This window comes from Mus musculus, chromosome 11 (genome assembly GCF_000001635.26).
Source record: "Mus musculus strain C57BL/6J chromosome 11, GRCm38.p6 C57BL/6J".
NCBI classification, from domain to species: Eukaryota; Metazoa; Chordata; class Mammalia; order Rodentia; family Muridae; genus Mus; species Mus musculus.
In genome coordinates this window covers 6,536,348-6,677,188 of record NC_000077.6, presented here as the reverse complement: position 1 = coordinate 6,677,188, position 140,841 = coordinate 6,536,348, and the positions used below count along the sequence as shown (strand labels likewise).

General features: G+C 48.9%; 5 protein-coding genes, 2 non-coding genes and 2 pseudogenes across 24 annotated transcripts in view; 7 read left to right on the top strand and 2 right to left on the bottom strand.

Moving 5' to 3' along the window:
* Ramp3 (receptor (calcitonin) activity modifying protein 3) overlaps positions 1 to 18,683 on the bottom strand; it is an 18,973-nt gene extending 290 nt beyond the window's left edge. The window contains exons 1-4 of one of the 2 annotated variants that reach the window (XM_006514761.4): positions 18,562 to 18,683; positions 12,842 to 12,988; positions 2,294 to 2,426; positions 1 to 706 (exon numbers count right to left, since the gene is read on the bottom strand). The exon at positions 1 to 706 is cut by the window's left edge and continues 290 nt beyond it. In XM_006514761.4, coding sequence (XP_006514824.1) covers positions 451 to 706; positions 2,294 to 2,388 — 351 coding nt within the window. In that variant the 5' untranslated portion in view covers positions 2,389 to 2,426; positions 12,842 to 12,988; positions 18,562 to 18,683 and the 3' untranslated portion in view covers positions 1 to 450. The remainder of the gene's footprint in view (positions 707 to 2,293; positions 2,427 to 12,841; positions 12,989 to 18,561) is intronic. The other variant, NM_019511.3, reaches the window with a different exon arrangement.
* Positions 16,953 to 27,041, top strand: Gm11978 (predicted gene 11978; annotated as a pseudogene). Its single transcript, NR_028586.2, has 6 exons — positions 16,953 to 17,105; positions 17,544 to 17,628; positions 18,569 to 18,662; positions 25,739 to 25,824; positions 25,967 to 26,099; positions 26,287 to 27,041. The product of NR_028586.2 is annotated as a predicted gene 11978 (transcript).
* Positions 27,042 to 38,534: 11,493 nt separating this feature from the next.
* Wap (whey acidic protein) lies at positions 38,535 to 41,706 on the top strand. Of its 2 annotated transcripts, NM_011709.5 has the most exons (4): positions 38,540 to 38,654; positions 39,865 to 39,999; positions 40,315 to 40,479; positions 41,560 to 41,706. In NM_011709.5, exons 1-4 carry the CDS (start codon positions 38,567 to 38,569, stop codon positions 41,574 to 41,576), a joined length of 405 nt encoding a protein of 134 aa, NP_035839.3. In that variant the 5' UTR covers positions 38,540 to 38,566; the 3' UTR covers positions 41,577 to 41,706. The 2 variants fall into 2 exon arrangements, with proteins under 2 accessions (XP_017169991.1, NP_035839.3); XM_017314502.2 differs by lacking the exon at positions 41,560 to 41,706 and having other exon boundaries at positions 38,535 to 38,654; positions 40,315 to 40,592.
* A 9,398-nt stretch (positions 41,707 to 51,104) lies between these two features.
* Positions 51,105 to 61,591, top strand: Tbrg4 (transforming growth factor beta regulated gene 4). Of its 9 annotated transcripts, none has more exons than XR_001779944.1 (13): positions 51,107 to 51,224; positions 51,976 to 52,040; positions 52,906 to 53,373; positions 56,124 to 56,447; positions 56,968 to 57,217; positions 57,476 to 57,633; positions 58,079 to 58,192; positions 58,585 to 58,729; positions 58,981 to 59,226; positions 59,560 to 59,671; positions 59,767 to 59,881; positions 60,475 to 60,631; positions 61,423 to 61,591. XR_001779944.1 is itself a non-coding variant. In NM_001130457.2 (13 exons), exons 3-12 carry the CDS (start codon positions 52,969 to 52,971, stop codon positions 60,574 to 60,576), a joined length of 1,893 nt encoding a protein of 630 aa, NP_001123929.1. In that variant the 5' UTR covers positions 51,122 to 51,224; positions 51,976 to 52,040; positions 52,906 to 52,968; the 3' UTR covers positions 60,577 to 60,631; positions 61,423 to 61,591. The 9 variants fall into 9 exon arrangements, 8 of the variants coding, with proteins under 8 accessions (XP_006514670.1, XP_011241974.1, NP_001123929.1 ...); NM_001130457.2 differs by having other exon boundaries at positions 51,122 to 51,224; positions 57,046 to 57,217; NM_001362714.1 differs by lacking the exon at positions 51,107 to 51,224 and adding an exon at positions 51,577 to 51,805 and having other exon boundaries at positions 57,046 to 57,217.
* On the top strand, positions 56,770 to 56,870 carry Snora5c (small nucleolar RNA, H/ACA box 5C). Its single transcript, NR_034042.2, has one exon. It is a non-coding gene; the product is annotated as a small nucleolar RNA, H/ACA box 5C (small nucleolar RNA).
* Gm24313 lies at positions 57,249 to 57,381 on the top strand. Its single transcript, XR_003949907.1, has one exon. It is a non-coding gene; the product is annotated as a small nucleolar RNA SNORA5 (small nucleolar RNA).
* A 9,538-nt stretch (positions 61,592 to 71,129) lies between the features above and the next one.
* Positions 71,130 to 79,375, top strand: Nacad (NAC alpha domain containing). 4 transcript variants are annotated; one of them, XR_003949359.1, is made up of 9 exons: positions 71,140 to 71,711; positions 74,271 to 77,283; positions 77,379 to 77,813; positions 77,954 to 78,153; positions 78,237 to 78,308; positions 78,543 to 78,689; positions 78,777 to 78,920; positions 79,062 to 79,184; positions 79,280 to 79,375. XR_003949359.1 is itself a non-coding variant. In NM_001081652.1 (8 exons), exons 1-8 carry the CDS (start codon positions 71,441 to 71,443, stop codon positions 79,292 to 79,294), a joined length of 4,515 nt encoding a protein of 1,504 aa, NP_001075121.1. In that variant the 5' UTR covers positions 71,135 to 71,440; the 3' UTR covers positions 79,295 to 79,366. The 4 variants fall into 4 exon arrangements, 1 of the variants encoding a protein (NP_001075121.1); XR_380961.2 differs by having other exon boundaries at positions 71,130 to 71,711; positions 74,271 to 77,813; positions 77,954 to 78,109; NM_001081652.1 differs by having other exon boundaries at positions 71,135 to 71,711; positions 74,271 to 77,813; positions 79,280 to 79,366.
* A 1,052-nt stretch (positions 79,376 to 80,427) lies between these two features.
* On the bottom strand, positions 80,428 to 130,302 carry Ccm2 (cerebral cavernous malformation 2). Of its 4 annotated transcripts, none has more exons than NM_146014.3 (10): positions 130,160 to 130,302; positions 107,052 to 107,225; positions 92,586 to 92,669; positions 91,972 to 92,155; positions 87,621 to 87,757; positions 86,301 to 86,436; positions 84,065 to 84,122; positions 83,449 to 83,587; positions 82,903 to 83,041; positions 80,428 to 81,108 (listed from the first exon to the last, which is right to left on the bottom strand). In NM_146014.3, the coding sequence occupies exons 1-10, from the start codon at positions 130,187 to 130,189 to the stop codon at positions 80,828 to 80,830; spliced, it is 1,362 nt and encodes a 453-aa protein (NP_666126.1). In that variant the 5' UTR covers positions 130,190 to 130,302; the 3' UTR covers positions 80,428 to 80,827. The 4 variants fall into 4 exon arrangements, with proteins under 4 accessions (NP_666126.1, XP_006514685.1, NP_001177272.1 ...); XM_006514622.2 differs by lacking the exon at positions 130,160 to 130,302 and adding an exon at positions 115,948 to 116,076; NM_001190344.1 differs by lacking the exons at positions 107,052 to 107,225; positions 130,160 to 130,302 and adding exons at positions 115,948 to 116,055; positions 116,886 to 117,006 and having other exon boundaries at positions 80,455 to 81,108.
* Positions 130,303 to 130,953: 651 nt separating this feature from the next.
* Gm24000 lies at positions 130,954 to 131,042 on the top strand (annotated as a pseudogene).
* Positions 131,043 to 140,841: the final 9,799 nt, after the last annotated feature.

Genomic DNA, 140,841 nt, shown 5'->3' with positions numbered 1-140,841 from the left:
ACAGAGGCGGGGGGGCGTCCACATCTTCCAGATGACCTTGCCTGCCCTCTCTGGCCAAGTGTAGCAGGGGTCAGGGTCAGGACTAGAAATGGGTCAGGACCTGGGGCGGGGTTCAGGCTGAGCAAGACTCTGCCAAGAAACGGCTAGAAACTAGGGAACCGAGCCTGGGGAGCGGGGCTCAGCAACAGTTGATTTCCATGCCTGGTCCACAAACTTGGGATTTGTCACTTTCTTCCACTAGCCCAAGAAAGAGCAAAGTATGGACAATCTGAACCCCAGCAGGCGGCAGGCTAGACAGCAAGGGCCACACCAGCCTGGTCAGGAGGACTTTGGCATGGCCAGGTAGGGTGTGGCCAAAGCAAACCAGACAGAAGCCGAGTCTGCCAGCTCTCAGAGCTCTGAGCAACATTCTCCCAGCCTGCCAGGCATGGCCCTCCATCCAGCAGATCCTCACAGCAGCCGATCAGTGTGCTTGCTGCGCCACACCACCAGGCCAGCCATAGCCACAGTCAGCACGACAGGAACCGCGATCAGTGGGATGAGTACTTCATCCGGGGGGTCTTCCCAGTGGGTCCTGTCCACCGTGCAGTTGGAAAAGAACTGCCTGTGGATTCCAGTGATGAAGCTCTGGGCCAGCGGGTTGGGCCAGTAGCAGCCCATGATGTTGGTCTCCATCTCGGTGCAGTTAGTGAAGCTTTCATAATACCTGCAGAGGCAGAAACATAGCTCTCCCAACACCCTCACACCTGCCCCGGCCAGGGCCCAACAGACGGGTCAGGAATGATCTAGGCTCAGTCCCACTTGGCCACCTACCAAAACTGTGGCCTTTTCTTACATCTGCGGCCATCACCCGCTCCCTTGAAGCTATAAGCTCCCTGGGCCCATGATGTCTGTTCTTCAACAGACCTCCCCAACACCATATAGGTTTCCCCAAAAGACATGGAGCCCGGAACACACAGCCACATGGACCTGTAAAGCCCTCATCCTCATGGCATGCGGAAGGTCTGAGAAGAGTCTGCCTGAGGCCAGGGCTAGCTTCCTCCCAACCTAATCAGTCTGCTCTCACAAGCCAGGCGGGCCTAGGGGCTCCAGTGCCCCTCTGCCCCATCAGATAGAACGCAAGACAACTGCTCGTCTGAGCAAATGTGGGAAAAGCTCCCGGGGAACCTCTTATGATCCGCCTCATCTACTCTATCAGACTTTCAGAGGTTCAGTAGGCTGGCAAGGACCACAGACACCAGGATCCAGAGTTCAGTCTGATGTGTATAAGGACTTCCGAGTAGCCCCCTGGTCCAGGATGCAGCGAGCACCCTCTGGAGGTTGTGGCCTCCCTGCTGTTGGGGTCTTTCAGGCTGAGGTCACCTAAGAGGCTCAGGAGGAAGCTGAGAGGACGAATGTCTGCCCATAGCCAGCATCTCTGCCCAGGATGGTACTTCCCCAGGCCCGTTCAGATGAAGGACAAACTCAGGAGAAAGAGGATCCTGACCCAGAGTCCCATGGGGTCAGGACGTGGACCCACCTCCTCCTTCCTGTGCTAGCCCAGGAAGGAGTGGGGACCCGCCCATTCACAGGAAAGAGCTGCTCCCAACAAGGCAGGAGTGGGGACCTGCCCATTCACAGGAAAGAGCTACTCCCATCAAGTAGCTTTAAAAGTGTCACTCGATCTGAATTGCCAGAAGCATCAGACTCAGGATGGAAAGTGGGAGGGACATAATACCGGAGTCCCAAGTCCTCTGTGTCCACTCTGCCCGGGCAGTCACTCCACCAGATTCACTCTAAGCTGGTTCTCAAAGCCTAAACCACAGACCTGTGACCTCACGGGTGACCTTTACAAGGAAGAACCAGAAGCAAGGGCCCAGAATCGTTGTCCAGACTCAGAGCCCGCTCTGAGCTTCAATTCTGATGCCGCCCTGGAGATGACCCGGTTCTCAGGGCATCTGGGACAGGGAGTCATAAAGACCCCAGAAAAACCTTTTGCCTCAAAGGCCCCTCCTCTCCATGTGTGTTAAGATGCATGTACTGTGACACCCCTCCTCCCGTGTTTCCAAGACCTTTCCACTGAACTGCCCAGAAACACTGCCCACAACTGTTCTCACAGCTCTATGTGGCTAAGCCAAACAGACCCCAGATACCCCTGCAGCTCAGAGCAGTGTGTGGGCAGAGATGGGTGGGGATTATGGGAGGCCTGAGGGTGAGTGTGCCCAGGATCGTGAGCAGAAGTATGGGAGGGGGCAAGGTACAGGGCTAGGCATGCGGCACAATGGCTGGGTCCCGTGACCAGCTGGGCACTCACACGATGAACTCCGACAGGTTGCACCACTTCCAGACAGCCACCTTCTGCATCATGTCAGCGAAGGCTTTCCCACAGCGAGGCAGCCTCTCCAGCATCCCTGTCTCGTTGCAGCCGCATACCTGGGCACACTCACCTAGGAGGGACAACAGTGAGAAGAGGGATGTCCAGGAAACTCTGACTAGCACAGCCCCACCCCTTGCTGATGTAAGCATAGCCCCTCCCACTGATAGGCCATCACCAGCCAGAGTTCACCCTCAACCCTGGCCACTGGACCACAGCAATGACACAAGGAGAGAAAGCCACAGGGAGGCCCTGGGCCAGAGTCATCAGGAGCTGGCAGAGGTCCTGGGAATATCCAGGAGTCCCCAACTCAATCCAGTAGCTCAGGGTACCTGCAGAAGTCCTGAGAAAGGATGTGAGCTGGAACAGACCTCCCAGCCCTGTCATAACCTGCCTGGATTCTTGGAGGTCTGAGGCTGGGGCCCACTGGGATTCATGTTTGCAGCAATGAGAAAGTTCATAGAATCCTGAGACCTGACGCTGCTTGTCACCTGGGATTTCAACATACTATCCCCTCTCCCTCACGCCGTCATTCTACACACGTTTTCTAGTAGAGACCAGGAATGCCTTACTTCCCACCACTCAAGGCCATCTTGTTCTCCAGAGCTCAGTCCATGCATGGCCATCCTGTTTCAGATGGCACAACTACTTCCTTCCCCTGGGCTCTATGTTGCGCCCATCAAGTAACCAATGGAAACACAGCTCGTGTGGCATGGTGGGTGGATATACAGATCACCACCCACTGTGTCCTGCTGTGTACAGTCCTGCTGTGTCTTGAAGAGAGTGTGGGAGGGGTGGGAGGTTCACAGCCCTACTATCTATGTCTGGGTGTGTGTATCCGTGTGTGTGTCCCTGTGTGTTTGTCTCTACGTGTCCGTGTGTGCATGTGCATGTGAGACGGTTGTGTTGGGGAGGTGTAGAGCCCTGCTGTCTACATCCTGGAATGGGGGGTATGGCCCAGTTCTCTGCATGCTAGGAGCCAGTGACGGGCTGGAGGAGACAGGGAGAAGTCCCTCCTTGGAATGGGACAGACTTAGCCACACCAGTTATGAGCTCAGCCTCAGTGTTCGAATCTCTAAGCAAGGTTAACGTCCACAGGGCTCTTGAGCTGTTCCCACAGCAGCCATGTTTAAGGTTTTTTGCAGGTGGTGGCAAACGCTTGCTCGCTGCCCTCCTTTAACCACACCTTGTGGGATGAATCGATGCATGTATACTCCTTGGGCAGTCAGGCTCACACTGGGCACTGAGAGCTGCTAATTAAACCACATAAAGGAACAGTGAGTTCAGATCTAAGCATGTTCTGGTGCAGTGGGCCACCAGATTTCAGGTGAGAGGCCACAGCCCTCTGACTCCTCAGAGAGAAGCCCCATGAGGCCAGATGTTCACAGACAAAAGCCTGAGGTCCAGCCCACCCCAACTATGACAGGAAACCTGGGGACCCAGCTCATGTCAGGCTCTGTGGCTCACTTTGTGGATAGCCTCAGACCACACAGCCTCCTTCTAAGGACAGATGACTGATAAGGACAGATGAGGGACAAGAACAGGTGACTGACAAGGACAGATGAGGGACAAGGGACTGAGGAGGAGCAAGGGACAGATGAGAGACAAGGGACAGATGAGAGACAAGGGACAGATGAGGGACAAGAGACAGATGACTGACAAGGGACAGATGACTGACAATGGACAGATGACTGACAAGGGACAGATGACTGACAAGGGACAGATGAGGGATAAAGGACAGTGAGTAACAAGGGACAGATGAGGGACAAAGACAGATGACTGACAAGGGACAGGTGAGGGACAAGAACAGATGAGGGACAAGGGACAGATGAGGGACAAGGGACAGATGACTGACAAGGGACAGATGAGGGACAAGGGACAGATGACTGACAAGGGATAGATGAGGGACAAGGGACAGATGACTGACAAGGGACAGATGACTGACAAGGGACAGATGAGGGTCAAAGACAGATAAGGGACAAGGACAGATGAGGGAAAAGGGACAGATGAGGGACAAGGGGCTAAGGAGGAGCAAGGGACAGATGAGGGACAAGGGACAGATGAGTGTCAAGGGACAAACAATGGCTGGCAATGAACAGATGAAGGACAAGAGTGAATTTTCAGAGTGAGCAGGGGCGAGGCCCTCAGGTGTCCACCTTGACATTCCCCTGATAAAAGGACACGCCACATGCTTGCAGCAAGCAAAGCTGCCTTCCTCTGCACACAGGGAACTGGAGAGAGCCATGCCGCCTGCAGGCCAGAGAACAGGACACAAAGGGGCCTCCCAGCTGCCCAGCACTGGATGCTCACACCTAGACTGTCTTCTTCCTCCTGTGCCTATCCAAACCTAGACATCAGAACCCAGGCTGAGCACATCGGATGTCACCGGGACTCAGTGGAGAGGTAGTACAGACAGGACTCAACGTGTGATCCCTCACTTCTCCCCTGTGAGCACTCCGAAGCCCCCAGGGACCTGTGACAGCAGGAGGACAGGGCTCTACATTGGACCCTCCACACACGTTAGAGAAAGTAGGATAGAGGGTGACCACATTCCTCCAGGACAGTCCCTGGAAACAGGTATCAGTGACCTATCTCTCCCAAAGTAGCAATCCACAGCCTCCTGACCCCTCCCCCTGGTTTCCTACACCTTCGCACTGGCCTGTCCACACGTACACTCTGGGTCTGGCTCATCTGAGAACTCAAAATATCACACCCAGGGCCTGGCCCCTGTCTGTGTCCCTGTGTTCTCTTTTACACAAAACGGCCACATACTTAGTGTGCTGCTGTCCACCTGTAGAACAGGACCCTGTCTGGTCCCCAGTCTGCACATAAAGTTGAGGGCCACTTCTCACTGCAAAGCATTTCATCCACAAGTGTAAACAATGGAAAGGCTGTCTTTTCGTCTTGTGAGTTTGGGCATTTTGCCTGCCTTCGTTGCTGCTGTACCGTGTGTGTGCAGTGCCCATAGAGGCCGGGTGAGTATCAGAGCTGCTGGGAGGTGCAGAGTGCAAGCCACCATGTGGATACCACGGACTGGGCACAGAACCTCCATGAGAGCAGGCAGTGCTCTGAACTGCTGAGCCATCTCTCCAGACCCCTCACTTGGAGGTTTAGCAAAGACCCTGAGCATTTGTGTGAAGAACTGTGCTGGGTACTTAGAAGTAAAGAAAAAGGGAATTAGCCCCTAATTTCAGGCGACCTGCTATCCAGGAAGCAAGAAGGAAAACACAAGGATCCAAGCTCTGAAATGGAAGAAACTGAAGCCAGGGTGTTAAATAGGGGAAGCCTGACAACCAGGAAATCTGACCTGTAGAGGCAGGCAACCACTGTCCCAAGACCCATGCTCGGGACAATGGCAGTAGAAGAAGGGACAGCCAGAGCTGCTCCTAGGCCACAGTAAGGCCTGGTGCAAAAGCTGAGGTTTCAAGAAGAGGTGAGCTCTGACAGGGTTATTCACGTCGATGTGCGTTGTCCAGGAGGCAGACAGCTTAGAGCAACAAGAAGATAAACCCAGGCATCCAAAGCTCTAAGGCATCAGTAAACACTAATCGTGGATGGAAGACAAGAAAATAACGCCAGCCAGTGGAGGGAATGGTTATCGCTGGCCTCGCAGAAGTTCCAGGGGCCTCTGACACCTGCCACACAAATCCTACCAAAATCCTACAGCTTGGAGCAAGGAATTAGAAAGCCAAAGGCTACATGGAGCGGAACATTGAGCCTTGGACTGATTTTGCCCTCAAAGTATTGCCCCAGCCTAGAAATGCCACAGGCAGATGAAGCCCAGGACAAAGTGCAGTGCAAAATCCTCAGGAGACAGACACTCTGTAGGAAATGAACCAGAAAGAGCTGCACCCTTGGCAGGCTTGGAGTGAACTCGGTCCATCCATAGAAACCCCAAGTTATGTCCTGTGGAAGGTGACCTCAGGCAGGCATCCCGGAGCAGAGGCAAAGCTAGGTCCTCTCTGGGAAGATGCACCATGATGGCAGCCCTCATTAGACTTCCATCGTCCCTCCTCCAAGGAAGTTGGGTGCCTCACAGTCAGCCTCAGTACAAAGAGCCACCAAGGAGAGCAGCACACACACAAAAGAGAACATAGGCTGAGAAGAGAGCTTGGTGAGCAAGGCACTTGCATGAAGACCTGAGTTGGCATCCCCAGAACCCACGTAAAAAGCTAAGCAGGCACAGCAGCCTCCTGTAACCCCAAAAGTCTAGAGGCAAGGACAGCAGATTCCCAGCTCCAGTAGCTGGGACTGAGGTGTTCTGGCTTCAGTGACAGACTCGTCTCAGTAAATAAAGTGGAGAAGTGGAGAGTGATCAAGGACCTTGGGTCTCTGTATATACATGCACATGTGCATATGTGTGCACACATGCCCACACACTTACTTACATACACCCAAGGACACATACAAACACATGCATGCATGTGCACACATGTGTGCAAACAGAGAGAGAGAGAGAGAGCAAGAGAGAGAGAGAGAGAGAGAGAGAGAGAATATCTTGGAGCAGTGAGTCTGTAACACTGAGTCACAAACTGATCCCCGCTGCCCCAGCTCCAGTTACAGAAACTCTACCCCATTCAACCTCAAGGGGGAAGTATCCACCCTTCAACACCAGCTCCCAGTCTGTGCCTACAGCTTTCCTCTGTGAGGAACAGATACATCTCATTCTCTGAGCCACATACGGTAGGAGCTCTGTCCATTTGGACAATGAATCCAGAAGGACAGAGGCTCCTTCCCCACCCAGCCCCACTTCTGCAAATGCTATGTGAAAGCATGATCAGCCAATAAGATTGGTTCTCCACTGAGCTGGCAGGTCGGGAGGAGGCTGTACACTGAGAGAAGAAAGCTAAGAATGCCAGGAGCCAATGTCTGCCCCTAGGCCAAAGAGGCTTCTGTGACAGAATCAAGTCACTGTGACACCTCACTATCCAGGAGAGTAACACTGAGGTCCCACCTAGAGAGAGAGGCAGGCTGTTGGGGGACAGAAGTCTCCAGAGTTCTGGCAGTGGAGATAGATGAGTTACAATGTGGAACAGAGCAGAGATCTACTCCAAAGGTGTCAAAAACAAAAGGGTTACTCTGATGGGCCATTGAGGCTGAGAAGGTTAGGGAAAAGTGAGCCGTTGAGATGGCTCAGTGGGTGCAGGCACTAGCCGCCAAGTCCAACAATCTAAGCTCAGTTTCTGAGGTCCACATGGGAGAGAAAGAAAGAGAGCTGACTTCTGCAAGTTTTCCTCTGACCTCCATACATGTATCTATCCCCTGAAGGGAGGCAAAGTATGTTAAAGTCTTGGCTCCAAACAAAAAATCGAATCTTTGCAGAAGTATTCATTCAACTTATAATGAGTCCATTTGGGTGGGCCCTGATTCATGTGAGCATTATTCTCACAAAAAGAGACGCTGGGGTACAGGGACAAACACACAGTGGGGAAGTGAGGTGAGATCACATAGAATCACACTGAGAGAAGTCAGTCATATGAAGGCAGAGTCAGAGGTCAGAATAGCGCCATCACGGTGCAAGGAATGCTCGGGGCACCAGAAGCCAGGCAGACACAATGAAAGAGCATGTCCCCATCGGGGTTACAGAGCTGTTAAGAGAAACGCCCACTGTGTCCGGTCACTTGGTTTCTGATTCTCAGTGACAGCTGCAGCACACTATTAAAGATATAAACGACTGAAAGTCACTCAAGAAGGAACAGGAACCCTGAAAAGAATCACAGTGTGAAGTGAGACTAACTAAAACCGTCTATAAAAATAACCCCAGGCCCAGAAGGCTGAACTGGCAAACTCTACCAAGTATCTAAAGAATTAACAGACATCATCCACATCTCTTCAGAACAGGAAATCCAGAGTTCTCCGCTTTCTTACTCATCCTGTGAGGCTGCTTTTATCTTGCTAGCAAAGGCCAAAGTCACTCTTAGGAAGAAAGTGATAACTCTTGGGCATATGGATGCAAAAGCCCCCATAAACACCTGCCATGCGAGTACAGCAACACACAAAAGTGAGTGCACACCATGGCCAAGAGGACAGAACCCAGTGCAGTGCACCACACAGAAGGGAGAACAAGGGGACTGTGCAGCTCAGAAAAAGCATTGGAAAAAAATAAAATGTATTTTTGGTATACATACAGGCGCACGTGCACACACACACAAAACTTGAAAGAGAATGCAACATCCTTAATACATTCAAGGCTATGTAGGAAAATCTCAGAGTTAATACCACACTCAGGGTTAAAAGGCTGAAATATTTTCTCCTGAGACCAGGAAAAGACAAGGATGTCTGTTTTTAGCACTCCTATTCAACACGGAGCTGGAGGTTCAAACCAGAGCAGTTGGCAGGAAAGAAACAAAAGATCCAAATTGGGAAGGAAGACCGGAAAGTATCTGACTTTGAAAGCAATGGTCTTCCATGCACACAGCTCCAAAGGAGCCACACAAGCTCTAAAGAGAAACAGGGACAAACCAAGACACTATCGAAGTTATGCTGGGCCGGAGAGACGGCTCAGCGGCAGAGAGCACTGGCTGCTTCTGCAGAGGACCTGGGTTTGGTTCCTAGCACCATATGGTACTCAGAACCATCTGTAAGCCCAGGACCTGGAGACCCACACCCGTCCTGGTCTCTCTAGGGACCAGACATGCATGATGTGGTGCACAGACATACACAAATGCAGGCAAAACACTCATACATATAAAAGCAATAATAAGTCTTTTTAAAGTATTAATAAACATCCAAAAATAAAGGAAATAATTTTGATGATAATAATATAGTCAAAAGTAATTAAATCCTTGGTATTCAATTTACTAACTCTAATCATTTGCATATGCTCAGCCCAGGGAATGGCACTATTAGAAGGTGTGGCCATGTTGGAGTAGGTATGGCCTTGTTGGAATAGATGTGTCACTGTGGGTATGGGACCCTAATGCTAGCTGCCTGGAAGCTAATATTCTGCCAGCAGCCTTCAGATGAAGATATAGAACTCTCAGGTCCTCCTGCACCATGACTGCCTGGATGCTGCCATGTTCCTGCCTTGATGATAATGGACTGAACCTCTGAACATGTAAGCCAGTCCCAATTAATTGTTGTCCTTATAATGTTGCTTTGGTCATGGTATCTGTTCACAGCAGTAAAACCCTACCTAAGACAAGGCTAAAACCTGTACTCTGAAAACTATAAAAACCTGGGATCTATGTACATGGAAAGTTAGCCCATGTTCATCAATAGAAGAATTTAATAATAGGATGTCAATACTACTGTCCTGATTACCATTGTCTTCAACCTGACAAGATCTAGAATCATCTATGAGAAAGCCTCTGACACACTTGAGATGGATTTTCTTGATTCTGTTCACTGAATGGAGAACAGCCATCTTAGATGCGGGCGGCACGTTGCGGTAGAGGACCAGATATAAAAAAGTCCTAGGGAGGGGCCACTTTGCTTTTTGCCTGCTTGCTTTTGCTTCCCACTCGCTGAGTTTTCTGCTGTATCGCTGTTGTCACTGTGGCCGCCACCCTTTGCTGCCAGCAGAACTCAGATTCTTCAGTCTTTAACATGAACTGAAAACTAATGGCTCTCCAGCAATCACCCACTGCCCGATTGCGAGTACTGGGGTGTCTATCCTCACGGCGGAGCAGCTGCCAGGCTCTCAGCATCTTCAGTACGATGTCATCGGCTGTTGCAATGCCCAGTCCTTATCCTATTGCCAGTCTAACAAATCCTCTTTTTAGTATCTATTCATCCAATCAGCTTTGTTCCTCTTGAGAATCCTAAGTCAGTTACCAAATGATCTCCAGATCCAATGCAATTACTATAAAGATCACACAAGTCCCTTGGAGTAACTGATAAACTGACCTTAAAGTTCAACCAAGTGACAGTTGGGAGTAGTGGGACCCGGCTAGAATCTCAGCACTTGGAAGGTAGAGGCAGGAAGACTGTGGCTCAAGGCCATTTTCAACTACACAGTGAGTGTACGGCCAGCCAAGAACAGGCTGGAAAGATGACTCAGCAAGAACAGGCTGGAAAGTTGACTCAGCTATGGAGTCAGCATGAAGACCAGTTCCAGTCCTCAGACCCTCAGCACCAATGGGTTTTTTTTTGGCCTTTTTTTTTCTTTTTTTTCTTTTTTTAAGCAAGTGACTAAAGAGATGGCTCAGCATCTCAACAGTTGGACTCACATGCTGCTCTTACAAAGGACCTGAGTTCAGTTCTCAGCACCTACATGTGGCAGCCCAGGACTGCTTGTAACTCCAGCGAAGGCACTCCAGCGGCCTCTTCACACACATACCCACATATACGCAACTTTAGACATAAGATAAATCTTTTTTAAAAAGCATCACAGTGACCTGTGCCTATGCTCCCAGAGTTGGGATGTGGACACAGGAAGATCCCTCAGTGTTGCCAGCCATTCAGTCGGTCTCAGGGAAAGAAGCAACCAGGAGAGACACTCCACATTAACCTCTGACCTCCATATACACTTCCTGTGTGCACACAGGAAGTGAAGTAGGGCAGGAGGACAGGGAAGCTGGCTCAGCTGGCAAAGCATCTGCCATGCAGACATGAGAAGCTGAGTTTGGATCCTCAGCAGCCACAGAGAAGCCTGGCATGGGAAGCCAGGTAGAATGGCATGTCTTTGATCCCAGCACTTGGGAGACAAGGGTAGGCAGATCTCTGTGAGTTCAAGGCCAGCCTGGGCCATACAGGATAGCCAGAGTTATATAGAGAGAGCCTATCTCAAAGAACAAACGAAGGAAAAAAGAAAGAAACAGAGTGGGGGGAGTGGTCTTGTGCACCTGTAACCCTGGCACTACAGCTGGGAAAGGTGAGTTTCTGGATATTGCTGGCCAGTCAGTCTAACCAAATAGTGAGCTCTGGTTTCAGTGAGAAGCCATGCCTCAAAAAGACAGGGTAGAGAGCTGAAGAGATGGCTTAGTAGTGAAAAGCACTGGTTCTTCTTCCAGAGGACCTGGGTTCAATTCCCAACACCCACGTTGTAGGTCACAATCCACCATAATTCTAGTTCCAGAAGTTCTATCAGATAAGGGATACTTTGCAACAAAATTTATCTCCAGAGATCAAGAAGACCTTTAACAACCATCGTGGTTGGTTTTTGTCAACTTGACCCAAGCCAAGGTCACTTGGAAAGAGGAAACCTCAGGTGAGAAAATGTCTCCATTAGATTGATGTGCAGGCAAGCTGGGGAGCATTTTCTTGATTGATGTGGTAGGGCTCAGCCCACAGTGGGTGATGCCAACCCTGGGCAGGAGAAGGTTCTGCCTATAAGAAAGCAAGCTGAGCAAAAGGTCAGGAGGCAGCAACCCTCCATGGTCTCTGCCTTAGTTCCTGCCTCCAGACTCCTGCCTCCAGACTCCTGCCTCCAGACTCCTGCCTTAGTTCCTGCCTCCAGACTCCTGCCTTGAGGTCCTGCCTCCAGACTCCTGCCTCCAGACTCCTGCCTCCAGACTCCTGCCTTAGTTCCTGCCTCCAGACTCCTGCCTTGAGGTCCTGCCTCCAGACTCCTGCCTTGAGGTCCTGCCTCCAGACTCCTGCCTCCAGACTCCTGCCTCCAGACTCCTGCCTTAGTTCCTGCCTCCAGACTCCTGCCTTGAGGTCCTGCCTCCAGACTCCTGCCTTAGTTCCTGCCTCCAGACTCCTGCCTTGACTCTCACCCCGAGTGCCTTATGGCCATAGTGTTTTATCACAGCTATAGAAGCCCAGCTAAGACACAATAAGGGCTCAATTCAATAAGAGGACTCAACAGTCCGAAGCATCATCTTTCTACCAATAGCATCAAAATATACGAAAACCGAAACGGGGCAGGAATCTGATGCTTTTCTCTTAATAATTTAAAGAAGAAATAGATTTATATAAAGATTGTGTTTTATATTTTACAGGCATGTGTTGTGTCTGTATGAGCATATGCTACCTGTGTCTAGGTGCCCTCAGAGGCCAGGTCTTAGATCCTCCGAAGTCAATCTCCAGGGATTTTGAGCTGCTCTCATGTGAGCGCAAAGAGTGGAATTCAGGTCCTCTAGAGGAGCAGGAAGCTCTCTTAACTTTTAACTTCTGAGTCATCTCTCTGTCCCCAGAAACAGAATTTGAAAAAATACATCAAGATTTAGATAACTCTGATGTTTTCATAGGCGTCTACTTACAAAACCTCCTTTGAGAGCTGAGCCAGGGAGGCGGTGGTACACACCTTTAATACCAGCACTCCGGAGGCAGAAGAAAGCTGGTCTCTGTGAATTTGAGGCCAGCCTGGTCTACAGAGAAAGTTCTAGGACTACACAGAGAAATCCTATCTCGATAAAAGACAAAAGAAAAAAGAAAGACTTTATACCACGGGAGCCCAGCTTCCTATTCTCTGCTCCCACAGCGTCTCTGCTCCCAACCTTCAGTCACCCCTACAGGGCCCGAGGCTGCAGGCTGTTCCCCCACACTGCTGTCTTCTCTGTGCATCTCAGGGTGCTGACACCAAGTTCTCCTTTAACCTACCTCTAGGCTCTGAAGTACTTCAAAGGGAATAATTACACAGGTGTCCTAGTTTGCTGGTCTGTTGCTGTGGTAATCACCGTCCAAAACCAACTTTAGAGGAGGAAATGGTTCAGTTGAGCTCACGGGGAAGGGACGGCAGCAAGGAACCTGGAGGCAGAAACCATGGAGAAAGCTGCTCATGGCTTGCTTCCTCTGCTGGCTAGCGACCTCATTCATACACCCCAGGCCCACCTATCCAAGGGTGGTACAGCTCACGGTGGGCTAGGTGCTCCTACAACAATTGGCGATCAAGATAGGTCAGTCTGATGGAAGCCATTCCTCAGTTGTGGCTCCTTCTTCCCAGGTGTGTCAAGTTGACAACCAAGATCAGAAAGAAAGCCAGCCTTTGGAAGGTGAGGCAAGGATATTCCTCCCTGATTTAAAGGGGGGGGGGCCTATAATGGGCCCACTCAGAAACACAAAAGCTAAGAGCTCTAAACCCAATTCTTCCAGATAATTCTATCTCTGAGGATAAGCACATGATATAGAATAGAACAGCTGACAGGGTGTCACACTAAAGCCACTCAGGCCACATCCCGGGCCTGCTGAATGGGTGAGGTGAGGACTGGAGGGTCCCTGTTTGTTAAAATCCCCAATGTGTCTACTGTAATGTACACAGCAAGCTAAGAATGAGCAAGAGAGAGTGCATGTGCGTTCAGGTGTGCAAGCCTCATGCAGAGCTCACTCTCTGCCAACATACTCGGATCAGACGTTATCCTCTGATAAACCCCAGAGACGCCCCATCTGCAGGTCTGAGGGCCATGATGTAGGTGTAAGGCATAAAAGAGCAGAGAGCAACCACCCTGCCCAGTCACTTAGGCCTCGACACACTTGACCACTGAGCCTCAATGTCTCTGGACCAAGGGCCTGTTCCTCACCTTCCTCTCTCAGTCAATCTCAAGAAAGCATTATTCTTCTTGCCCCCTTGAGTTAGATGATAGGAAGGCCAAGCCCCAGAAGTAAAGCTGCTCACCCATGACCAAACACAGAGTGAGTGTCTGAGCTAGGGGCATCTGAGGTGCCAGCTGTCCCTTGCTCAGCAGCACTTGCCACGCCTGATAGGGCAGAGATGGAAAGGTGGCCCTGGTTCATGCCAGGATAGTCCCTTAGGGACTGTATGCAGGCAGATGATGGTGGAAACACACTATGTTCCTTTCTCCCACAGGCCTCCTTGTTCCATGCTGCATCTCCCTACCCTGGGCTCTAAAGGTCACTCCATGCTTACCATCTCTTCATTCCCAGATCAGGCTTTGTCAGTCCCTGCTGGGATCCTCTCAGTACCCTAGCACAGGTACCAACCTCCACCCAACAACTGAACAGATAGATGCCAGCCAGGCAAGCCCACCAGTCACACGCTCTAGTGACCCACATTCCCACTCTTGTCCTCCTAGACCTGGGCCTAAACAGCCCTGTCAGCCTGCCCAGCCGACCACCTGCCAGACCACCAAGGCTCCCTCCCCTCTCCCCCTTCCCCTCCCCCACTTCCTTTTCCATTATGCCCCTTGATCATCTTCCCTCTCCCTCTTCCTTTTCTTCTCTTCACCCTGGAAGTCAGAGAGAATCAGAATCCTAGGAGGCAGATGAAAGATGACAGATTTCCTCCCCTCCATCACACACACACACACACACACACACACACACACACACCTCCATCACACACACACACACCTCCATCTCACACACACACACACCTCCATCACACACACACACACACCTCCATCACACACACCTCCATCACACACACACCTCCATCACACACACCTCCATCACACACACACACACACACCTCCATCACACACACACATACCTCCATCACACACACACACACACACCTCTATCACACACACACACACACACACACCTCCATCACACACACACACACTTCCATCACATACACCCCTCCATCTAACACACACACATACACACCTCCATCTCACACACACACACATACACACACACACCTCCATCACACACACTCCTCCATCACACACACACACACACACACACACTCCTCCATCACACACACCAGGTTGGTCAGAATCCAAGGTCTTGCTCAGCCCTTCCTCCATGACTTTACCACCCTCAGCCACGTGAACCCAGCTACCTAAGGAGGGGTGGGGAGTCTCTCACCATACTCCTGCCGCCCAGCTCTGCCTCTGGACACCCCCATGTGTCCCAGTTTTCACATTTTCCAGCATTTTTATGTGCCCCAGAAGCCCTACATACCCCAGAACTTCCATGTGCCCCAGAAACCCCACACCACCAAAATCTCTGTGTGCCCTGGACCCCTCCATGCTCCCATAATGTTCAGATGCTCCAGAATCTACATACACCCCAAAATCTCCATGTGCCCCAGATCTCTGACAATCCCAGGATCTCCAAGGATCCCCAGATTACTGTGATGGCTAGAATCTTTGCCTGTTCCCAGAAGCCTGGTTTACCCCTGAGCCCCTCAGGGCATGACACAGCAAGAGTCTGTCCCATGCAGGTGTGAGGTGCCATGAAGACTGTGTGCCACCCTCAAGCAGACCTGCTGACTTCCCTGCCCTGATCAGGAGTGTTTCGAAATGCTCTGGGCCCACACTAGACAAGCACAGGGTCACAGGCAGTGCCCTCCCAGGGGACCCCAGTTAGTCATCACTTCAGATGCATACAAAGCTAAAAGGGCTTCCAGCGCCACCCCACAACCCACCCAAAATAACAGCAGTCTTGAGTAAAGACCCTGACCCCTGGGACTCCATGAAAGTGGGTCACCGCCACTCAAGCTACTGGCTGATCTGTAAAGTTCTCAGGAACTAAATCAAAGTAGAAATCCATTCTGGATGGCTCTGTTCCGAAACAAAGAACACTCAGCCCCGTGCATCTTTTGTCTCAGTGACTTCCAGATGCCGAGAGATGATAAACAGCCGGACAGATGCATTTCCTAGAGAACGGCCCTTTGTCTTCAGTCATCTGGAAATGAACCCAGGCGCCTTCATCCTCTGTGGAAATAAGCATCAACAGACTGGGGCACAAAGGCCGTGGACGCTGGCACTGGGGGCTGCGGTCTCTAGGGCGCAAAGGCCGTGGACGCTGGCACTGGGGGCTGCAGTCTCCAGGGCGCAAAGGCCGTGGACGCTGGCACTGGGGGCTGCGGTCTCTAGGGCGCAAAGGCCGTGGACGCTGGCACTGGGGGCTGCGGTCTCTAGGGCGCAAAGGCCGTGGACGCTGGCACTGGGGGCTGCAGTCTCTAGGGCGCAAAGGCCATGAACGCTGGCCCTGGGGGCTGCGGTCTCCAGGGCACAAAGGCGTGGATGGATGGCACTGGGGGCTGCAGTCTCTAGGGCACAAAGGCCGTGGCTGGCTGGCACTGGGGGCTGCAGTCTCTAGGGCAGTTCTCTCCCTTCACCTGAACCCCCATCCGGGAAATGGGCCAAATGACCTCCAAGGCAGCTCCAGTACTAAAGATTCTGTTTAACAAACCACCTTCTTCAAGACCTTAGGTCTCCAGCACTGCTTGCCACCTGCTTGGCTCAAGGTGAGTGTGACAGGTGACAGGGAGGCAGAGCGCATTACTATATAACTCATGATAAAAATTGGGGCACTGTGTTCACATTCCCAGACACACATGTGGGCACACACGCGCGCACACATGCGTGCACACACAGATCCCGGGTGCTCTCACTCATGGTGACAGGAACACATATACCAGGAGCGGCCTCTGCTTTTCCATGAGCATTTCGGCTCCACCACAGAGTGACTGGGCCAAACTTAACTGACTCAAGCCAGTCCGTACAGCAGCACTCCACAGCTACACTCAGGCCAACAACAGGGAAACTGAGGCTAAGAGCCAATAGGTGGATACCTACCTGCTGGACTCCTCATCCCAGGACCCTGAGAAGCATCAAAGTGTCCCTGTAGAGTACGTTAGAATTTCAAGGAAGCCCCACAGGCCGAGACCTTTATTGTTTGGAAACAAAGGCTCTCCTGATGCTGTTCTCTACAGTGACTAGGCTCAGAATCTAGAGTTCCAGACATCACAGTGTCAACAAAGCATAGGTGGCAGTCAGCGTTCCTGGGAGCTAGGAAGCTCAGCTCATCCCTTGCAGAGCTCAGACCCCACCTTGGCCAGACTGCGTGTGACAGTACATGTTTCATCTCTGACTCCCGGGCTGGCCAGACTCACTGTAGCCAGGTCTGTGAGAAGGCTGAACCTGACCGGCCACTAAGAAGCCTGGTCCCATGGGTGAGGACAGTGGGGACTTCCACAGTAGGATAGGGAGGTGGCTGTTGGGGACTGTGGGGACTTCCACAGTAGGATGGAAAGGTGGCCATTGGGGACCAGGATTGCTACAATTTCATGAGGTTTCTGTCTGTGTTGCTTCCCAGTTCCATACTAGAAACAGTCAGGAGAGACATGGTTTCCTTCCAGATAAACTCTGGACCTCCTTCCTCTAGAAACCAAACTCCTCACCAGGGGAGCCTTGCACTGGAGGCTTGCTGAAATCCCAAAACAGCTCACTGCCTTCTGGAGGTGGTCACAGTCCCAGCCTTCAACATAAAACTACCCCAGCCTGAGCGCCCACTGTAGAACACGAAAAATGGTCTCACTCTGTAAGCAGAGACCTCTTCAAAGGGAGAGAACTAATTGTTGAGTCTGGCCCACCTCTGTCCCAACTCCCAGACCGCATCCCAAGTCATCAACACTGAGGAAGACACTACAAACAGGTCCAACTTCATCTTACAGCCAAGGAGGCTGAACCAGGAGAGTAAGGAAAACTCGGGACCATGGCCCTGGAGGACAGAGCCCCTCCACCTGGAGGGAGGATAGAGCCCCTCCTCCTGGAGGACAGAGCCCCTCCTCCTGGAGGACAGAGCCCCCTCCTGCCAACAGCTTCCCTCACAGTTCTAGCCAAGCACTGGCCTTGCCCAGCAAGCCCTCTCCTATCAAACCCTTCCACAGGCACTCATGCACACACATGCCCACACAGGCACACAGATACAATCAGGCACACCCAGAGCCACAGGTACATGCATACATGTGTGTACACAAGCATATACACATACACATACACATACATGTATCCTCTTATTTATCCTTGGGTAACTTCTTCAGTAAGATACTTCACTTTTTATTCTTTGAAATTTTACATATGTATACAAAGTATTTTGAGCATATCCACTCCTACTCTCCCCGCCCCATTAAACTCCCTCAGGCTCCTTTAATATGTCTCCCTACTAACTTTATTCCCTCCACACCCCTTTCAAAACAAGCTTAATATTTATCCCATTTCTATCTTGTGAAAGCAATGTTTCTCCCTGAGTCCGATTTTCTCACTGGAAAAGGATTCTAGCTACCTGCACCTGTGTGCCATGTGCCCGGGGCAGGATGGGAAAGAAACTCACTACCTCACCAAAGACCCTTCCCTGGACCCCAGAATATCTCTACCCCACAGGGAACTGTGCAGCCCTTGCAGCTCAAAGCCTTTTCCCTCAGCTCTTCTAAGGTTGGAGGAGTTATGAAGACCCTCCACAAAACCTGCAGGATGTGCTGGAGTCAGCGTGCCTGTGTCTTTTCCAAACTCTGGGGGGGGGGGGGGGGGGGGAAGAGCGCAGCCTAGGCTGGACGCGGGAAGGAGAGAGTCCGCGTGGGTCCCAAGGACCCGAGGAGATGGAGTACCCCGACCCAAATGTCTCCTTACCACAAAGCAGCAACAACAGTGGAAGAAGGTGCAGCCGCTGTGCTGGGGTCTTCATGGCCAACTAAGATGCAGCCGGCTTGCAGCAACAGCGACATTCGGAGGTAAGAGGCTTGGGGCGGGACCAGGGCGGGACCTCGGAGAGCCCCAACCCAGGCCACGCCCCCACCCCGCCCCTGACTCCCTCCGTTGCCTAGAATTCTCAGCTTCTCTCTGGAGGGGCAGGTGGTGGGGACAGGAGGTGGGGGTCGCGTTGGGATATAGACTGGAACAGAGGAAGGGGAAGTGCAGTCGGGTGGGAGAGCCAGTCCAGCGTGGCGGGAATGGAGAAGGGGTTCTAACCGGAAGACTGCAGGTTTGGTCTGGGGATGAGCCGGATTAACCTCAGTGTCAAACTGGGAAGCAAGCTGGAGAAATGAAGGGAGTTATGCAGTACAGGTTGATAGAGGGGAGCCAGGCAGAAGACAGACAAGAGGTTGAACTCGGAGAAACCCGGGGTTCATCCTTGCAGGTCCTGTGGGACCCCCCTAAGCCAGGCACATAAATTTAAGCAGAGACAAGTCTGAGAGCCCTGCCTGTCTCCAAGGGACAGAGAAGGGCATGAAGTGGGTTGCTGAGCAGATGGGGGGGGGGGGGGCATTCTTCCAGACTGAGGCACTGGGGAGGGGAGCTTGGGTGTGCACACATGCAAACACAAATGGCTAAGTCTGAAGCTAACTGAGGGCAGGCGGGTCAGTGACGGGGCCTCCAAGGACCTGGCTTCTGGAATCAGCAGGTAGAAAGAAAAGAAAAGGCCTCAGTTTCTCCCACCATAGACTACATCTGTCCCTCAAGCCCAGGACAGCTTCCTGTTCCCAATGTTGGGACCACTCCTCAGAAAGAGAAAAGCAGACCTCTTTGTCCTCCAAAGCTTATTGTCCCCCAGGAAAGCACTTGCTGGTCTGAGAGCTAAGGCCCAGACCTGGGAGGATGGCTTTCCCCACCTAAACAAGCACTTCTGTCTCCCACGCCCCATCACTGAGCTCAGCTCACCTTTCCTGACCTAGAAAGGCTCACTACAACTTTCTGTGAATTTTCACTGAGAAAATTCTGGTCGAAGCCAGAAACAAAAACAAACAAGCAAATAAACAAACAAAACCCTGTAACTACTTTAGGGCTGAAGAGATGTCACAGTGGTTAAGGGCACTTACAGGGGACCTGGGTTTGGTTCCCACAGGTACTGGAGGTAGCGCATGATCATCTGTATCGCCAGCTCCATGGGATCCAGTTCGTTCTGGCCTCTGAGGGTGCCGCACGCAATTGTGCACACCCATACATATAAACCAAAGAAATCTTAAAGATTAAAAAAAATAGCATTTTTAAAAACCAGTTAGCAAAGAGAACCTAGGAAGCCTGGGCTTGCTACAGCAATAACAAAGGAGTCTAATTAAAAGTAAAACTGATTTAACTTGGTCAGTCATCCTCCTTCAAGAGGGGCCAACATCTAGGCCATTATCCCTGCCCCTGTGCTAAGGGGAGGGGGCGCTAATCAGGACAAAAAGGATAAGCCAGCAGGTTGCTCTTATAGAGGGCTGATTGTCCCACAACCTGAAGTCAGAAACGGGAAGGCAGACTCTGTACCACCTTGACTATCGTCAGCAATGACGAACGCACACCTCGGGTGGGCACTACTCGGGCAGCTGAATGCAGGACCTGCTCACTGGCTCTGCTGTGGAGAAAGCTCACTCAGTCCACAGAGGTGAGTCCCAACACCTCAGCTACACAGGGCTGCCCATGCCCCTGGTATGCCCCAAGGGCCTCTAATCCTGCTGAGCCGCAGCCTATGTCACACCTTCAAAGCAGATGAGGAAGGACGGTACCAAAGGGAGGTCAGTGCCATAGCCACCATTCAGCCTTCCTGACGTAGGGACCGCCCGCTCTTCCCATCCCCCTCCCTCCCGGGCCCCCGGGCCCTGGCTAGGCTGCACATGTGGCATGGTACAGAACTGTCTCCTTCACTCGGAGTCACGGCTCCTCTCTCCAGACCTGTCCAGATCCTGCTCTCTATTCTACATAATGACTGACTGACCCCTGGGACCCCAGCGGTGTCAAGCAGGACAGTGTGAGCCAGGGCTGGTCAGAGCCAAGCTGCCTTTGACAGTCTGTCCACCACAGAGATCCTGTGACCATAGGGATACAGGGCTGAGAGACAGAATTCCCTCTCGGAGATAGCAGTCACTGTGGAGAAGCCTCTGAGGACATGACAAGGGACTCATGGCTGTCACAGACTCCCATTGCTCTTCCACAAGATCCTGACTCCTGGCCTGAAGCAGGCATCCGTCTCTGATGGCTGTGACCCTCAGGCTCAGCGGCAGTAAGTGATTAATAACATGGAGCACTCATTTCCTTGCTCAGCACTCGGTAGGGCTGGCTTGGGGGAAAACCCAAGCTGTGTACGGCATCCCTAGGGTAGAGAGCTTACCTGATGGTCCAGACCCGACAGGAACATGGTTGAGGATAGGGCTTGAGCAATGCCAACCAAACCTGCCCCACACACTAGAGCAGGACGAATTCCCCTGCCCTAGGGTTTTCGGCAGGTGAGGTGATGAACACACTAGAGATGAAGATGGGTTGTCCTGGCAGAACAGGACCTGAGGAAGTGAAGCATGGGGCTGGAGCGAGACCACTCGGCTGGTGCCTAAAGTCAGAATGTCCGTGAGCTGGAGCTCTGTAAATGTCAGAAATGCTGGCCATCTGCTGGGGCCATCACTCTGAGGACAAGAGCATATTAATTGATGAGCCTTGGAACTCCTGGAGCCACCGTGGGTCAGGAGGCCCCACAATAGCTACTGCATCCCTCGTACACCTCTCAGCCCACCAGTGAGGTTGCCAAGGTTGCTGTTGATCTTTGCTGTTTTTCCATCTACAACGGGAATGGCCACTCCTCCCACACATGTGTGCACGCATCTATATTCTCAGACTCGTCAGGCTGAGCCGTCTTGAGCCTGCATCTTGTGCTCTAGGGTTCTCTTACCCCGACATCGTTCACCAGCCTTTAGACCAACTTCCCAATTCAAGGCACTGTGGCCAGCCAATTACTCTTCCTCTTAAATGTTTAAGGAGTTCTCCTCCACGATCGGCTTCTAAGAGGACATTGTGATCAGATAGCACCCCATTTCCACCTGACAGAAATGCACAGTATCTTGCCTGGCCCTCTCCCTGAACTGGACACTTCTGCCACATAGCTGCACACAGAGGCACATGTGCATGCAATGTGTGCACGAGCACGTGTGCACACATACATATGCACGTTGCACATACAGCACGCACATATGTACACACATATACAATACACATACACATTTACACATGATACACACAACCACACACATATGAGACACATACACAAATCACACACAGATATACTAACCAGACCTATCACACATACACACACACACACACACACACACACACACACTCAAGAAGCATCAGAGATTAGTTTCTTCTCCCATCCAACGAGACTGCCTCAGAGGCATTCCTGATGATTTGGCGCCCCCTGCTGGAATAACATTTAAGTAACTCAGTCTGTGGTAGATGAGGTAGACTTAACATACTTGCAGAAGGGAGAATTACATAAAGGAATGTTTCTGACCCAGCCTACAACTCACTATCCAATTCTGTCTTCTTTTTAAAATGTATTTTAATTAACACATAGTAATAATACATATTTATAAGGTCCAATGAGGCTCTTCAATACAATGCATAATGACCAAGTCAGGGAAACTGGCCTATTGTCTCAGACAGACAGCCTTTCTTTCTGTTGAGAACCTTTACAACCCACTCTACTGACTACATTAAAATATTCATTTTAAATCACTGTCAATCACAGTAATTCTATGCTGTAAAACATTTTGAAGAGACTGGAGAGATGGCTCAGTGGTTAAGAGTTCTGGCTGCTCTTGCAGAGGAGGTGGGTTTGTTCCCAGCACCCACCAGATGCAGTTCCAGGGGATCCGACACCCTCTTTTGACCTCTGCAAGCACCAGGCATGTACATGCAGGCAAAATACTCATGCCTATAAAATAAGCATCCCTTAAAATTGTAGTAGAGCATTAGAAAGCTTATCCTTCCTGTCCCTCATAGTTTCATAAATGTCAGAACCTGGACACGCCAGGGAAGAGGGACTCTTGGCTGAGGGACTGAGCTGCCTCCATCAGACTGGTCTGTGGACTTGTCCGTGGAGCATTGTCTTGCTGATTGGTGTGGAAGAGCCCAGCACACTGTGACTGACGCCACCCCTGGACAGGTGTGCCTCGGTTACATAAGAATCAAGGCACTGAGCAGTGTTCCTCCGTGGTTTCTGCCTCATGCCCCTGCCTGAGCTTCTGCCTTGGCTTCTCTTGATGGTGGACTGTAATCTTGTAAAATGAAATAAGCCCTCCCTCTCCTTCCCCTCCCCGCTCCCGGCCGTGTGGCTGTTAGTCATGGTGTTTATCACAGCCACAGAGAAGCAAACTAGATCTCTGCCATCCATGTGCACACACACCCATTACCCAGCCACTCTAGGAAACATTAGTCTGGTCTCTGGTTCTTTGAGAGCAACATTATTCTGCTTAGTGTCACACCCCCTCCCCCTCCCAGGCCATCTAAGGCTACCTCATGAGACTCTTCAACAGATAGATAGATAGATAGATAGATAGATAGATAGATAGATAGATAGATAGATAGATGGATGCATAGATGGATACACGGATGGATGGATGGATGGATGGATGGATGGATGGATGGATGGATGCATACATGCATGCATGCATGGATACACAGATGGATGGATGCATGAATGGATGCATGGATGCATAGATGGATACACAGATGGATGGATGGATGCATTCATGCATGCATGCATGGAAGGAATGCATCACCCCACTCCCTTCCTGTAAGGTTTCTGCTGAGCAGTCTGCTCTTTGTGAGGATTCTGTCACATATGAGTCTTCAGCTTGCTGCTTGATGAGTCTCTTCTCATCATGCTTTCAGCAATGACAGGCCTCAAAGAGGATCTTTCTTATTGAATCTGTTGCAGGTCCCCTAAAGCTTCTTGGTATCTTTTCATTCCCCAAAAATAGTTTTCAGCAGTTGGGTCACTGAATAGGTTTTCTATGCCATGTCCCTCCTCCTTCTAGACCACTCTTTATGTTAGTTGTAGGTTTCTTCATTTCTTTTTTTTTCTTTAAGATTTATTTATTTATTATATGTAAGTACACTGTAGCTGTCTTCAGACACACCAGAAGAGGACATCAGATCTCATTACAGGTGGTTGTGAGCCACCATGTGGTTGCTGGGATTTGAACTTCAGACCTTCGGAAGAGCAGTCGGGTACTCTTACCCACTGAGCCATCTCACCAGCCCAGTTTCTTCATTTCTAACTTATGTATCTGGTTGATTTGTCTACATGTATGACAGTGTACCACATGCATGCAGTACCTGTGCCCACCAGAAGAGGATGTCAGATCCCCTTGCAACTATGAGTTCCAGAAAGTTGTGAGCCACCAAGAGGGTCCTGAAAAACAAACCTGGGCCGGGCAGTGGTGGCACACACCTTTAATCCCAGCACTTGGGAGGCAGAGGCAGGTGGGTTTCTGGGTTTGAGGCCAGCCTGGTCTACAGAGTGAGTTCCAGGAAGAAAAAGGAGGAGAGGAGGAGGAGGAAGAAGAGGAGGAGGAGGAAGAGGAGGAGGAGGAGGAGGAGGAGGAGGAGGGTATCCTAGCTCAAAGGCTCTTTATCCTTTTTTCCTGTGTCCTGGGCATGTGTGTGTGCCTGTGTGTTATATCAAAAGATCTGCCTTCAAGCTCAGAAATTATTTACTGGATTCTTGGGGCTCTCCACTGTGTTATTTTTATTTTTTATTTTCATATTGTTTTTATTTATGGAGGTCTTTAGCTACAGGGTTTCTGGCTGGCATGTCTTTATGCTACAGAAGACCAGTGTACTCACCCACATAGCCCTCAAAACTGATAGGTGTTCACGTGGCTCTCAGACATTGCCAAGTCTCACTGAACTATGAGGAACCCTGTGTGTGTTATACTGGGCCTCCAACCTGAACCAAAGTTCGCACTGCATATCCTACCAACAGCTGGGACACATCTCCAATACCTTTTACTTTTACTATATAAAACACACTACTAAACTGGTAAAGATGGTCCAGAAGTGGTGGTGTACGAGTCTTTAATCCCATCACTCGGGAGGCAGAGTTAAAAGATTTAAGGACAACTGACCTAGCTGAAACACAGACACCAGTACAGGGATACAAGGAGCGGGAGAAGGCAAGGGAGTGCCATGATGCCTCCAAGGGGAAACTGCCTGTTAAAGGATTCAAAAGAATGATAAATTCAGCAGAACTAGAGATCATAAAAACTGTGGGCAGAGTCTAGAAGAAATGTTAACAATAAGTGTGCAGACAGCCTCACTGGCCTTAGGACTAAATTAGCAATCACTTTCTTTCACCTCCCATGGCCTCTTTCCCTTCTCTACACAATATGACCTTTAGCTTACTGACCTGTTCCTGCCAGGTGCCTGTGCAGAGTCAGAGCTGGCATCTGGAGCCTACCTGTGGTCCTCAACAGATTCTTCACTTATCTGATGTCAGCAACCTGAAAGTACCAACAGTAGCAAAATTATAGTTGTGAAGTAGTAACAAAACTAACTTTATGGTCAGGGGTCAGCACAACATGAGGAACTGTACCAAAGGGTGGCAGCATTAAGAAGATTGAAAACCATTGTTTTAAGGGGAGATGACACACATTCTACCCTGCAAGGGAGCTCACTACGCTCAGACGTTGAACAACTCAGTAGCTCCGGGAAGCCTTTGAAGCTGACTAGACCCCTCCCTCTCCAAGCAGATATAAGCAGTAAAGATCTGAAACACACTCTCAAATAAACTGAGCTGCTGGGCAGAGGCCCAAACCAACTGGGCTACCTGGAAAGGACACGCTCCAAGCTTTTGAGCTGCCTGCAGGTTGTGCGGGTGCTCCGGGTTTCCAACTTCTTGTAAATTGTCCCCTATGCTGGTGCTGATGCAGCTGCCTTTGGGTCATTTCTGCTCACGTAAGTACGATAGAACTCACTGCTTCATCAAGATGGACTTTGGTAATACCCTTCCTTCCGTCTTTCTGGAATCAGTAGACAATTGTTCTTATCTCCCCAGGAATAGTGTCACGCAGCAGGCCTGAACAGCACAATGCAGGCACGGAGCTGTTCCTTCAGGCCCAGATTTTCCATCTCCTGAAAAAGGTTGGTGCCCCGGGTGACTCCCTCAGCATCCCTCAGGGAAGACTATGATGTGGACTTCTGGGTTAGCACACATGTACATAAATCTGGCAACCAATGGGAGAAAGCAAAATAACACAGGTAAAATTTTAAATTTGTTCTGCAGCAAATGCAAGGTCCAGGAAGTACCAAGCAAGCTCTCTACCGTTGAGTTACAACCCTGAATCTGAAATTTCAAGTTTTAACCAAACATCACCTAATTCATTACACCTGAAAGACTACCTTTCTTTCTCTTTTTGGTGAGTATTCCTTCAATGTGTAATCAGTATGCAAAATTCATAATGAGATACTCTACATTGCTCTTTCACACTGTCTTTAAATTTTGCTTTGTCTTTGACATTTAAAATTCACTTCAATTCAAATAGTACTCCTGAATTAGTCTCAGTTTTCTTTGTTTGTTTGTTTGTTTGTTTGTTTAATTTATAGTTGAAAAAGTAGGGCAGTTTGTCTTCCCTGAACGCTGAGACTTCAAGCATCTAAGACTCCAAGATGTCGTGTGGAAGCAGAAGTCACACTTCCTGGGTGACTACTCCAGCCAGCTCAGCCGGGCCCCTCAGATGAGGGACGCTCCCAGAAGGGCACCTGCAGCTCAGCCTCCAGCAGCAGCTGCAGCTGCGCCATCTCCAGTTGGCTCACCTGCCACTGTGCCCCAGCAGCCAGGCCTGATGGCCCAGATGGCCTCCACTGCAGCCGGTGTGGCTGTGGGCTCTGCACACCCTGGGTCATGCCATCACTGGGGGCTTCAGGGGAGGCTGTAATGCTAAACCTGCAAAGCCCGACATCACTTATCAGGAGCCTCAGGGAGCCCAGCGGCAGGACTAGAAGTCTTTTGGACCTTACTCTCTAGAGATCAAGCAGTTTCTGGAGTGTTCTCAGAACCAGAGCGATGTCAGGCTCTGGGAGGGCTTCATCGAGGTGCTTGCGACAGGGCAGAGTTGCAAATGGTTTACTCTAACCAAGAATTTCAAGCTGAAGAGATGTAAAATTGGTTCTGTGTAATTGATAGTACAAATGTGGACCCTTATTTCTAACAGCTCCCGTGCTTTGGAATGGCCATGAAAGAGATCTAACTATAGATGTTTACTGAGGCTTGTGGTGTTTGGCCTCCTTGAAGTAACTGTATTATGACTGTGAGTTAAAAATAATAATAATAATAAAATAAAAAAATCAACAACAACAACAAAAAAAAACCAGACTCATGCCATACCAGCCTATATGCCAGCACTTGGGAAGCAGAAGTGGAAGGATCCTGCATGTGAGACCAGCGCAGGCTACAAAGCAACACCCTGGCAGGGAGATGGTTCCGGGAGTAAAGACACCATGCCTGGTAACCTGAGTTAGAGTCCTAGGAATCACATAGTAAGAGAGAAGCAGCTCTAGAAGGTTCTCTCCCCTTCACACTCACACACACATACACACTCATACATACACACAGGTATACACACTCACACACAAATACAATCACACATACACACACACAAATACAATCACACACACATACACATTCATACACATATACACACATACACACACTCACACACACATACACATTCATACACACTCACACTCACATATACACACTCACACACACATACACATTCATACACACATACACACACATATACACACTCACACACACATACACACTCATACATATACACACATACACACACTCACACACACATACACACACTCATACACACATACACATTCATACACATATACACACATACACACACTCACACACACATACACACACACACATACATATTCATACACATATACACACATACACACACTCACACACACATACACACTCATACATACACACAGGTATACACACACACAAATACAATCACACACACACATACACATTCATACACATATACACACATACACACACTCACACACACATACATATTCATACACACATTCATACACACATACACACACTCACACACACATACATATTCATACACACATTCATACACACATACGCACACTCACACACACATACATATTCATACACACATTCATACACACACTCACACACACATACATTCACACACACATACACATTCATATACATATACACACATACACACTCATACATACACACAGGTATACACACTCACACACAAATACAATCACACACACACATACACACTCATACACACACTCACACACATAAACACTCTCACACACACATACACATTCATACACACATACACACACTCACACACACATACACATTCATACACACATACACATACACACACATAACACACTCACAAACACATACACATTCATACACATACACACACTCACACACATACACACATATACACACTCACACACAAATACAATCACATATACACACACAAATATAATCACATACACATACACACACACACATACACACTCACACACACATACACACACTCACACACACATACACATTCATATACACACGTATACACACTCACACACAAATACAATCACATATACACATATACACACATACACATTCATACACACATACACACACTCACACACATATACACACTCACACACAAATACAATCACACATACACTTTCATACACACACATATACATACTCACATACCTACACACTCACACATACACATGCACACACTCACACAAATACACATACACACTCATATACGCTTGCACACACACAACACTCACACACATATAAATATATTTCTAAAGCAGAAGTAGATCAAAAGGCAGTCCCCCCAGCTGCACCTCTCAAGCTAGGGGGCCCCATGAGCTGGTGACAAACTGTACTGTCAGCTCCAGAGGAACCTAGAAAGAGAAGCAGCTTTGGTTCCAACGGGGCCAGAGCCCAGAAACACCAAATTCTCACCAGGTGTGAAGTGGAGTCATGCAAATACTCAGAAGAAGGGAACAAAGCTAATGAGAACAGTCCAGAGTGTGGAGGGGTGAGCTGAGAGCCACCAGCATTGGTTAAAATGCACACAGCTTTCGGTAGAACAAGGATATTCACACAATCTCATCTATATTCTCAACAAAAAAAAAAAAAAAAAAAAAAAAAAAAAAACTGCCACAAAGATGTAGTCACTTGACCTCAGCGAGAGGTTCCTGCAGGAGAGGGCCATCAGGAAACCGGTGTGGCTGAACAAGCTGGGTCAACAGGGATGACATGTATCGTGGAGAAAGCAAGGAAAAGAACTGGGAGCTCAGGACTTGGCTTTGACCTAGAAAGGTTGGAAGAAAGCCTGGCTCTGCTGTGGACCCAGAAGCTGTTTTTTGATAAAGCAGCTGCAGTAACTCATATGGGCCAGTGGAGGGAGCTGTGAGCCGTTTTGTTATTTCTCTCGGTTTGGGTGTTTGTTGGGTTGGGTTGGGTTGGGTTGGGTTGGGTTGGGTTGGGTTGGGTTGGGTCTCCTGAGTTCATATGGGAAACTCAGAGGCTTTTTCTGAGATCCATGTGCAAAGGAGCAAAGCGGCTTTGAGGTGTCAGGGCCGCTCATCATTCTCAGCAGAAGAAACACCTGGCAAGAGCTATCCAGCAAGAAGATGGCCATGGTATGAGCGGACCTGACTTCTTCTGCCCTGCTTTACTGGGCCTGCCCAACAAGGAGGCAGGAAACAGCAGCTCTTCTCCAGGGTTGCAAGCTAAAGATGCCCTCCGCGTTCCTGTCTTTCTCATCTCGCCAGCAGCTTGGCTTCTAGATGGTTCCCAAAGAAGCCAAACTGGCTGATCCAAACTGGCTGTCTTCTGACTTACTAGAACCCAGGGAGAGCCTGTCTATTATGCAAGCCATGTTCAGAACATGCCTGAGAAGGGGATTCCACCCAGGCCAGTCACAGGCTCCGAAGGCACACTTGCATGAGGCCACACCGTCAATATAACAGGGAGCATGAAGCCAAACAACTCCTCCACCCCAAGTAATCAGAGCTTGACCGGTAACTAACAGCTTCCTGTTTTCTAGGCCAATCAGAGAAGACTGCTTCCAGCCTCCCCAAGCAGCTGGGGGTGGGGGCTATGGGGGGGGGGTGCGGTTCTGGTTCCCTTAGGACCTGTCAGCTGTCATCTCTCCCGGCTGTCTGGGACTCTGTCACTGGATGGAGGTGTATTCATTTGAATGGTCTTTGTTTATTCTCATACCAGGAAGCAAAGGAAAGTTGATGGTGGGCGGGTCCATTCTTTCTAGGGAACTGCGCAGATGTGTTCACTGTTGGCCAGAGGCTCAAGCTTCAGTCCCTGAGGATGGACCTGGGGAGGGAAGGGTTGCTGGGTCTCTTTGTCCTTCCCATTGTGGCTACCTTTGTTAAAGTTGGCCCTATAGGTTGGTTTACTGAGGAGAGGCGCTGACTGAGGGCAGACTCTGATGCCCAAGTGTACTAACAGCAGTGTCTAAATAGTGGGCTGGAGAATGGTCTCTGGGATTCACACACACACACACACAACCCTATCCAGGGAACTTTCTGGCTTCTAGCTTCTAGCTTCTAGCTTCTAGCTTCTAGCTTCTAGCTTCTAGCTTCTAGCTTCTAGCTTCTAGCTTCACTGACTCCAGACTACACAGGGGTTCTACGGTCCTCGTCTTCTCCTGAGTCTTTTTCTCTTTCTTTTTTTTTTCTTTTTCTTTTCTTTCTTTTTTTTTTTTTTTAACATGTATGGGTGTTTTGCCTGGTGCCCTCAGAGGCCAGAAAGGGGCAGTGGATCCTCTGGAACCCATGGATACCTCCATGTAAGTGTTGGGAATCAAACCCGTTCCTCTGGACAAGAAGCCACCTCTCCAGCCCCTTTCACCTTCTAACATCCACTGGAAATCAGAATGTGCTGGGTCTAGCCTGTACTGGTGTTCTAGGATCATGATACAGGCTTTCTGCAAGAGACTAGAAGAACCAACTGGTGGTTCCCCAGGAACTGGAGTTACAGATAGTTGTAAGCCACCATGTGGGTGCTGGGGACCAAGCCAAGGTCCTGTGCAAAAGCAGCCAGAGCTTCTAACCACTGAGCCAGCCACCTGCAGATATGCTGCTTCCCAGTGGCATAATTTCCACCATCTTCAACTTTTGATGCCAATCTTTTCCTCGTGTTGCTGTGGCTTCATTCACTTTTTCTCAATCTTCACTTCACCAAGGCAGTCTTGATCTCTCCATCTAAGGACCAGCCATGAGCCATTGAGCAGCCACAGAAAACATTTACTATTTATTTATCTATTTATTATATTTAAATAAACATAAAATATAAACATATCAATGTTGTTAATGTTTTATTCATGTGTATTTGTTAATATTTATAACTTACTAATATTTATTAAGACTTGTCTCTGTGTGTGTGTGTGTGCATGTGTGTGTGCATGTGTGAGGTATACCATGTGTATACAGGTGCATAAAGAGAGCCGAAGAAGGCCTTTGTTCTAGAGTTGGAACTACAGGTAGTTGTGAGGCAACAGATTTGAATCCTGGAGACAAACTTGGTCCTCTACAAGATCACCAAGTAATCTTTACAACTGAGCCATCTTTCCAGGCCCTGAAGATAATTTTTAATGGAATAGGGGGCACTAATAATTTTTCAAAGATTTTATTTATTTGCATTTTATGGTTCTGAATATTTTACCTGCATGTAAGTGCCCACAAAGACTAGAAGGAGGAGGCAGGTGCCCTAGAACTGGACCTAGGGCCATCCTCGGCTACTATGTGGGCTCTGGGAATCAAGCCTGCATCTTCAGCAAGAGCAACAAGTGCTCTTAACTGTTGACCCATGTGTGTTTATGTATCAAGCACAGTGAGCTGCTTCTGTAGAGGGTGGCCAAGGCCCTGAACATTCTCAGCAGACTGGAACACCTAACCCAATCTCTACTTGAGGGAAAACTCAGGGACTCCTCCCAGGCATCTCCTCTCAGACCCAAGGTTGAGCCCAGGAGCTCCTTGCCCTGTGCCTAAGGAGTGGTAGAAAGAGGAAGTGTGGGCCCCTTTTCCAAGGTGGGGATCAACTTGATGCTCTGACCCCTACTGTCCTTCAAGATCCACAAACCTGCGAGCTTGTCCCAAGTCTACCTCTAAATCACAGCATGACTGAAAAAAATCCCCCTAGACTGTAAAGGGTTTCCTGGGCCTGTTTAGAAACCACTTCTCTATCACCTGCTAATTCTCCACAGTCCCTGTTCCAATGGAGACCCTCCTGGCAGGTTTCTGAAGGAGGGAGTAGCAGGTCAAACTTCTCCTCTCATCAGAGGAGAGGCCAGGCCCTCCTCCTTCTCACCAAAGGGGCTCAACACCTCACCCCTTCTCAGCACTTCTGCCTTCTCACTTAAACATGGTGACCCCAGACTCTGTGCCAACAATCACTCCCTCCTGGGGGCACCTCTGGAGGCTGCACCCCGTCCGCTGGACCCAACACAGATGGGCTAGCTAACGAGCCACAAGGGAACATGCCAGAGCCACATAGTGCAGTAGAGCAGCCATGCAGCTGCTACCTCCTTGCTGTTGCTTAGAGCAGCCGGTGCCAGCTGGGGTGTCTAACACAATTACCCTTGGTGCTGCTGAGCAGGGGACAGGCCAAGGAGCTTTGGGGAAGGAGAGACCACACTGTATACGGATATGATGAGGGATATGAGGGGGTGTAGGGAGAGCCTCAGAATGAGCAGGCAAGGCCTATGACTAAGGTCTGCACATAGCACAGTGACAAGGATGACATGTAGTCGTGACTTCACTGAAGAGGGAGAGACTCTCACTCAGAATTCCTAAGCACCATGGCCAAGAATGGGGCAAGCTGTTCATCCAGGAGCCATAAAAGCACTACAAGAAAGAAGCAAGCTCGTGGGGCAGGCAGCCTGTCCTCCTCCATCACCCTGTCCTCCTCTTCCACCCTGTCCACTGCTCAGGTTTTTAGGGAAAATTCCAGCACAGCTGACCCCATAGGACAAAAAGTGCAGTGTGTGTACTACCAAAACCCTGGTGTCCTTTTCCCACCCTAGCCGAGCAGAGTTGATGGGGCAGGAAAGAGCCTACGCATACTGGAAGCACACAGGCTCAAGACTGGCAGGCCAAAGAACCAGAACACCCCAGGGCATAAGAACCCCATGCCCCTTGCCGCTGGGCCTGGTGAATTCAGAGTAATGTCTTCATTCCTAGAACCTTCTGGCTTCCCGACCTGGCCTGCAGGCTCTGAGGAGATGTGTGCACCTCATGAACTCCTTGTTCAGCCAGGGCCTCTCTGTCCTCCCTACACTTCCCCACCACACAGGAACACATGTCCTCAACTGACCAGTGTCACCCTGGGCCTCAAGGCTAGGTTCCCTTGAGTACTGGGACACAAGAACAGACTTCTGCTCTCCCCTCTGTCCACACAGAGTGCAGAGAGGAAGGGTTCTGGTTCATGTCCCACAGTTGCCCCCTAAAACCGATGTGATATAGCCCTCACTGGCCTAGAGCTCACTACATAAACCAGGCTGGCCTGGAACCCACAGATCTGTCTGCCTTTGACTCCTACTGCTGGGATCAAAGGTGTGAGCCACCATGCAACGCTCTGAAACTGATTCTTTAGAAGCTAAGAAAATGCTTCAAAATGGCAGTAGCCTTGGGCTGGAGATGGGTTAGTGGTTAAGAGAACTGACTGCTCTTCCAGAGAGAGAGAGAGAGAGAGAGAGAGAGAGAGAGAGAGAATGAATGAATGAATCCAGAGTGCTTTCTTCATACATGCTAGGCAAAAGCTCTACTACTGACCTGCAGCCCTAGCCAGATACATATATGCATATACACATAGATACACACACACATGTGTATTATTCTCTCCATGTAGTCCTTGGCTGTTCTGGAACTTACTCTGCAGATCAGGCTGGCCTCAAACTCTGCCTTCCAAGGGATGGCTTGTGCCACCATGCCTGACCAGAGATTATCTTTCCAAGCTATTTACCTTCCCTGCTTGAAAGCGCTCTCACTCTTTCTCATTATGTTTTTAATCCCCAGTCTGGTCCAGTGTGAAAGATGCTGTTGCTCCCTCGATTTGCAGGGAGCTTGGGGCATGGGAGCAAATGACTTACCTGAAGTAGAGTGGAGACAAGGGCGAATCCCCAGGGCAGCTCAGCCTAGGGGCCTTGGGACTGAAAGGACAGGAAAAGAGGAGGGACTGGGGAGCTGTGGTGCAGGGTAGCCTGAGGGAGGGATTGTAGAGGCCAGAGGAAAAGACTAGTCTAACCCAGTGCCTAGCCCATGAGCAGGAGCAGCACTGGGCCGTTGTTAACACACAGGAGGATTTTATCCGTAGGGATGACCCTTGGTCTCCCAGCCCCATACAAAAGTATTTAGGGACAGAACCTCAAGGGTTAATTGTGGCAGCACAGGCTCTGGCTCAGGACCGAGGTTTTCAACTGTGAATCCAGGCACTGGCACTGAAAGGTGGGTGGTTGTTTGTTTGTTTGTTTGTTTTGGGTTTTTTTGTTGGTTTGTTTGTTTACTATTTCTCCTTTATATGTTAAAACCACGACTTTAAAAAGCAATGGGGGCAGGGAGGGAATGGTTCGGTATTAAAGAGCACTGGCTGCTCTTTCAGCTCCCTGCTCCCACATGGCAGCTCACAACCATCTGTAACTCCAGTTCCAGAAGATCTGATGCCCTCTTTTGGCATCACATATACACAGACATATACACAGGCAAAACACACATACACATAAAGTAAAAATAGTACATTAGTATTAGTGGGCTGGTTAGAAGCTGAGCAGATAAAAGTATTTGTCATACAAGCCTCACTTGTCTTACTTTGATCAATGGAGCCCACAGGAGAAGGAGAGAACCAGCCCCTGAAAGTTGTCCTCTGACCTCCACACACACTCACACACACATACACACGTACTCACATACACACATACACACGTACTCACACACACGCACATACACACGTACTCACACACACACAAACACACGTACTCACACACACACACACATACACACGTACTCACACACACACTCAAACGCACACACCATAGCACACATGCTGTACATTCACTCACCTCTCTGTACACACACACTATAGACATACTAATAATAAATAAACAATGAAGTAGTGGTGGCGCCTGCATCTTCAACTATCAGTCTATCCGAGTGGACACGATGAGTGTGCTTAATGGCTGGTGTTGAGGAGATGGACTCCTGGCCATCTGTGCCAGCGGGAGTCCAAAATTGGGACAGTCTCCTGGGAGAATCCTAGACAGGACTGGCCACATGGGCAAAACATGAAACCTGTTTCTCAACAATGTTGCTTCTGTATTTGAACCCTGCAGAGCCCTTTTGGCCCCAGTATACATTTGTAACAGTAACAAATCAGGGCCTGGGGGTGGGGAGGAGGGGAGAGGGGTCAGAGCAAAGAGCTTGCTATACTTGCAGAGGACCCAGCATCGATTCCCAACCTCTGCATGGTGGATCACAAACACCCAGAACTCCAGTCCTAGAGAGTCTGATGCCCTCTTCTGGCCTCCATGGGCACCAGGCATACATGACATGGTACACAAAAATACAGACAGACAAAACACTCAAGCACTACATGTAAAATATAATAAAATAAAATAAGGAATCAGGAACAATCTAAATTTCCTGGATGGGCCAGGAAATACATGGTAGCATCCATAATGCTATGCAAATCAACCAGCCATCCAACAGTGTATCTGTGTATCAATAGAGGGATGAGTTTCCACGATACCTCTAAGTAGAGGGGAAGAAAAGGAGAAGTTATCTTCCCAAAAGCTGAACTATGTATCCATGTTTGAACTTGTCTTGATTATCTCCAAAAATGGAAAACAAAAACAAAAACAAAAACCTCGAGGAACGAGGTTGCTGGAGCTGAAGCCTGAGGCAAGCCACTTCCCTTCCAGGAGGTTCAACTCTCTCTTCCTGTGGCTCTGAAAGAGTATAAGAGGACCTGGAGAGACCTGAGCTTACATATATACACATATACACACCTGGAGAGACCTGAGCTTACATATATACACATATACACACCTGGAGAGACCTGAGCTTACATATATACACATGTGCACACACACACACTTGTACTTACACTCATATGCATACATACATACACACAGTCACATACACAAACACTTGTATACACTCATATATACCTATACACACTCACATACATGCACATACATATACACACGCTCACACACACAAACATAAGCTGAAGCAAGATGGCGGAGTTGAGCCTGGCCTTCTGCCGGCCACAGGGTGAGCTCAACCTGTCTGCTGGTTCCTGTCCTCTCTGAAGCTAGAATTCTTTCACTGCTAAAACAGGGCGGGAGGAGTCCAGAGCCCTGCCACTGGGTGCAGAACATGAAGACCCCTTGAGTGGAAAGGGGTTATACAGCTGGACAGTGGTGGCGCACACCTTTAATCCCAGCACTCGGGAGGCAGAGGCAGACGGATCTCTGAGTTCGAGGCCAGCCTGGTCTACAGAATGAGTTCCGGGACAGCCAGGGCTACACAGAGAAACTCTTGTCTCGAAAAACCAAAAAAAAACAAAAAAGGAAAGGGGTTACACAACAGAGACTCAGGTCACAGCTACCCATCACACACAGGATACACATCCAAAGGTGTTCACAGGCAGATGAGGAACGAGGAGAAGGGGCTCAAGCAAGGGCCTAAAGTTTCTTTTTTTTTTTTTTTTCTTTTTTTTTTTCCCTGTGGCCTAGAGTTTCAAGAGGCTGAGGACCTAGGCATGAACCAAGAGGGGCCAAACCACTTCAAGAAGCAGGGGGTAGCAGCAGAATCTCACTATCAGCCTTGAGCACAGCTGGGAAGGAGATCCATGGAAACAACCAAGAAAGAGCTGAAAGGGGCTGGAGAGATGGCTCAGCAGTTAAGAGCACTGAGTGCTCTTCCGAAGGTCCTGAGTTCAAATCCCAGCAACCATATGGTGGGTCACAACCATCTGTAATGAGATCTGATGCCCTCTTCTGGTGTGTCTGAAGACAGCTACAGTGTACTTATGTATAATAAATAAATAAATCTTTAGAAAGGGAGGGAGGGAGGGAGGGGGGGAGAGAGAGAGAGAGAGAGAGAGAGAGAGAGAGAGAGAGAGAGAGAGAGAGAGAGAGAGAGAGAGAGAGCTGGAAGAGGGAGATCTGGGAAGTCTGCTGGCTTTATATGCTGACCATATATAGTCACCTGTGTTTACAACTGTGCTCATCACTTTGAAATCTCAGTGGTTTCTCCTTTGAGCCTGTGTCTGTAAGTACACCAGGACAGTGGTACATAGGCAAGAATAACAGCCAGTGGGCATAGGACACAGAGTGCATGGGCCCCAGCAAGATGCAGAGAGAACAGAGCTCTGGCTCCTAAGACACAGGGCCTTCTGGGAAACTCAAGCAGCCAAGCAACCCTAGCCAGCCCTTTCCTGGTGGCCCTCCTTCTGTTCCAGCAAAGGCGGAAATGGGAACAGGGGTGGAAGCAGAGCATTGGCAGAGCATAGGTATGACTTAGTCTTGACTAACACAAGCATGGCAGTAGCCTGACAGTGGCCTAAATGTGGGGATGACTGCCTTAGATGAGGATGACTGCCTTAGATGGGGATGACTGCCTTAGATGGGGATGACTGCCTTAGATGGGGATGACTGCCTTAGATGGAACAACAAACATCTATGGGCATGCTGTGGAACACTGGCCCACACACGGAACTGAAGCACTGGCAATTTCCACAGGGCAGTTAAACCTAAAAGCATGCTCACACTCAACAGGCTGCCGGAACTCATGAGACACCTGGAATAGACGAATGTAGAAACAGAGCAGAGAGGTGGTTGCCAAGGTCTGGGGGCTCAGAGGACAAGCAAGAGGCGCGGCTTTCCTTTGGGGCTGGCATGAAAGGAAATATCGAGGTTACAGCCTGAGAGGGCTTCCCCTGACACTTCGTATTCAAAGAGGCCATGGGCCACCAGTGAAGACAAAGGAGTATGGCCTGCACCACAGGCTGGCGCTGACAGTCAGTAAGCACACAGTCACTCTGGGTCATCCCATCCCCTTCCTTGCAAGAGAAATCAAGGAAATGTCCCGAGAACAATGGGGCACAGTGCCCAGCAGGACATCTCTTCCTGCCCATGACACCCTTGGCACAGTATGGGCCCTTCTGGGAAGTGGCCTTCCAATGTGCTCTGCACAGGCAGCTCCTTTTCAATGTATGCCCGACACTCTCTACATGGAGCAAGCGCCTCCACACTCTTAGAAGAATTTTTAGAAAACTCCAGAAAAGCACCAGGAGAAGTCACCCTCAGATGTAGCCCGGACTCGAGCCTTGCTCAAAACCTCCTGTCTTGTTTTCTATGTGACTGTACAAATTTGGAGCTCAGAATTGCCTTTGTCTGTGATGGGTTCCAACCCAACCACTCAAAGTGACACTTGTCACATTTGTCACTGATCCTATTTCTTCTTTTTCTGCTCCTTCATTTTCTCCGCTTTCATAATAAACAAGTATTACTTTTTAAGTGGGGGAAAAAATGACCACCCTTACAAAGGACTTTTTAAAAATGGCCTCCATTGTGGCCCTTGTTCCTGGCAGCCTGGGCCTGCTCTCTCTGTGTGGCCAAGAAGGAAGTGTTGTAGCCCATCTAGAGCTGTGCCAGCCTCTTCCCCCACCCCACCCCCAAAGTCTTCCTCCTGTGGGTCCTTTAAATGCATCCCAGACACTCAGACAGCCATCAGTCACTTGCCTGACACCGGTACCATGCGTTGCCTCATCAGCCTTGTTCTTGGCCTGCTGGCCCTGGAGGTGGCCCTCGCTCAGAACCTAGAGGAACAAGTCTTCAACTCAGGTAAGCCCCAGTTTCTCACCTTACTACCGGGTGTGGCTTGGAGAACCACACTCACACATACTGATCCCAGCTGTCTATGCTGAGGAGGCAAGGAACAAAAGAACACCCCTAGAGAAGAATCCAAGGGTGGCAGGAAGTAGGGGCCTGTCCCACACAAGCTGTACAGCCAGGAACCTGGGTGGAAATGTTCAGGCTAAGAGACAGGTTGATGAGAGTTACCCTCAGGCCCTGGTCACTTCTGGTCAGATTCTTAATGTTCTACCTATAATGATGAGCCTCTGACCTAATGCTCTGCCCAGGTCCATGAGCCCATGACCTAATGCTCTGCCCAGGACCATGAGCCCATGGCCTAATGCTCTGCCCAGGTCCATGAGCCCATGGCCTAATGCTCTGCCAGGTCCATGAGCCCATGGCCTAATGCTCTGCCAGGTCCATGAGCCTCTGACCTAATGCTCTGCCCAGGTCCATGAGCCTCTGACCTAATGCTCTGCCCAGGACCATGAGCCCATGGCCTAATGCCCTGCCCAGGACCATGAGCCTGTGGCCTAATGCTCTGCCCAGGTCCATGAGCCCATGGCCTAATGCTCTGCCCAGGTCCATGAGCCTGTGACCTAATGCTCTGCCCAGGACCATGAGCCCATGGCCTAATGCTCTGCCCAGGTCCATGAGTCCATGGCCTAATGCTCTGCCCAGGTCCATGAGCCTGTGACCTAATGCTCTTCCCAGTTCCATGAGCCCATGGCCTAATGCCCTGCCCAGGACCATGAGCCTGTGGCCTAATGCTCTGTCCAGGTCCATGAGCCCATGGCCTAATGTTCTGCCCAGGTCCATGAGCCTCTGACCTAATGCTCTGCCCAGGTCCATGAGCCTCTGACCTAATGCTCTGCCCAGGTCCATGAGCCTCTGACCTAATGCTCTGCCAGGTCCATGAGCCTGTGGCCTAATGCTCTGCCCAGGTCCATGAGCCCATGATATGCTTCCTAACTCTCACAGCTACTTTCTCATTCTGGCAGGTTTTCTGGTTTTCTTAGTTTGGCTTGGTTTGGTTTGCTTTGCTTTGGTTTGGTTTGGTTTGGTTTGTTCACCTTTAAGGCTCCTCAAAGGCTTGACTTTTTGTAGCTTCTATCCATGTCTCCATGCCTTCTTCTGAGAAGCCTTAGAAGTGAGGTTGATGTCTGGGCCCCCATTTACCTCCACGTCTTTTGTGCAGTTCAGTCCATGTTCCCAAAAGCCAGCCCCATTGAGGGCACAGAGTGTATCATCTGCCAAACCAACGAGGAGTGTGCCCAGAATGCCATGTGCTGTCCCGGTTCCTGTGGTAGGACCCGCAAAACTCCTGTCAACAGTAAGTCCCCGCCCAATCCCGGTGGTGGGGAGGAGCCAGCAGGGTCAAGAGTCTGCCTGGAGAGGACACATAGTCCTTTACCCACACACCAACTCTGTGAACCCCACTTGCCTGTCAGACCCTCCCTGCAGCCTGCTGTCCATCCTAGCCCCTGGGGTCTTGAGCTTCCAAGGGCGCTGCCTGACCATAAGACAGACTTCAACAAATGCCCCATTCATGAAATAGGGCTTTTCAGTCATGGGGTCAGTAAAGTGCACTCAGCAAATATGGGGCATGAAAGGGCTTTGGGTGGTAAGAGTGACCATCTCTCCCCAGTTGGTGTTCCGAAAGCTGGCTTCTGCCCTTGGAATCTACTCCAAATGATCAGTAGTACCGGGCCGTGCCCAATGAAGATAGAATGCTCCAGCGACCGTGAGTGTTCTGGCAACATGAAATGCTGCAACGTCGACTGTGTCATGACATGTACACCCCCAGTGCCAGGTATGCAGTCTCAAAACCCTGGACCCCCACTTCTCCCTAGATCTCCTCTGGCCCCCACCTTACCCTGCATCAGATCCAAGTGCAGATACAATGTGAGACCAGCCCAGGACTAGGTCCCAGGGTAGGAGGAGAATGTCCTAGCCAATCCTGCAAGCCTGTGGGGACTTTCTGTGGCCACTCACTGTAGAAGTGAATGTCAATGAACAATGGACCTGAGAGAACAGACCATTCTAGCACTCAAAACTAGTCCTGGTGAGTCTATGGGCCACATGGTGCCTTAGGCACTGAACCTGAGCAAACAGTAAAGTGCTCAAAGTTAAGAACATGAGCTCACATCCGGCTGCCCATGTCCACCTGGGCGCCCCCTGCAGGCGGGCGTGTCTCACCGACCTGTCTATGGGTGATGGGGGCACTGTAAAGAATTGGGCTGGAGAGATGGCTTAGCAGGTAAGAGCACGGACTGCTCTTCCAAAGGTCCTGAGTTCAAATTCCAGCAACCACATGGTGGCTCACAACCATATGTAATGAGATCTGACGACCTCTTCTGGTGCGTCTGAAGACAGCTACAGTGTACTTAGGTATAAAAATAAATCGCCGGGCAGTGGTGGCGCACACCTTGATCCCAGTACTTGGGAGGCAGAGGCAGGCAGATTTCTGAGTTCGAGGCCAACCTAGTCTACAGAGTGAGTTCCAGGACAGCCAGGGATACACAGAGAAACCCTGTCTTGAAAAACCAAGAAAAAATTAAAATAAAAAATAAATAAATAAATCTTTGGGCTGGAGCGAGCAGGGACTGAGCGAGCGGGGCTAACCAGAGCAAGCAGGGTTGACTGGAGCGAGTAGAGGTCCTAAATACAATTCCCAACAACCACATGAAGGCTCAACAACTGTACAACTACAGTGTACTCATACACATAAAAATAAATAAATAAATCTTAAAAAAAGAAAGAAAGAATTGTACACACTCACCTGCAAAGCCAGTAAAGGTCTCCAGCCTTCAGGTCCCTGGAATGCTGGGCCTGACTAGGCTAGAAGCAGAGGTGACCTCCCTCCTCTCATCCCCATCCATCTCCCCTACAGTGATAACCCTTCAGTGAGCAGCCGGCCCTGGCATCCCTGCCTGTCGGGAGTGACCAGCCCAAGTCTATACAGCAAGACCCTTCACTCCTGGATCCAGAGAGAACATAATGCTTTCAATCTGCTGCTAATAAAAATCCATTTGGCTTTATGTCTCTGTCTGTCTGTCTGTCTGTCCTGAGCTCCTGAAGGAACGACAAAGCAGGCACAGGCCTGCATTACCCTAGGATCTCCAGGGTGGCAAGACAGCCACAGGTGATTTCCCAGTAGTGAGGAGCAAGCATGGGAGGGTGGGATGCTGACTCAGGCTTGCTGAGCTACAGCCAAACTCCATCCAGATTGTGGGACCAAGGTAGACCTCAGGACCAGGAAAGAAATGGGCATCGTCTGCATCTGAATCCTTCCAAGGTACGACCAGCCCCAGCCCCAGACAGAAGAGAAGCTGAGTTTGCAAGGGGCTTGTCTTAATTGGGGTTTCCACTGCTGCAATGAAACACCATGACCAAAAAAGCAAGTTGGGGAGGAAAAGATTTATTTGGTTAATACATTCATGTCATTCATCACTGAAGGAAGTCAGGACAGGAACTCACACAGGGCAGGAACCTGGAGGCCGGAGCTGATGCAGAGGCCATGGAAGATGCTACTGGCTTGCTCAGCCTGCTTTCTAATAGAACCCAAGACTGTGGTCTCTGCAGCCCAGGGATGACACCATCCACAGTGGGCTCCTCCCACCCCAATCAATAACTAGTTAAAAAAAAAAAGTCTTACAGATGGATCTTTTTTCTTTTTTAAACTTATTTATTTACTATATGTAAGTACACTGTAGCTGTCTCCAGACACACCAGAAGAGGGCATCAGATCCCATTACAGATGGTTGTGAGCCACCATGTGCTTGCTGAGATTTGAACTCAGAAGAGCAGTCAAAGCTCTTAACCACTGAGCCATCTCTCCAGCCCCTTACAGCTGGATCTTAAGGAGGCATTTCTTCAATTAAGGTTCCATCCACTCAGATAACTAGTTTTATGTAAAGTTGATGGAAGACTAGCCAGCATTGGGAGTCAAGGCCTTGAAGCCTTAGCTAACGTGGAAGCGTGGAGGAAGCAAGGCGTAGTAATCGAGTGCACAGGGTAAGGTCAGCCATGCACCGACACAGCTCCCAGCCAGCATCGTATAGGCTCTCCAGCAAGGCATGTGTGCCCCACTCAGACAAGCAGCATAACGCACAGCTCCTGCCAATGCTGACAATCAGCCCAGATTCACATCAGACTCCAGCTTCAGATACCAGCTCCAAGTCTAGCGCCGCCCCACTTCCACCGTCCCTTTGTAACTAGAAGTAGAGATGTTCTAAAGAGAGACTCATGACCCCTCCCTTTGGCTATCAGGCTACTGAGACATTCTCACTCTGGGAGAATCAAAGGGCGGAAGCTCTGTCCAGTCAGGAGAAATCTGTCTCTGGTGCTGGTTATTTGTTTTTATTTTTGTTTTGTTTTTCTGTCAACTTGACCCAAGCCAAGGTCACCCAGGGAGAGGGAACCTCGTTTGAGATTCCCTCAGATTGGCTTGTAGACATGTAGGACATTGTCTTGATTAGTCATTGGTGTGGGAGAACCCAGGTCACTGTGGGTGGTGCCATCCCTGGGCAGGTAGCCCTGTAGGTATATTAGAAAATAAGTAAATAAAACTAGGCGAAACAAGTCAGGGTGAGCAAGCCAGTAAAGTTCCCGCATGGTCTCTGCTTCAGTTCCTGCTCTGAATTCCTGCCCTTCAAAATGGACTACAACTGTAACTGTAATAAGCCCTTTCCTCACCACAAGTAGCTTTTGATCATGGTCATTATCACAGCAATGCAAACTTCCCAAGAGGAGAGTTCACATATGCTGACAGCTTACCAGACCACCTTACCTTTGGATAGATTGGAGAAGAGACAATGTCAGGTCAGTGATGGGCGGGACCACATCTTGCCCAGGGCTGCTCAGCTGTGTATGCCTCTTGTCCCCTATGTAAGTCTAAACCTCACCCAGGACCTCAAAGATGGAGCTAGGGAATCAATGGGCCTCTTTATTTGTTCCTCAGCTTGTAACTACTAAATGATCGTTAATTGGTGTGCTGAGGGCAGGTGGCTCAGCCTGGCTTGTTAGGACTGCCAGAGCCCAGGCCTTGACACTAATTACTCCAGAAATACCTTCAAGTTAAATAAGCCGTTAGAATAACTCATAAAAGCACTTCAAGCACTGAGCTTATAAAGGGTCATGAAGGACAGAGATCAAGAGTAGCCAGATTGTCTTACTCGATGACCTATGGCCATAAAGAGACACCATGGCCATGACAACTCTTATAAGATTTTAATTTAATTTAATTGGGGCTTACATTTAATTGGCTTATATTTTCAGAGGTTTGGTCCATCATCATCAAGATGGAAGCCTGATGACACATAGGCAGATGTGGTGCTGGAAAAGGAGCTGCAAGTTCTACATCAGAGCCCACAGGCAGCATGAAGAGAGGGTGCCACTGGGCCTGGCTTGGGCTTTTGAAATCCCAAAGGCCACCCCTAGTAACACATTTCTTCCAACAATGAGGCTATACCTCCCAATCCCTAATGGCCACACATTTAAATCTTTGAGCCTAAGGGGACCACTCTTATTCAAAACCCCACACAGATGAAGAGAAGTAAGGAGGGGCCAAGGGGTGGAAGATGCAGGAATGTCCCTATGGGACAGACACCCACCAGGCACACCAGAAATCTTCCTCATCATTCAAGTCCAGAGCTTTTAGGAAGTTTCATTACATAATCATGATCGATTAAACTACTGACTGTCGGTGACTGAATTCAGCCACCATCCCCTCTCTCGTACCTGGAGGTCATGAGTTGATCTGGGAGGTCCAGCCCACACTAATCCTGTGCCTGGTCTTTGTGGTGACCAGCCCATCTGAACCTGCAGAAGTTCCCATATGATCAGTCCCCATTTGAAGCTATGGAAACCACCCTTTCAAGTCTCTATGCTGGGAAGATAAACATCTTGTCACACAAAGAAGCACATGAAAAAAGCAAAAGGAAGTCAGCACGGGCAAGGCAATTTCTTTTCTGCAAAAAGAAGCATGCATCAGAAGCCAAACCAGGCTAGAAAGCAGCACTCTTAGCCAAAATGGCCTCCAGCTCTCATCTCTGATGTAAATGGTGACTGTGTTTCTTCCCGTTGGTGGGAGCTCAACTTCATAACTGATGGGATTGACATTTGACGCAATTAGCTAATGGGTATAAAGAGGGAGGAGGGGACTTGGGAAATATGGGTCCTTGTTAGGCTAGCTACCTGGGTAGAAAAACACAAAACAATATTTCTTACACCCATCTGAAGCTATGATTTGGCTGCATCTCAAATGAACTGGATCAGACTAGGGTAGTGTTTTATAGCAATTTCCCCTGAGACAAAAATCCTCCATCTTGGAGAGAATCCTAGAAAGTCATGGGATTTTCTAAAAAGGGGTGCCAGCTAAAACTCAAAAGCTCCATCCTGCAGAGAAGCTAGTTAAAACTCAGGAAGTAAACAACACAAAACTTTCAGGAAGTTTCTGAAACTGATCACATGTGCTAGGCTCCTCCTTCCTCAAATGTATATAAGCAGTAAAAACTGCTGAAAGACACTCTTGGGCCAGTAAGCCATATGGAAAAAAACTCAGACCAGCAAGCTACTTGTAAAGGACCCTCCCCAGCCCATGGAGCTGCCTACCTGCTGCACAGTATGCTCCAGGTTCCCAGTTTTCATGAGCCGTTGCTCACACTAGGGTGGGCTTCGGTAGTTAAGTCGTCTCGAGTCACTTCTGCTCCTGTAAGTAACCCTCTGTGGTGGTGTGAATGAGAACGGCCCCATAGGTTCCTGTGCTTGGATGCATGGTCATCAGCCGGTGGAACTCTTTGGGAAGGACTAGGGGCTGTGACCTTTTGGAGATGTGTCACCAAGGTTTCAAAAGTCCATGCTATTCCCAGTGTAGGTTCTTTCTCTCTCTGCCTCCTACTGTGGATCAAGATGCAAACCTTCAGCTACTGCTTCAGTGCCAAGCCTGCTTACTTCCATGCTCCTTGTCATGATGGTCATGGACTTTAACCCTCTGAAACAGTAAACTCTCAATAAACTCTTTCTGTATGTTGTCTTGATCATAGTGGCTTATCACCGCAATAGGAAAGTAACTAAGACACCTTCACTCATACTGCTATGAGTAACCCAAAGAACACTCATTGTTTCATCAAGCTGGACTTTGGCAGTCTCTTACTGTGATCCATCATTGGTTCCCTATCTGGGCTGAGTAGATATTTGTTCATGTCTCTCCTTTCTTGCCTCCTACCAGTCATAATAAAGGGAAGGTCACATGGCTTTGCCATCTTAAGGGCCAAATACTGGGAAGATTAATTTTAATTGTTAATTTGACTGAATTTAGAATCAGCATGGAGGAGCTGGAGAGATGGCTCAGTGGTTAAGAGCACTGGTTGTTCTTCCAGGAGTCTGAGTTCAATTCCCAGCAACCACATGGTGGCTCACAACCATCTATAATGGAATCTGATGCCCTCTTCTGATGTGTCTGAAGACCGTGACAGTATACTCACATATATAAAATAAATAAATCATTAGAAAAAAAAAGATACCAGGCAGTGGTGGCCTTTAATCCCAGCACTTGGGAGGCAAAGGTGTGCTGATTAAGATGTTTCTAGACTGCTTGCTGACAGGAGCGTGATAGAGCTGTCTCATGAGAGGCTCTGCCAGTGCCTGACAAATACACAAGTGGATGCTCACAGCCTTCCATTGGACTGAGCACAGGGTCCCCAATGAAGGAGCTAGAGAAAGGATCCAAGGAGCTGAAGGGGTTTGCAGCCCCATAGGAGGAACAATATGAACCAACCAGTACCCCCAGAGCTCCCTGGGACTAAACCACCAACCAAAGAGTACACATGGTGGGACTCATGGCTCCAGCTGCATATGTGTCAGAGGATGGCCTAGTCAGTCATCAATGGGAGGAGAGGCCCTTAGTCCTGTGAGGACTCTATGCCCCAGTATAGGGAAATGCCAGGGCCAGGAAGTGGGTATGGGTAGGTTTGTGAGCAGGGGGAAGGGGAATGGGATAGGGGGTTTGGGGAGGGAAAATCAGGAAAGGGGATATTAACATTTGAAATGTAAATAAAGGAAACATCCAATAAAAAATAATTGTTCTGGGCTGGTGAGATGGCTCAGCAGTTAAGAGAACTGACTGCTCTTCCAGAGGTCCTGAGTTCAATTCCCAGCAACCACATGGTGGCTTACAACCATCTGTAATGAGATCTGATGCCCTCTTCTGTTTGAAGACAGCTACAGTGTACTCACATACATAAAATAAGTAAATAATTTTTAAAAGGAAGGAAGGAAAGAAAGAAGGAAGAGAAATAATTTCACTTCCATTTGGGACTCAGAAAAAGTATAGATATCTGTCAAATAGAAAAACACAAATTTGGTAAAAGAACAAAAAAAAAATTGTTCTTCTCATACACTGAAAAAAAAAAAGATGTTTCTAGATGACTTTAACAAGGAGAAAAGACCCATGTGAATGGGAGGGAAGGGGTGGAGAACACCATTCTGGGGACTGGAATACCAAAATAAATAAAGAGAAGAAAGTCAAAGCCAGGCATGGTGGCACACATATTATTATTATTATTATTATTATTATTAATTTAAAGTATGACTGCTCTGATGCATATACACCCTCAGGCCAGAAGAGGGCACCAGTTCCCTTATAGATGGTTGTGAGCCACCATGTAGTTGCAGGAATTGAACTTAGGACCTGTGGAAGAGCAGCCAGTTCTCTTAACCTCTGAGCCATCTCACACACATCTTTAATTACATCATGCAAAAGGCAGAGGCAGGAGGATCTCTGAGTCTGAGGCCAGCCAGTGAGCTCCAGGGCAGCCAGGACTGCTCTAAAGACTGTCTCTAACCCTCTCCCCCCACCCTGCAAAAAAAAAATAAAAAATATAGCTGACCATCAACATTCATTTCTCTCTGCTTCCTGACTATGCCTTTTGGGTCTGAGGTGAGGAGGTGCAGTAGCTCTGCTGGCTACTGTGTGCTCAGGTGGCTCAGCAGGTCACCTGTGCATGGAGCTCAAGGCCAGTTCAGTTTCAGCATCCACACCATTCACGTTAGGACCAGTGGTCCTTCTTCCATTCCCTCAAGTCACTGCAGGACTAGGCACCTCCTCCCCACTGAGGCCAGATGAGGCAACCCAGTTAGGGGAACAATATCCACAGGCAGGCAACAGAGTCAGGGTAAGCCTTAAGAAGCATTCTTGGGGCTGGGGAGATGGCTCAGTGGTTAAGAGCACCGACTGCTCTTCCAGAGGTCCTGAGTTCAATTCCCAGCAACCACATGGTGGCTCTCAACCATCTGTAATGGAGTTTGATGCCCTCTTCTGGTGTGTCTGAAGACAACTACAGTGTACTCATATACATTAAATAAATAAATCTTAAAAAAAAAAAGCATTCTTTACAGCACGTTGGTCAATACAATGCCCATGTCCAGATTACAACCTGATCCTGGTCACAGAACTCAGCAGCATCTAAGCATATCTTGCACAAGACCAACCCTAGCAATGGCCTCTGCTCCAGTTTCTGCCTTGAGCTCCTGTCCTTTCTTTGATGATGATGTGTGATGTGAGTCAAGTAAACCACAAGTTGCTTTGGCTATGGTTTTTATCACAGTGATAGCAACCTAACAAAGACATTGGCCAAAGTCCATCTTAAATCCCCTAACACTTTGGGGTTCCTTGCTCCTTTCCTAAAGCTCTACTCCCCAGCACAAGGTTGCCTGACAAACATGGTGGCTGACCCTATCTGAGCTGCATGGCTCTAGCTCCCGGCCACATGGATGCCTGCCACCCGGTGGCTAACCTGTGAACTGCCCAGCTCAAGCTGCAGGGCTATTCTCCAGTCCCCAGGCAGCTTTGAGGTTTATGGCTGACCGGCCCCGGGGTTTTCTTTTTGAACTCTAACTGTCCTAGGCTTCCATTTGTGTGTATGTCCTAAATTATTTTATTAATAACCCTAAGGAAGAACCCTGATTCCCTAGGCGCCATAGAATGGCTCTCCTGGGGTTCCCCAAGATCCCCAATAACACATCTTTCCTACTTAATTATTTAATTGGCAGAGAAAATGAACCCATTCCCATACTTCTAGCTGCCATAGTCCTGGGGCTACAAGGCCTCTGGCACCTGGTCTAGCCTGGGGTTGGTTCCAGGAACTGTGGCGAGGTATAGGCATGAGATGAGGGTGGCTCACAGCTTTAAGGAGCCTTGAGTGGAGGTGCTGTCTTCAGAGGCTCCAGCCTTTCACTGTTACAGAATATCTGATCACACTGTGAACCCTAAGACTGTGTTACTTACTGGAAAACCTGTTTGTAGTTGTGGCAGCTCTTAGCACACAGCTCTAATCCCAAACAATGACAGTAAAGTAAGTTTGTAGAAGGAAGCACCCATGTTTGAAAGTGATGTCTACCTAATTGAGTGGCAGGTGAAGTGAAGAATCAGAGAAGGATCTGACAGAATATGATCTGCCCAACTCTCACAAGAGGAAAGGGAAGCTACTTGAGGGGCAGCGCAGAGAAAAGGAAGGAAGCGGTTTTACTGCGACAGTTGTACAGAGGCAGATTGCCGAGTGAATAAATTAGACACAAGTGAAGACAGGAGCCAGAGAATGAGGACCCAGAAGATTACAACAGATTGCCAAAGTTAGTAGGAGTTCAAGCAAAACAGTCAAGAGGCCAAGAAAGAAGCCAGCTTGAATCAGTCAGTGTGGAGAGTGTGGAGAGTGTGGAGAGGAGTTTTGAGCCAGAACAGCTGAGTTGACCAGCTCAAAAGAAGCTAGAAAGGGTGAGCTTATTCAGCAACAAGTCTCAGAGGCTGAAAACATTCTAGGCCTAGATAAGATTCTACAGAGGCTAGAAGCTTCCAGGACTAGGCCTATTTAGCAAACAGAGGCAGTAGGCCTCCAAGACAACAGTCCCAGCACTAAGAATTTTATACATTCTCAGCTGGCTGTGGTGGTATGTCCACCACTGCAACCCTTCATTTCCTTTCTGGTCCATTTTATCTTTGTTTTGTTTGTTTGTTTTTCCTTTTTGTCATTTTTGCTTTTGGTTTCCTACTAAGAAACTACTGTTTAATCCAAGATAGTAAAAATGTGTTTCCCCTTAGGAGTTTTATATCTATATTATCTCTGACCTTTTTGAGCTAAATTTTGAATTCAGCATGAGACTCTTAAACAAGAACCACCAAGGTAAAGCTAGTGTGGCAATATAATGCTAGCTACTGTAAGGCTAAAGCAAGAGAAGCTTCCCTGGATAATTCAGCAATCTTTTATTAACAAGAACCAGCGTTTACGCTTGATTTTAGCCACAAAGGAGAGAAGTAATACACTCTTACAAACATAAAGATTTTTCAAGGAAAATTTTAAGTTAAATTTTCCTTTCTACAAAATTAGGGCCAGCAGGATAACTTAGTGGGGACCTGGGGGTGGGGGTGGGGCATGTCTTTTGTCCTGCACTCCAGAGGCAGAAGGAGGGGGATCTCTGTGAGTTCAAGACCAGCCTGGTCTACACAGCGAGTTCCAAAACAGCCAAGGCTACAAGGAGAAACGCTGTCTAGGAAAACAGACAGTTAGTTTAGGGGCCACTTGACTGTGAGTTCAATTCCCAGATCCCACATGATTGGAAGAAACAAATTTCCCCAAGTTTTCCTGTGATCTCTTCATGCACACATACACCTTTGTCCCAGAGATGCCGTCTGTGGTTTCCTAGCACTGGGATTACTGGGAAAACTCACCTCCCAACCATCCTACCCAGCATTTTGTACTATCTCCTCAGTCCTGCCGTGCGCTAAGGCAGGGCCTTCTCCAGGTCGTCCCGGCTGTCCTAAACTTGGTATGTAGACCAAGCTAGCCACGACCTCAAAGATCCTTTTTCCTGTCTCCTGGCTGGGGTTTTAAGGTGTGTGCCACCACGCCCGGCTATTCTGCTTCTTGATGCAGGGCCTCCACAGTAGTACAGGCTAGCCCTCGGCCTCCTGCCTCCATTACTGAGATTACAGCAATTTATCGGTGTGCCGTTGTATACGGTATGTCCTTTACTTGTTTAATCTAGACAAACTGCTTGCATTTCCGAAAAGACCTTCAGCTGGAGCTACAACTCGCTTCTCTGTAATTACCCGACACCTGGCAATGCCTTCCCGCCCCGAACCCCAAAGTCAACACGGCGGTCCCAACTCACGCCTCTCCTACAGGACCTGTGAAAGGCCCAAGGGAGTGGGGCAGAACGGGCTGACATCAGAGTCGCTACCCAAACTCCGCACAAGTAGGAGACTCTGGCCCGACGTGCCCTGCCGTGTAGAATTCACCCTCTCCTTCCCGTCTACGTTTCCCACGACCAGGATCTCACTACACTTCCCAGTACCGGAAGCCTGAGCGCAACAAAGATGGCGACTGCGGAAGGGGCGGAGGGCGTGGCCTCCGTCCGGGAGCACTGGGCCACCTAGCTTCCGGCGGCGCGCCAGTGACGTCAGTGAGCGCGCCAGGCCGCGTGGAGGCCGTAGGCTGATGGAGGTCAGTGAGGGTGATCGCCGCCGCAGTCTGGCGTCCTGGAGAGACCGGGTTTCTGAACGTGGGTATCCGAGACGGGAAGCGTGGCTGGGAAGGGCAGCAGTTAGTAAGGACCGGCGGGGCTGTTGTGGGGGGAGCCAGGAAAGGGACTCTCGACACCGTGCCCCAAGGGCGCTGTTCGGTTGCAAATTCGGTTCCGGGCTGCGATTGCGCACGCGCTCCTCGGCCCGCGGTAGACACGAGGCCTATCCCGGGAAGCTCCGCTGCCCGCAGTGACCCTTGGCGTCCCCTGCCAGTCACTTTTCGTGTTTCTGCATTTTAGGTTTCAGGGTCGATATTTACTTAGTCGCAGGTCTTGAAAATCGGTAGTTTGCCAGTGCTTTTTTTTTTTTTTTTTTTTTTTTTTTTTGGTTTTTTGAGACAGGGTTTCTCTGTGTAGCCCTGGCTGTCCTGGAACTCACTCTGTAGACCAGGCTGGCCTCGAACTCAGAAATCCACCTGCCTCTGCCTCCAAAGTGCTGGGATTAAAGGCGTGCACCACCACGCCCGGCTCTCCAGCGCTTCTTTACTGTCTGGGTTCAGTAAGTGATGGATATTGGGTTTGGGCAGATGTCCCCCTTCTGAACCATATTTTATTTCCGTGTAAGTATAATTAAGCTAATCTTTTTACAGCTGCAGTAATGTGTTCACATAACAGTAAAATTAAGCTAGCTATATACCCGAATCCCGGAAGCAGAAAAAATTGAGGTGTTTTCTCCTTTAGTTGAAGCAAAGTCCAGTAACTTGTCTCATTTGGTTCTATCTCACCTTAGGGAACAAGACTGGCAGACTTGCCGAAAGAAACGTCATGTGGTTATGTAGCGTGTTCTCGAAAAAGGTAACATTTTGCAGGACTTAGAAAAAGGCAATGCCGTGCCCTGTGATTGGCAGAGAACGCAGTAGCCAGTTTTGCATTGTGAGATAAAAGTGTGAAGTGTAGTTGGAACAGAGCCTGTATTGTAGGGGTTGGATTAAGATTGGCAAGGTGGTGACTCTGGGTGGTGTTAGGGCTTGTTTGCGGTGATCGATTCAATTTGTGAGTTTTGCTTTAAGGGTTCTGGGGTGTGACTCAGTTGGAACTGCTTGTCTAGCTCACATAAAGGCCTAGATTTGATCTTCGGCACTGAATAAACCAGGAGTGATTGGCTATCTTTAATGTTAGCACTTGGGAGGTGGCCGCAAGAGGAATAGAGAAGTTCAAGGTCATCCTTAGCTATGTAAAGTAATTGTAGTCTTGTTTCTTTCTATGTATATAAGTGAACACGGGGACACATGCAGGCACACAGCCCGGGAGAGAGTCAGGTCCCTGGAGCTGGAGTTACAGGCAGTTGTGAGTCCCTCAATGAGGATGCTAGGGACTGAATTTTGGTTATCTGGAAGAATCGTTCGACTTAGAATATTTAAGCCAATAATTTTTTGATCCTGGATTCCTTTAAAATTAGAAACGTGCCCAGATTTGCATGAAGGAAGCATTGAGGAGGACCTGGAGAGTTTGAAAGTACAACCAGGCCTGGTGCGTCCGGGGCTGAATGCCGAGCTGTGCTATCTGACCACTCTCTCCTGAAGCAGAAGCTCCCGAGACTTATGCTTCAGAAAGTGCTGTCTCATATGTAATGGCTGTAATGATTGAGGGCAGTTGTTTAGAATCGCTGGGTCTTCCTGCCGTTGTCATGGTGTCCTGTAATACTCCGTTTTCTTTTCAGGACTTCGGAGTCACCTACTAGGAGTCTTCCCTCCCTCCCTCCCTCTTCCCTGCGCCCAGCATCATGGCCGTTCGCCTGATGAAGCGGTGTACCTGCCTGCTTCGAGAGGCTACCCGCCTAGTTCCTACTGTTGCCCCAGTTGGCCGACTGAGACTTGCTGGAGTGTCCTGCAAGACTTTGACGTCCTCTGTCAGTTCCCCCTCCTCGGGCTCCTTGGCGGAGCTGTTGGGGAAAGAGCAGGTGTTTACTCCGTACCCAGAGCACCAAGAGCTGGACTTCCTCATTGAGAAAGCCTCCAGACCAGAGCAGCTGCTGGAGCTGCTGGGTTCTGACCATAGCCTGCACCACAATCACGCGGCCCTCATCCTCATCCGCCTGTCCTACCTGCTGTCTGAGAAGCCAAAGGAAAAGGCCTTGCTTGCAGAGGATGCTCGCTTTCAGCGACTTGTCAAGCTAGTTGATAGTCAGGTGAGCAGTTACTGTGTGCATGGGGGATGGGCAGGGCGGGGTAGCCACTGGTAATGACTGTAGACAGGGCTTTGGGCATTTGGGTTGGGGCTAGGGGGTTAGTTTTTCAAGATAGGGTTTCTCTGTGAAACCCTGGCTGTCCTCCATAGATATCTATCTCCCACCACCCGCCTGCCTCCCACGTGTGTGTGTGTGTGTGTGTGTGTGTGTGTGTGTGTGTGATCCACCTGCCTCTGCCTCCTGCATGTTGAGATTATAAGTATGTATGTACCCCCCCCCCCCCAAGGCATTCCCTTGGCATTTCTTACTCTAGTTTTCAAAGAACCCTGCTGTGCTTTCTGTTTATCCTCTCAGGAGCCTGTTAGGTACTTCAGAGACAAGCAGCCCAACACTGGCCTGCTATCAGGAGTAGAGGAGATGAGCCTGCTTCTTCCCAGTTCCCTTGGTACTTCCTGCTCAACAGCAGAGCCTTGACTTAGATCCCTACCAATCTCTCAATATCTGGTTGCCCATTGTACTTCCTTGAAGTCAGAAGAGATGCAGTATGGTTAATGGAGGGTCCCTAGACCTAGGACTACATTCTTGCCACATTCAGACCTTCAAAGAATAAAAGTGAGGATGAGATAAGGCCTATTTGTGTGATTCTGCAGCCCTACTCAACCACAGCCACTTTGTGTCCAGTGTGAGGAAAGACTCCTTCACACAGCTCTTCCCTGGGTTCCATCAGCTAAGTGGGGTACAAACCTGCACTGGCCAGACTGACCCTCACTTCCTAGTCCATGTGATAAAGGTTGGGCTAAATGTTGTAGGTTTTAAATCACTGTAAGATGTGGCTATTTTTAACAGGATAGATAGTATAGAAAGAACTCTTTCTTGTTAAGCATGTTACATAGATTATACAGCATTAGGTCAGACTCACTTGTCTCTTCTGAGTAGATAGCTCATAAAATAAAGTTTTGTTTTGTTTTGTGTTTTTCCGAGACAGGGTTTCTCTGTATAGCCCTGGCTGTCCTGGAACTCACTTTGTAGACCAGGCTGGCCTCAAACTCAGAAATCTGCCTGCCTCTGCCTCCCAAGTGCTAGGATTAAAGGCATGCACCACCACTGACCAGCCCATAAAATAAACTTAATAAACTCCTAGTCTATGAGGTTTGAGTTCTGAGTTGTTGGTTTTTAATAATTATTTATGTATGTAAGTATACTGTAGCTGTACAGATAATTGTGAGCCATCATATGGTTGCTGGGATTTGAACTCAGGACCTCTGCTTGCTCCAGCCCCACTCACTCTGACCCAAAGATTGATTTATTGTATGAGTACACTGTAGCTGTCTTCAGACACACCAGAAGAGGGCATCAGATCTCATTACAGATGGTTGTGAGCGGCCATGTGGTTGCTGGGATTTGAACTCAGGACCTTCAGAGCAGTCAGTGCTCTTAACTGCTGAGCCATCTCACTAGCCCAAAAGTCTTAAAATAGAAGACTGAACATTGTTTTACAGAGTTAGTTATAAGACAATCCCAGTAGAGACGGAGTGTTTGTGGTTTTAAATAGTTAACTTGTTTTGCCTGTGTTCGTATAGAATGCATGCAGAAGTTGGAGTACACCTTACAGAAGTCATTTTTCTCCATTCACCGGGCTTAGCAAGCACGGTTGCCTTCTAAATTATCTCTGAGGTCTGGAACCAGGTCTTTATGGTGTAAAATGATGGTGGGGTTTGCTGCTGTCCAGGTTTGAAAACTGCAGCTCTAAAGCCTCTGTGCCTAGATATGCAGAGTCGGAGAGGCCCCATGCCCGCAGCTTCCAAGCAGGCTCCCTCAGTGCAGAGCTCCACTTCTTCCTGTGTGAGGCACCAGCGTTCTTTGAGACTCTACGCTAATCCCACTGTGTGTGCAAACATAAGGTCTAAGGACGTGAAGCTGCAGCCACCCAGTCCTGCCAGGGACTGGGATTACTGCAGTGCTTGCCCTGTCTCCTCAGCCCTTTAGACAGCCGCTTCTCCAGGCCCAGCTCACCTCCTTCCACTGGGTTTTCCATTTCCCTATCAGAGGCTATGAGAGGTGGAGAGACTTTGCACAAGTAATGACAGTCACTCTCATCACACCATTTGCCCTTCGTGATGCTGGGCTCTCAGTCAAAGTGCCCTTTCCCCATAGCTCCTCAGACCTGAGTCACTACATGCACAGAAGAATCAGTGTCTTCAGAAGAGAGTCAGTGGCATTAGAACAGGATCTGGACTCAGGACTGTTCTGAGACTTAGGGACAACGCCACATCACCAGAAACTTGTTGAAGAATGGTAGAAGGGTTGGAGCCTTACTGGCTAGAAATAATTTTTCTGAAGAAAAACTGTAGGTTTATTTGTCATTGTTTTCTTTCTTTTCTCCAATACCTAAAAATGTGTCATTGTAAGCAAAAGAAGTAAGTCTATCACAGAACTGGCCAGAAAGCTGGTGCTGTTGGAGGCGAGGCTCACATTCTCTGACCTGTGTTTTTATCTGTTGAGCTTGCAGCTCATGAATGTACCATATGGCTTTGCGGCCACATCAGATTGAATCTACATTAAGGACTCTCTTAACACTTGCAACTCTTTCTTGCAATGGCAGACTACCCCGGCCACCTGTGGTGTAGCACTAAATCCTTTGGAGCTGCAGGAGCATGCTCAGTAAACAGATCCTGTGAGGCTAGGGTGGGAGCAGTTGTGCTAACCACATTTGGAACTGGCTTTGTGTCGGCTTGTCCTCTTTTGTGCAGATAACTTGTGTCTGGCATGGGACCCTCGTGAAGCTGCTGCGGAGCCTGTACACACTAGTGCTCCCTCAGATCTCCAAGGAGCTGCAGTCAGTGGAGCAGGAAGTGCGCTGGCGTCTGCGGAGGCTCAAGTACAAGCACTTGGTCTTCCTGGCTGAGTCCTGTGCCTCCTTCATGAAGGAGCAACACTCGCAGGAACTGCTGGCCGAGCTGCTAATGCACCTGGAGAGGCGCTGGACAGAGATCAACGACAGCCGTACATTGGTGACCATGATGACAATGGCAGGGCACCTCTCAGAGTCACTCATGAACCACCTGGAAGACAAGGTATGGGGCTGAGAACAGACCTCCTGGGACTTTAGGCCTCATCCTTGGGTGTCTTCTGGGGAAAGGGAAATGAGATTGGAGCCTGAAAGCTTCTGTTCAGTCTCAGACATCACATGGGAAAGGGCTCCAGCCATGTAAACCCAGCATCAGCATAAGCAGTGGGTTGGTGGGCAACTTCTGAAGTTAACACAGGAGTTCTGGTTAGACCTGAGCCATCCCGTGCACAGCTCGGCTACTAGCTAGAACAGAGATGGCTCTGTCCACTGCTCCTTCCATGTTGCTATCCCTGCAGTCAAGTCAAATTCAGTTCCTATCCTCTCATGATGGGAGCTGGCCCAAATGGCTGCCACAGCAAGCTCTGCTGCTCATGGGCCCTATGTCCCCAGCCCTGGGACCTAGGGATAAGTTTGGTTGCAGACATTGCACTCTGGGTCCAGGAGTCCCTTGGGCAGGCAAGAAGGCTGATTCTATGCAGCCAGGCCTGTGTTGAGTCAGCTCAGGCCCAGTTGCTGTCTCACAGGGGCTGCACTGGATGGGACCCCTGCCCCCAGCTCATCCCAACCACCTCAGCTGATCCCTGCGCGGCTGTGGTTGACAGTGCCTGGAGCTGGTGGAGCAGTTTGGCCCTGATGAGCTGCGGAAGGTGCTAGTGACGCTGGCAGCACAGAGCCGGCGGTCGGTGCCCTTGCTGCGGGCCATCTCCTACCACCTGGTACAGAAGCCCTTCCCGATGACAAAAGGCATGCTCCTGGACCTGGCCTACGCCTATGGTAAGAAGAGAGAGCCCTGGCCAGAGACACTTGCAGCTGTGTCAAATTCAGTGCCTCTCCTAATGATGGCAAGCACTGGCCCAGAAGGCTGCCATAGAAACTCTGTGACTCCTGAGCTCTGTTCCCCATGCTAGGTTCAGGGATAAATGGAGTCACAGACATCAAGCCCCTAGATGTGACGTCTGAGGTGGGGTGGAACGGTGGCTGTGGGACGTTGACCTCCCCCATAGGTGATCGCTGGTGTCTGCTCCTCCCCAGGGAAGCTCAGTTTCCACCAAACCCAAGTGTCCCAGCGCCTGGCTGCTGACCTCCTGCCCTTCATTCCCAGCATGACGCCTGGAGAGGTGGCCCGCTGCGCCAAGTCCTTTGCCTTCCTCAAGTGGCTCAACCTGCCTTTGTTTGAAGCCTTTACTCAGGTGAGTTAGAACCGCAGGGTTATCTGTAGAGGCCTCCGTAGGGAACTGCTGCTTAATTATGAAGGCAAAGCCAAGCTGAAAATACTCGTTTGTGGGTCGTAAATACAGATTTCTCTTACTTTGATTTGGAAAGTCATGTCTAATAGTGAGGGGAAACATTTAGCAGTTGCCTGTTTTGTTCCTGAGTGTCCTGGTTCCATTTATCTTGGGGCAGCCATGGCTGTATGGGGGGGGGGCAGCTTTGTACTCCCAGCTACTGACCACTCTGAGTAGTATTGTATGCAAGCACGATGCCTGGGTGCATGTGACCCTGTAGCTGTCAGACGGCTTCTACAGCCACTATCAGGGAGTTGGATACCTGAAGCTGCCTCTGGTTGAACAGTTGGAGCTCTGGAGAGGGGAGAAATGGCCGCTAGGCCCTGACTTTGTCCGTCTAATGTCATAGCACCTCCTCAGCAGAGTGCAGGATGTCTCCCTGTCCCATGTGTGCAGCGTTCTTCTTGCCTTTGCCCGACTGAACTTTCATCCTGAACAAGAAGAGGATCAGTTCTTCAGCATGGTATGAGCACTGAAATGCCACTCCTGACATGCTGACTTCTGGCTCAGGCCACTGTCTAGGAGTAGGGGGTGGGAGTGGGCACAACATTTGACATGGGAGAATGGGTAAACTACTGGTATGATTCTGAGAGCAACCAGCCAGGGCAAACAGCTACATCACCATCTAGATGGCCTGATGAAATAGTCTTACTTCATCACTGGGGAGTATCACAAGGGCTTTGAGACCTTGGGTCTCTGCTTCTGGACAAGGTGTGAGTAAAGTAGCTAAATAACACCAGGATCCTGGACTCAGGCACGAGGAGTGTGACAGTCAGGACCACAGGTTGGCGGCAGACTTCCCTAGGACGTTGTGGTCGCTGGCTGAGCCTGCTCTTCACTGTGCTCCTTGCGCAGGTGCATGAGAAGCTGGACCCCGTGCTGGGGAGCCTGGAGCCGGCCCTGCAGGTGGACCTGGTGTGGGCGCTGTGCGTGCTGCAGCACGTGCACGAGACAGAGCTGCACACGGTTCTCCATCCTGGACTCCACGCTCGGTTTCTAGGTGAGGCTTGTCCCTGCACTCTACTGTAACATGGAGGCTCTGCTCTGCCCGCCAGGGAAGAAACGGGAGCAGAGACAGAAGAAGGCCAGAGCACAACCTCCGGCCTTTTCCCACCACTCCCTGCAGTTGGCCTCCGATCTTAACTTGGGAACACCAGCCCATGGCTGGGTGGAAGCTACTGCTGTATCTCCTGTGGTCCCCATTCTGCATCTGCTGCTGTACATCAGCCTACCTTTTTCTCTCCCTCCCAGAGAGCAAGTCTCCAAAGGACCAGAGTACCTTCCAGAAATTGGTCCACATCAACACCACCGCCCTGCTGGAGCACCCTGAATATAAAGGCCCTTTCCTGCCAGCCTCAGCTGTAGCCCCCATCCCCTCACCCTCTAATAAAAAGATGACACCCCTACAGAAGGAGCTGCAGGAGACACTGAAGGCACTGCTGGGGAACACTGACAAGGGCAGCCTGGAGGTGGCCACACAGTATGGCTGGGTGCTGGGTAAGGGTTCCCCTTCTGTTGGGAAAAAGTCTAAGTCGTCTTCCTTTTTTTCATGTATGTGAGTACATTGTCACTGTCTTCAGACACTCCAGAAGAGGGCATTGGATCCCATTACAGATGGTTGTGAGCCACCATGTGGTTGCTGGGAATTGAACTCAGGACCTCTGGAAGAGCAATCAGTGCTCTTAACCACTGAACCATCTCTCCAGCCCCCAGGGTCTAAGTCTTACAGGGGCCTTTGTAACCCTGCATGGTATATCAAGCAACAACCCGGATTACTGTGGGGTCTCTGAGGCATCACCTACAGCATCTCACCCTGTCCCCTCCCTGCAGATGCAGAGGTGCTCCTGGATGCCGACGGCCACTTCCTGCCCCTAAGAAACTTCGTTGCTCCCCACCTTGCCCAGCCAGTGGGGAACCAGCCATTGCCCCCAGGAGCTAAAAGGTATGTGGCCGGGGCTCCCTGGGCGTGGCCTGGGTAGGGATACAGCGGGGGTTGACCTGGGAACATGCTTTATAAGTACCCTTTTCTCCTGCTAGGATCGCTTTCCTGCGCTGGGAGTTCCCCAACTTCAACAGCAGAAGCAAGGACTTGTTGGGCCGTTTTGTCCTGGCCCGTCGACATGTGCTGGCTGCAGGCTTCCTGGTAGTAGATGTGAGTACCTGTTGAGCAAGGGGACACTGCAGAGGGAGAATCCCCTAGACGCATATAGGTTAGATACCCAGCTCTGGAGCCTAAGCTAGGTACCTCCCCTTACCCCACACCACTCCACACACACAAGCTTGGCTTGCCTCCTGTGGGTACATTACACCGGAAGTGCTGCCCAGCCGTGGGACCTCTTGCTCTGCCTTTGGAACTAGGGCTCAGACCTGTAACTGACTGCTGCTGTGTGACTGTGGAGCTGAAGCACAGGGATACCTCAGTGCTCAGATCACAGCAAGTGCTTAGTTTCCTCCAGAGAGAAAGTTCAGAGCTTTGAGGGCTACATAAAGTTTCTATCAGCTTTTCTTGAGTAGCCTTGCTGGGACCTGTCTGGTTTGCAACCTCTTTGTCCCTGCCAGAGCCAGAGGACCTTTCTGTGTGCATAGCCTCACACTCTGCACTCTTCCTGAAGACTTTGAGGCCAAGGACTGGATGTTTAAAGCTGTCAGTCAGCAGCACTGACAGAGTGGGAAGGGCCACTGGTCGTGTAAAGGCAGGAAAAGACTCCGTAGTCCATGTGACCTGTCTCTACTACCTTCTTCCAGGTCCCATATTATGAATGGCTGGATCTGAAGTCTGAATGGCAGAAAAGCGCCTACCTCAAGGACAAGATGCGAAAAGCAATGGCTGAGGAGCTAGCCAAATGACCTTACCCATCAGTTCAGACTGCTCCCAAAGACCTGACTGCTCAGGGACCCAGCAGTGAGTGTTGGGCAGGCCAGAGTTGTCATCCAACATCAGAGAGATTAACTGTGTCTGTAGGACGTGGTCAGAGTAGGGGGTGCTCAGCATCTCCAAGGAACGGGTGGTCCTAATAAATCCTTTGGTTTGGTGGAAGCCAGCTATCTTCCCAGGCTCTGTATCTATCTCCTCTCTCTCGTATTTTGCACACACATACATATCCTCTTCCCTAGCTCTCCAGGATTCTACCGAGTGGGCTCTCTTTCCCCAGCTCCCCCATAATGCCTGTGTGCTGTGGCACAGCAGAGCAGGGCTGACTTGAGAGACAGAAAACTGAGACTTAAATGGGTAGGGTCCTGGACACTTGAGCTTCCTGGGAAATGTACTTGGAGTGTATAGCAGAGTTGTGATTACTATCTTGAGAGGTGCCCACACCACCCCCCACCCCCACACCCCCGCACCCCCGTGCCACTAGAGAACATCTGAAGGGAACAGGTGCTGTGAAGACATTTGGAAGGCCCTAGTTCTGGGACAAGAGTAAAGTCCACTTGGCTGATGCTACAAGATCCATGGCCAGACTCATTCTCATGACTACTACAGCCAACCCAGGGACCGCCCTTCAGGTGGAGCCCTGGGTCCCCTGCAGCTCTGAGTAGCAGCAGGATGTCTACCTTCTACCCTCTGCAGGAGTCTCCCATAGATAAGGCTCGCCCAAAGGGGAGACTTGCAACAAAGGGGGTTATTACCCTACTTGGTACATTCCTCAAAGCACCAGTCCTCTGTGTGACTTAGCACTTCTATTGTCCTGACAGACTCTTGGTTACCACAGAGGTGAGGGAGAAGCAGAAAAGCGGCTGGAACTGGCTTACAGGAAGGAGCAGCTGGCCACAACTTGTCTTAAGTTGAGGTGGGTTGGTAGTGCTGACAACCCAGTTGGGGAAGTCTTGTGTATGAGGAAATAAAAGTTTGTGCTGCTCACCACATGGGCCACTGGCTTTTCTTTTGAGCTAATGGAGATCTCCAGCTAATACTCGGTGGCGTGGTCAGTGGTGGAACTACTGCAGAGCCACCCTAGCTCTGGCAATCGGAAGTCAGCTGGAAGATATGCCTGTCACCACAGGGTTCATAGAACACCTGGCCCGTATTCACCACCGATAGATAGCGTCAGTGTTCCATTGCTACTGTCTTCTCTAGGAATGGGTCATGGGGACATGGGGTGGGAACTGGAAATACATTTTCTAGGTTGATATAGCTAGTTCAATTTTGTGTAGGTGTGTGTCTCCGTGTGGGTATGCACATGAGTGAAGGTACCTGTGGAGAATAGAGGCTTCAAATTCCCTGGAGTTGATGTGGGTAGTGAGAACCGAACTCGGCCTCTGGAAGAGCAGCAGGTGTTCTCAGTTCCCGAGTTCTCAGCCTCTGTTGCAGTAGTTCTTTCTTTTGCTTGTGATGGGGACTTGAATTGCTGGTATCTTCTGGGCATCCTTTGTCTTTGATAAAATTTAGAGCATTTGCCACCTGTCTATCTTCTTTTATGGTAGTGTTTGTGGCTGTTTGAAGTGCTGAGGTGGAACCCAGGACCTACACATGTTCCATAAGTGCTCTGCTGCTGAGCTATGCTTCCAGCCTAGGTTTGATCATTTTAAAAGATTCTAGGTCTTAGTCCTTTGTTGGGTATGCAATTTGCAAATATCTTCTCCCAATCAATAGTTTGTGGGTTTTAGCCCTCTTAACTGGGCTTTTTGGGGGGTGGGGAGGGGGGGGTTCAAGACAGGGTTTCTCTGTGTAGCCCTGGCTGTCCTGGAACTCACTTTGTAAACCAGGCTGGCCTCAAACTCAGAAATCTGCTTGCCTTTGCCTCCCAAGTGCCGGGATTAAAGGCGTGCACTACCACTGCCCGGCTTAACTGGGCTTTTTTTTTTTTTAATTCTTTCTCCTCAAGGGTTTTATCAATCATTTATTTATTTATTTATTATATGTAAGTACACTGTAGCTGTCTTTAGACACTCCAGAAGACAGCATCAGATTTCATTACGGATGGTTGTGAACCACCATGTGGTTGCTGGGATTTGAACTCAGGACCTTTAGAAGAGCAGTCAGTGGTCTTACCTGCTGAGCCATCTCACCAGCCCTTAACTGGGCTTTTTATAAAGTATAAAGATACATATATAAAGGGAGTATAAGATGTTCATTAACTCAGTTACTCATTTTTCCTTTCATAGGTTGTACTTCTGTGTCAAATCCTACGAATTGTATCTAGCCCTAAGAGTCCTGAAGTTTTCCTAAATGTGTTGACAATTCTAAGTCTTTGATCCATTGTTTTTCTAAGCTCATTTTTAATAGGTACTGATGTCATGTCTGCATGCATATCATATGTGAGGGTGTCAGATCCCCTAGAATTGGAGTTAACAAACACTTGTGAGCTGCCATGTGGGTGCTGGAAATTGAACCAGATTTGGGTTTTCTGAAAGAGTGCTGAGCCATCTCTCCAGCCCTAAATCTGATCCATTTTGAAGCAAGTGCTCATCTGCAGATGGAGGAACTTTCTTGCCTAGCTTCTTTGTGCACTTGAATATGCAGACTAGAGCCCAACCTAGGTGTGTCTTCTCGGGCACTGTCCACATTTTGTTGTTTACTTTCTGATTCATTCATTCATTCATTCATTCATTTATGTATTTATTGGTGATGTGGTGTCTGGCCAGGATTTTGCCAAGTAAGCCAGCCTGGCTGGCAAGTGAGCCTGGGGGTCCTTCTGCCTCTGCCTTGCTGAGTCTGGAAACACATACACTCTAGGGTCAAGCTCAGGCCCTCATACTTTTTTTGTTTAGGTTTTTTTGGTTTTGTTTTGTTTTTTTGAGACAGGGTTTCTCTGTATAGCCCTGGCTGTCCTGGAACTCACTTTGTAGACCAGGCTGGCCTCGAACTCAGAAATCCGCCTGCCTCTGACTCCCGAGTGCTAGGATCAAAGGCGGCGTGCGCCACCACTCCCGGCTTATTTATTTTTATGTGTGTGAGTACACTGTAGCTGTACAAATGGTTGTGAGCCTTCATGTGGTTTTTGGGAATTGAATTTTAGGACCTCTGTTCACGCTGGTCAGCCCCATTCACTCCGGTTGTCCCCACTCAGTCCCTGCTTGCTCCAGCCCAAAGATTTATTTATTATTATACATAAGTACACTGTAGCTGACTTCAGACGCACCGGAAGAGGGCATCAGATCTCATTACAGGTGGTTGTGAGCCACTGTGTGGTTGCTGGGATTTGAACTCAGTACCTTTGGAAGAGCAGTCAGTGCTCTTACCTGCTGAGCCATCTCACCAGCCCAGGTACTTACAGGCAAGCACTTTACAGGTTTTGTGAGACTTAGAATGAGGTGAGGGGTGTGGTCTCTGGGTGTCCGGGTACTCCAGATCCTGTGTTGAAAAGCCCTCCTCCCCTGTTAATTTTTGTATTTGTACTATCTCGAAAAGTTTGCATATTTTTCTGTCCATTTCTGAGTCTTGGGAGCTGTTGATATGCTTGCTGTCCGTGTGGCAGTGCTAAATATTCTTAACTTTAAAGTCACCTTAGGCCAGGCATAGTGGTATACTCTTGTAACCCAGTACTTAGAGGGACTGAAACAGGAAGATTGCAAGTTTAAGCTAACATGAGCTATCTCTTTGTGTTAAGTAGCCAGGTATAGGGGCTCCAGCTTTAATCCCAGCACTTGGGTTACAGAAGGAGGCAGATCTCTGAGTCCAAGGCCAGCCTGATATACAGAGTGAGTTCTAGGATAGCCAGGACTACATACATATTGAGACTCTGTCTCAAAAACAAATAAAAAATAGCTTCCTGAGTCCTTGTTTAAGGTGGTTTCAGTTGTAGCTCCCCACTGAGGTTTTAGTGTGAGATTTTAGTAGAAATTGCACTGAGTCTGTTGAACAGTTTGAGGAGGTATGTCATTTGTGTCCTGGATTGTTCCATAAACAAACGTCACATTTCTTTGTAGGTCTTTGATAGATTTCACCACTCTTGTGGTTCTTGTTTCTTCAGTGTATGGCCAAGGGCTTAGAATGATTGATTGTAAGTGGCACCGTGATACTTGTTCAACTTTGGGGGGTTGGGGTGAGGAAATTGAGCCAGTCTCGCTATGTAGCTCTGGCTGTCTTGGAACTTGTTACATAGACCAGGCTAGCCTTGAACTCAGGAGTTCCACCTGTCTCTGCCTCCCTAGTGCTGGGTTTAAAGGCGTGCGCCTACTTTGTTTTTAGAGATTTAGTTATGTATATATATATATATATGTGTGTGTGTCTCTGACTTTGTACAGGTGCCTGATCTCCTAGAACTGCGCTGCCTGGGTACCAAACAGGTGCTGCATTTGTTTGTTGGTTTGTTTATACTGTCTGATTTCTGGGCTCTCTTTTTTATTTTTCCTTTCTATTTATTTATTTGGCTTTTGGGGACAGGGTTTCTCTATATAACCTTAGCTGTCCTGGAACTCACCTCTAGGCCAGGCTGGCCGTGAACTCACAGATCCACCTGTCTCTGCCTCCCCAGTGCTGTGATGAACCACCACCTGTGCGGCACCACCACCTGCCTGAGCTCTCCCTTAGTCTCATGCACTTGTTTGTTTTTATTTAGTGGAGGCTGACCTTGAACTTCGATCCTGATCTTCTTGCTACGTCCTCCCAAGTTCTGGAATTACAGGAGTGTGCCAATATTTTCTGTTAGGGTTCTCTAGAGGAACAGAACCAGCCTACTCTCTGCATTGGAGAACTGAGAACGTGGTAGCTGCTTAGCCCTCAAGCCCCGCTACTGAGTTATATCCGTCTTGTGCTCAAGATCTGGAGCGTTCCTGGAGAGTCACTTGTCTTCCGTCCAGTTTGGAAGGCTGGAGATGCAGAGTTCCAGCGTTTAGTGAGAGGTGGCATGGCAGCAATGCCAGCAAGGAGCAATGTGGACCAACAAGCTGTGCTGTGCTCCCTCCGACTAGTGGGGTACATCTGCTCGAGTGTTGGCTGAGCCACACGCTCGGCACAGGTGTGATGAGGGCACAGGTGTGATGAGGGCACAGGTGACTGATTTGTGAACCACTCAGATCTTGGATACCACGCCACCTGTCACTTTAGTGTGCATAGCTGGGGTAGTCGGTCTTTAGTTTTGCTGTTTCAACAGTTCTTAGTCACAGCTGCCTAACTTTTTACTTTATTATGGTAGCTGGGCTTGAAAGCCATTGCATGTACATGTAAGTAAGCTAGAGGGTAGTTTGTCAAGTTTATTTTCTATGTTTAAGTCCCTGGGTTTATACAGCAAGCACACTAGTCCACTGAGCCATCCTGCCAGCCCACCTCCAACTCCTGTACATCCGGACAGGCCAAAGGTGCTGCCCATTCTGGAGGACGCTGTCCCACATCTCCAGACACTGCGTCACAGCTTCTCTAGTGTCTGTCAGTTGGTCCCAGGTTCAATCAAGTTGACAACCAAGATTAACCATTAAAAGTAAACACAAGTGTGTGTGTGGTGTATACACTAGACAACATTATTCACAATCCTTTTTTTCTGTGACTTATCAAGTGGCCTTAGCTGGTATCTGTACCTGCCTTCCTCTACTACCCATCCACCCTCAGCAAGCACCTCAATAGGTCTTGTTCTTCCCTTTATTCCTGAAGGGTTAGCTCTTGTCATTCCTACTTGGACTGGGTTGAAACTTCCCATTGGACTTAATCACGTGACATGGCCACACCAATGTATCCCTGAAAGGATCTCCTGCTCTGACCGCCTGACTTCTGTTTTGGAGAAGCAGTCAAGTCCCCCCTTGGTCATGATATAAATCACACCTTGAACTCAAGAACTGCTTGCTTTGAACTTGTTTAAGGCTCTTTAATGGGGGAGGTGGTTGGTTGGTTTTTTTGAGACAGGTTCTCTCAAAGCCCTGGCTGTCCTGGAGCTCACAATACAGTAGGCTGGCCTCAAACTCAACAGAGATCTACTTGCCTTTACCTCAAGTGCTGGGGTTAAAGATGTGTGCCACCACACCTAGCTGTAACTACTTTTTTAACCTGTTGACTCAAAAATATCAGGAGCCCAAACCGTCATAGTTCAGTGGGGTGTTTGTTGTGCCTCTGGGCAGAAGCATTCCCTGTTCTGGTAGCCAAAGTTTCTTGGCCAGCAGAGGACCATGTTGCAGGGTTAGAAAGCAAGCACCAGGGTTTTTGTGTCACTGGGAGTTGTAAGGAGTGGTGCCATTTCCACCCCTTGGTTGCTGGACCCATGAATCCCTGTAATAGAAACAGTGCCATATCTTGGATGATGATTCGAAGCCCAGGCTTCTGGGGGTCCTGTCTCCACCCTTGAATTTTGGTTGGATTTACTTCCTCTTCTTTGATGTATGTATGCTTTATAACAAGCCCAGTGCAGCTGCTACATTGAGTTCACCTGGTCTGGTCAGTGTGATGTCATTGATAGAATGGACCAAAGGCAGCTAAAAGCTCATGCCAAGCAGGGCACAGGAAACACACTGGGGATGGCAGGAGGCTTTTGAAGTCTCCAAGCCTGCTCCAGTGACATACTTCCTAACCGTCTCTCTCTCTCTCTCTCTCTCTCTCTCTCTCTCTCTCTCTCTCTCTCTCTCTGGCTTTTCAAGACAGGGTTTCTCTGTGTAGCCCTGGCTGTCCTGGAACTCACTCTGTAGACCAGGCTAGCCTCGAACTCAGAAATCCGGCTGCCTCTGCCTCCCAAGTGTTGGGATTAAAGGCGAGTGCCACCACTGCCCGGCTTCCGGGAAGGCGAGTGCCACCACTGCCCGGCTTCCCTACTAACCTTTCTTTTTTTCTTTTTTTTTTTTAAGATTTATTTATTATTATATGAAAGTACACTGTAGCTGTCTTCAGACACACCAGAAGAGGGAGTCAGATCTTGTTACGGATGGTTGTGAGTCACCATGTGGTTGCTGGGATTTGAACTCTGGACCTTCAGAAGAGCAGTCGGGTGCTCTTACCTACTGAGCCATCTCACCAGCCCCCTACTAACCTTTCTTAATGGTTCAAACCGAAGCTGTGTATTGATACCCGGGGGCGCCATTCTCACTGAACCACACTGCTTCATGACAGATGATAAGTCTTAGGATTACCTTCAGAACTTCCAGCTGAGCTGTCCTGGTAAAAGACGACATATTGTAAGGGTGTGAGCCACTCCTCGAGACTGCTTTTCTGGGATGTAGGGATCAAGTGTCAGGTCCCCAAATAAGTGAGATGTCCTGCAGCCTCCTTCAGGGACAGTACAGAAGTCCGAGGAAGAGGTTGGCTTCTGCCAGTCAGCCCCACTGTTGGGGCAGTTATCTGCCTTGAAAAACAAATGATGACATAGCTATTCTTTCTGGAACAAATTTTAAATTTTATGGCAGAAATTTTCAATCTAGTTTTTGGTTTGGGGCTTTTTGTTGTGTTTCTTGGAGACAGGGTCTTGCAGATAGTTTTGACTGGGCTGGTACTCACTGTGTAGACTAGGCTGGCCTTGAATGTGGAGTCATTTGGTTTTGCCTCCCAAAGACTGGAATTATGAGACATATTCCCAGACCCTACTTTGTACATGAAGAGTTATTTTACTTTTTTGGTTTTTTTTGTTTTGTTTTGTTTTGTTTTTGTTTGTTTGTTTTCTGAAACAGGGTTTCTCTTTGTAGCCCTGGAACTTGCTCTGTAGACCAGGCTGGACTCAGAGATCTAACTGCCTCTGCCTCCCAAGTGTTGGAATTAAAGATGTGTGCTACCAATGCCTGGATTGTTTTGATTTTTTTAGACAGGGTCTTACTGGTTAACCCTGGCTGTCCTGGAACTTACTACCAAGCCCTGTTATTAAATATGTTGGTACTGTTTTATAGACAGAAAAAAATGTTTTGAGGGATGATCTAAGGACTTGTTTGTTTGTTTGTTTGTTTTGTTTTTTCGAGACAGGGTTTCTCTGTATAGCCCTGGCTGTCCTGGAACTCACTCTGTAGACCAGGCTGGCCTCAAACTCAGAAATCCACCTGCTTCTGCCTCCCAAGTGCTGGGATTAAAGGTGTGCACCACCACTGCCCAGTGACATTTTTAAAATATATGTTTTTATGGGACCATCAAAATGACTCAGCTGGTAAAGCCATTTTCTGCCAAGCCTGACAACCTGAGTTCAATGTCTAGAACAAGCGTGGTGAAAGGAGGCAGCTGTCCTCTGACTTCCACATATGCAGTAACGTGCACTCACCACACACATTGGGCCTGGCATGGTGGCACACACCTTTAATCCCAGCACTCGAGGTGGACAAATCTCTGAGTTTGAGGCCAGCCTAGTCTACAAAGCGAGTTCCAGGACAGGCAGGTATATGCAGGGAAACCCTGTCTGGAAAAAAAGCAAAATCATAATTTACCAAAAGAAAAAAAAATCAAAACACTTGAAAAGTTAAGTCTTAAAAGTCCAGTCTCTTGGGCTGGTGAGATGGCTCAGTGGGTAAGAGCACCCGACTGCTCTTCTGAAGGTCAGGAGTTCAAATCCCAGCAACCACATGGTGGCTCACAACCATCCGTAACGAGATCTGACTCCCTCTTCTGGAGTGTCTGAGGACAGCTACAGTGTACTTACATATAATAAATAAATAAATAAATAAATAAACCTTAAAAAAAAAAAGTCCAGTCTCTCAACTGTGGACTTCTTTAAAATCCAAAATAAGTAATACACAAAATAAGTATTCCACAAGGGAAGAACCAGGGCACAGTTACAAAGTAAGCCTCTAGCAGTGTAGCTAGAAGATACTGCAATCTGGGCTCCAAACAGGCCTGAGCTCTTCCTACATGAAGGCTGTCTCCCAGACTCCACCCACAGCTGGTACTAGTGGTCCTACAGACCACTATCTATCTCCAAAGTACTGCGTTCTCAGCTGCTCGCTATAGCCCTTCATGTCTTCAGTACTAGTAAAGTAATTTCAAAACCATCTGGGATACTCTTACCCAATGCTGAGCTCAGCTGCCAGCTTGAAAGAAAGCTTTGGTCCTACTGGGTCTCAAGTGCTGTGTGCTGACGTGAGCAAATACTTTTCAGATTTGCCTCAGTGATGCTGGTCTCTAGTAATCACAGCTTACCTTTTCTTTCTAGTCCTAGCTAACCATTGTCAAGTCTCTGAGGAAAGCAAAGGTTTCATTTCAGTGGTGCTGGTCTCTTGTTAAAACCACAGCTGAAGCCGGGCGTGGTGGCGCACGCCTTTAGACCCAGCACTCGGGAGGCAGAGACAGGCGAGTTTGAGGCCAGCCTGGTCTACAAAGTGAGTTCCAGGACAGCCAGGGCTATACAAAGAAACCCTGTCTCGAAAAACAAACAAAAACACAGCTGACCCTTCAGCTCCAGCTAACCAGAAACCACAGATTCAAAAGAAAATTATACAAAAGCCCCCCGTAAAGTTGCTGCTTTAACAAGCCTGGTCTCCATCATCTGTATCTCTCTCAACTTTCCTGTCTCCAAACCCCTACAACAGCTCATTAAGCTCTCAGCAGCCAATGGTCTTTTCCAGCCCAAAGCTCCAGATACTTCCACAATCTTCCCACAAAACATGGTCAGATCACCACAGCCACAAACTCATTTTCTGGTACCAGTTGCTGGATTGATTAATTTGCTTCCTGTTGCCGTGATAAACACCAGGAACAAAAAAGGCAACTAGGGGCTGGGTGGTGGCACACACCTTTCTTTGGTCCCAGCACTCCAGAGGCACAGGCAGATGATCTCTGGGAATTCCAGGCCAGCCTGTCTACAGCGTGAGTTCCAGGACAGCCAGGACTACACAGAATAGAAAATAAACAAAAACCTGTCTCCAAAGAAGGAGGAGGGGTTTCACAGGAGGAATCAACTTAGATCCTTGGAGGTGAAGTAAGGGGTCCTTACGTGGACTATAAAGTCAAATATCAGAAGGACGGGGTGGGTTGTCAGCAACAGAGAGGGTGGGGCAGTTTTGCAGAAGATGCTGGTCTTATGTTTGGATGTGGTAAGGGTGCCAGGGGTACCTTGGTGTGCACCTCAAGTCAGGTATAGGGAAGTAGGGAACAGCACCTGACTTCCTGTAGACTCAGAAGATCCTATACATTGGACACTCCCTCCTTGTTTGCCTCAATAGCCACTAATTTCCCCGACTTCAGCTCACAGATGACAATGTGTCATTCATTCATCTGGTGCCTGGCACTGGGAAGGGGGGACGGGCTGGGCACTGCAAACGCCAGGATGGAAACATAGTGCATTTCAGGAAGGGAAATAGTAAGCATCATCTCTGGGGGTGTGGCCCAGGGCTGGCGGGAATAGTGAGTGAGGTACATTTCTTCCCTGTCCTAAAGAGCTGAACGGTGAAGGAAACAAAGCAGACCGCCAAGCTAGAAGTCAAAGATCCAGCTCAGCCCAAGAGATTGTCTGGAACCACTCTCTGGCGCACTCAGTTCCATCTCCCGTTGCCACAGAGACAGGAGGTAGTTGCTATGGAGACTGTCTGCCAGGACCAGCCAATCCTGAGCTGCTGTTTTCGCTCATCTTGGGGCTTAGGAGCTTAGGCTCCTTCACTGGGCTCCCTGTGTCCTCTGTCCAGTCATTGAGCGATAGGTTGGGCCATCACTTATTAAAGTGGCCCTGCCCCCTCTGCAGAATATATAGCTATCTCCCCATATTAACCCGCACCCCTGGTTCTGGAGACACCTTTTGTCTCTTTCCAGTTAAGAGGCGATGTCACCTTGGGAGGAGTCTGGCCTCCAAGCGGCCCCCCTTGGATGCTGCGGGAAAGGCGGGGCAGGGCGCAGCCTTCTGGCCTTAGACTCAGCAGTGGGAGAGAGGCGATGGGGTGAACGAAGGGAATGAGCGCCCTCCCTCTGGCGCTCCGCAGTGCTCGGCGCGCTGGCGCACGCTCACTCGGCTTGATAGGCGGGCGGGGCAGCGCTGACGTCATTTACGCCCCCCCCCCCCCCAGCAGAGGGGCGGTGGCCGTGCTGGCTACTCCGAGCGCATTGACGGACAGAGGGACAGAGAGACAGGGGTATCGGCAGGCACACGTCCAGGCCATGCCAGGGGAGGCTGCGGGCGCTGAGCTGCCGCTGCCTGAGGCAGGAGGGCCTGGATCCCGCACAGGTGAGACCGCGCCGGCTCCCCTTTCTGGCTCAATACCTTTTCTGGCTTTCTCTCTCCTCCATCCCTCTGCCTCCTCACAGTCCCCTCCCCTGTCTTTCCAGACCGGTTATTCCCTCCACCTGCATCTTTCCCCCACCCCCAAGCCCCAGGATTTCGTGAAGGCCTGGGCGCCGCAGACAGCATCCTCCTAGCCTTGTAGCTATGAAGGGCAGCGTCTTGGCCTTTCACTCTGGGCTGTGGGGACCGTAGTCTTTGGACCAAGTCCCATTTAGTTGTGTCTCTGTGCCACATTGCATTCCATTGTCCACAGAGAGCTGGGCCCCAGGACCGACGGTGGGGTGGCAGGTTTGGAAGCAGGGAGGCCCAAAGGGTCCTTGCAGGCTCATCCTGTGACCACCAGAGGGTTCTTAGAGGTACGTTGGGTGCCTAGGGCAGCAAGCGGCTAGACTTATAAGGGAGTTGTAGGGCCGATGGAACCTGGGAGGCTAGCCAGAGGACACCGGCAGAACCACGTCTGAGAGGTGGGGCTCTGAACAGCAGCTCTCCTGGCCAGCAGTGGTCTTCCTATGCAGACCTTGGATAAGAGGGGGCATTAAATGTTGGTAGAGGTCAGTCCACTTGCAGGCTGGAGGATACTCTTAAGTTTAAATGGTTCCTGCTGGAGATGGGCTGTGTGTAACTTGGGCAAAGCCAAGGGCACCTTGCTGGGTGCAAGAAGTTATCTAGGGACAGGATGGGCAAGAATGGGGATGGTGCCAGTGCTGTGCCAGGGTCCTGGGTGGGAGCTAACAGTTCCCATCTTACTCTTGCTGGGGGACAGGCAATCCAGGCTGGGACTCCCCAGGCCCAGTCATAAGCTAGTTTGCTTGGTGACCTTGAATGACACATACACACACACACACAAACATACACACACCTTGGCTTTTTATTTCCCTTCCATTTTAACCTTGGCCCAATTCTGCCCTACTGCCCTGGGGCCACACTAGGAAGTGGAGAAGGCAAGAGCCTAACTTGGGAACGCCCAGTGATGGCTACTAGCCACACCCACGTCGGTACCATCTCCCTCAAAGAACCTGAAAGAACCCCTCTCCCTTTCTGTCAGGACCTGATTGCTCTAATAGCCCAGCTTCTGGTCAGTGAGTCCAGCTGATGTCAAAGAACCCAGCGCTCAGACATTCCTGAGATCAGATATCAAGGAGGTGGCTGTCTCCCCTCCAGCTTCCCTCTCATCCCAGCTGAGAATTGCTCAGTAGCTGAGAAAGACAAAGCCGCCACGGTACAGGCGATGTTGCCCTGTCACCAGTGAGCATGGTAAAGCCGGCAGTGTTGGCTGTGTGCCTGCTGGAGCCGCAGGCCCCTAGGCACTGCTCCTCCCCCTCTTACGCAGGACGTGAACTGAGCTCTGGGGACAGACACTAGGAAGGCTTTAAGTGGATACTTCAGAGAGATGTGTTTTTGGCCTTGGTCCAGGTGAGGGAGGGGCTGTTACAGAGTCTTTTAAAAGGAGCACTCAGAGAAACACTTAACACAGTTGAGCTAAAAGCCACGAGACTCAAATGAATGTGCAAAGTGACCTGAGTAGGGACATGCAGCTCGCCATGAGGCAAGACAGCATTAGCCAGGAGGATAGGAGGGGCATGGGATGCTGCTATCTGGAGAGGTTTCTTTGCTACCTTCCTAAGTCCCTAAGTACTTTCTGACCCATAGTGCTCCACGGCCTGAGCATGTGTGTCCGGTGCAGCATGTCGGCAGAAGGCATGTCAGCCCATGAGCTTTTGTGAGCACCTGTACCTGACCCAGATGGTGCCTAAGACCTAGAGAAGGACCCCAGGGCAGACCAGGAGTTCCCAGCGTGCTGGAGGATCTGTTACTCTGAGCGGCTGTCTCCATGGAGAGGACATAGCCAGCCTTCCCTCAGCTGTCCCGTTCCCGTGGCCATCATTTCCCACCATGGCCCTTTTGACAGACCGTGGTACCTGTCTGTCTCCATTCTCAGCTCTGTGCAGGGCTGCGCTGAGCTCTGAGGAACCCGAGGTTGGTCTTGAGTATAGACAGCAAGGGTAGGAGAGAGATAGGCTAAGAAGCTCCTGCTTACAGCAGACTTGGACTGTCCCAGAGCTGTAGTGTGCAGGACCCCTGCCCTTGTCATAGGAAAGAGCTGGCACTGCCCAGCGGGTTCTCGTGGCCCTCTGTTCCAGATAAGCCCAGCTGAACCTAGCTGAACCGGCAAGCTGAGTTCTGAACAGAGACAATTGCTAGTTGTGTGTTTGCTGAAGTGCGCCCTCCAAAACATCTTGGTTTCTACTACACAACAGCACCCCCCACAGCTACCCTTCTTATAAAGCCTCTGTCAGCAGCTGCCGAATCTGCTGAACACCTGGAAAGTCTTCCTCAAATACACTTTGCTTACCAGCCATTGTCTTCTCCACTAACTTCCCTGACCAGCCCTCCTCTGGAATTGTATCCATGGAAACCCGCTCATCCCGTGCTCAGCTCTTCACCTGGCCTGGCCCTGAGATGTGTCCAGAGGGCATCTCATGTCCTTTTCTATCTCCACAGATCACTCATGTGATGCAGCTATTGCAACCATCCTGAAAGGGGACCAACTGGAGCCCCATGGCCTGACCCCGGGGCCTAGTCCTCTGGCCCTCACGTTCCTGTCCAGCAAGCCAGGTGCCCGGCCCCAGCCTGAGGGGGCCAGCTGGGATGCAGGGCCCAGTGGAGCTGCCTCAGCCTGGGTGGACCCGGCAGAGGGCAGCCCAAGCCTAGTGGTCCTCCCCGAGGGCCTGCCTCTCCGGCCTGTGCCTGCCGAAGGCCCTCTCCCCACCACCCTGGAGCCCCGCATCGTGATGGGTGAGGAGACATGCCAGGTCATCGCTTCACCTAGGGCAGCCTGGCCAGTGCTCAGGGACCGGGAGGGTGGGCACCCTGCCCTGCACCCACCTCCAGAGCTGTGTTCTCAGGGCGATCCTCCTGTGCCTTCCCCTCCCCCTGACCTCGAGTCTTACTTCACACCCCCCTCTACTCCCACCAAGAGCACCCATGCCCTGCTTCCTGACCATGGGCCCCACAGGGATGCCTGGGATCTGGAGGCCGAGCTGCTGGATGAGTTATTGGACTCCACGCCAGCCTCACCCTCCGGCTCCTACATTACAGCAGACGGGGACAGCTGGGCTTCATCCCCTTCCTGTTCCCTCAGCCTGCTGGACCCAGCTGAAGGGCTGGACTTTCCCTCCGACTGGGGCCTTTCCCCATCAGGGTCAGTGGCAGATGACCTAGAGCCACACCCCGCAGCACCTCCAGAGCCCCCATCCTCTGAGTCTAGCCTCTCAGCAGACAGCAGCTCTTCCTGGAGCCAAGAGGGCCATTTCTTTGACCCAAACTTCCTGGCCAACGACCCGATGATCCCTGCCGCCCTACTACCCTTCCGGGGTAGCCTCATCTTCCAGGTGGAGGCTGTGGAGGTGACACCATTGCCCCAAGAGGAGGAGGAAGACGAAGAGGATGTAGCTGCTACTGCTGCTGCTGCTGCTCCTGCTGCTGCAACCCCAGATGGAGACCTGGCTGGGGAGGGGGAGGATGACAGCACGTCTGCCTCCTTCCTGCAGTCGCTGTCCGACCTGTCCATCATCGAGGGCATGGATGAGGCCTTCGCCTTCCGGGATGACACCTCCGCAGCCTCCTCTGACTCAGACTCGGCTTCCTATGCTGGGGCAGATGATGACAGGCTGTACAGTGGGGAGCCCCATGCCCAGCCCAGTGCTCAGAATACAGAGCAGGCCTACAGAAGTAGGGCTACATTCCCAGGGATAGAGTCCACACCTCAGACATCAGAGCAAGAGATCTGTCTTACCAATAGCCAGGAATCAGTTGCAGAAATAGCAGAAGAGATCCTAACTCTAGGCCTAGAGTCTGAAGCTATGAGGACACCTCCTGATCAGCAAGCAGCTCCAGGCCCCCAGGTGGAGGAAACTCCCACAGTGACCCCTTGGGTGGGGAACAAAGTTGACCTGGTTGTAGAACAAGTATCCAAGGCTCTTCCTGAGCCCTGCCAGGAGGGGATAAGCACCACCTTAGGCTGTAAGCCCCTCACTGCAGAGGCAATTCCAGATCTGCAGGAAGGAGCAAGCCCCAGCTTGTGTCCAGTCCTTCCTGAGAAGAAGGAAGAAGGCCAGGGCCTTCCCTCGACACTGGAGTATGTGGCTGTGGCTTTAGAGGGGCCCTGGAAGGCTGAGGGAGGTGTCACAATACCGCAGGACCCCCTTATGACATTGCCCCCACTCTTGCAAAGTACAGTTCCCACCTCAGGCCCAGAGTCTGTGGCGGTAGTCGCACTAGAGCCCCAGCAGAATGAAGGGTGTGTCACAGTACTCCCTGATGTCCCCGTGGTATTACCTCCATCCCCACAAAGTGTAGATCCAAGCTCAGGTCCAGAGGCTATGGCCGTGGCTACATATGAGTTCCAGCGGGCTAAGGAAGGTACCCCAGGACTCCAGGATTCCCCTGTGGCCGCATCCCCAGCACTGCAAGGCCCAGATCCCACCTCAGAGCCAGAACCTGAAGTTGTGGTCACCTCGAGGTCCCAGCAGGATGAAGGGATTGTCACAGTACCCCAGGAGTCTCCTACAGCATCATCTCTAACCCTACAAAGCTCACATCCCACTTCGGACCAAGAACGCGAGGTTGCTGCCACACTGGGACCACAGCAGGCTGAGGAGGGCGTCACCATACCCCAGGTTGCCCCAGTAGCATCACCTTCATTGCTGCAAGGCTTAGAGTCAACCTCAGACCTAGAATCTGTGGTTGTAGGCACACCGGAGTCCCAGCAGGATGAAGGGATTGCCACAGCAACCCAGGACACCCCTGTGATGGCACCTCCACCCCTTCGAGGTACAGATTCCACCTCGGACCCAGAGCTGATAGCTCCAGACACCTCTCAGGCCCTGCAGAGAGAAGCAGGCCACACCCCAGGGACCAAGCCTTCTGTCTCTGAGGCCCATCAGGAATTGGGTGTGGCCTCAGGACCAAGGCCAGTGCCTAAGGAGGGGGATGCAGAGCCTCCTCCACACTCAGCACCCCCAGCTTCAAACCAGGCCCAACAGAATGGCTCAGAGCCAGGTTACAAGAGTGACAGCTTTGGGGCTCCAGAAGAGTCAGATTCCACTTTGAGCACAAAGACCTCTGAGCCCACATCGTGCATGGGGGAGAAAGTAGCTGCGAACATGTCTGCACCCAAGCAAGGAGCATGTCTTGAAGCCCATGATGGGGTCAAGACCCACTCACCTCAAAGAGAGGCCTTGAGGTCCAAGAACAAGCGTGGTAGAGGCACCAAATCACCAGGGCAGGGAAATGGGCCCAAGTCAGCAACATCCCAAGGTGCCGTGGAGACTTGCAGGGCACATTCTGCTGCTCGCTCTGAGGTCAGCCAGCCACAGCTGAGAAGCAACGAGGACACCTCAGGCCCCAGGCTGCCTGTGGCTGTATCTGTACAAGCCAGGCTAGGTTCCTGCCCAGGGTCCCCAGCGAGAGCCACATGCACACTGAGCAGGGTCTACGCTGAAGAGACTAGCAGGTGTGCACCACCCTTCCAGCATCTGGAGCCTATGCTGGGCCTGGGCAGTGCTGAACAGCCCAAGGTGACCCCTGGTATCCTTAATCTTTCCCCAGACAACTCTGCTGGTGACCTGCTCACCACATCTCAGAATAGGTTTCTGGACCCTGACCCTGCTCCCAGTACCCTCGACAGGGCATCCCAATCATCCCCGGGGCCTCCAGACCCCTGCCTGTGCCCCCCTCCCCAGAAAGCCTCTGAGGAAGAAGAGAAGCCCCCAGCCTCGCGTGGCCCGATGCCTCGGGCAGGAGCCCAGGGAGCTGCCGCCATCACCACCTCAGGATCCACAAAGCCTCCGGGAGCCCGGCAGCGTGTCAGCCTCTCACCTCACTCCACCCTCAACCCCAAGGTGGCCCCCACAGATACCAAAGACCTGGCTTGCATCATCTCAAGCCCCTGCCAAGTGCCTCCTCCCTCTGGGACCCAGAACCCATCAGGGCCTCGAGAGTTCCCAGCTCTTGAACAAAAGGATGAGGACAGCCTGGAGGAAGGTAAGGGGATGGGTGGGGGGAGGGGTGTGTGTGTGTGTCAGTGCTTGGGCCAGCTGGACTCTTCCCAGGGGGACACTAGAGGATGGGACTGGTGGACCCTCTGCATAGTAAGAGGCCCTCATACCTCGCCCCTCCCCCAGACGCGCAGAGGGCCCCAGGCTCCGGCCAGCGTTGGGAGAGCCACGGGGAGTCGTCCAGTGAGCTGGATGAGTACCTCGCCCCTCCCCCAGACGCGCAGAGGACCCCAGGCTCCGGCCAGCGTTCGGAGAGCCACGGGGAGTCGTCCAGTGAGCTGGGTGAGCAGGATCTCTCACCTCAGAAATCGCAGTGCCCGGCACAGGTGCTGGCCCCAGAACGGGGTGGGTCTCTCTGGGTGAGCATCGGCCCAGCTCCTACAGATGCTTAGCCTCCGCCTTCCTATAGGGCCCGGCAGGCAGCAACGAGGAGACCATTGCCAAAGCCAAGCAAAGCCGCAGTGAGAAGAAGGCTCGAAAGGTCAGCTGAGAGCCCCCCGAGAGGACTCTGGGAGAGGACATATATAAAGGGAGGCACCCTCACTAATGCCCCTCAAACCCGGTAGCCAGTGAAATACCTATCCCTGCAGAGGGTAGCAATCTAGTAACCCCTCCCTCCCCTAAACCCTGGAATGTCCTGAGGAGGCCCTTATAGAGGGGAAGGGCAGCCTTCCGGTCCCCAGAAAGGGCCTGAGTCTCCTGCTCTCTGCCTCAGGCAATGTCAAAACTAGGCTTGCGTCAGATTCAAGGAGTCACCAGGATCACCATCCAGAAGTCCAAGAATATCTTGTTTGTCATTGCCAAGCCGGATGTCTTCAAGAGCCCCGCCTCAGACACCTACGTGGTCTTTGGCGAGGCCAAGGTCTGTCGTGGCTGTGAGCGCGATGTGGTTTGGGGGAAGGGCCCCCGGGGTCAGTGAGCTCTCCTCACACAGCTGTCTGTACTGCAGATCGAGGACCTGTCCCAGCAAGTACACAAAGCTGCAGCAGAGAAGTTCAAGGTGCCCTCAGAGCCCTCAGCCCTGGTCCCTGAGCTGTCACCTGGGCCCCGTGTGAGGCCAGAGTGTGAGGAGCAAGAGGAGGAAGATGAGGAGGTGAGACCTCGAGGCTCCAGACACTTGGACGGGTGCCGGGGGCGAGGTGAAGGTTAGGGTAGGATTTTACCCTGCCTGGGCAGCACCCTGCTTCAAGGGGTCTCAGGCAGCTTAAGCCACCTCCTTATTCCCTTCCACTAGGTAGAGGAGGCTGGACTAGAACCTCGTGACATTGAACTGGTGATGGCCCAGGCCAATGTGACCCGGGCAAAGGCTGTGCGGGCCCTGAAGGACAACCACAGTGATATTGTCAATGCTATCATGGTGAGCACATATTGACTCCTTTTTCAGCCCAGATGTCTCTAGGGAGGTCCTTCGCAAAAGACCCTCTGCTAACATGACGCTTGCTTCTTCTGCAGGAACTGACAATGTAGCTGCTGACTGGAAGCAGGGGCGTCCTGCCTCTCCTCAGCTCTGCAGCTCAATAAAGCCGTGTCACATGATCACCCTCTGGAGTCCCCTCAGTTCTGTGGTATCATCTCATCACCCCTAGGTGTCTCATCAGGGCCTTTGATGTCTGGTCACTGCCCTCTAGTGTCCCTTGGTGTCTCCTCATCCTCACCCTGTGGCCCTGTCATCCCCCGGAGTCCCTTCACCTCTCTTTGGCAGCGTGCCCATGTAACCCCTGTCCCGGCTGCCCTGGTCCTTTACTTCCACATGTACCCCGCTGGTGTCCTGGTGGGGTCTCCACTTCAAGGAGAGAATTAGCTGCATGTAAATCGAGAGAGCAGCCAACAGTGTCTTGACTGCCTTGCCTTGGCCTAGGCTCCCATGTCTAGACCCAGGACAGGTGACAGGAGAATTCTGTCAAATACTGTCCTGAAGCCACAATACTGCTGAGGAAAGCATTCATGAGATCCCAGGGACACTGTGGCTTGTGCTGGATACAACTGAGGTGTTCAAAGAGCCCCAAGGGCTCTGCCACAACCATCCCAGGCCTTCTGTCTAGTACACAGAGCTTCCTCCCCAAGTATGGGCAACAGAGGCACGTGACCAGTCTCCTCGGCCTAGCTTTCTAGGGCAGGTCACTGACCCCAGGTCACGTCCCTCCTCTCCTGGTAGCTAGGGGGCTTCACAGGGACTAGAGGGTAGAGGCCAGAATGAAGTTGACAGGAAGTGAGGAGCTGACTGGCAGGGGACAGAGTGAGGGCCACAGGACCCACATCAGCCTTCCAGCAGCCCCGACTCTCAGCTCGTAGGCTGCCCTCTTCCTTATACAGTGCACTTCTGACCATCAAGGAGGCTTAGGGACAGGGACAGAGCATGGGACTGTCCTTGGAATAATCTATACACAGAATGCATAGATCAAGGCAGCCCTGGCGTGTACGAGATACCAACATGCCTGCTCCTGTCCCTTGTCCACAGAGCCAAAACAGAAGTACCAGTCATCTCTTCTACCCCAGCCCAGGATGCTATGGGCAGTCATGATCCAGTAGACAGGGGCCAGAATAGACCCCTCCCCACTTGTGACAACATGGCTTTCAACCAATTAGAATAGGAAAAAAAATGCTTGACAACTGGAGATTAAATTATTCACATTGCAGTAAACTTGTTTTTAAGGTCTCTGAGAAGTAGAAGAGGAAAGTCATGTGCAAATATCAGCTGTCCAGGGCCAGGCCGGCAGGACTGGCTCCCCTGCCAGCTGCCCCTGGCCCTCCCCGAGTGGGGATATGCTACAGGCATTGCTGAGCCCCTGAGGAATAGGCACAGAGGTTTCTGCCCTGTGGGGCACATGTCCTGTGGCAGCTCTCCACTCCTTCACAGTAGAGGACCTGGCCACCAGAGCTACCTTTCTCTTCAGCCCCTCCCTAGCTCCAAGCTGGGAAAGGCTGGCACTCAGGTCTGGGCACTCCTCCCAGGAAGGCCTGGGATGGCTGTGTGAGACAAGTGTGTGCTGTCCCGCTCCTTCACGCTGAGTCCTGGTCCATGCTGCAGCCTAGCGCTTCAATATCACTACTGATGTCTGAAATCATGCGGTCCCACTCATCCCCCTCTGAGGGCGCAGAGCGGTCATCAGGGCTGCCTGTGGTCCTGTTCCCATTGATGGTGGATGTGGAGGTGGTACTCAGGGCACGACGATGCCTACCAAAGCTGTCAGTGATGATGCCACGGCCGTCTTTCACGCCAATGGTCTCCAGGAAGTTTTCAAAGTGCTGACTGTCCTTCTCAGGTATGAAGGGTCTGAGACCTGGCAACACACAACCCGAGAGTGATACCTCAGAGTGACTCCTCAGAGTGACACCCCAGAGGGGCTCAGGACCCCAACCCCAAAGTGACATCTCAGAGGGGCTCAGAACCCCCACCCCAGAGTGACACCTCAGAGGGGCTCAGGACCCCCACCTCAGAGTGACACCTCAGAGGGGGCTCAGGACCCCAACCCCAGAGTGACACCTCAGAGGGGGCTCAGGACCCCAACCCCAGAGGGGGCTCAGGACCCCCACACCACACAAGCTGTGCCCTGGAGCCAGGTTTAATTAAACCTGACTGACAAGGGCCCCAGCTATGAATAGCTTGCCTTCTATCAATCTCACCCTCTAGCTTTGAGGCATGGCATCAGCCATCAGACCCTCGAAGCCCCTATCTAACAGGACAGAATGCAAAAGCCACAAAGCTATTGGCAATGAGGTCTGTCTTCAGAGCCAGGACTCATGCCGAAACCAGTCCTACTCAGGAAGACCATTATCTCAGAATCCCAAACCTTGATGTGGGCAGGCAGGCTGGGCCCCCACCCAGCCAGGATAAGGGTTTCATGAACACATCAGATGAGTTTACAGACCGCATTCTCCTGAGGTGGAGCCTTTAAGAGAACCCTGACATATCATGTTCACTACTAATTTCAGAACGCAGGAAACAGAAGCTAAGGCGCTCAAGGTCACCCTCCCCTACACAGAGAGTTTGAGGCCAGCCTGACCTGCATGAGACTCTGTATTCCTACAAAAGCCTGCTTAGGTGGGGGCCAGGAGGTGGTAGAGAGGCCTAGAAACAGTGCCAGACACAGGACTCTAAGCAGCAGGTATCCACAGCTCAACTTTCTTCCAACCTACTTTTTCTGAGATTCTTACTATATAGCTCAAAGCTAATCTTGAACTTGCTATCCTCCTGCCTCACGTCTCCTAAGTGCTCAGATTACATCTGGGTCCTGTCGTGCCTGGCTCTGTTGCCATTTCGGACATAGAGGTAGCAGCCGAGAACAAAATGGGAAGAAGCTGGCTTCAGGCTTCTGAATGTTCATTCTGGGCTAGATGCCAGGGACCTGGAATGTGAGCCTTGCTGGGTACCTGATCCTGCAGGGAGTGAGGTGCTCAGACTACGTCTAGTCTCTAGTCCTTCCTCACCACAGACAGCCCCAGGTAGATGCTGATGCTGATGCTCACCGGGCCTATACAACATAAGACCAGCTGGCCTCCCTGGTTTACTAGAGCACAGGAAGACCCTCAGAGCTTTCTGTGAGCTGAGCCATTCACTGTTCTGACTGCTGGAAGCAGGGGACGACACAGAGGGGAGGCTGATGTGGCAGCACTGTTCCTTCCACCGAGGCTGTTGTGGCAGCCTTACACCGAGACTGGCAGTGGCTCTGAAGGATGTGCCAGGCACTTTGTGAGTCTTGCACAAAGATGTACAAGAGAGGCGCCTTCTGTCTAGTTGGTGTCTTTGCTTCTCCACTCAACAAATTTCTACCTGTTCCCCAAAACCCACTGACAAAGGTACCCCCTTAAAGAGCCTGGACTCTTGCCAGCAGCACAGTTGAGATCTGATGGTTTTGTTTAGACTCAGTCTCAGGGCCTTCTCTCACTTCCTGGCAGAGCCCAACCAGCTCAGCTCAAGGCTCAGGCTCTGAGTAGAAGGAGAAGGGCCCTTCCAAGTACCTATGCCAGTCCTGCAGCCTCAGCCAAGCTATGATGAGACCCATGGGATGGAGCTCCTCCCTTCTGGACTCTGCACATTCCCAGAGGGGACCAGCGGCCCTCCGTGCCCCACTCACCAAGTAGCAGGAACTTGCGGCTGTCCCCATAGAGCTGCCGCAGGCTGATGCAAAACTCATGGATAGAGGCCCCATTGCGGTACTCATGTAGCAGAGCTGCGAACTGCTGGATCTCCTGTGATGACAGCTTCGTACGTAACTGTGAGGGAACAGAAGTGCAGAGTAAGGAGGGCTTAGTGTGGCCTTGCTGTAGAGGTAGAATGCCACCATGTGTCTGTCATCAGGGCCAACAGAGGAGCTACACAAGGAACCAGGGCAAACACAGATCTGCTGTCTTGAAACAAAAGGTTCCTCAGTAGGGCTAAAGAGAATGAAGCTAGCTCTGCGTGGAACAGCAAGGGTACACAGGGTGACCTGGGGGTACACAGAACCAGAAGGCTGACTTCAAACAGAGGCATCAGGCCCAGGCACCAGCAGAGCTGCTGTTTCGAATCAGTACCAGCATGGTCCAGACCAAACAGCCTAGCACCAACTCAGGCCCCCAGACCTCCCCCGCCCCCCCAGACCCAATAGTAAAGCCAGGCGAGTGAGGAGGCCACTGCCTACCGTGAGCATGTAGTCCTGCAGCAGTTCCGTGGCGCTGGTGCTCAGCTCGCTCTCACTGACAGTCTTGCTATGGGGTGATGTCTGCATGCAGAAGGGTAAGGGCGGCAGGCCTCCCACATCCCCAGAGTCCGGGAAGCAGCTGCAAAGCACAAGGTTCAATGTGGGTGGCCTCACAACCCAACCTCCTGTGGCTGCTGTGGGCTGGGGCCGACAGGCCTGCTCACAAATACAAGCACGAACACCGACTAAGGAGGACTGCTTGTGCATAAGCCACACATGGAGATAAAGGAGATCTCAGGAGCCAGCCAACCTGAGTGACTCTCAAATGGGCAAAGGGAGGGAGAGCTAGGGCAGAAGGCCGAGCCAGAGCTGACAGACAGCAGTAGAGGGTCAGGAAGGCTGCGCGAATGCTCTGGCTGGGCTAACAGGCTTTAGAAGGCTGCCCGGCATCACCATTTTGTGCCTTTTCCAAGGTTACTTCTGTGGAAGGTAGGGATGAGAAAGGACTGACAGGGCCTAGAGGCAGACTCTGTAGCTAAGAGGACTTGCAGGGCCAAGCTAGAGAGCAGACACGGAAGACCCAGCATTTGATGACGCACTTAGTGCGTGTACTCACAAGGTGCTGGCGTCAGCATCGTAACTGTCCTTCATGTCCACTTTCGTGGAAGAGTCATCTGTGCAAAAGACGTAGAGGACACAGAGGGTGAGAACTGCTGCCCTAGAGGCTTCCTTAATCTTCACCACACGTATATCTCTGCCTTTCCCAATGGCCTCGCCTCCCACTGACACACAGGAAGCCATGTTGAGCTCTCCCTCACATGACAGCCTCACCCAGCGCCACAGGCTGAGCAGGTGCGGAATTCAGCCTTTCATTGTGCAGACGGACTGCTGGACTACCCAGCCTGTGTTGTGTGGGCCAATCCAATGAACCCCCTTGTAGTATATATTCATTCTGTGGGTTTGTTCCCTAAAGAACACTAACAGATTATAGTATCAGGATAGGGCCTTTGCAGAAACAAACCTGAGTGTGTGGTTCATAGGCCTTGGAAACTGGCCGGTAGGAAGAATGTGGAAGAGCCTAGAACTTAGGGCTTAATGGGACACTCTGGTAGCAGTTTGGAAAACCAGAATGGTGACAGAAATGGACATGGTGAAAACTGCTCATATGTTTCAGGTATGGAATAGGCTCTATTGGGAACTAGGTTAAAGGCCATTCAGGTTACACCCTGGTATAGGAGCTGGTAGCACTCTGCTCATGTCCTGAACTAATGTATTTATGTAACAGGAAATTTCAAGGTGGAACAGCATTAGGCTTCAGTGAGGGTACTGCTCACCACTCTACCCAGGAGGACAGGAAGACCTCAAATAAAGCTGAAGAGACTTTGTGTTCCTTGAAAACAATTACCCAACAAAGTGTATGCTGCTGCCATGGTGGTCCATGAGGTCCAAGAGCTGGGGTACAACTTGACAGTACTGTCCACATGGTATTGGTGATAGAGGCATGAAAAATGCAAGACTGAGGGGCCGTGGTAACTTATACCATGGTTCCAGAAAGCTGCTAAAGCCAAGCAACATTTAGCAGGATCAGAACCCTACAAGGAAGCCCAGGGATGAGACACCACGGTTTGGGGCTGTGAAGGTAAAGCCTACGTTGCAGCACAGACCTCAGGATGTTGCAGAGGCCAGAAACTAAGGCATGTCTGTGAAAGAAAGCTAGATTGTTGATCGTAGCCATCCCAGGAAAGAGGCTGTGAGCTGCAGACAAAAAAAGCCAGAGACCCTTGGAGCTGGGGCTATCCCACCATGTGCCCAGATACTGTTGCTTCCCACTTGGTTTTGGTCTTACAGATCTTTGATCTTTCCCTGCTCTGCCCCATCCTTCCTTTTGGAGGGAAAATGTTCACCCTGTGCCACTGTGTCCTAGAAGTGGATTCAAAGTATGTAACCTGGCTTTGGTAAAGGTCTGTCATGTGTTCTGGGGAGAGACTGGACTTTTGAACAGTACTGGGACTGTCAAGGGCCACAGGGACTTCTGAAGTTAGAATGAATTCATTTTGCATCACTTGACTGCCATTTGCATGCTGGGATGGGCCTCCAGCAACTGGTTTGAATGTCAACTGTTTCCCACAGGTTGTTTCAACACTCATGGGTTTGAACGTTTAATCTCCAACTGGTGGCACTGTATGAGAAATCTATGGAGTTTTGCTGAAGAAAGGGGTCACTAGCTTTGATGTGTTGCAACCTAGCCCCACTTGCTCCTCTCCCTCCTGGTTTCCCAACCACAAATGCTACAGAGCCTTCTGACACCTGCCACCATGCCTCCCCCTCCAGCTGTGGCTTCCTCATCATGAGGGGAGGCCATAACCATCCCTCCCTCACACTGCACCTTGTTAGGTATTAGGTACCGCAGTGAGAAATGTAACTCAGGTAAGAAGTGTGCTACTGTAAAACAGGGTCTGCCTACGTAGCCCAGGCTGGTCTCAAACTTGTAGCAATCCTCCTGCCTCTATCTCCTGGGTTCTAGGATAACAGATATGTCACCACACCCAGACAGGAAGTATCTACAGACTAGCAGGAGGTCTGCACAGCACTTCCACTAGCCTTTATCGTGGTGCAGAGGTACGGCCCTGCCACTCTCCAGTTTCCTGGTCTCGGCCTTTCACAAAGCCAGAACAACTTCAAGCATCTCGCTGTGCTCTTGCAAGGGGCCACACGCTGAGAGCTGCTCGGGCATACCAAAAGGCCCCCAAAACGGGCCCCACCTACCCAGTTCCCCAGCATCCCTGTCTGGGAACCTATGCTTCCAGATGAACTGCTCATGACCCCTAGCCGGCCCCTTCCATTCAACATACCACTGTGCAGCGACAGGTGGTGGGTAGGTGTGGAAGCCCCATCAAATATTGCTCGGTCCAGAAAGTCGATGGTGGACTCCGTGTAAACAATCTGGAAGACCTGGCTGAGCAGGGAGCACAACTCTTCAGCGGCGACCTAGAGTGAGTGAATAACAGCAACCGTCCTCAGTGGCTAACGCTGCAGACAGCACTTTCCCACAGTCTCTAGGGTACCCATAATGTCTCAGAGGCACCAACAATATAAATGGGGAGCAGACCAGAACCAAAGGGCCCAGTGCCTGTCACAGCCCAGGGTATCACAAAACAGAAACAGGCCTGAGAAGAGACTATGGCCCAGTGTGGCCCTTACAGGCATCTGAAGGCCACGGGTGTTGGCATCAGCTTTGCCTCCTCTTCCGGTAACTGGTCATCAATGTTCAAAATTCCCATCTAAGCCCAAGTAAGAGAGAGAAGACATCCTGGTCTCACTTCCAACCTTAGACATTTCCAAAAGAAGTAGCGTCCTTCTGTAACAGTGTGCTGTTTAAAACAGGGCTTCTTTAGAGGGTTAATTTTGTCCAGAACCGTAGAACAGTATCTGGGGACATTGCTCAGACTCTGCAGTGCTTCGGTAGCTGCCCACAACAAAGTATTTGATTGAGAGCATCACTAGCACGTAGGCTAAGTGAGGTGAGCCAGAGGACATTTAGGTGGGAAGTCACCATTAGTCAATGAAAGCAAGAGGCAAAAACTGCATGGAAGATGTCAAGTGAGTCCTGAGGCTCCACGGCTCATCTTTGTGCCGCTGTGACTGCCATGTGCTGAGGAAACGCTATCTTTGTTTGAAGTACCAGGAGGGCGTGGTATACAGGTCGCCATGCCTGTAGCCATCACTATCAGTCAGTGTGAGAGTGGGGAGAGGCATTCCAAAGAGGAGACTGGTAAGCAAACGCTCTACTGACCATCTTGGGGATGGTGCTTGAGGACTGGCCAAGAGAGCCTATGGGCAAGGCTGGCAGAGGGGAGTGAGGTAGATGAACTGGGTATGGGAGGTACCCTCTGGAACCTGGGAGTGTGGGCAGCTGTGGTTATAGGTAGGGACATTTATTAGGTCATGGACAGGGCTTGGTCAGGGAGAAACTCTGGGAAGGGACAATGTGTGAAGTAGTGCTAGACAGAGCAGAAGGAAGGGCTGGCTAGAGCCAGGATTCTAAGGCTGGCGTCGGATCTTGGGTAGGGCTGGGCTAGAGGCAAGGCAGCCTCTAATCACAGGTAGGACCAGGATGTGCTGGGTCTCGGGCAAGGCTTGGACAGCTCTGGTACACAACAGGGAGGTCTCACCTTGCTCTCTGTGGCCATGATGACCAGGCAACATGCCTCTACTGGCCCCACTGCACTTTCTGACAAGGAACCTGCGCTGAGGCCTCTAGAACTTTCTGCACACAGACTCTGGCTGGGAGAGATGCCTGGGTCCTGGGCTGAGAAGTAAACACATCAGTTAGTGCAGTGCATGGAGGGCAGGCACGAGGGCAGCTGAGGTACCAGCAAGAACATTCACTCCCCAGGGCCTGTGAGATGTCTCAGTGCAAAAGCACTCGCCATGCAAGGCCGACAACCTGAGCGCCATCCCCAGGAACCCAATAATGGTGGAAGATGAGAAGCAGCTCCACCCAGCTGTCCTCTGACCTCTACATGCACACCACGGCACAGGTGTTCACGCCAGCACAGCATGGTGTGTGTGCGTGCGTGTGTATAAAATAAAAATAAATCTATAAAAAAAATTTGAAAAGCAAAAAAAAAAAAAATCTATAAATAAAATCCAACCCCTAGACCTTCCAAACAAAACTAGCTTGTGAGAGGTACAGGGCACCTAAGCACCCATCTTCATATCCCACTGTGCCAAACCATGCCAGCTGGCCTTCAACTGCTTAGAGCTAAGGCAGGAGCGTACACTACTCAAGTTAACAGACTACAAATAATTCCAGCAGGGGTCCACGCCTCAAGGGAGTTGGGGCCTAAGGCATTCTCTTCCTGCAGAAGAATAAACTAAAGTGAGGGACCTGAAAGCCTGTGACTGGCCTAGCTGTAGATAAGGACAAGGCCCAAGGCCACATCCTCACATTGTACACAAAAACGTATACACTGGAAACGCAAGGAGTTGTCCAGGGAGCGGCACTCTGAAACCAGCTTGGGAAGGGTGCTGGGACTATATGCTAAGCTTAGAGGTGGCCCTGTTGTCACCCTCCTCAGGAGTGTGCAGAAGGCAAAACTGGAGAAACATAAGGCTTTAGCCACAGCCCTGGGAACACAAGCAGAGACAGGCTTAGGCCAGATGGAGGTGGGAGTACAGACTATGGCTGTGAGCTACTAGTGAGATCCTGGGACAGCCGTGTCCTGACGACAGCCACTGACCGCAGAGCTTCTGAGTGTAAGCACCATGTAGCACAGGCAAATCACACCCGTGCTTCACTGCTTTCCAGCCAACAACGAGCTCAGTCAGCTTCATAGCAGTCACGTGCTCTCATAGCAACTATTAGACACAGGAGGCAAAGCAGAGACACTGTTAAAGCCAGCATGGCGGAGCATGCCTGCAATGCCAGAAGCAGAAGAGTCAGAGTGAGTTCAAGGCCTGCCTGGGCCTGCCAGTGAGCTTAAGACCAGCCTTCAGCAAACACTATCTCAAAAAAAAAAAAAAAAAAAAAAAAAAAAAGCCAAAATGGGCAGTGGTGGTACACACCTTTAATCCCAGCACTTGGGAGGCAGAGGCAGGTGGATTTCTGAGTTCGAGGCCAGCCTGGTCTACAAAGTGAATTCCAGGACAGCCAGAGAAACCCTGTCTCGAAAAACAAAAACCAAAACAAACAAAACAAACAAACAAACAAAAAATAGAAGGCTAGGGATGTAGTTCAGCTGGTATATGTATACCCCCCACCCCCACATACAGAGAGAGACTATGAATGTATTATTATAAGTCATTTCACTTGTTTTTATTTTTGTTAACATTTTAAATTAGCTTCTTGGCCCTCAGTGGGCAGCTGTGAAGTGTGGGTACCAGCCAGGTACCATCTGTGAGAGGATGTCACTTCTACCCTCTGGGCAGCAGGCCGAGACAGCCACACAGGCTCAGACCTGCCTGCCACCTGCCTCTCCTCCATCTCTGGCAGATAAGCAGGTTCCCTGCTTCAGCCTCTCTCCAGGTGAATGGACCTGAGCTGTCCACACTTGACTGCCTCAAACACTAGAACCCTCTGGACAGAAGAGATACACAGGTGCCTGCCTCATGCAAGGAGGTGCCCAGCGAGCGTTACCAATGCATCTGCCTGGCTCTGGGTGAGGAAACTACAAGCCAAAACCCAAACCAGCCCTTGTGCCCAGAAGCCCGGATCAGGGTGGATACACACACACTCCTGCCACAGCGAGGCCGCCCTGGGACAGAGATGCATTCTCTGCTGCTGAGAGGAGCAGACTCTCTGCACTGTGTCTCATGGTTTTGGAATGTTCCTTATATGGAGGGAAATTTCTATTTTCTCTTCCTTAACAATTTATTGTACTGATTCAAGCAGAGAAACATCCCTGCAGCATGAGAACTATAGGGAACGCTTCTCCATATCAGCTTAAAATACCCACAGGAACCTGATCAGGAGCCAGGCTCCTCCCTCTCTTCTCTGAGAGTCAAGAGCCAGAGGCTCACCTTGGTGATGCTGGACAGGGGTCTGAAGCAGGAAGGAACCAGTTCAAGACCACCTACCTTCACCCACTTGTGAGCGGAGACTCATGGACGCCTCTTAGGTATATTATAGTTGCTAACTGAGGTAGTTCATGTCAGATACTTTGTACTAGTTTGAGTCATGTTAAACTGACATTTTTACAGATTAAAATAGTGACAATTTCGTACTGCTTAACCTAATTCAATGCCTAGCATCAAACAGACAGACTCACTCAACCCTGAGAAAAAAAACAAAACACTCTGACTTGGATGCTAAGTAAGTGACAAAGACTTGGCCTCCAGGTGGTGCTACCAGGAAGTGAGAAAAAAATTAGGAAGTGCTTTGGTCACAGGGGCATGCTATCAAAAGAAACCATGGGGCCCAACCCTGTTCCTATTTTTGGGCTTTCTGGCTGTGAAGCAAGCAGCTATGCTCTGCCATACAATTCCTACCTGCACCGAGCCTAGAAGCAACGGTCTCTTGGTCTGGAACCTCATTAGCCAAGAGCCAAACAAGCCTTTTCCACTTTTAAAAAGCTCACTTGTGTAATTCCATTACTCAGAAAGCTGAGGCAGAACTGTTGTAAGTTCAAGGCTACCCTGGACCTCAGAGTGAATTCCAGGTCAGATAAGATTAGAGTGAGATCTTAACTAAAAATAAGCCTTTGTAAGTTAAATAATTCAAGAGGAGCTTGTTCAGATGAACTTGGTAATCAAACTATCTTCTGTGTGAGGGCAAGTATCTACCACATGCATCTACATATGTGTGTAGATGTGACTGGGCTGGGCAGGCAAGTGTGTTCCAGTCTATGGGAGTGTGATATATGCAACTGTGTGTATATAGTATGTGTGATATGGGACGTGTGAGTTGTATAAGAGAAAATATGGTATGTAAGTATGCTGGGCAGGGAATGAGCCATTCTACATAGACAAGGCAGAGCAGCTAAAATCACTTCACAACCCCAGCTGCCTGGAGCTGACCATAGCACTTGAACTAGCATCATAAGACACTCTTCCCATACCGTGAAAAAGCCTAGACCATCTGACCCTTGTGCCTTGTCACCAGCCCTCTGGAGCTGGCTTTGGGATCATCCTCACTCGGAGTGACCCAGCAAGCCTAGGCCAGTGTGCCTGTGCTGACACAGGTAGGGCAGGTTCTCCCCTCATTTCTCATTGCCGTAGATGTTAGGGTGGACACTAACATGAAGGAAGGCGGGCCCTGTGAGCACTGGGGGAGGAGCACCCGGGGGAGGAGCACAGCAAGTGGAAGGAGCACCCTGCTGTCTGAACAAGGAGGCAGCACGGGGCCGGGGGAACTGGCTTTGCTGTCCCAGCTTTGGGAACACTGGGGCTCAAATGTAGACTGGAGACTAGATGTGGCTGGGCAACCTTAACGCTAGTATCCAGGAGGCAGAGGCAGGGAGACCTCTGCGAGTTCTAAGACAGCCAGGGCTATGTAGAGACCCTGTCTCATTAAAAACAAACAAACAAAACAACAACAAAACAACAAAACAAATGTTGGTTGGGCTCAGAGGAAGTCCCTGTTACAGCTTTCGGTCACCACCCTTCTTTCTGGGGATCACCTATATCTAAGCAGTGGAGGCAACATCAATTATGGGGAGCAGGGACTGAGAAGTCACCAGGAGGAAGGTGGTTTTTGAGACAGGGTCTCACTATGTAGCTCTGGCTGTCCTGGAACTCACTTTAGAGACCAGGCCTCAAACTCACAGAGATCCACCTGCCTCTGAGCACACCTGGCCCAAGAAAAACCTTATTTAAACACTGACCCTGAATACTGTATTCCTCAAGTCTCCAAAGGCCCTGAGTGTGACAGGGACCCTGGGACAGAGCTCATGGCAGGAAATCTAATTTATAGCCGTAGCAGGTGGCAGTGCGTAGCCTGGAGCTGCAGAAACCATCACAATGGCAGGAAACCAGGGATTCTCCTTTGGACGTGGACCTCCAGACCAGCCAGCCAATCCATACCTGTCTTCAGGACCACCAGGTGTGCAGCATCATCTCGGACATAGGAGACAGCAGCGATATCATGGATGGGCACCCTGAGGATAATGTCCTCCCCGTCCCTCCAGGCCAACTTGACATTGTAGGCAGACAGACTGAGCACAGCATCGTGCTCCTGAGTCAGGTGCCCAGGAAGCTGGTGGGACCGCTGCAAAGAATCACAAGCATCAGAAACGCTGGACCACTGTGTCCAGCTCTCCTCTGGGAGCACTGTGCTGGCTACAGTCCTCGGTTAAAAGCCAAGGAGAGGCGAAAAAAGTAGCACTCGCCCCGAGAATGTCAACATGTTTGAATCATGTGAGGGATTCTTCTGGAACTACCTTTTTTTGATCAGTATCTGGAAATTTAGAATATCTTAAAACTGAGTTTGGGGAGGAGCCCAAAACCAAGTCTAGAGATTAAAGGTCCCAACTAAGAAACCATCTTTGTCTGAAGACTTTGTATAGCCAAGAACACCCACAAAGTGACAGAGCTGAGCCGTCCCTCTCAGGCTGAGGTCACAGGTGAGGGGACCAGGGGCTGATGCAGGCTAAGTAGAAAAGCATATTGGGGGAGCGGGGGATGGGACAGGCTTTTACCTTTGCCTTGTCTATGAAATGCAGGATTTCCGTCCTACTGGAAGGGTTCAGGTAGCCGGGAATGGATGTTAACTGACCTAAATACTGCAAGAGAGGGAGGAAAGAGTACTACTGTGAGAACAGCCAGGACTACTGTCGCTGCAGAGTGCCCCCAGCCATCAGGACCACCGTCTTCTGCACTGTCAGCACAGCCCCGGTTTTTGTTGTTGTTGTTTTTATTTTTTTAATTTCAAGATGGGGTTTCCCTCTGTAGCTCTGACTGTCTTGGAACTCACTCTGTAGCCAGATTGATTCATTGATTAACTGTCTATTTACCTACCTACCAACCCACCTACTAACCTATCATGTGCTCTGTGTGTGTGTGTGTGTGTGTGCGCCTCGCGCGCACGGCATGCATTTTAACTTGCATGTTTGCCAGGGACCTCTGGAAGAGGACCACTACTCTTAAGCACTGAGCCATCTCTCCAGCCCCGAGCCCTGCGCGCTTACTGAAGTCTCAGCAGCTGTGATAATCTTCCCACATTTCCTACTGCTCTGTGTTCACAACTGGCATCGAGAATCTTTCAATGATATCTCAAGACTAGTTTTGGTAGAATAGGGGCCGAGATGGCAGATGTTTCCTGTTGGGGCGCTGTGTATAGCCCCACTAAAAATTTTTTAAAAAAATTTTTGTTGTTCAGTCAACAAATGTACACAAGTGGAAAAGCAAAGTGCCATGGCCTGAATGCACCCCCAAATCCGTGTTTGACACTTAACCCTTAAGTACAAGTGCTGAACGGTGGGCTGGGGGATTAGGCCACAAAGGCTCTGCCCTTAGAAATGAATTAATGACACAATAGCAGAAGCAGGCCCTTTTTTTATCTTTTTAATTTTTATGTGTGTGGATGTTTTGCTTGCACGCGTGTCTGGGCACCACTTGTGCCTGGGGCCCTTAGAGGCAGGGGACCCCCAGAACTAGAATTACACACTAGATGTGAGGCGCCATATGGATGGTGAGGGTAAAGCTAGGACTGTCTAAGAGAGGAGCCACTGCTCCTACCCGCTGAGCTGCAGACGCTGTAGACAGGTCCCCCTCTCCCTCCAGCTGCACTTACAGATTGTTATGGTTTGTCTATGCTCAGCCCAGGAAGTGGCACTATTAGAAGGTGTGGTCCTGTTAGAGTAGGTGTGTCACTGTGGATGTGAGTTTTAAGACCCTCATCCTAGCTGCCTGGAAGCCAGTATTCTGCTACCAGCCTTCAGATGATGTAGAACTCTCAGCTCCTCCTGCATCGTATCTGCCTGGATGCTGCCATGCTCCCACCTTGATGGTAATAACTGAACATCTGAAACTGTAAGCCAGCCCCAATCAAATGTTGTCCCTTATAAGACTTGCCATGGTCATGGTGTCTGTAAAACCCTCAGTCAGGGACCATAAAAGGGCATTGACTTTTCTGAGACTAAAGTTATAGATGGTTGTGAGCTACCACGTGGGTGCTGGCAATCGTACCCAGATCATCTGGAAAAGCAGCAACTACTAAAGGTCTCTCCTTCCCCTTCTATTTTTTCTTGACAATATCTTGATATGTTCTGGCTGGCCTGGAACTCACTATACAATCCAGGCTGGTCTTAAACTCCCAGCATCCACATGGCAGCTCCCTACCATCTGTAACTCCATTTCAAGGGAATCCGATGCTACCTTCTGGCTTCTCCAGGCACCAGACACACATGTGGTGCACACACACATATATATACAGGCACTCATATATACACAAAATAAAAATAAATAAATATAGGAAATAACTTGATCAATCTGTGATCTACATGAAGAAATAATATGTAAATAAAGGTAAAATCAAATCTTTTATTTTCTTATTTTAATTGCTCTAAAAGCAGCTGATTGAAAATAAAAACAGCAGCCAGGCAGTGGTGGCGCAGGCCTTTAATCCCAGCACTTGGGAGGCAGAGACAGGCGAATTTCTGAGTTCAAGGCCAGCCTGGTCTACAGAGTAAGTTCCAGGACAACCAGACAGCCAGGGCTACACAGAGAAACCCTGTCTCAAACCCCCCCCCCCCCCCAAAAAAAAAGAGTTGCCGTGGTCATGGTGTCTCTTTACAACAATAAAGCCTGAACTAAGACAAGGCTCAGAAGTCCCAAACTGTGGAGGGTTTCAGATCTCCAAGGATGCTCCACATAAAACATACAAACATTCCAATGCCAGAAAAACGTCAATATCTGAACCTCTTTTGGTGTTTTCCTGGTAAGGGTTACTCAAGGTGTCTTCAGTAGTAAAACAGCCATAGCTACGTATGAAACAGGACTATTCTGTCTGAAAGTGGAACAAGGTTAGTTGTAAATGCTTTCTGCAAATCCCAAGGCATTAAACTAAATTAGTATAATTTGAATTAAACTTACACGAATGTATGCATGTGTATGATATGGTCAGAGAAAAGAAAAACATGACTGTACAAAATGCTCAAATAAAACCAGAGAAAGCAGAAAGTGAAGGAGAAAAAAGGAAACACAAACCAAGGGAAGGAAAAAGGCTAAATGTACTAAGTGTTAGCCTAGCTCCACCATGTACTAAGTGTTAACCTAGCTCCACCATGTACTAAGTGTTAGCCTAGCTCCACCATGTACTAAGTGTTAACCTAGCTCCACCACTATTAACTGTAACATGAGTGGTCTACATAATTCATAGGGAGATTGGATACTGGGAATATAGCACGTGAGGCCCTAGTTTCAATCCTAGTAAAAGGCACACATACTCACAAGGAGGGGGAGATAGGTTAGCAGCAAAAACACTTGCTGTGCAAACACAAGGGCCTTGGTTCAAATCCCCAGAGGCAATATAAACAGCTGGGCATGGTCCCATGGGTGCCTGTAACCCTAGTGCTGTGGGTGGTTGAGACAGGAGGATCACCAGACTTGCTGGCTGCCAGCCTAGTTCAGTAAGAAACCCTGTCTCAAGGGAATATAGTAGAAAGTGTCAAAGCAGGATACCTGATGCTCTTTTCCTGGTCTCTGTGAAACTATAGGCATATTATACACGCCACACACAAGGAAAAAAGGGCAAATACTGTCGACTGGATGTTACTTATTTTACATTGTTACTGTTGATGGCTTTGAGACAGGGTCTCTCTATGTTACCCTGGCTATCCTGGAACAGGCTGTCCTCCAACACAGTTTCTCCTGTCTCTGTTTCCCCACTACTGAGGCAAGAACTACCCAGCCTAGATTGGATTTTAAAATAAAGCAAGATCTAGCTATGCTCTCTAAAGAAAACCATTTTGCTTATGAAGATGCATACAGACTAAGAGAAAACAGAAAAAGTTCTCTTGAAATAATGTTCAGTGAAAGAAAACCAATGTAGTTTAAACAACAAAGATAAAATAAGACTTTAGGGGCTGGAGAGATGGCTCAGCAATTAAGAGCACTGACTGCTGTTCTGAAGGTCCTGAGTTCAAATCCCAGCAACCACACGGTGGCCCACCATCCATAATAAGATCTGATGCCCTCTTCTGGTGTGTCTGAAGACAGCTACAGTATACTTAGATATAGTAATAAATCTTTTTTTAAAAATATAAGACTTTACTAAGAAGTGGAGGGAGTCAGGCTGTGCGCATGCACTTTTGATCCCAACATTGGACAGTCATGACTACATATGGGGAGACCCTACCCCCACTCCCCCCAAAAAAGAGAAAGAAAAAGTAGAGGGACGAGAGGGTTTAATAGTAGAGCACTTGTTTGGTGTTCATGAAGCCATGGGCTCAATCTCAGCACCACAGGGGGGAAATTAGAGATAAAAGAGGCAGACAGGCTGATGAAGAAGTCTCTTCTTTTCATTGTTTCATTTTATAAACAGGGTCTCACTATGTAGCTCTGAACTCACAGAAATATGCCCACCTCTGACTTCTGAGATTGAAGGTGTGTGCTCTCATGCCAGCCAGGAGTCAATTCTTCAATAAGAACACAGTCATCCACAATGTGCTGTGTCTACTAAACAAAAGCTCAGAGGCCAGCTGGAGGAGCTCTGTAGTAAACAAAGCGCTTACTGCGCAAGCTTGAGGACCCAGCACTCACAGGAGGGAGAACACTCCAGTAATCCCACTGGGGAGGTGGAGACAGGAGGATGCCCAAGGCTTGCCAGCCAGTCTAGCCAAATCAGCAAGCTACAGGTTCAGCAAGGGACACTGCCTCAAAAATTAACATGGACAGCAACAGAGGGAGTCATCTGCTGCTGACCTCTGGCCTCTCCACATGTACACACACTCATGTCCTGACCACTGCCCCCCCCCCCAGCCCCCAGCCAATCAGGACAGAAGCGGCAGCACGGCCACTCAACTGGCTGTGTGCCAGCTCCCATCAGCACCATCCAGCAACAGCAAGCAGACAGTCTTCAGTGCACCCATTTACAGTGGCCTACATGTTCTGGGCCATAAACACACCTTACCTTTGCAAGAGGTCACCATACAATGTCTGCTTGTGGACACAATGGACCAAAGAAGGAAGAACTCACAGGAGAAACACACAATCTGAATGGCCCAATAGTCTACTAAAGAAATAGACTCAGGCTGGAGAGATGGCTCAGCGGATAAGAGCACTGACTGCTCTACCAGAGGTCCTGAGTTCAATTCCCAGCAACCACATGGTGGCTCACAACCATCTGTAATGGGATCTGATGCCCTCTTCAGTCTGAGGACAGCAACAGTGTTACTCATGTATATAAAATAAATTTTTTTTTTTTTTTTTTTTTTGGTTTTTTTCAAGACAGGGTTTCTCTGTGTAGCCCTGGCTGTCCTGGAACTCACTTTGTAGACCAGGCTGGCCTCAAACTCAGAGATCCACCTGCCTCTGCTTCCCTAGTGCTGGGATTAAAGGCGTGCGCCACCACGTCCGGCTTAAATAAATATTTTTAAAAAAAGAAAAGAAAAAGAAATAGACTCAGAAACTAAAAGCCTTTCTAAACATAATCCCAGATCCAGACAGCTCAATAGTGAATTCTACTGAATATCTAAGAAAGGAATGAGGGTGGAGGGTGTTTCAAGCAGGGCTCGGAGGAGCATTCCAGTAATTAAAGCACTCGGGATATAAAAGCAGGGTCAGGAGTTCAAGGCCAGTTTAGTCTAAGAGGCTGGAAAGATGGTTCAGTAGGCAAAAACATTTTTCATGGAAATGTGAGACCCTGAGTTAAAATCTCTAGAAGCTACATCAACTTGGGCATAATAACTTCAAGGGCTTCGACAGCAAGATGGGAGGTGAGAAAGATGAATTTCCAGAACTCAGAGTCTGGGGTACACAGCAAAACAAAAGAGACCCTGACTTAGGACTAAAGGCTACGACCAAGATCTGAGATTGCCATCTGACTTCCACACACATGCACCCACATTCACATGGACACATACATGAGCACACACAAAATCAGTTATAGTAATAATACCTATCTACCAGGCATGGTGGCACATGTCTTTAATCTCAGAACTTGGGAAGCAGAAGAAGGCAGATCTCTGTAAGTTCCAGGCCAGTCAGGACTACATAGTGAGACCCTGACTCAAACCAAAACAAAGAATCACAAAATAATACCATATCTACATTCATTGTTCAGGCTTGTGATAAGGGAGTCATATGATACTAAGGCACTCATAGGAGTCAGAGGATAACCTGGAAGAGTTGGTTCTTTCAGCCATCTGGGTTCTAAGAATTAAGTTCTAGCCATCAGGATTGTGATAATTTAATTATCTTTATGCACTGAGCCATCTCACCTGTCCTATGAGCTGGATTTGAGAGTACCTCAGATGCCCTCTGTTCTATGCCTGTGTATCTCTACAATAAGAGAGAAAACTAAAAATTTGCTTGAAAAAAACCTTTTCAGTGACAAAATGCCGAGAATAAAGTGACTGTTGAGTGTTCATCCCTAAAAAAAAAAAAGACATTTACACCACCCCATCTAAGGCTGGGGACATTGTTGATGACGGGTGAGCGTGGGGCGTTGGGGGCTAAGAGCTAGAAGACAGTGAAGTACCATCCTCTAAACTCTGTCTTCACTGTAATCATGGACTCACAGTGGCTTCAGATACTTGCACTGGCCCTGTACAAGAAGGATCCATCAACTGTCAGTCATGGGGAGAGGAGGGGCTCCTGGGACCAACCCTACTCCATTACTGCTGAATTACTGGCCACGGACAGATCCTGTGTACCCACTGCTGAGCCCACCACTTTTCAACAGATGACCCCAAACCAATGGTCATGCCCAGGGCCCTGGTTAAACTAAGTGGGTCACAAAACAAAGTGAAAAGACACGAATATAGGAAAGAGATGTTTAATGAAGACAGTGTTGCAGACAGAATAATCAGAGGAGGACAGATGGAGATGGGAGTGCTCAGGATATACTATGTACGCATATGAAACTGCCAAAGGACAAATTTAATTAACAAATGCCTGAAATAAAGCAGCAAAAAATAATTTTTAAAAAGGAAAGAAAAAATAATTTAAAATTTTAAAATTAAAAAAAATAATAAAAGCACTTCCAGGATGTCCTGGCTAGTTTTATCTCAACTTGACACAAGCTAGAACAATCTGGAAAGAGGGAACGTCAACTGAGGAAATGCCTCCATAAGATTAAGCTGTAGGGCACCTTCCAAACTGTCATCAGTGGGTCCAGCGCACTAGGGGCAGGGCCATCCCTGGGCTGGTGCTCCTGGGTTCTATAAGAAAGCAGGCTGAGCCGGACAGTGGCGGCACACGCCTCTAATCCCAGCACTCGGGAGGCAGAGGCAGGTGGATTTCTGAGTTCGAGGCCAGCCTGGTCTAAAGAGTGAGTTCCAGGATAGCCAGGGCTACACAGAGAAACAAACCCTGTCTCGAAAAAAACCAAAAAAAAAAAAAAAAAAAAAGAAAGCAGGCTGAGGAAGCCATGAGGAGCAAGCCAGTAAGCAGCACCCTCCGTGGCCTCCGCATCAGCTCCTGCCTGCAGGAGCTGCCCTAGCTTCCCTCAGTGGAGAATGTTCCCTGGAAGTGTGAGTGAGTGGAGACACCCTTTCTTCTCCTAGGTGCTTTGGTCATAGCAGTTCATTACAGCAACAGTAACCCTAACTAAGATACTGGATCATATCAATATGATATTGGATCATTAGCTATCCCTCCTATCTTTGTATGTCAAGTGCTAAGACAAAGTACTCTGATATGGCTATAATCACATGGGAATTCTAATGTGGTTCCAAGATCTGGGGTAACTAACACAAGGCCATAATCCTTTTTAGTGTCACCCCCAAATCTGGCCATGCTTCCTACTTAGGCTCAAGGGACAAAAAGGATTCTATTTTTTTTGTTTGTTTTGTTTTGTTTTGTTTTTTCGAGACAGGGTTTCTCTGTATAGCCCTGGCTGTCCTGGAGCTCACTTTGTAGACCAGGCTGGCCTCAAACTCAGAAATCCGCCTGCCTCTGCCTCCTGAGTGCTGGGATTAAAGGCGTGCGCCACCACGCCCGGCTGGATTCTATTTTTTTATCTTTTAAATTTTTTAAAAATTGTAGGTGTGGTGGTGCACACTTTTAAATCTCAGCACTCAGGAGGCAGAGGCAGGCAGATCTCTAAATTCAAGACCAGCCTGTCAGGCAGGGTTGGCACACACCTTTAATCCCAGCACTTGGGAGGCAGAGGCAGGTGGATTTCTGAGTTTGAGGCCAGCCTGGTCTACAGAGTGAGTTCCAGGACAGCCAGGGCTACACAGAGAAACCCTGTCTCGAACCTCCCACCCCCTCCCAAAAAAAGACCAGCCTAGTCTGCAGAGCAAGTTCTAGGACAGCCAGGGCTATACAGAGAAACCCTATTTTAAGAAAAATTAAAATTAAAGATTTATTTACTTCCATCTATGTGTATGCAGCTGCCCGCAGAGGCAAGAGTGTCAGATCTAGAACAGCTTGAGCTGCCTGACATGGGTGCTAAGCACGAAACCTGGTTCCTGTCAAGAGCGGTAAGCACCTTAGCCCAGCCGTCCGTCGCTCCAGTGCAGATTCTCCTTGCTTCATGTAGGTAAGGGATCTCACTGGTCTTGGTTGTATTTTGAGACAGGGTCTTACTCTGTAGCTCAGACTGACACAAAACTTCTTGTGTGGTCTAGGCTGGCTCCCACCTCAGTTTCTTGAGGGCTAGGATTACAGATGAGCTAACACACATCAGCAAAGGAACTTTTATCAGTAAGAAAAGTCACAGCAGAAAGCAACCTCCCCACTTCCTTGGTCAACCATGCTTGACCTGCTGGCCCCTGGGTAATCAGGATGCCCAAAGCTCCTAGAGCTCCACCCACCCGCCCTGCCAACACACGAGAAGTGATAATCCTCAAAGGTTTCTGCAATAAAAGATGGAGGTGATGCTCACATTTGAGATGGACGATGCCAGCAAGCCCTGTGTGTGCTGTGGACACAAGGAAGTCAGGGAGTCAGTGCAAGGGTGGGTCTACCTCCTAGTGTCCCTTAGGTGGCCAGCTACCCACCACTTACTAAATACAGGACATAATCTTCACAGTGGCCCTCTGACTTGTGGGACAAGAGCTACTCAAGTGGAAGAAGCCACCTGGAACCCCTAAAACCGCTCTCAGCCCCACACTGCAGACCACAGTGGTCAATCTAACCTAGTAGCCTGTCTGGTAGGAAAGGCAGAGAACTGAAGCCACACATAGGCCCGGTATCCACTCAGACACCCCGTGTCCACTAAGATTCCCAGTGTACCACAGCCACAAGCTGGCATCTTACTGTAAGTACTGAGCCAGAGCTCAACACGTGATAAAACTACTGGAAAATGTTTCAGTTCATGACGGTTTGTGAGGATTAAATAAGAATTATGAAAATGCAAACCACTCTGCTATAGACTCAGCATTCACTAAGTTCACCAATGTTCATTCCCAAGCTCTCTCTCTCTCGCGCGCACACACACACACACACACACACACACACACACACACACACACACAGAGTTTCTCTATATAGTGCTGGCTATCCTAGAACTTGCTGTGTAGACCAAGTTGGCGTCAAACTCATGAGATTTGCCTACCTCTGCCGGCCAAGTGCTGGGATTAAATGTAAGTCACCACCGCCCAGCTTAGAGTATTTTCTTTTTTCTTTTCTTTTTTTTTAAAGATTTATTTATTTCATTTATGAGTACACTGTTGAGGGCATCAGATCCCATTACAGATGGTTGTGAGCCACCATGTGGTTGCTGGGAATTGAACTCAGGACCTCTGGAAGAGCAAGCTGCCAGTGCTCTTAACCGCCATCTCTCCAGCCCCTTAAAGTATTTTCTTAACCACACTGGAGTAGAGAGAAGTACTTCCTTGAGACTGGGAGATTTTGTGTTGATTTTATTTTATCAAAGTAATAAATGTGCATGATTAAAAATCAATTGTGGCTGGGAGTGGTGGCGCACGCCTTTAATCCCAGCACTTGGGAGTCAAAGGCAGGCGGATTTCTGAGTTCGAGGCCAGCCTGGTCTACAGAGTGAGTTCCAGGACAGCCAGGGAAAACTGGAAGATAATGTCTTAAAAATGATAAGTGAAACAATAGCTGTATAAATTCAATATTTTTAAAAACATGACCATGCACCAGAAGGCTCAGACTCTAGCAAGGCTGCCTGTTGTAAATGGTTTATAGGATTATTCTGGCTAACTGGGTTGGTGGTTTTTATTATTAGTCTATACACAATTGATTTTTTTTCTTTTCTTTTCTTTTTTTTTTTTTTTTTGGTTTTTTTTCCAGAAAGGGTTTCTCTGTGTAGCCCTGGCTGACCTAGAACTCACTCTGTAGACCAGGCTGGCCTCAAAAAGATCCATCTGCCTGCCCCTGCCCCTGCCCCTGCAAGTGCTGGGATGAAAAGTGTGAGCCAGGACCAGGCTGATGATTTGCTACCTTAAATTAATATTTAGTCTCTCCCTTTCTCCCTCCTTTTTTTTTTTTTTTACAGTGCCCAGAATGGCTTTGAACTCTTGGACTCAAGTGACCCTCCCCCTCATTCTCCTGAGCAGCTGGGATAACAAGATCACAGAAGTACATCATCAACATGCCCAGCTATGCACAATCCATCTATCCATCCATCCATCCTTCCTTCCTTCCTTTCCTTTTTTTTTTTTTTTTTTTTTTTTTTTTGGTTTTTCAAAACAGGGTTTTTCTGTGTAGCCCTGGCTGTCCTGGAACTCACTTTGTAGACCAGGCTGGCCTCGAACTCAGAAATCCACCTGCCTCTGCCTCCCGAGTGCTGGGATTAAAGGTGTGCGCCACCACTCCCAGCGTATAATCCTTTCTTTCCTTTTTGTTCTCTCTCTCTCTCTCTCTCTCTCTCTCTCTCTCTCTCTCTCCCTCCCTCCCTCCCTCTCTCTGTGTGTGTGTGTGTGTGTGTGTGTGTGTCACACACACACACAAAACTTTGTTTTTCATGTAAATAAAATTTTGCAGTTCAGTGGGATAAACAACTTCTTAGAAGTGTGAGTGTTGAGTAGCATCATAAATAACACTGAGGTTTTAAGAAAGGGCAGACTCCCTTCTAGCATCGAGATGTGAGCCTTGTGCATTCCCCCGACGGCTAGACCTGCTAAACAACCTTTCATGCCTATAGCTCTTCACTTATCTCCTTCACTGCGGTGTCTCTGTATCTGCCCAAACTGAACTGGATAGCTTTCACATTGAGTCTGGAAAGGTTTTCCTGTACTCTAGATACTAGCCTGCGTATCTACACATGGGGTTTGCAAATACTTGCGTTCAGCCTGTAGGATGTCATCTCATCTCTTCTTCTGTGGTATGAGGATAGAACCACTGTGGACATGCTGCTTCCATCCTCCCATGCAGAGTCTCTGAAAGCCTAGATGATCAGTTTTCCTCTTACGCACCCTTTCTGGTGTCATCTAAGACCTCTCTGCCTGGCCGGAGACCATGAATTACTTTCAGTCCCCCTCCAACACCCTTACAAGTTTTGTTAAGTGGACACTTAAGCCCACAGTCTACTCTAAGTTGGCTTTGTGAAGGTGTCAAGTGGTAGGCAAGGTCCCTTTCTGTGTACACTGTCCAGCTGTCTAGCATGTCTGCTGACGTGGTATTTCCTCCTCCTCCTCTGCAGAATGGCTCTCACTCCTGGCAAAGTGTGACTGGAGGGCAGATCTGTGTGGGTCTACTTCTAGGTTCACAAGGCTTCTCTAGCCCCCAGTTCACGGCAGCCTCTGCATCTGGGTAGCTGGACAACCCGACACAACCTGAACCTGGCAGTTGTTTGACTTCTCGTCTACAGTCCTAGCAGGCACGTTTCTGACTAATCTTGCTTTTGTCTACAGAAACAGCTTGCTGAATTATGACAGAAACCGTCGTCATCAAGCTATTCAGATAACCTATTTCATACTAGGTGTTGTCCTGTGTAGCTTGTGCTTTTCAAGGTGCTGGTCCATGCGTTCCTCTGATGCTGAGAAGAACTGACATGAACTCGGCTGCACCTTCCAGCTTACAACACACTGTCTCTCCAACCAGGCCTGCCTCCTGTCTCTCCATTTACTCGGATGTTCTCTGCTTTCTCTTCAGCACTGTGGGGTTGGTTCCATGGATGTGCATGTGCGCGCATGTGTGTGTGTACAGGTGGGGTGTGTGTGTGTGTGTACAGGTGGTGTGTGTGTGTGTACAGGTGGTGTGTGTGTGTACAGGTGGTGTGTGTACAGGTGGGGTGTGCGTGTGTGTGTGTGTGTGTGTGTGTGTGTGTGTACAGGTGGTGTATGTGTGTACAGGTGGTGTGTGTGTGTGTGTGTGTGTGTGTGTGTGTGTACAGGTGGTGTATGTGTGTACAGGTGGTGTGTGTGTGTGTGTGTACAGGTGGTGTGTGTGTGTACAGGTGGTGTATATGCATATGTGGAGGCCTGAGGTGGTTGTTTCTCAGGAGCTGTCCACCTTGCTGGTTGAGTCAGGGTCTCTCACAGGGTCCTGAATGACTACTCTTTTGGAGGACCTACATTCCCAGCATCTGCCCACATACATACACATCTCTAACCTCTGCAGGCACTATACTGGATAGTACACAGACACACACACAGACACAGACACACACACACACATACATATCCTTAAAAATAATAAAAATAAAATTAAGAAGACAAATCTTGACTCTTTGTTATTTCATTATGAACAGCATGTCCTCTTGTCTTTTTGAGAATAGTATATGCAGCTATGTGCTGCCTAGTGATGGCTTGGCCTACAACAGCTAATATAACAAAGGTTCCCTAAGATCACAAAGGCATCACATTTTCCCAATGCTGAAGAACTTTGTGGCCATCTGAACATCCCAGTGAACATCCCATATGGGTCAATTCATAGTGATATGATGTAAACAAGGCGGAATACATTAACAGCTACACAATAACTATAGCACATATATAATATTTAACACTCATAATAAATGACTGATGTTAATACTGTCAACCTGACAGAGTCTAGGAGACAAACCTGTAGGCATGCCTGTGAGAGAGCTTCTACACTGGACTACTAAAGTGGGAATTATGGAATTATGACACATTAAAGTTATTTTTATTATTTTTAAGTATATGTGTCATAATACCCACAGCAGCGCATCGCCATGCATCCCTGCTACTTCCTGCTGTGAGGGGGAACCCTGGGACCAGCTGCCCATAGTCCTGATGCCATGCCTTTCCAGGAACCAGAAGAAAGCCTCCTGTGGGTTGTTTCTATCAGCTAGTCTGTCAAAGCAGAGAAAAGTACTCAATATAACTATGTTACTGGTCTATGTATTTACTGAGGTATACTTTTTAGCATTTGAGTACTCCTGTCTAAACAGTTTATATACCAGGTGTAGTGCACACACCCTCAATCCCATCTCTTGGGAGGCAGAGGATAGAAGACCTTCAGTTAAGGGTAGCCTAAGACACATAGTGAGATATTGTCTTAGAAAAGCAAACCAGAGCTAGAGAGATGGCTGAGGTCTTCTAGAAGACCTGGGTTCCATTTCTCAGCAGCAGACCCAGGGAACCCCACATACCCCACATCCTCCTCTGGCTTCTGTGGGCATTGATGCATGTGGTACATAGACATACAGGTAAATAAAACATCTATATGGTCAGGCAGTGGTGGTGCACGCTTTAATCCCAGCACTTGGGTGGCAGAGGCAGGCGGATTTCTGAGTTCAAGGCCAGCCTGGTCTACAGCGTGAGTTCCAGGGCAGCCAGGAATATACAGCAAAACCCTGTCTTGAAAATTCAAAAAAAAAAAAATTCTATATGTATAAAACCAATCAATTCATTCACTTAAAAAATTTTAACAACCAAAATTTCAGTTTGTTCTTATCAGTTGAAAATAGCTCACTAGCAGCCAACAGCAGATGAGCCCGTCATTCATCTGATTACCCCAGTGAGTGACTGGCTGGCACACCTATCCACACATAGGTTCCCACACTCCCATGTTCACAGCAACAAAGCTATCCAACAACACTTTCCTCAGAACTTGATCCACTATCAGCACGCACAATGCCCACTGCTGCCCTCACTTTGGAGCCACTGCTTTCAAATTCATGTTTACTGTCTTGGGCTCAATGTCAGAAGTTTGCAGGAAATGCACACTTATGCTCTGCTGCCTGTGTTTAAAGGAGACCCTAAAGAGCTGACTGAAGCTGTGTGCTGGGCAGGCTTTCTATCCGCTAGGTTCCATTCGAGCTGAATGGCCGGGAATCCGAGGTCAGTGCAGAATTTCTCAGCTGCATCAAGGAGAGCGCCACTTGACGGTAACCTGTCTGTGTTTTCCAAGACATTCCGGAAGCCTGGACATAAAAGGGGTTGTGGACTCACACCATCCCTAACAGGCTCCGACTCAGGAAGCTCAGGCTGGGGCTCTCCCACCCACTCCTATGCCAGCTGTCAGTAAATCCCAAGCCCTCCTCTCAATGTGGAGGGTGCCTACAAATCCATATTTAGTCAGCACTGGAGCCCCCCGAGTCACTGGACTCTGTCCTCTGCAGGGGCCTGACCCAGCTGGAGCCACCAACTAGGCTACTTCACCTTCACCGCTTCCTTCTTTCCAGTGGCCTTCTATGACCAACACCTCTCCTCTCCTCTCTGAGCTCACAGCTTCTATCATTTCATTAACTTACTTTCAGGGACATAACACAGCTTGAGTAGTCTTTTGGGCACAGGCAGGCCTGAGATATAAGGCCTCCAGCGTTAGGCTGAGCATCGGAGTCCTAAACAAGGGCCTGGAACAAGCGCCTGCTGTCATCTGTCTGCAAATCGGAGGAGACGAGGTTTCCCTGTTTTACACAATATCCATGACCTTCAAGACAGAGTAGTCTTCTGCTACACAGAGGATCAGAAACCAAAGCTAAGGACTGGGACTGGGTTTGGAGTTTTCATTATTAGATACATCCAGAAGCAAGACAGAGGGTAGGACACAGGCTAATGTATTTATGCAGAGCTGGCAATGAACTGTTTGGCAGGCGTGCCCTGTGGCCCATGGTGACTTACCTTCACCTCCTTCTCAATATAGTCGCTCAGCAGTCTGTCTGGCTCGACGCGCTCAGGTAACGCCAGCACCACAGTGTGCAGAGGGCGCCTCTCTGTCACCTTCTCATGGGCTTTCTTATCTCTACTCTTTTCACCTTTTAGGAATACTCGTTTAAATGGCGACACAATTCCAGGCTGCAGGCAGAAATGGCAATGATTGGAGTTCATTATTCACACATTTGTGTTGTACCTACCACTAACAAACAGAGTTAGCACCGTCGCCATGAAAATAGGACTGTGCACAGCAGCCTATGAGAAAGGACCAACATGAGGCTGAGGCATGGCTCTGGAGCCAGCTCAGACTCTGCACAAGGACAGACAGGCCTGTTAAGTGGCTGTCACACTCAGAAGGCAACTCACTGTCATTTGGGGAACAGTCCCCCAGAAGAGAGCCACACAGCAGAGTTCCAACTCCTGCCAGCTCTGTGAGCCATGTCATCTCAGCTCTGAGGTGCAAGTGGGACAGGGAGGGCTGCCACCCACAAGGCCTCTGTCTCAGCAGCCAAGGCCACATGAGCTCTAAGGAGCCCAGGCGCTAACTGAGCCCCAGGTTCTCATGCAGCCCCTTCCCTCAGGCAGGGCTCCAAGGCAGCCACTAACCTCACAGCCTCACCCCTGCTGGATGTGAGCTTAGTACCGAGGCTTTGAAGACTCGACCTGTAATCAAAATGAACTTGTGGGCCAGGGAGAGGGGAATCAAACCTAGTGCCTCCTAAACAACCGCAACAGAAGCTATCCCCCACTCTGTGGAAAGATGGCGCTGCCAGCCATTCTTTGTCACTCAGAGAAACACTTAAATACATCATCTACAGCATCAGCTCAGAGGCCAAAGACACGAGCAATGAAAGGAGGAGATGATACCCTAGCTGTTTTCTCTCTGCAAGAGACATCTCTCCTACACTCACCCACTATGTTCCTGGCAGCCAGGCAGCAGCTGGGAAACTACAGCAGGCTCAGCTCTGACCGTCCCTCCCCCCAAGCTAGTAACAAACAAAAAACGGAGAGAATAAGTTATCAGGCAAGACTCACATGGCCAAGGCTCCCAGGAGATGCCGCATGTGGCTACTTCCCAGCCTCACTCTTAGGCTCAGCTCTCAGCACCAGGCATGAAACCAACAATCAAATAAGACTCACCCAGCCTCAGAAAATTACCCTGACACCTTTCCTGTGCCTGTGCCTGTGCCCTCCTGCTGTGGACAGCTTCCCTGCCTCCTTAGCTTCACATCCTTGGTCCTTGTTATCTTGGTTTTATTCCATTGATCTACTAAGATGGGCACAGATCCAGGAGGCCCATCCGACAAGACAGCAGCATGAGTCTCGGTGTTAGAGCTGTGCACGCCCAGCCGTCATGCCTGCTGCTCTCCCCACAGGCTTTCCGCCAGGCTCAAGGCTCAACTCCTCTGTGGTGGTCTGAGCTATCCTGATTCTTTCCCATACAAGGATATGAGCTGAGCTATGGTCTCTAAAATGAGCTATGATTGTTGCATGTTCCATGTTCTCATGAACAATCCATGCGATAGCTACAGAGAGCTGAGCTGATTATATTTGATTATAATGGAAAACGGTGTCAGCAGTTATTTCCGTTACTGTTTTTACTCACAACAATCCATCTCCTCTTCAACGGCTGTCTTTACAGCCCAGCACCAAAGCCTCAGACTGTCTTCCACTCACACTAGATAATGACCCATGACCACCCACCCGACTCTGAATCCAAAGTAGGAAAAGATTGTGACCCACGGCCCTGTAAATATTAAAATATTCCACTCATGGGAGCTGATTCTATCACCAGGCATCTGCCTCTGTGACCTAGAATGGTCTGTCATTGACCCTGTAGTCCTATCTTGATCAGTACACACATACATACGCACACACACATGCATGCACGCACACATAAACGCTTGTGTTCACACATGCAGGGCAGTTTCCTGCACTCACTGCTGGTGTGGAAAAGAGAGAGAGATAAGATGACAGGAACTCCAGAGCTGTAGCTGAGTGTTGAGCACAGGCACTTCCGCTACTTTTTTGAGACGTCTCCAACAGCTCAGGCTAGCTTCAAACCCACTGTGTGGCTGAGGAGACGGAGCGTCAGTCCTGTCTCCTGGTCCCAAGGACTACGGCTAGGATTCCAACATGCACACCATCTGTTTTGTTTTGTTTTTCTGCAGTGCTAAGAATAGAACCCAGAGCTTAGCTGGCGTGGTGGCACACGCCTTTAATCCCAGCACTCAGGAGGCAGAGGCAGGTGGATTTCTGAGTTCGAGGTCAGCCTGGTCTACAGAGTGAGTTCCAGGACAGCCAGGGCTACACAGAGAAAGCCTGTCTCAAAGAAACAAAACAAACAAACAAACAAACAAACAAACAAACAGAACTCAGAGCTTTGTACACGTTGGGTAGTTATTTCTCCACCTGTGTTATATCCCTAGCCTCTCTCTTTTTTTTTTTTTTTTTTTGGTTTTTCGAGACAGGGTTTCTCTTTATAGCCCTGGCTGTCCTGGAACTCACTTTGTAGACCAGGCTGTCCTCAAACTCAGAAATCCGCCTCCCTCTGTCTCCCAAGTGCTGGGATTAAAGGCGTGCACCACCATGCCTGGCTGCCTCTCCATTTTTTTAAATTTAGATTTTCATAACAGTACATACTTGAGAAAGATAAACAACTGCCACTTACCACTGGCCAGGCCTAGACTATAAAAGTCAGGAGAACCAAGATCCGAAGGTGACAACCATCAGAAAGGACAAGAGACACTTCCGGAAGAGCTAAGAGACCTACCTGCCAGGTCCCCACTCTGAGAAGCATGAGGACAGGCTGAGGTTGAAGGCCTTCCCAGCACATTCTCTGGGAGCTCCCACAAACGTTTCTTTCATCCCCAGGATGCGTTTCGACAAGTGGTGGATGGGGCAGGTGACAGGGGGGGGTCTCAGAGTGGGGTTCATATGGGACAACAATGAGAAATGGTCACTTGAGACTTACCAGATAACCTGACAGTCATCTGCAGGCTAGAAATGACCCCAAATTTAGGAACATATTTGGGCAAGGTAAATCCCAATGAAGACAATTGTGATTTCTTCACCGTGGGACCTCTGACCAGACAGTACTCAAATTATGCTAAGTGTGTTGTGTTTCATCACCTTGTTTTTCCTGAGTTTTTAAATGTCCTGATGTTTATCGCCCATGGACACGATCCTTTGGAAACATCTCTACAACCACAGTCCATCATTCTAGACAGAAGAGTATCCACAGCCCTCCTCCTGCAGCCCCACAGAGCTCCTTCATTCAACCACAGCTCCCTGCAGTACATAGTAACTGAAGGCTGGCTCCGATAGGCGGGCAGCTCAGCTCCATCTGTCTGCCCTTCCAGTTGTCTGTCAGTCCAACTCATTCTTAACTTACACGTGGATGCAACAGGAAACCAACTGTGAAACCAGAGGTTTGCCAAGATCAACCTCTAACCAAGCTCTCACCAAATCAACAGGCCCACAGACCACACGCCTTTTACACTCTTTCTTTAACAGTGATAAACAGCTCATAAAATAGAGTCTGTGTTGGGAAGGGCCCTGGGGTGTCTTGTAATCCCAGCCTAAAAGATAAACAGACCCTCTGTAATGAGGTGACATGGGCTAGCACTCTACAAAGAAACTAGGTCAGCCCCGATGCCCCAACATATGTCTCTCACTGTCTGAGAGTCCATTCTCTCAGCTCCACACATGCCCAGCAAGTGACCTGCCACAGAGCTGGATCCTTAGTCTGGCCTTTACAGCTTGTGTGGCTTCCAGCATCCAATATGTACCATGTATGTAGCCTGTATATGTAGCATGTATGTAGTCTGTACAGACTACAGTAAGTAATAAATCCCAGTGCAGAACCTTTATTTTGTGTGCCTACCAGATCAGTAATCGAGGAAGGCTATGGATGAAATAGTCCCTATGCTCAGGAGGGCTATAGGAAGCAGAAAAACTAGGAGAAGAGCAGAGTAAGAGAAACTAAACCCATGGCAAAACCAGCCCAGCCAGCAGCTCAGCAGCTTTTGCCGACCTACCATAAGGTCAAACCACCTGGGTTTTGTGGTAGGGTTCCTAAGTAGCAAGGAACAAGGAGAGCTGACCAGAATTGAATGTCACCATTGGTCTACTCACAGACTAGCCAGAAAAAGCACAATTCCCAAATCTCAGGCCTAAGTCATGAGTCTTCCTAACCAAGCTCAGATAATAAACTGAAACAATCCCCATTACCCGGCCTCACTTCCCAGATCTGTAACCCACAATCAACTGTGATTGCTGAAGACTAAGTGGAGAATTCCAGAAAGTAACAATTTGTAAGTTTTAAATATATTTACTATAGGACAATGTTACAGCCGCTACATAATAACATATGGTGCTCATCTCTTTACTACTCTAGAACTTTAGCATAGACATGTAGGTTCAAGGAAGAAGTCTACATAGATACTGGCTTGGCAAAACCCTCAGTTCCAAGCATCCATTAGTGGGCCTTCAATGCACCTTTGTAGGTGGAAAGAACACTGTCGGTGGAGGGAGATGTGCCTGGCCCTACACTGACCCTTGGATATAACAAGAATTGTGTGCTGCTACCCTCATCTCAATGCCTCAAATTATTTAAATTGGTTCCTATAATGTAGAACACTGAAACACAGCCCATAATAAGAAATGACTGATGCTCTGGACGGGCTGACCAACCCATTAGTGTTACCTCAGTTCTCAGCTAGTGGGAACAAACAGCTAAGACAGCGGACTGGAGGACAGCATTCAGGACTGGAGGACAAGAAACCTGAACAAGGAGAAGTGTGAAACTGAGGCAGGAAGATTGCAAGATCAAGGTCAGACTGGGTCTCAGATAAAACATTGGAGTGCTGAGGATATACCAGGTAGGAGAGCTTCCGCCTAGCATGCAAGTCAAGGAAAAAAGGCAAAGCCTGCATCTCAGATCTTAAGTTGCTTTTTGTTTCGTTGATTTGTTTATGAGTCTATTTCTGTTGGTTTCTTTTTTTTTTTTTTTAAAGATTTATTTATTTATTATTATATGTAAGTACACTCTAGCTGACTTCAGACACACCAGAAGAGGGAGTCAGATCTTGTTACGGATGGTTGTGAGCCACCATGTGGTTGCTGGGATTTGAACTCTGGACCTTCGGAAGAGCAGTCGGGTGCTCTTACCCACTGAGCCATCTCACCAGCCCTGTTGGTTTCTTTTTTAAGACAGGGTTTATTCTATAGCTCAGGCTCACTTAGGGCAGAATTTGGCAACTTTTCTTGCTGCAGACTTCTGAGTGCCACGATTACGGGCGAGAGCTAACACACTAGCTCTTAACATGAGAATGTAAAAGGAGATTGGGGTTAAAAAGCAAAGGGGCTAGATATGGCGGCTCAGGTCTTCGATTGGGAGGTAGAGGCAAGAGTATCTGAGTTTGAGACCAACCTAGTCTGAGTTCCAGGTCAGCCAGGGCTACATAGAGATATCCTGTTTCAAGGAAGGAAGGGAAGGAAGGAGGAAGGGAGGGAGGGAGGGAGGGAGGGAGGGAGGGAGGGAGGGAGGGAAGGAAGGAAGGAAGGAAGGAAGGAAGGAAGGAAATGGACAAATAATATTTTGATGGGCAGAATCAGATTTCAGTAATTGATCGGAAGGTCTTACATTTGCTGTGATGTCCTGTAGATAAATACACCAAAAATAAAAGGCGGATTTAGCGACTGCTCTTCTTCATTCTGCAGCATGCTATGGAGTGTGCATGATTTGGACCCCAGAAGAGCAGCAGGCTGAGTGGATCCCAACACAGGCAGAGGCTTCCAAACCAAGTCTTCCCTGAAGAAACTGAGTCCTCAGATGGAAGGGGGCAAGCCAGGGTCCAAGACAGAAAGCTGGGAAAGGAGTAGGGAACACAGAAACAAAACTCCTGCACACACAGTGAGAAGAGCTTTTCTAGGGTCTCTCTGAAAAGCCTCTCAAACCCTGTCAATGCCTGTCAATGCCCAAAATAGTCCTTCAAGTTGGAAACGGGAGTGGAAAATTACCTCACTAGAAAACACAAAGCCCTTGTTTAATCTTCAGTGTCACAGAAAGAAGAAAGGTGCGTGTATGTGTGTGGGGGGGAGACTAGGAATCTAAAAGCAGTAACAAAACCCTCACAACTCTGCAGAGAGCCGTGGTGGTGCCCCATGATATTGGCCCTGGGAGCAGGAGAGGCCTGAGCTTGATGCCACACGAGGAGATCCTGTTTCAGAAACATACAAATCTCTGGAAGTAACTCGCTGGTCTCTTCATGTAGTGACTCTGTCCTCCACATGCACTATGGCATGGATACATGGACACAGACACACACACAAACGCAGTGTTATATATCTATATCTCATACGACGGCTCCAGGAGTGAGCCTCCAAGTGTAGCAATGAGACCTCCAGGAGGTGGGGCTGGAGAAGTTGTTCAAGCGCCGCAGGTCAGTCCTAAGCAGGAGTGGGAGATGGAAGCACCAGGCGATTGGGGCTGTGATATAGCAGGGCTAACTACAAGATACCTCAAGAAGCGGGCATCCAGTACACATGCCAACATCACAGTATCTAAGAAGCACAGGAAACTCTTGAAAGAGATCCAACTTGCCCAGAAAGAAAAAGCAGCCATGGTAGTGGAAGCCCCCTCCAAGTTAACCAGGACTAGTCAGCCACAGCCCAAACGACAAAAGAAGATAAAAGATCTCCAGGATGTGGATGTGGAGATAAGAGCTAACGTTCATACATCTACCTCTTTTTCTTCTTCTTCTTTTTTTGAAGATTTATTTATTTATATGTGAGTACACTGTAGCTGCTTTCAGACACAGCAGAAGAGGGCATCGGATCCCATGAGAGATGGTTGTGAGCCACCATGTGGTTGCTGGGAACTGAACTCAGGTCCTCTGGAAGAGCAGTTAGCGCTCTTACCTGCTGCTGAGCCATCTCTCCAGCCCACATCTACCTCTTCTACCAGAAGATTCTCAGCAGCACCTAGAAGGATTTGGAGGACTCTGGAAAAAAATATTACCATATTTCATTCTCCCAAACACCTCTTCTATAATGGACCTCTGACCTCCCCTGGAGGTATATATTGGAAAAGAAGAGGACACACAGAAAGACTAGAGAGGGCTCTCTCTAGCAGTTAATTCTTTTTGTAATAAAAGCATTACTGGGGGTGGGGAGAAGCCAATACCTCTAGACTCCTGGGAAGCAAGCTCTTTCTTTGAGGACCAGTAAGTAACACAGTCACATATGCCAACTGTGTTCTCCTTGCAAAGCCCCAAGCTCAGCACATTATTCTGGAGAAAGCACTAGCAAGCCTGAGACAGAAGCAAACTAAGGTACAAAGGGCCCTCAATAGTTTGACAGGTGCATGTCATTGAGTCTTCACCACCAGCTACTCAGTAGGTTTCATCTCACCCTAAGACTACCCCAATGCTCAAAGCAAAAGGCCTTGGCGTGCCTGCCACATGCCACACAGGATGGCTGTAGACAGCGAAAGTGAAGGTACTGCTTCCCCACCCCACCCCAGTCTAATGGGAAGACAAACAGCAACTGCACTGAGCCAGCCAGAGCAGGCCAGGGAGGGACGAGGGACTGTAAGGGGAAGAGGCCCAGTGAGAGGGTCTGGAAGGAGGCCTGTGGACGGTCCTGCACAGCTCTGTCCAGCAGGGCCGCAGGAGCTCTTCCCTACAGAGTCTACCTAGCATCCCTCACAATCACGTCCTGCTAGGCTCCATCTTACACAAACTCTAACAGAAAGAATTCCTAGCTGGGGCAGGGGTGGGAGGTGGGGTGGGGACGTGGGACACTCCTTTAATTCCAGCACCCAGGAAGCAGAAGCAGAGATCTCTGAGTTCCAAGTCAGTCAGGGCTACACAGTAAAACCTTGTCTCAAAAAAGCCAAAACCAAACCAAACAAAAGGAAGCTCCTTCTGCTGACCCTACCGAACCACAGCCTCACACACGGCAACCAGCTCCAGGAACTCTGCAACACCCGTGAGTGACACATTCAGTTTTTCTTTTTCTTTTTTTAAAGAAAATGAAGGGATGGGGATGAAGTTCAGTTGCCCAAGGCAGTTGGTTCAGTCCCCAGCGCCTCATAAAAATCAGGCGAGGTGGCACTGGTCTATCATCACAGCACTCTGCAGATGGAGGCAGGAAGATCAGAGGTCTAGGTCATCCTCAACTAATAGAAGACTGGGATGATGGAGACTCTGGGGAAGGGAAGGAAGGGTGAGGGAATAGAGTGAGTACTCCAGTCCCTACCAAGGGAAGAGGACCTGGGCTTATGGGCCAAGACAATGGGCACAATATCCCCTGCATACATCCCTCCTCACGGCTCCTTAGTTCTGGAGGAATGCAATCGAATGGGATCTCTGCCTACTCTTGCTCTACTGGAAGTCCCAGGAGTCTTAACCCCATGGCGGGCTATGCTAGGGGCAGGCCAGGATTCCGGTGGCAGCCCAGGTCTGTTATGCACTCATGGACTTGTGCACTCTAGGGGCAGGCTCCCCAGAGTTCCCTTAACTTCTCAACCCTTTCCCTTCCACCAGCTTTTCACTGTGACCTTAGTACTCAAGAAACTACAAGTTTGCAGGAAATATTTTCCCTGAAAGACATAAAACCCATGGCCTCTCATTCCTTCAGATGAATGAGTGCATCGGTCCAACCTCAGCTGGACATGACAGCCACCCACACCCAGGCCCAAATCTTGGTTCCCACCCTCCTCCAGCACACTGTAAAATGAGCCACGCAGCATCTCCGAGCAGGGCTCGGGGTTCCAGTGTAAAAGAAAGAACATCCTGGAAGCAGCTTGAATGTGGTTCCTACAAGGCAGTCTTTCTTACACTGAGTCTGAACCTACCTCGTTCTCCATGGGAGATCTCCAGGGGCACTGCAGTTGCAAAAGTTTCTTTGGAGGAATCCTGGTTCCTCCCCTTCTGCGGACAGCTGCTGTGCCTCTTCTAGTCCCCTTTGAGACGTTTGAAAAATATGATCAGATGCTAAGCCCTCCCTCTAAAAAACATGAGCACACAGGAAGACCAGAAACCACAGCTTCCTTCTGCAAAGCTTACTGAAGTTGTTTACAGTTTTGAGAAAGCTTAAAGAGCAAGAGCATCCAAAAGCTGTTAGCCAATTCCAAGAAGAATGCCTGCAAGAGATACAAAGTAACTAGCGAACATTCATTCTCCCACTGCGCAGAGCAGAATCCCACAGGCAGCGGAGGCCGTGGCCATTTCCATCCAACTCTGCAGTGTTGCAATCCATTGCTGATGGACGTGTCTTTGGAAGCCTGACCATAGGCACACTGCAGGGCCACATCATCAGGGAGGACCCCGGGCCCTGTGGTCCTGGTGGCAGGAGGACAAGGACAAGCCTGCTCCATATACTGTTTCAACACGTGGCCACAGCAGCAAGGTATGAATAGGTGCATTTCCAGGTCCTTTTCCAGTTGTGCTAAGTGCTCAGCCTATACTAGCCCAGGGCCAGGAGACCTGAATTTAAGTCACCAACTTGCAATAAAACAATGTGTTCATAAGCAAGTTGTTTTAATTTCCTCACAGTTAAACTTCTTCATCCAGGAAAGGAGAAGTTAACATTTATTGTTGATAAAAGACCCTTACAGTTAGTTGAATGTTCCAGAATAGCTTGCAATAGAAATGGCTATTTAACTAATTAGTATGACTATATATATCCATAGACCAATAAGCAAATATAACAAAAGCAGATGTTCCTGGCCCTATGGTGAATTCAGCCCCCAGTAAATCCATCATAAATTAAGTCAAAATGCATTTAACCTACCTCAGCCCCTGTGTAGCTGCATCCGCCTTAACTGGTCTCATGGTGCCTACATCAGCCCTGTCAAACAATACCACCTAACCCAGCAGTAGGTATGTTTGTAATCTACTGAATTCTATATACTGAAAGTGAAAGCTGTGTGGGTACCTTTGTGTCATCATAAATCCACTAAGCTAGACCATCCTATAAGGAAGCATGGGAGCCACTTCATGAATTCCACGCTGAACTGAATCAAAAGGCTAATGTGTCCTGTCCAACTTTGTCCATAAAAAGGGCAATTTCATCTAGTTTTGCTTCACTGACCTACAACAAATAAATTTAATCCTTCCTGGTTCCAAAAAACTGTTACCACAGACCAATTCTGTGTTTCACTTATTCACCTGTGTCCCAAAAAACTCAGAAAGCACAGAAGAGTGGAAGAGCAGTCCCACTCACTCATGACTCAACACCTGACACCAACGGCCTGTCATGACCTCTTTAAACAAGAGCAGCCACAGCCTCGGGATACTTTCTAAACTTTACAGAAAAGAACCAAGTAACACTGACCTTAACAACGGTCAGGAAGGGTGTGGAGGACAACCAAGTGAGACTCCAAGAGGCCACATTGTTTTTGTCTTTCCAGCCCCACCTCAACAGGGTGACTTAGAAGGTAATAGCACTACTCCACCAACCAACTTGATCCTTTCTCCACAAGCCCAGTGGATCAGCAGGAGGGAGAAGGCCACCAGCATACAGGGAGAGGCATTCAGGGAAAGCTGTTTAAGAACTACACCACAGCAGCCATCTTCCAGTAACTCGCCAAAATGACGAACACAAAGGGAAAGAGGAGAGGCCCCCCGTATATGTTCTCTAGGCCTTTTAGGAAACATGGCATTGTTCCTTTGGCCACATACATGCAAATCTACAAGAAGGGTGATATTGTAGACATCAAGGGATCGGGCACTGTTCAAAAAGGAATGCCCCATAAGTGCTACCGGCAAAACCGGAAGAGTCTACAGTGTCACCCAGCATGCCGTGGGCATCATTGTCAACAAGCAGGTTAAGGGCAAAATTCTGGCCAAGAGGATCAATGTGTGAATTGAGCACATCAAACACTCAAAGAGCAGGGACAGCTTCCTGAAGCGGGTGAAGGAGAACGACCAGAAGAAAAAGGAAGCCAAAGAGAAGGGCACCTGGGTGCAGCTGAAGCGCCAGCCTGCACCACCCAGAGAAGCACACTTTGTGAGGACTAACGGAAAAGGGCCTGAGCTGTTGGAGGCCATTCCATACGAATTCGTGGCCTAATGTACACAAAGACATAAAAGTACCAGCACCAGGACAAAAAAAGAAAGAGCTACACCACAAAACAAGAACAGACAGCTACGAAAGAGGACAACTCCGCTGTCTTAGACGTTACAGAAGTTCAGGAGGGTAATAAAACAGAAATAGCTAAACCAAGACGAATGAATGACCTGGAGTTGGACAGACTGGGATTGGCCAACATCTGCCCGTTGCTTACAGACCAAAAATACAAATAAATGTTTGTCTTTATTTTCTGGTGCTGGAGATCGAAGCCCCAAGGCCTTGTGTATGCTAAATATGCACTCTTCCCCTAGTTGCAGGCCCAAATCTTGGTCACCACCCTCCTCCAGCACACTGTAAATGAGCCACGAAGCATCTCCGAGCAGTTCCAGTGTGAAACACATCCTGGAAGCAGCTTGAATGTTGGTTCCTGCAAGGGCAGTCTTTCTTACACTGAGTCTGATCAGCTCGTTCTCCATGGGAGATCTCAGGGGCCACTACAGTTGTACTAGTCGCACTTTACAAGTAAACATTTATACCAGGAATGATGGCACACACTTGCAATCTCAGCACTTGAGAGATAGGTCCCTTTAGCCCCCCCTACAGGAAGTGTGCTTGGTGACTAGTCCTATGAAGAGGGAAAAGTGGACATGGAATCCCACTCCTACATAGCAGGGTGTTATTGGCAATTCATAGCTGCTCCTGGTAGGTAAACCATGATCCAGTTGAAGGCCATGAATATATGGACAGCACAAACTGAACTCGGTAGATAGGGGGTTAAAAAAAGACAAATGTGGGGGGTAGAGAAGCAGATAGGACATGGGGAGGAGCTGGGGGAGGGGTGAATATAGTAAAAGGTCATCGTAGAAAATTCTCAAAGAAACTATTTTAAAAAGCAGCTACTAACATGAGAAAGGCTGAGGACCCAGCTCTGAGCGCGAGTGCTTCCCACGCACGTACAAAGCCTTGTATTACAAAGGAAAAGAAGCACACTCGTGTTTGCCTGGCATGGTGGCTCATACCTATCATCAGGAGGCTAAAGAAAGCAGACAGTCACGACTTCCAGGACAGCCTGAACTCCTAAGTTCCAGAAGTGTGGACTGTCACATGAAACCTTGTCTAACTTTCTGAATGAGAGCTGAAGCCTGCTCCACACACAGGAGAGAATTTACTCCTGGGGCTGAAAATCTGCCCTCAGCCCAGGAGCTCTGAGAGGGATCTACTACTGTTTTGGCAAATGGACATGCTGCCAAACTGCCTTCTGTGAATGAGTGTGGGTGAGGGTGTGTGTGTGTGTGTTTAAATTTCTAAAATTAAATACATTTATTGTATGTGTGAATGTTTTACCTGCATTCATGTCTGTGTACCACATCAGTGGTGCTCAAGAAGTCAGAAGAGGGCACTGGATCCCCTGTAACCGGAGTTACAGGGACCTGTGACTACCAAGTGCTCGTGAGCAGTGAGCCCCTCTCCAGCCCCTAAACGTGTACCCCCGCACTCACAGATCTGTGATGTTCTCAGCCATGGCCAGAGAAGCTCCCTTTTTGTTTGTTTTTTTAAGTTGTATTTATTTATTATATGTGAGTACACTGTAGCTGTCTTCAGACACACCAGAAGAGGGCATCAGATCCCATCACAGATGGTTTCAAGGCACCATGTGGGTGCTGGGACTTGAACTCAGGACCTCTGGAAGAGCAGCTGGTGCTCTTACCCGCTGAGCCGTCTCTCCAGCCCCAGAGATGCTTCTTTTACAGTGGCCGTGCTTAATGCAGACTCATAACCGGTCAAAGCACCAAGAGAGTAGTAAGTGTTGCGTGCTCAGCCCCGAAACCAGACATCTGTGGCACCCCTGTAAGGGTCAGGAACAACGCAGATGAGGGAACAGAAAGAACGAAAGAGCTGGAAGATGAGGGGTGCTGTGACACACTGTCTTTGGGGCCTGTCATGGCCACTGCAGCCACACACACCAACACTCCATCCCTGGGGAGAACTCCAGCCCCAGCCTAGTGCAGAGCTTCGGGGAGCTAGATGAGAGGGGTCAGTGAAATAGCCATGGTCAGTCCCTAGTAACTCATAATGAAATGCTAACAAGCTGCAGACAGCTTAGCAGTTAGAGCACGGGCTGCTCTTGCATAGTATGTGGGTCCAATTGCCAACACCACACAGCCGCTCACAAATGCCTGTACCTCCAGTTCCAGGGGACTCAATGCCCTTCTGGCCTCCACAGGCACTGCATGCACATGGTGCACACACATCAGGCAAAACATTTATGCATATAAAATAAAAATAAATAAATGTTTAAAAATAAAATAAAATGCTGCTGTGGCAGCTGGGTTAAAAAAGGACAACAGCTGGCCAATGTGGTGCACGCCTTTAATCCCAGTACTCAGGAGGCAGAAGCTGGTGGATTTCTTGAGTTTGAAGCCAGTCTGGTCTATAGAGTGAGTTCCAGGACAGCCAGGGCTACACAGAAAAATCCCTTCTCAGAAAACAAACAAAAAAGCAAAGAAAGAAAAGAGAAAGAAGATCAGAAGCCCAGCACTGTGGGTTTCAGGATAAAGATGACACTGGTGGAATCTCAAGACAGAAGCTGGCTGGGGTCTGAGAGCGGATGCCTAGCTGCCAGGAGCTAGGAAGGGAGTTACTGAACAGCAGACACACACAGCTACATTATCAGACCAGGATATACTTGCATATGTGAGCCTGTCAATCTAGGTTGTCTCCTTTCTCTTTAAATTTTTTTATTTTTATGTGTTTGTGTGATCTGCTTGCATGTATGTCTCTGTGTACATTTGTGCCTGGTGCCCAAGAAGGCTACAAAGCAGATGTCAGATAGGGTCACAAACAGCTTCTAGCATGTTTATTCTGGGAGTCAAACCTGGGTTCTCTGGACGAGTAGGTGAGTAGGTAGTCAGTATTCTTTCTTTACCAATGCGCCATATCCAGCCCTTTGAGACAGAGCCTTACTATGTGACCCTGACTGGCTGAGAACTCACTATGTAGACCAGGCTGGCCTCCATCCGCCTGTCTATGCCTCCAAATCATTGGAGGATTAAAGGTGTGCACCACCATGCCCAGCCCCTAGTGTCCTTAATAACTCACTCCATGTAAAGTAACAAAGGAGACAGAGTTCTAAGTCACAGAGGATGCAGGGCTCGTGTCAGGAAAACTCTCCTGGAATTGTAAACTATAGGATGCATACTGACATTTTTCTTTTTCACCCCTCAAAGCTACAAGTCATCACGCACATGAAGTGTACTCTACACCCAAGTGACAGCGCTCGAGTCCTGCAAGGTAAGAACGGGAACAGGCAGGCTTAGGCTGACCACTGCTCACTGGCAGAGCTCAGCCATTCTTTCTACCTCCGTGGGTGACACAATACACCACCTTAAGCCCCAAACAAAAGCCAAATTCCAACTTCCTTCTGTGCTTATTAAAGAGGATTACTTTCATTGTATACACTTAATGCCTGTAGTCAAAAGCCTAGTTCTTCACACAATCCAAACAAAAAACTGTTACCAATCAGGTACACTTGAGAGGAAAAAAGTGTCACATATTTGGCACCAGCACAGAGGAAAGGAAAAAAGTTTCCTATTTGTACTGGAAAAAGAAAAGAAAAAGACCTGGCTTGGGGGTGTGACCTAGTGATAGAGCCCCTGCCTGACATGCATGAGGCCCTGGGTTTTTCAACCCTCAGTGTCAGAAACCAAAAAAAAAAAAAAAAAACCAAAACCCAAACATCTACTGTCTGTCTCACTGGACAATCCAAACACAAACCCTTCACTTCTCATAGTCAAATGAGGAGCTGCTGCTGCGGCCAAGAACTTGCCATTAATTCTAGCACTAGGAGACAGAGGCAGGCATATTTCTGAGTTCAAGGTCAGCCTGGTTTACATAGCTAGTACCAGGCCAGCCAGGGCTACATAGATCCTGTCTCATTAACAACAAGACAAAATCCTGTTGTTTCTCTCAGACTGAGACAAGTATTGTAGCAGCAAGCACACTGAAGGGACCCAGGCTTACATTGTGATTTATGCAGGTCATAGGTAGCCTCTCCTAATACAGACCCCCAAAGACAAAATGTGTTCCACCGTGGAGTCTACACCCAAAATACTCTGTGTGGTTCCTTGACCATATGATCGCTCATGCCCACAGTCCCAGCATTCAGGAGGCTGAGGTGGATCAGAACCATGAGTTATGAGCAGACTGAGCTACATATACAGTGAATTCAGAGGCACCCAGGAACAAGGTAAAATACTATCTCAAGTTCCCTCAAACAGAGTGAGATGCAGCCTGTGGTCCTTACCAAATACACCAAGAGCTTGTCCAAAGCCAAACAGAAACCTCCCTAGGAACAGAGTCTTCCCACCTACAGACTGTCCTCTCGAGTCATTCTCAAGATACCCTGCTAAAGGGGCTGAGATGGCTCAATGGGCAAAATGCCTACTGCACAAGAACAGATCCCTAAGTCCAAGCCCCAGGCACTCATGTAACATCCAGGAGCGTGTGCGCGTGTGCATGTGTGGATGTATGTGTGTGCAACCCAATAGCTGGTGAGTGGACGATCTATCACAGGGGCTCGCTGGCCAGCCAACCTTAACTGAGACAGAGCTCTAGGCTCACTGAGACCCTGTAAGTTTGAAGAGCAACAGAGGAAGACAGTGTTTAATCTCTGCCTCCATGTGTACAAGTACGCCTGAGTAAGTATGCACAAGCACACAGACTCTCTCCCCCCTTCCCTTTCCCTCCTCATATACACACTAAAAGAAGAAGAAGGGAAGACATTAAAAAAAAAAAAAATCTTCCTAAGCTGGTGGTGATGAATGCCTTTAATTCCAGTACTACGGAGGAAGAAGCAGGAGGATTTCTGAGCTTGAGGCCAACCTGGTCTACAGAGCAAGTTCCAGGACAGGGAGGGGCTACACAGAGAAACCCTCTCTCTTAAAGTAGTATAGATAGATAGATAGATAGATAGATAGATAGATAGATAGATAGATAGATAGATAGATAGATAGATAGATAGATAGATAGATAGATAGATAAATAGGTCGATCGATCTTCCCAGGGCCACACAGACATATCATAAACAAATGGTAAAAAACTCAGATGTTGCCGGGCGTGGTGGCGCACACCTTTAATCCCAGCACTTGGGAGGCAGAGGCAGGCGAATTTCTGAGTTCAAGGCCAGCCTGGTCTACAGAGTGAGTTCCAGGACAGCCAGGGCTACACAGAGAAACCCTGTCTCAAAAAACCAAAAAAAAAAAAAAAAAAAGGCTTACTTGATTGGCTGAAACTTATTTCTCCCAGTGCTGGGAGCTGGAAACTCAAGGTCGGCAGGGCTACTTCTCCTAGGCTTCTCCTATGCACGCTGTTGGCTAGCATCTTCTTCCTGGATCCCACACTGTGTCTCTGTCTCTTCTCATAAGAATGCAACTCAAATCAGATCACAGAGAGCCACAGGTACACCACTTAAACTTAAGCATCTCTTGCCAAGTATGGTGGTGCATGCCTCTAATTTCAGCACTATGTGAAGCTAGAATAGAGTTTCCACAGCTTGAAGGCTGGCCTGGGCTACTAAGCTTAGGACAGCCTAAGCTAGGGATCGTATCTCAAAAACAATCAACAAGAAACATTTAGGTGCCTCTTTAAAGCGCTCCCCCGCCATATGCAGTCACCTCATGAAACTGTGGGGGTGAGCTACAGAACATGAACTTGGGAGATGTAGGGATAATTCAGCCCACACAGGTACAAGTAGGAATGAGCATAAAATAAAAAGGGCTGCCTACACATCAATCCTATTTGAAGTCAGCCATGGGAGTTGTATTCGTACTTGAAGTTTTCATAATTGAAAGGTTTTCCTGATCATTTGTAGCAAAACTTCTTCACCCTGTCCTTGGCTGCACTTCCTAGGTCGAAGCTGCTGGCTGTCTGTGCCTGGCACTGGTGGTGCTGACCAACATTCATCTAATGGGTAAGTAAGCAGATTACTGCAGCACACCTCTATAACAGCTTCAGTGTACATAGACCAACATTAATCTCCTGTAGCCCATTAGTCTCAGCAGATTTATGGGTGTCTCTACTGCTTCTCAGCTTCTGACTGACCTTCAGTAGTAGCCCCAGATCCCACACAAGCCAGGGATGGTCAGACTCTGTCTCAAGGAAAAAGAAATCTATCTGTATGGTGTGTGTGTGTATCTGAGTGTATGCCACCCTTACTGGGTGCCTATGGAGGCCAGATGAAGGCATCAAATTCCCTGGAACTGGCGTTAGTCCCACACCCTACAGGTTATTTATTCTTTGACTGCCATATGCCAATTAGTGGACACACCAACTAAGTAAGGGGCTGGAGAGTTTCTTCCTCGTACAGAGAGCTCAGGGTTCCATTCCAGCCCCAACACTGCAGCTCACACCTTTCTGTAACTCCAATTCCAGGGGATCTAACACCCTTTTCTCCTCCTTGGCCACCTGCACACATATGGTGGACAAACATACATTTACGCAAAACATTCATATACATAAGAAATCTAAGAAATTAAAAATAATAATTTTAAAAAGTATTTACTAGGGCTGGTGAGATGGCTCAGTGGTTAAGAGCACTGACTGCTCTTCCAAAGGTCCTGAGTTCAAATCCCAGCAACCACATGGTGGCTCACAACCACCCGTAATGAGATCTGACACCCTCTTCTGGTGCGTCTGACATCAGCTATAATGTCCTTATGTATAATAATAAATAAATATTTTTTTAAAAAAGTATTTACTAGCCAGATGTGTTGGTACATGCCTGCAATCTCAATACCTAGGAAGAAAACTGTCACAAATTTAAAGCCAGTAAGTTTGAGGTAGCCAAGTCTACACAGTAGAGACCAAAGAGGAACTAGAGATGAAGCACAATTGGTAGATTTCTTGCCTAGCATGCACAAAGCTTGTGGGATTGATCCTACACACACACACACACACACACCACACACACACAACTACACACACAACCATACCCCACACCCCACCCCTCCCCCCCCCACACACACACACACAGAAGTGAGGGATTAATTTGAGGGTCCGGGATATAGTTTAATTAGCAAAGCATTTGCCTAGCTTGAACAAAGCCCTGGGGTCATTCCAACAATCCTTAAATCCAGACAAGAAGGTACATGCCTGCAATCCCAGTTCTCCGAAGGCAGAGGCAGGAGGGTCAGAAGTTGAATAATTCAGTCATTCTTAGCTTCAAAATGAGTTCTAGACCAGCCTGGTCTGTTAAGTGCCTGTCCTTAAAAATGGGTAAGAAAGGGTCTGGTGAGATGGCTCAGCAGTTGAGAGCGCCCACTGCTCTTCCAAAGGTCCTGAGTTCAAATCCTAGAAACCACATGGTGGCTCACAACCATCCGTAACGAAATCTGATGCTCTCTTCTAGAGTGTCTGAAGACAGCCTACAGTGTGCTTACATATAATAAATAAATATTTTTTTAAAAAATGGGTAAGAAACAGGTGTGGTGGTGCACACCTTTAATCCCAGCACTCAGGAGGCAGAGACAGGAGGATTTCTGAGTTCGAGGTCAGCCTGGTCTACAAAGTGAGTTCCAGGACAGCCAGGGCTGCACAGAGAAACCCTGTCTCGAGAAAAAAAAAAAAAGGGTAAGAAAACAGAATGTAGCTTAAATTGATAGAATGCCTGAATGCCTATCACACACAAAGCCCTGGATTTAGTCCCCATGTGCATACCTATGATCTCAGCCCTCAGAGGAAGGCAAAAGATCAGAGTTAAAGGTCATCCATACTTGACTACATAGTAGGTTTCACACTAGTCTGGGCTTTGTGAGACCCTGTCTTGGCAAAGGAGGGCAGAGAAGGTTACATTGCATCATATACAGTATAGCATAATACTACAATATACAAGATCTGAGACTATTTAATACATAGGAGGCTTATTCAGGTATGGAGAGATGGCTCAGGAGTTAAAACCACTTACTGTTTGTTCTTGAAGAGGATTCTAGTTTAATTCCCAACATCTTATCTTGTGGCTTATAACTACTTCTAAGACCACCTCCAGGGAGATTCATTACCTCTGGCCTTCGCAGGTAGCCACACGTACCTGAGCAGACCCAGACATGCACATATACGAAATTAAAAGGGGCTGGACCAATGGCTCAGCAATTAAGAACACTGGCTGCTGGCACAGACTTGATGCACCAGAGAGAGGGGATACGCAGGGGTAACCCCACACTCTCAGAAGAGAAGGGGAGAGGGATGGAAGGAGACTCTGTGAGGGAAGACCAGAAAGGGGGAGGGGCAGCGTTTGGGATATAAATAAAATAAATTAGTTAATTAAAAACAAAAAGATCACTGGCCGTTCTTCCAGAGGACTAGGGTTCAGTTCCCAGCACTTACAGGGCAGCTCACAACTGCCTGTAGCTCCAGTTCCAGGGGATCTGACACTCTCACACAGGTGTACACACAGGCAAAGCACCAATGTACATAAAATAAAAATAAATCATTAAAAATTTCAATTAAAAGTAAACTTTTAATATAAAAACAAGAGCCTCATTCACCAAACACAGGTCTTTCAGTCTGAGAGGTACCAGCCACTCTACAAACATCAAGTGGTCACTCTACAGCCCTTCACAAGGCCCACAACGTCAGCCAGTTTTTCTGATGCACTCATTCCTCTGGCTTGGCCTGGGATTGATCCAGCTCTACAACAGCTAGCTCTGCAAGCTCTCTAGCTTTTCTTGCATCTCCATGACTGCGGGTTCATGAACATAACTGGTTCAACAGACTGTTTGATAGAGATATACAGTCACCATACTTTTGTTGCTATAGTCGCTTGAATATGGCAGGACAACACCTGGGGCCACTTCCAGAAAATCTACTTGGTCCTTGGTATCACCAGCAGTACACTGATCTCTCTGTCTGAATTAAAGGCCAGAGTAAAACTATTGCTTGATAAGACAGCAAGTATCAGAGACCTGGAAAGGGCCTGCCAATCCAGTTTTGAGACAGGTTCTTTTATATTCCAGGTTGGCCATGGTCCATAGTAAGCTGCCAAGGATGACCTTGAACTTGTGAGCCTCTGACCTCCCCCTCCCAAGTGCCAGGGTTACAATATACCATCATGCCTCTGGAGCATCCTAAGCACCGGAGATCCAAACCAGGGCTTCATACCTAGCAGGCAAGCACTACACCAAACAAACTACATCTTCAGCACCCATTCATACTTTCATAGGCTCGTCTGCACTTTTTTGAAAGAGCTGGGTGCATTTAAACGTCCAAACGTAAAATGTATTAAAAGTTTGAATTTGTAGCCAGGCTGTTGTGGTGCACACCATTAGTCCCATCAGAGACAGGACAATCTCTTAGGTTTAAGAGCAGCCTGACCAACAGAGCCAGTTCCTGGACACCCAGATCTACACAGGGAATCTGTCTTGGTAGGAAATGGGATGAATTCATTAAATGTTTAAAACAAGTACCTCTTGTTAACTGACCATTATGAAAACCACTTAAGAGGCTAGCGAGATGGCTCAGTGGGTAAGGGTACTGACTGCTCTTCTAAAGGTCCTGAATTCAAATCCCAGCAACCACATGGTGGCTTACAACCACCCACAATGAGATTTGACGCCCTCTTCTGGTGTATCTTAAGTTAGCTACAGTGAACTTATGTATAATAAATAAATCTTTAAAAAAAAAAAAGGGGGGGGGAGAAAAACACTTAAACTCCTAAGTTGGAGGAGATACTTCATATTAAACAGCACCTTAAGAAGTCAGGTATAGGGCTGGAAAGAGGGCTCAGCAGTTAAGAGTACTGATTGCTCTTCCTGAGTTCAATTCCCAGAAACCACACGGTGGCTCACAACCATGTGTAATGAAATCCGATGCCCTCTTCTAGTGTGTCTGAAGAGAGCAATGGTGTACTCATATACATAAAATAATAAATCTTTAAAAAGGGGGAGGGGGGCTGGCGAGATGGCTCTACTGGTAAGAGCACTGACTGTTCTTCTGAAGGTCCTGAGTTCAAATCCCAGAAACCACCCGTAATGAGATCTGGTGCCCTCTTCTGGTGGCGTCTGAAGACAGCTACAGTGTACTTATGTATTATAAATAAATTTTAATAAAATAAAAATAAAAAAGTCAGGTGTTGTAGCCCAGCGTTTAACCCAGTACTGAAAGGCAGGACCTCAGTGATTTCAAGGCCAGCCTGATCTAGACATCTGAGTTTCAGGACAGCCAGGGCTACATAACAGAGAAAGTGTATCTCAAAGACAAACATATTAGGAAGGTTCTGCAAGCTCCTTATAGGAAGATACCTGGTAAACTGTGTTCAGTCATGGCCTACATAGAAACTCAGGTCCCAAAGGTTGTCTCACTTGTTTACAGGGAACAAACTAAAGCAGGTGACAGAATGCCTACAACTGCTAGCATAGATCCCTACACACGCATTATCTCCTTTAACTGAGACACTGAAATTAACCACTGCCTTTTTCTGTACTTATTTTTTTTTCACTGCATATAACTGTAAGATTGTCTTGCTACAAGAGCTGGGCATGGTGGTGCACGCCTTTAATCCCAGCACTTGGGAGGCAGAGGCAAGTGGCTTTCTGAGTTCGAGGCCAGCCTGGTCTACAGAGTGAGTTCCAGGACAGCCAGGGATACACAGAGAAACCCTGTCTTGAAAAACAAAACAAAAAGAGATTGTCTTGCTACTGATCCAAAAGCTCAGGGGGAAGTCTTAATGCCTCTCTCTGCTCCTCAGCCTTCTACCCAAACTGGTATGATATACAAGACAACATAAACCGCCAGGCAATTTGTCCCAAACAAGAACGTGGGCCAGGTGTCTTACAGGGCACTTAGAGTGTGAGACAAATACAATGTCTCCAGGGATGTAGGCTACTGGCATTGCAAAGACCAGCTGGCACGGTTCAGCATCAGCCACACTTGGGCCAAGTCCTTCCTCAACAGCACCCTCTTTTCTAGCTAAGTCCTTTTACAATGCTCAAACCCCTTCTATACTTGTAGGCTGAATTGCTTTGTTGGGCCCATTTCCCAGCTTTAAACCATCTTTGGAGGTAACAAGTTGACAGGACATCTAAATAACAAGTGCAACTTTCTGTCTTCAAACAAAAGAAAGTGGGGGCAGCGCTGCTGGCCTGGATTCCCTGAAGGCCACCTGGCCACTCTATTTCAAGTAAGACTTTCTGAAAAATGGGACACCTCCTAAAACAAGGTGGTGAGTGGTGTGGCCAATTAAAGGCTACAAGGAGGCCGGGTGGTGCTGAGCTAGGACATCAAAGTCTGTTTTAAACTTGTCCACAACGTGCACACATTTATCAAATGAAAATGACAGGCAAACATGAAGATTGCAAAGCATTTATTTGAAAGGGATACATTTTATCAAAGCCCACTTTTCGCTTTAAAGGCAGTTTAAGCGGTTCATTCCCACATGGTCTTCCCAGGCTTCTTAAAATGTTCTTTATCAACTACTCAAGCCTGTAATTAAAGCCACATTTTTAAACTACAGAAACGAAGGAGCCTCTTGAACCATGTCCTAAATCTTACTGCCAAACATAACGTCACTAAAATCACTCAGTGGTATTAAATAGGAGCGACAGTCGACGAGAGAACCCGCCGAAAAGCTAAGTCCATCTTTGCTTTTACTGGACATCCAAAAACAAAGCCAAGTGGGCAGCAAAAGCCTCGCCGGTCACGGCACAGCCCAGTGGCCCAAGTTCCAGCCCAGGCCACCTTCTGGCCCCTCACTGGGCCCACTTCCTTTGTGGCCCCAGGCCGGCGCGCGGGGAAGGCGGGCCCCCTGACAGGCCGTCTGGAGCAGGCCGGGGGCGAGCGGCAAAGGGGACGCCCCCACCGGAAAGGCGCGGCACTTCCTCCGGGAGCCGCAGGCCCACCTGACCGCTGTCCCTGCCCGCTCAGCCGCCCGCCCGCCCGCCCACCCCGAGGGACCCCCACCCCACGCCCCGGCCCGGCGGCAGGACGCGCCGGTGAGCGCTCACCTTCTTGCCCTTCTTGCCCTCCTCCTCCATGTCGCCGCGTGCGGCCCCCGCGGCCCGCCCCGGGAGCCCCACTGCCAGCGGCCGCTACATGCTCGCTCTGGGCCCGCCACCCCCGCGCTCACCGCGCCGCCGGCCCGCCCGCAGTCTCCGCCCCGGCCGCGCCCCACCCGCACTTCCGGACCTAGGGAGCCCGCCCACTCCGGAGACCCCGCCCCCTCACGCCCCGCCCACTGCCTCGGCGCTCCCGCACTTCCGCCTAGAGGCACTCGCTGGGCCCAAGGAGGGCGATACCAAGAAGGGCGATTCCCTGTTTTTCCCAAAGCCCCTGAAGAGACCCAGGGTCACCCCGGGCCCCTCCATGCCTCCTCAGGGCGGGAGGAGCACACCTGCCTACCCCAGTCCTTCCCATCCCCTCTGGAAAGGCGCCCCAGTACCCCCCCCCCCATCCCTAGCTCTCCCGAACCCTTCAGGGCCGCGCGGGAGTGGCTCCAACTTTTCAATTCTGCCGCCATCTTTAGGGTGGCCGACTTCCCAGCCTGCCTCGCGATTAGGGAGGCGGGCCACATGCCCCTGGGAAGGGACAGAGTCAGTCTCCAATCCGGGTTCTGGGCGCGCTGCCACTTGGCATCCCTCTCTTTTTACTCTGAGCCACAAGGAAACCCTTTTCTAGTAACTTTCTATTCTGGCTGGGCGTGGCGGCGCACTCCTGTGTAATCATAGCACCTGGCTGCTAGAGACAGGAAAATGAGTTCAGGATCAACCGTTGGACCAGAGTCTCATAAAAGAATCCAAAAATGTACAATAGCTGCCAACAGCAACCTTCTAGGTAGTGTATGCAACCTGTTGTCTGTATGGGTTGTCCTAAAACATCTTGAAGATAGTATTCTGGCTGGGCAGTGGTGGCGCATGCCTTTAATCCCAGCATTTGGCAGGCGGATTTCTGAGTTTGAGGCCAGCCTGGTCTACAGAGTGAGTTCCAGGACTATACAAAGAAAACCTGTCTCGAAAAAAAAAAAAAAAAAAAAAAAAAAAAAGCATTCTGATGGATATTCACATTCCTGAGTTTATGGTGTTTCTAATCTAGGCTTCAGCCACCCACACACAAATGCAAAGGTGCTTTTGGGAAGCTGGAAGGTATAAGGAAATCAGGGTTCACAATGGCCAGGTCATCATATCCATGCTCTAAGGCTCAAGTTCAACTTCCTTCGCCTCCAGATCTACACCTCTAAGAAGAAATGTTTAATGAAAATAAAATTTAAAACATGATAGCTGAGAGGCAGTTCACAGGGTATGGCTGTGGGTTCCCTGGAAAGTTATGGACCCTATGGTCCACCCAAGCCTCTATGTTCACTAATCTCACACCCAAGCCAAAACTATGTGTAATGTGTGTGTGTAAAATTTTAAAGCTTTATTCTCTCCTACCCTTGGTACATCAGGAAGGTAAAAATTACAAGAGCACGGGCATTCGGGCCCTGCCAGAGTAAAGTTATAGATTTTTTAAAATTATTTTTATTTTATTTTCATTTGTGTTTTGCCTGCATATGCATCTATGTGAAGGTGTCAGAACTCCTGGAGCTGGAGTTACAGATGGTGGTAAGCTGCCATGTGGGTGATGGAAATCGAACCCAGGTCCTTTTGAAGAACAGCCAGCACTCTTAACCACTGAGCCATCTCTCCAGCACCTACATAGTTAACAGACATCATATATAGTTACCACATTCACAGAACAATTTCAGAGGATCAGGTGATTTTTCAAAAGCAAGTTGGCACCCCAACAGGTCTTTGTTTTGCTGTTATGCCAACCCACAGTATGGAATTTACTGATCCTAAACTAATACTAAACTGGGCCATGGTGGTGCATGCATTTAATCCCAGCACTTGGGAGGCAGAAGCAGGCAGATCTCTGAGTTGGAGACCAGCCTGGTCTACAGAGGGAAGTTCCAGAACAGCCAAGGATACACAAAGAAACTGTGTCTCAAAAGAAAAAATATGCTAAATGAAGCCAATACTTATTTTAAAATACTAAGTATCCTGCTAATTGTAGTTCTCTCAGGGCTACATGCAAATCTTTACAATAGGGAGCCATGCCCTCAAAGCAATATGACTCCTCCCTTCCAGTCCACAGTTCTGGGGAAGGCTCATGAATCCCTTCCTAGTCCATGATGGAATGTTGACTGGCTTGATCTTGTTCGGGTCTTTTTTTTTTTCTTTCTTTCTTTTCTTTTTTTTTTTTTTTTCGAGACAGGGTTTCTCTGTATAGCTCTGGCTATCCTGGAACTCACTTTGTAGACCAGGCTGGCCTCGATTGTTCAGGTCTTAAGCAAGCATCCACAAGCACTTTGAGTTCATGAGTGCAGGAGTCCCACCATGTCCAGAAGACACTGTTAACACAGCTCCAGCCCTCCTAGCCTCTAATCCTCGCTGTTTTAGCACTTGCTGTGTAGAATAGGCTAGCCTAGAATTCAGAGCGCTGCTGTCCCTGCCTCCCAAGTGTTGGGAATGAAGGTGTGCACCCCCACCCTGCACCTCTGGCTTTTATAATCTTCTGCTTTCTCTTCCATGATGGCTCCTGAGCTTGGGTGGTGGTGGAGGGTGATATAGATGTCCCATTTGTGGCTGAGCACTCCACAGGTACTTATTCTATGTGGCCTTCACATCTTAACCACTAAGCCATCGCTCTAGCCCCTATGGCCTGGGTTTTATTTCATCTTTTCACAAGTTGTAATTGCTGGGGAGCGGGTGGCTGGATGAAATGGAATCTCTCTCTTCCCAGTTCTGATGGCAGCCATAAACAAAACTGAGGCTAGTTGGCATAGGGAATAGTTTCGTAGCCTAGGACTCGATCTGGTCCTGAATGACCCCTCTTCTCATAATGCAGCCTCAATCCTTTACAGCACACACTATGCACAAACATCCTCTCTCAATAATCCATCTAGCAATCTTGGACCCAAACTTGCATCAGGCACACACGCCTCTCTCTGAAAAATAGTATAAATTTCTCTGCCCCAATACAACCAAATTTAGACAGTTCTATTCAGTTAAGTCTCTGATGCACCCTGGTACAGGATAGGTGCATTACCTAACCTGAGAGCTCTTTTGGGGTGCATGCACAGTACTGCAAATCTGGGCCCCAAACAAACTTTCAGAGAGAATTCCCATTTACTGAGTTACACCAGTACACAATTGGGTGTGCACATGATTAAAATAGGGTACCATAGGAAAGGGTGTGTGCAGTTGAAAGAATTATTATCTGGCCTAACCTATCAGTCAGAATAGAGAACTGGCCATCCCATATCCCTTAGGTGCCTACCTCCCACTCTTGAATCCTAAAAGGAAGCCTAAACTGTTGGGCCTTGAGCCTTGAGTACTCTGACTCACACAGCCCTCTCAGCTAGTGTTCTCTAGCTTTGCTCCCAATATACTTACTTGTTGCAAATCTGCGTGAGCCATTTTGTGCTGGTTAGGGTCTGTCAATGTGACTCAAACTAGAGCCATATGGGAAAAGGGAACCTCAGCTGAGGAATTGCTTCCTTCCATCAGATTGCCCTGGGGCATGTCTGCCAGGTGTTTTCTACTTTTTTTTTTAAAGATTATTTTTATGTGTATGAGTGTTTTGCTTGCATGTATGTAACTGTATGTACCTGTACCAAGTGTGTGTGTGTGTGTGTGTGTGTGTGTGTGTGTGTACTCCTGGTGCCCATAGCAGGCAGAAGAGGACATCAGATTCCCTGGAACTGGAATTATAAACAGTAGTGAGTTACCATGTGCTGGAATTCAACCCGGACTCTCTGAAAGAACATTATTTGCTCTTGAACACCGAGCCATCTTTCCAGCTCCAAACTTTCTAGATTAGTGATGATGTGGGGGAGGGGTGTTTTCCCAGCTCACTGTGGGCGGTGCCGCCTATGAGCAGGTGATGCTGGCTGGTACGAAAAAGCAGGCTAGGAGGGACTGGAGAGATGGTTGAGACCATTGGCAGCTCTTGCAGAGGACTCCAGTTCATTTCTCAGTTTCCATGTGGCAGCTCACAGCTAGCTGTCTGTGACTCCAGTTTCAAGGGATCTGAAACCCTTACATAGACATGCACAAAGGCAAAACACCAATGCACATAAAACAAAAATAAATAAATTATTAAAACAACAACAACAACAACAACAACAGGCTGATAAGCCTGGGGAGCAGTCACTCCACGGCCTCTGCTTCAGTCTCTGCCTTCGCGCTTCTTCCCTGTCTGTAACCTGCAAGCTGAAATAAAACTTTGTCCCACAGTTGTTTGGGGTCAGGATTTTATCATAACAATAGAAAGGCAAATACAACCAGCACAACTTTTTTTGTTTTGTTTTGTTTTGTTTTGTTTTTGTTTTTCGAGACAGGGTTTCCTCTGTGTAGCTCTGGCTGTCCTGGAACTCACTTTGTAGACCAGGCTGGCCTCGAACTCAGAAATCCACCTGCCTCTGCCTCCCAAGTGCTGGGATTAAAGGCATGTGCCACCATGCCCAGCTTCAGCACTACATTTTAAATTATTGGGCAAAATGGCCAAGAACCAGGAAACCCAGGACACTGACTGCTGGTAACAGACTCGTTTCCTTTACAAATTTCTGTCTCTTTTTGGTAATGAGGGCAGTCAGCCTTACATTCTGCCTATCAAGCCACAGAAATCCTCTGGCCTCTAGCACTTCTCAAGTGTGTATATTTCCACCACGTGGCAGATCAAGCTGAGGTGTGGGAAGTGCCCTTTGAGTCTTCCTTCTGCATCAATCCACAGACACAGACAAATGAGTACACTTAGTCTTTAAACACTTAGCATCAGGTGTCTGGCATTTAAGGCATCCCACAATCCGGCATTAATGTACCTTTCCAGATATATCACTTTTGGCTTGGTTTGTTTGAGATATGGTCTCCTATAATCTAATCTGGTCTCTATCCCAAAAGGGCCTTGAAGTTATAATCTTCCTGCCTCTATCTCACGAGTCCTGGGATTACTGGCCTGTGCCACTAACTAGATGCAGGGTTTATTCTGTGCTAGAGAACAACCCAGCGCTTCATGTAAACTTGGCAAGCACCCTACCCAGTGAGCTGCTCTCTTCCTACCCTGGAGCTCCTCACCTCATCCCATACACAGCCCATATTTCAAGTAAAAATCCATCTGCTCTGTATTATAAGATCATATAGTGATAGCTATGTAAATAAATTAAAATGACCGAACCAAACAAGCAAAGGCTTTTCCAGAGACTTGTCTAGAGCTTGCTGTACTAGGGAGTTTGCTACGATCGTCGTGTTTACAGACTCAAAGACACAGAGAGTGGAAAAGCTTTGAAAACATTTTGAGAAGATTCTAATTGCTGGGCATATGGCTCATGACATCCTAGCACTCTGGAGGCTGAAGCAGGGTGATTAGGAGCTCAAGGCCAGCCTTAGCTACATAGCATGTTCAAGGACATCATGGGCTACACGAGATTCTGCCTGAAAAAGCCACAAACAAAAATGTCCTGGTTGAAGGTGGACTTGTGTGGGAACTCCTGCAGGAATGGGCCGATGACTGAACCTTGAAGACTAAAATAAAAACTCGATTCACATTGATTTCATAAACCTGAACCAAAACTTCTAAAGAGTCTGATGCCAGGGGATTTAAACCCAGTGTAATTTGGGAAAAAGTATCCTGACATAAAACAATCCTTGGTGCACAAGAAAGCATCATTACATTGAAACTCAACTCAGGGTACATATTATTTCTTCCAAGAAGATGGATTCTAGAGATAGAGTACCTGTATTAGCCTAGAGGCCTGGTCTCTGTCATACTGATAGTGCAGAGATAGGTAGTATTAGCTACCTCTGGTCCTGCTTGTGGGAGTTTAGGGGAGTCTCTGGCTATACAGATAATGTAAGAGTCATTTAGACTGGGCTGGTGAAATGGCTCAGCAGGTAAGAGCACTGACTGCTCTTCTGGAAGGTAAAAGCACTGACTGCTCTTCTGGAGATCCTGAGTTCAGATCCCAGCAACCACATGGTGGCTCACAACTCCCGTAATGAGATCTGATGCCCTCTTCTGGTGTGTCTGAAGTCAGCTACAGTGTACTTATGTATAATAATAAATAAATAAATCTTTGGGCTGGACCAGTCAGAGACTGAGCGGTCAGAGTTGACCGGGTTGAGTGAGGTCAACTGGAACAAGCAGAGGTCCTGAAAATTCAATTCCCAACAACCACATGAAGGCTTACAACCATCTGTACAACTACAGTGTACTCACATACATAAAATAAATAAATAGATCTTTTTAAAAAAATAGTCATTTAGACTGTTAGTTATCTCTGGTCCTTGTTGTGGGCTTGAGGAGCCCCTGGCTGAAAGGGTCATTTAGATTGCTAGGTATCATTATTATTATTATTATTATTATTATTATTATTATAATATGTAAGTACACTGTAGCTGTCTTCAGACACTCCAGAAGAGGGAGTCAGATCTTGTTACAGATGGTTGTGAGCCACCATGTGGTTGCTGGGATCTGAACTCCTGACCTTCAGAAGAGCAGTCGGGTGCTCTTACCCACTGAGCCATCTCACCAGCCCAACTAGGTATCTTTAATCCTGGCTATAGGAACTTGGTATGGCCTGACCCACACAGTTCATGCAGCTCACCAGGCTATTAATCACCTCCAATTCCCAGATTTCTAGATGGAAGAACAGGTTTTACACTCATTCCTTGGAGAGAACACTCCTGTGTGCTTACCATTCATGGTTTTCCTGGCGATCTGTGAGCACAAGGGCCTTTGTGCTGTGCTCCCAGCAGGCCTGGTACCTTTCTTGCAAGAGGCTGGAGAGAAAGAAAATTGCCTTGAGTTTGAGGTTTGAGGCCAGCAGGGGTACACAGCAAGTCTCAAAGTAAACAAGCAAACAAACCCAAAACAAGAAAGACTAAAACAAGGACAAGGCAGGGACAAGGCAGGGAGCAGGGAGCAGGGAGGAGGAAGCCCTGATTAGATACTTGGAGTCTGTCCTCTGTGGGCACCTCACACGCTTGGTTAGAAGCTGTCCACTGTGGGCACCTCACACATAAGGTCTGCCTGCTGTGTGCACCTCACACGTTTGGTCTGTCCACTGTGAGCATCTGTTCACACATCTGATTAGGGTCTGTCCACTATGTGCCCTCACATACTTTGGATAGGGGAACATATTTGTCTTCTTCTAGTTCGTCTTAAATCGGAAACAAGGGTATGAATTAGGAAAGCTGTCGATGATTAATCAGGTCCTGAATGTTTGGAACTGGCAGAGAAGTTATAGATTGGCATTTTGATTGTCACCAAAGAGCACTCAGCTTCCTGCAAGTCTGACTTACAGCAAGCTGGCTTCTTGTGACAGTGTCTGTAACTAAGGGTTGGTTACTTGGGCAACTTGCTGCAGGTTGTGGGTTAGACTCCCCAGTGTATAAATAAATGGTCTGATTGTTTAAGGAACTGGTGTCAATAATACACCAATGAAAACAGCTAGAATCATTATACAGTCTCATTTCCCCCAAGGCACTCCTGCAAATATCCTTCTGCTCAGTGACTCGCGAGTTTCCTTTTCTTTGTTTCTCTTCTCTTCTCTTCTCTTCTCTTCTCTTCTCTTCTCTTCTCTTCTCTCTCTCTCTCTCTCTCTCTTTCTTTCTTTCTCTTTTGAGTCAGGGCTGATCTCAAGCCTGATACATAGTCACCCTTTCAACTCTACCTCCCTGGATTTAGTGGCCTGCCAATATGGTCTGCTTGGTGAGTCTCAGTCCACTGATCCACCCAGGACTGTAAAGTGATAACTTGTCTCAAAATAACCAAGGCAGGGGGCTGGAGAGATGGCTCAGTGGTTAAGAGCACCGACTGTTCTTCTGAAGGCCCTGAGTTCAAATCCCAGCAACCACATGGTGGCTCACAACCATCTGTAATGATAACTGAATCTCTTCTGGGGTGTCTGAAGACAGCTACGGTGTACTTACATATAATAAATAAATAAATAAATAAATAAATAAATAAATCTTAAAAAAATAACCAAAGCAAATACAGAAACAAACGAATATGAATGCAACATTCCCCTCACCCACATCGACTCAATCCAGGGACAGCTGCTGCCCTGTACACACAGAGTCAATCATAGCAAAGCCACTTGCAGATGGTTTATTTTGCCAGTTCATGATTTCTATCTCAAGTAGAGCAGGTTTCTCTTGTTACCATTAAAGAGTTGATAACATCCAGAACTGTTAGCCCTGAGAAGTTTGCCAGCCAGTCTCCAATAACTACGGCAGAAGCTCCTAGAAGGACCTGTTAGAAACCCGCAGGAAGAGCTCCTGGCTCTGGCTGTCTGGAGTACTGAAGATTCAGGCTCTGTATGCTGGGAGAGCCACTGAGAGCTGGGTGCAGCTGGCAGTCAGAGCCCAGAGCGGCTAACACTAGGGAAGCTGCCCTTTGCTTGCGTTTGACTTCGATCTACACTGAGCAAAAGAGGCCAGCCATGACAGCACACTCACATAATCCACTTTGGATCAAAGGCAGGAGGATCAGTATTTCAAGGTCAGAGCAAGATCAAGGCTAGTGCAGGTACATGAGATCTTATTTCAAAAAAACCAACTGATACTACCCGCCTGCCTGTTATTTCTACCAATGAATTTTATGTTAGTTCCGTCTGTAATAAAACATCATGAGTGAAACAACTTATAAAACATAGAGTTTATTTGGGCATATGTTTCCAGAGTCCACCACTGTAAAGGTGAGAGACACAGTAGTACCATGGAGGCTGGAGCAGGAGGCTGAGAGCACAACACTTTGTTTTGTTTTGTTTTTAAAGATTTATTTATTTCATTCATGCCAGAAAGGGGCATCAGTCCCCACTACAGATGTTTGTGAGCCACCATGTGGTTGCTGGGAATTGAACTCAGGGCTTTGGGAAGAGCATCCAGTGCCCATAACCACTGAGCCATTCCTCCAGCCCAGAGAGTTCACATCTTGAATTGTAAGTAAAAAGCAGAGAGCATAAACCAGAAATGGTAGGGATTTTTAAACTCTCATCTACATCTACAGAGTAACTATGAGGCCATCCTGGGGCACATGAGATCTCTGCTCAAAAACAAAAAAAACAAAAAACAAAAAACAAAAAAACAGCTATATGAATTATCTCTTTTTTTTTTTTTTTTTTTTTTTGGTTTTTTGAGACAGGGTTTCTCTGTATAGCCCTGGCTGTCCTGGAACTCACTTTGTAGACCAGGCTGGCCTCGAACTCAGAAATCTGCCTGCCTCTGCCTCCCGAGTGCTGAGATTAAAGGAGTGCGCCACCACGCCCGGCATGAATTATCTCTTTTTTTAAAGATTTATTTTATTTATATGAGTACACTGTCGCTGTCTTCAGACACACCAGAAGAGGGCATCAGATCCCATTACAGATGGTTGTGAGCCACCATGTGGTTGCTGGGAATTGAACTCAGGACCTCTGGAAGAGCAGTCAGTGCTCTTAACCACTGAGCTGTCTCTCCAGCCCACATTCATCTTTGAGATGTACTTCTACACACATTTATTCCACATTTACTTAATGAAGGCCTTTGCTCTTCAGAGTCAATAAGTAAAGTCTCAATGAGTTTGTATTGTCTACTTTCTAGGGCTAAAAAATAATGGAAGCCCAAACAATGTCTAGATCATAATGCCCTCCCACAAGCTCAGACTTCCCATATAGTGCCCAGATAAAGCAACTAAGGACTGAAGAAGCCCGATACTACAGTCTTTTTTTTTTTTTAAGATTTATTTATTATATGTAAGTACACTGTAACTGTCTTCAGACATTCCAGAAGAGGGTGTCAGATCTTGTTACAGATGGTTGTGAGCCACCATATGGTTGCTGGGATTTGAACTCCGGACCTTCAGAAGAGCAGTCAGTGCTCTTACCCACTGAGCCATCTCACCAGCCCAACTGATACTACAGTCTTAATGAACATCAAACACACAGTTTTGCCTGACTAGGGCACCATGATTGTGGAGATATGGAACGTTCAAATCACGTGGCAAAATTATCTGGGGATATCTTTAATCTCTTTCATTTATTTATTTATTTATTTATTTATTGGTTTTTCGAGACAGGGTTTCTCTGTGTAGCCCTCGCTGTCCTGGAACTCACTTTCTTTAATCTCTTTTATTTATTTATTTATTTATTTATTTATTTATTTGTTTGTTTTTCGAGACAGGGTTTCTCTGTGTAGCCCTCGCTGTCCTGGAACTCACTTTCTAGACCAGGCTGGCCTTGATCTCTCTCTTTTTTTTTTTTTAAAGATTTATTTATTTATTATATGTAAGTACACTGTAGCTGTCTTCAGACACTCCAGAAGAGGGAGTCAGATCTCGTGATCGGATGGTTGTGAGCCACCATGTGGTTGCTGGGATTTGAACTCCTGACCTTCGGAAGAGCAGTCGGGTGCTCTTACCCACTGAGCCATCTCACCAGCCCATCTCTCTCTTTTTTTAAGTGTGTGTGTGTGTCTGTGTCTGTGCATATGTGCAGCAGAGGCCTGAAGCAGGAGTTACATGTGGTGGTGAGCCCACCCACAAAATGTGAGTGCTGGACACCAAATTCCTTCTGGCCCTCTGGGAAAGCAGCAAGCATCTGAACCATTGAGCCATCTTGCCTCAATTTCTCTTCAGAAAAGGTAGCCAGTGCTCTTAACCACTGAGCCCTTAC

Coding starts and splice junctions, on each gene's coding strand:
- Wap (XM_017314502.2), top strand. CDS start 38,567: ATGCGTTGCCTCATCAGCCTTGTTCTTGGCCTGCTGGCCCTGGAGGTG. Junction 38,655..39,864: donor GGAACAAGTCTTCAACTCAG/GTAAGCCCCAGT, acceptor TCTTTTGTGCAG/TTCAGTCCATGTTCCCAAAA. Junction 40,000..40,314: donor CCGCAAAACTCCTGTCAACA/GTAAGTCCCCGC, acceptor ATCTCTCCCCAG/TTGGTGTTCCGAAAGCTGGC.
- Tbrg4 (XM_006514607.4), top strand. CDS start 52,969: ATGGCCGTTCGCCTGATGAAGCGGTGTACCTGCCTGCTTCGAGAGGCT. Junction 56,448..57,045: donor TGAACCACCTGGAAGACAAG/GTATGGGGCTGA, acceptor TGTGGTTGACAG/TGCCTGGAGCTGGTGGAGCA. Junction 58,193..58,584: donor AGGATCAGTTCTTCAGCATG/GTATGAGCACTG, acceptor CTCCTTGCGCAG/GTGCATGAGAAGCTGGACCC.
- Nacad (NM_001081652.1), top strand. CDS start 71,441: ATGAGCGCCCTCCCTCTGGCGCTCCGCAGTGCTCGGCGCGCTGGCGCA. Junction 78,154..78,236: donor AATCGCAGTGCCCGGCACAG/GTGCTGGCCCCA, acceptor GCCTTCCTATAG/GGCCCGGCAGGCAGCAACGA. Junction 78,921..79,061: donor AAGAGGAGGAAGATGAGGAG/GTGAGACCTCGA, acceptor CCCTTCCACTAG/GTAGAGGAGGCTGGACTAGA.
- Ccm2 (NM_146014.3), bottom strand. CDS start 130,189: ATGGAGGAGGAGGGCAAGAAGGGCAAGAAG. Junction 92,670..107,051: donor ATATTGAGAAGGAGGTGAAG/GTAAGTCACCAT, acceptor CCTCTCTTGCAG/TATTTAGGTCAGTTAACATC. Junction 86,437..87,620: donor TCATGGCCACAGAGAGCAAG/GTGAGACCTCCC, acceptor CACTCACTCTAG/GTCGCCGCTGAAGAGTTGTG.